Genomic DNA, 144,179 nt, shown 5'->3' with positions numbered 1-144,179 from the left:
GGCCTTCTCTCCAGGCTGGCTCAGGAGAGATGTCACCTGCCATAGCTGGTCATGGGCTCTGCTAGTGGCTCGGCTCCCTGGAAGGATGTCTGGATCCTTTATGATTTTCAGAACATAAAATTCTATTCAATGATGAAAAAAGAACGCTTAACTGTAGCTGTTGTGACTGGGAGTAGCAAGAGATGAAATCCTACTTCTTTCATCCCAGAAAACAGAGCACAAAGATCGGGTCGAGCCACTAGGGATGATAAAAAGAAGTTGAAGTCACATCTTCATTCATTCGTCAGATGATTCCACTGTGTGTTCAAATTCTCTATTCTGTCCTGAGCACATGGCAGCCCCAATGCTGGTAGAGCCTCACTCCGCTCAACTGTTGGTGTTTTATAGGACAGGGATCTGTAAAAGCTACATAGAGGTTGAGTAGAATCTAGACGTCACTGCTGTAGATTTTTAAGAATCAAATCTGTGTACTTTTTCAGTTGTCTTAACAAACACCTCTTATCCTATTCACTTAAGGATTCAATATAAATGCCTTCATTAGTCAAGTTCTGGACTGAAATCTTTGCTTCTTCCAGTACTTTTTTAATGGATAGGTCTCTGATTGATCCAAATGTAGCTTCCATTGCTGGACAAAGATCTACCACTGTTGTAGCAGATGCCTGGATGGCATTGGTTATAACCCAAGTGTTTCAACAGTAGACTTACAAGAGAGAGAATGGCAATAGTCTTCTGTGAATTTAGTAGCAAAAGTAATCCACCAGCTTCACTACTTAGATCCATCACATCTTGGTAGATACTTTCCAAAGCCAGTAATAACAGCTGGAGTAATTTTAAGACAACAGCCAATGATTGCTCATGAGAAAGCCAGCGGGTTTGGACTAATTTGAACTTCAGTCCCAGTGTATCTTCTATATTTTCTAAGATATTCAGTCTTTTTTCACTCTTGCTGAAAAAGAACATAATGAAGACATTAAATTTATAGCTTTTTTAAATGTCTTTTGAAGAGTCTGCAGCTCATACTAGTGCTAGTTGGAGTAGATGGCCCATGCAGTGTGTATTAGAAGAGATTAGGGTTACACTTTTCTCTGAGCAAAGCTTGTACTCCACTATGTCTTCCAGAAAAGTTTGCAGCTCCATCAAATGCACAAGCAGCCATCTGTCTGAGGTCCAATTGACAAGCATTTAACTCTTTTAAGATGTGGGTTCTCAGAGATGCAGCCGATGTGTCTTCTATAACTTGAACATCTAGAAATGCATCTACTGGCCTACCACCGACATCAGGATAAGACTTTGCTTACAAATCATCATTTGAAATTATTAGATTGGCCAACATCACCGAAATGAATGCTCTGACACTGTCATAAAAACAACAGCTGTATAAGGAAGCTAGTCTATGTTCATACTTTTCAAACCTATTATACTTTTTCAGATACACTTATTTTATCATACTCTGTATATGCTTTTAAAGTGTGTATTAATGTTGTTTCAATTTCAATTCAAACGTCCAAACAATCACTACATTGGCAATACTGCATGTAACTAGTTCCCAAAACTGGGGGAGGGGGACGGTGTAGGAGAAATTCGGGGCGGTATACACCCCCTATGGGGTGTGTGTGTAGGGAAATCCCTGCCCCTCTGTGCCAGAATGAGGCCACCTTGCCTCATTACATCGATCCATCCCTTCTTCCATTCCTTGTAGGCTTTCTGCTTCCTTTTAATAACCAGCTTGAGATGCTTGATCATCTAGCCTGGTCTGCAACCCTTCCCTATGAATTTATTCTCCTTGCTGGGATGCAGGCTTCAGCTAGCTTCTGCAACTTTGATTTCAAATAATTCCAAGCCTCCTCCATGTTCAGATCCTTGAGTTCTTCAGTCCAATCCACTTCACTAATTAATTCCTTGATTTTTTTAAAGTTTGCACCTTTGAAATCAAGAACCCTAGTGGCAAACCTATTATTGGTTTTTCCTGCGTTTAGTTTAAACTGAATTAGCTCATGATCACTCGAACCAAGGCTGTCCTCTACCACCAGTTCTTCTGTGAGGGCCTCAGTACACAACAATACCAAATCTAAAATGGCCTCACCTCTTGTTGATTCGGTGACTATTTGGTGAAGAAATCTGCCAGCCATCACATCTAGGAAAATCTGGATCCTTCCATTGTTAGTAGCACTTGTCCTCCAATCTATAGCTGGGAAATTGAAGTCTCCCATAATCACACAAATTCCCAGTAGTATTATTTAATTAAAGACATTAAAGAGGTCTCTATCCATACTCAGATTGGATCCTGCCAGCACTGTTTCAGTGCAGCCTCTGGTGGCTTTCTTCCCCAAGTGATTTTGACCCAAATGGATTCTGTTTTATTCATTCCATAATGTCTCATTTCTTTGCACTCTGCCGCATCATTAATATTCAGTGCTGCTCCGCCACCTTTACCTGTAGTTCTGTCTTTCCTGAACAGCACGTACCCTTCAATCCCTGCACACCAGTTGTGACGACAGTTCCACCATGTTTCTGTTATCCCTAAAATATCTGGTTTCACTTCCTGCACCAGGAATTCTAGCTCCCCCATGTTGTTACCCGGGCTCCTTGTATTGGTGTTCAGATTTCTTCGTTGTTTCTGCTCGGCTTTGCCCAGACTCCTCCCCAGTTAGGTCCAGTCATTCTACTGCCAGTATCACCCACCAGACTGTTAGTGTCACTGGTATCAGCGCTACCTTTCCGCTTGTCCATTCTCCTACCCTCCGCTGGTCCTTTCTCCATTGCTGTGCCCTCTCTTACTTGATTTGCCTCCGGCTCTCTATTAGAATCAGGCATGGAGATTACATGAGCATCTCCCAGCCATCTCCCCCAAGTTCCTAGTTTAAAGCTCTTTTAATCAGTTGTGCCAACCTCCCAGAAGTCGATTTCCCTCCCTACTCAGGTGGAGTCCATCCCAAGAGAACAGTTCTCTGTCTGTGAATGCCTCCCAGTGGTCCAACATCCCAAAGTTCTCCTGTTCATCATTGTCTCGCCTTCATTATCCTCCTCCAGGGACAGGTAGAATTCCACTGACGATCACCTGAGCCTCCATTTCTTTAAGCATCTTCCCCAGCCTGGTACAGTCTCCCTTGATGTGTTCCAGTGAGAATCTAGCAGTATCATTTGTTTCCACGTGAAGGACAATCAGTGGATTCTTTCCTTCCCCGTTAGGATCCTCTTCAGCCTCAGGTCCACATCCCATATCTTAGCTCCTGTCAGACAGGACACCCTTCTGTTCTCCAGATCAGGCCCGTCTGTTTTTCTTAGTATGGAGTTCTCAGTCACATAGGCCTGCCTATTCTTGGTGTTGGTGCAATTCTCCAGCCTTTCTCCTCCTGTTCTCTCTGGTAGGGTCTGATCTGCAAAAGGCCACATATCTGCTGCTGCCATTGGAGTCAGAGAAGCTCAGCACATCAGCCCTGGTGATCCCCTGTTCTGGGGTGCGTGGGTAGAAATATGGGCTGTCTCTCAAGTTAGGCACCCAAAAATCAGTGGCCACTTTTGGAAATTTGGGTCATAACTGTCTTGTGCCTCAGTTTTCCCATCTGTGAATAAGGAATAATTATCCTGTTTCTCCCTTTCTAACACACTCCGAGATCTAGGGATAAAAAAAACACTTCAGAAATGCTACATTTTGTTGTAAGCTACTCTTCAGAGCAGAGCTTCCCAAACCTTTGCCTAGGGCTGATCTCCTGTCCATGGAGAGATTCTTCCCTGGACCCACCTTCCCCATCAATTCCTGATTCCATGACATCCTGGGGTTACCACAGTGGCTGCTGGCATGGTAAAGTGATGCTAGTATTTTCTGCTTCTTTGCATGTGATTGGGCAGCTGGATACAAGCAGGCACCAGCCCCATGTGATCAGCCAGCTCTCCATGGACCCCACCTCTGCAGACCCCTACTGTGATCCAGGCTCCGCAGACTGGAAACCACGCCTATAGAGGAAACACTTTGCCATGGCTGAAATGCAGCCACCTTGGGGGGCGAGATGCAGCACCCATTTAACGGCTCACAGCAACACTGCACAAGAGTTCAGGGCAGCAAGTGAAGAAGAAGTCGTCATGCTGACCCTTCAGGGGGCATGTAGGGATGCGGAATGGATGTGCTAGAGTTGAAATTTCGCTTTGAGTACCCAGGGTAACCCCTCTACTCATCTGTAAAGCACTGTGGACTCTTTATCCAGCACAAGTGAGCAGGGCTTCTGTTTCACATCTCATTCAAAGACAGCATGATAGAATCATAGAATCATAGAATAGGGTTGGAAGGGACCCCAGAAGGTCATCTAGTCCAACCCCCTGCTCAAAGCAGGACCAAGTCCCAGTTAAATCATCCCAGCCAGGGCTTTGTCAAGCCTGACCTTAAAAACCTCTAAGGAAGGAGATTCTACCACCTCCCTAGGTAACGCATTCCAGTGTTTCACCACCCTCTTAGTGAAAAAGTTTTTCCTAATATCCAATCTAAACCTCCCCCATTGCAACTTGAGACCATTACTCCTCGTTCTGTCATCTGCTACCATTGAGAACAGTCTAGAGCCATCCTCTTTGAAACCCCCTTTCAGGTAGTTGAAAGCAGCTATCAAATCCCCCCTCATTCTTCTTCTGCAGACTAAACAATCCCAGCTCCCTCAGCCTCTCCTCATAAGTCATGTGCTCTAGACCCCTAATCATTTTTGTTGCCCTTCGCTGTACTCTTTCCAATTTATCCACATCCTTCCTGTAGTGTGGGGCCCAAAACTGGACACAGTACTCCAGATGAGGCCTCACCAGTGTCGAATAGAGGGGAACGATCACGTCCCTCGATCTGCTCGCTATGCCCTACTTATACCCCAAAATGCCATTGGCCTTCTTGGCAACAAGGGCACACTGCTGACTCATATCCAGCTTCTCGTCCACTGTCACCCCTAGGTCCTTTTCCGCAGAACTGCTGCCGAGCCATTCGGTCCCTAGTCTGTAGCGGTGCATTGGATTCTTCCATCCTAAGTGCAGGACCCTGCATTTATCCTTATTGAACCTCATTAGATTTCTTTTGGCCCAATCCTCCAATTTGTCTAGGTCCTTCTGTATCCTATCCCTCCCCTCCAGCGTATCTACCACTCCTCCCAGTTTAGTATCATCCGCAAATTTGCTGAGAGTGCAATCCACACCATCCTCCAGATCATTTATGAAGATATTGAACAAAACGGGCCCCAGGACCGACCCCTGGGGCCCTCCACTTGACACCGGCTGCCAACTAGATATGGAGCCATTGATCACTACCCGTTGAGCCCGACAATCTAGCCAGCTTTCTACCCACCTTATAGTGCATTCATCCAGCCCATACTTCCTTAACTTGCTGACAAGAATGCTGTGGGAGACCGTGTCAAAAGCTTTGCTAAAGTCAAGAAACAATACATCCACTGCTTTCCCTTCATCCACAGAACCAGTAATCTCATCATAAAAGGCGATTAGATTAGTCAGGCATGACCTTCCCTTGGTGAATGATGCCGGGGTGTTGACTCAGAAGGGAGAATGCCCGCTACTGGATCTCTGGCACCTTGATCACATATTCCTCAAAGCCACAGCTCTGCTGATTTCCAGGATCCTCACCTCTTGTAAGGCACTGAGGAGTGGGAACTGTCTCTATCTGCCCCAAATCCCCTCTTGGTGTTCCCCAGCTGCCAGTACCTTGCTGAGAGCCTGCTCCCCCTTTCCCATAGGCAGGGCTTGATTTGTCATGGAAGAGGTGCTGGGGGCCAACCAATTTTATTTAATTTCATAACTGATGTGTGTTGACCTGAATTGTATGGCTTAGTTGTTATGGCTCGCCACTGTTCGCATCCAGCCAGAAGATTTATAGGTTTTGTCCAATGCCAACTACAGGGTCCAAGAACTCAGAGAGTTCTATATCAGGAGAGGACTCTCGGGGTGCTTGGCAAAAACGCTTACATTGAGGACAATACCAAATTGATAAAAGCTCTATTGAGATTAACAAAATAATAAATTCTATTATGACTGCAAAACAGTAAAGGAATTCCTGGTGGTAACATTCCTATTATAAGTACCTTCACCTAACATACTCACACCTTTCCTTGAGGACCTGGTAATAGGAGGTGAAGGACCAGCCTTACTCCTGGCGAGCCCGATAACACGATGGGGCTGGCTTCCCCAGTAGTTCGGAATGCTGAGTAGTTTAACTATACTGCACAAGCTGATCTGATACCGTGATGGAAGATAGAATAGATAGTCTATAGAATATAGGGGAACAAAGGAAAGAAAAAGCTCCCTAAGATATCCTTACATGGTATTTTATAGGATCCTGACACTATGTAATTCAGGCCCAACCTACTATACCCAAATCTTATTTCCGTATCCTAAGGTTAGTGAATTATGACACTTACTGTCTACATATTAAGGATTGTCTCACTCCAAAAACTGCCAACCTAGGCTCTCTTGGCGACTTTCAGGTTTGTGGTGTACCTTGCAGTTACCAACCGGTTGCAGATGTCGGATGAACCTATTCAATGTTGTGTGCAGTTCCCCAAAGTTCAGGGACCATTTTTATCTGTGTCAAAGGTTGCCAGATTTTATGCTGACTTACTCTTAACTGATCATACTTTTAGCTATTTAGCTGATCTTACTGGATACAGGCTGGGAGCTTCTTACATTTCAACAAAATTTATTCTATGTATAATTATTAGGAAACACATATTGTATGCCTCAACACATCCTAATTTCACATTTATTTTACTAATAAAATATAAGAATCATATATGAGATGGATTAATTCAGAAAGAGAAACATATTATTTGATACAGCTGGCTGGATTAGTAGGATATAATAGCTAGCAAAGTAATCCTATGGGCTACATGTGGCAAATCCAGAGGTGCCAGGGCTATGAACTGCCAGGCCCAGAGGTGCCAGGGCTCAGCCCTGGCAAGTCCTAGCACAAATTAAGCACTGCCTGTAGGTTTGGAGCTGAAGAGTTACCCTGCGATCCCAAGAGGAGACAAATGGGCCCAAGAAGGGGGCAGAGGCTCGGAAGCAGGACGGTGGGCAAAGCAGTGATGTGGGGGGCAGGGCTGTGCATTGCCAGGCCAGAGATTCCCACCTCCCACCCCAAGTGGTGGTGCCTTTGTTGGACAGGTCCTTATTGGCTTTGGAAAGGGCCACACTAGATGAGGCACAAGGACCACCGTGCTCCTTCTGACCAGAGACGGGCCAAATCCCCAGCCAGAGCTGGGGGTTGAATCCCCTTCCATTTGGCCTTATTCCTAAGTGGAGTGCACCAGTTAGCTTAACGAGGACTGAACTGGGTTACATGGCTTCCTTTTCCTCCTGGATTAGCCAGTCCCAGCCCATGGCGGGCAGCTCTCTGGCCGCAGAAAGGGCACTGTTTGGTTTCTGTCAGCGATCCACAGCCAATTCGCTCGGTTTACCAGCAAAAGGACGGGCAGGAGATGGAGACACCGCAGCCCCTGCTGAGGATCTGGCTAAGAGTCAAGCTGGGTTTTTTCTTTTCAGGCCTCACCCCAGTCAGAGAGATTTTTCAGGTCCAGTGCTGCCCTGGGGAGCCATTGGTTTCCACGATACCCGGGCAATCCCCTTGGTTTCAATCACTCCCGTGTAACTGAGGGTACCATCTGGCTCCATGTTTGCAGTTCGGCTAGGGAATCTGTTGCTGATGCCCGGGCCAGAGTGAAATCCGGCTTGCTCTCCCCGAGCTGTGCAGGACCAGCAGTCCTAGATGGCAGCGAGCTCTTGTTTTGATCCGTAGAGTCAGCTGATTTGACCCGGAGATGGACACAGGCCAAGGGGGCAGAGCTGCATGGTCACAGCAGAGCAGACTCCAACCTACACACATCTGAACCCATACATTGATGGGGCTGAAAAATCCAGCTCCCAGCTTGAAAAGCATGTTGGCTTTGTGAAGGGGAAGGGGATCAGCCGGGGACCATGAGCATAGCACCGGACGGCACCTCCTAGGTCATCAAACCCAGTCCCCTGCTATTGCAGGCACAGAATGCTGTTGATAAATGCATCAGGCGCCCTCTTCGGTTGTTGGCCCGTCAACATCTCTTTCGAGGAGGCCAACAGCCGCTCTTCCCTGGACCTGATCAGCTAGAAAGCGAAATGTTGGTTTCACGCCTGGAAGGGCAGCTCTGAGCCGGGGCACGGGGAAGCAGCAGAGTCTGAAAGCTGCCTGTCTAACCTCCGCAGGGTCACCGGGGTGCAATGGTCTGCCTCTGACCACATCAGGGTACAGCGCCCTTGTCTGTCATGCGGATCGGTTTAGACCCTACAAATGAAGCAGGGTCAGGTTGGATTAGTGTGTGGATAAGAGACTGCTCCGGGTAATGCAGCAGACTGCTGCAGGGACTGAGCCATGAACCAGTCTGGGTCAGCAATGAACTCAAACGCTAGGATGGTGCTCGTGAGCGATGCCCAGAAGGCAACTAAAACCAAAGTCCTGACTCCGCCTGATCCGCTGAAAGATCTCCTGAGGAGGGGTGTTAACTCTGGTGTCCTGGCCAGAGTCACATTTGGGTAATAATACTGCCTATCTACAATTCCCTTCACATTGTCCACTGGAGAGAGAATCGTTCTACATGCTGCTCTACACTGCTGTGTTCCACCCCAGAGGTGGCTGCATGTGCAACTGTTTGTCTGTAAATGGGCATTGTATGAATGGCAGTTTTGTCATTGCTACCCACAAGGGGGGAGGCGGGGTACAGAATCTGGTGTTTCCATGATCATTTGCGTGCTGGATCTTTTCCTGAGCTTGCAACTCTGCACAGGCTCACCCCAAGACACTGGGCGTGAATTGAAAGTTGATAGTTGTGCTGGGTGATGAGGAACCAGAGAGACACGAAGCCAGCATTTTCTGATTCTTGTCTGAAGCAGCAAAACAAGTAGTAAAGTAATGATCCAGGACTTTAGTCAGGGTTGGAAGGCTCAGAATATCACCTCCATATTTTGGTCTGTTTGCAAAGTCTGTGCAATTTCTTTGATTCCCATTCCTTTAATGCATCAATGCTTATTTCTTAAAAAAGAAAAGAAAAGAAAGCAAACTAACAGAACTCATGTGCATGCAAGCCAGAGTTCACAGGAAGCCCTACAATAACAAACCAGCGTATGTAGTCCCCCCCAACTGAGCAACCCTACAATAACAAACCAATGTACGCAGCCCACCTTAATTGAACAACCCTATAATAACAAATTGGAGAATTCGGCCCACTCTAAATAAGCAAACCTATAACAAATCCATGCATTTAGACCTTCTTAACTGAACAACCCTATAATAATAATCCCCTGCATGCAGGTTGTCCCAGCTGAGCAACCCTACAATAACAAATGAACGTACGCAACCCACTGCAAGTGAACAACCTTATAATCACTTAACCAGTGTGCTTAGCCCAGTGCTCCTGAGCAATCCTACAATAACAAACCAGCGCACACAACATATGTTTTGTGTGGCCTGGCCCAGTTTGTCCTAATTGCTAATCATTGCCCGAGGGTGGCTGAGGGCGAGGGCAGCACATGGGCGGATGTAGGTACCTTGAAGGAATTAGCCGTGAAGCCCACTAGATTTGCGGTTGGATTTGATGAAGCATGTGCTGTTATTCCGGTGGATCTCAGGGGGTGAAATTCACCCCAGGCACTAATTAAGCCGCACTGCCAGCCCTCTGCATGGGGGTTACTTGCACCCGGAGTTTTATAGTGCCAGTTCCTAGCGATCTTTTCGCCATACAGAAACTGGTCTCAGATTCCAGCTGTTACTTGGAGATGTTACACAGCTGCCTTAGCAATAACAGGGCCCTGTCCAGTCCAGGCTCCTCCCCATGTATGCAGTGTGTGGGTCAAACCAGACATTTATCTCCCCAGACAAGCCAGAATCCTCATCTGACAAATGGACTCAAATCCATCCTGTCACCCTGCCCGAGAGGGGAAATGCGGCAGGAGATCAAGGGAGGTTTTTCCGCAGATGTCAAAACTGGCTCGATTCCGGTTGCTTAAAATCGTCTGATTATTCTCCAGAGACAGCTGTAAACTTGCAAAGCTTTCCTGCAAGTCCCTATGATGCTGGGCAGTCCCTGGGGACCTCCCACTTCAGTGTGTTCTTGCAATTCCTACGGGGCCCTTGTACGGAGCTTTCCTTTGCTCCCAAGGGTCCTTCACAGCAGAACATCCCACCAGTTCCCAGTGGTTCCTTCTATGGGGAGTAATGCCCCAGGCCCCCTCAATTCACAGCCTACCTGTTGGGCCAGGGGTCCCTTATGTGGCACATTCCCTGACACATACTGGCCTTCATCTTTTGCAGTTTCCAGTGGCTCATCCAGAGGCAGAACATTCCTACAGTGTCCTTCGGAGCAAAAGATCCATACAAGTCCCAGTGGTCATGTTATAGGTACCTCAGGGCTGAGCAATCCCAGAGACTCTACACGGCACCTGTATTTCCCCCTCATGATCTGCCCAGGATCCCTAAACCCCAGGCTCCTCTGCCACCACCTCTGTTGGTTAGAGACTCACCTCTCTCTCCCTCCTCACTGGGGCTTTCCCAGGCTTCCCACTTCCTGGCCGACACTGTGATATCCTCAGCAAGCCAGACTGCCTAAACAGGCCAGCGTCCGTGCTTTGCTCTCTCTCCAAAGGCTGTGAATAGCTGTACTTGCCAGCAGTTGTCAGTTGCCAGCCCTTTCTAAGCAAGCTCATTTATTCTTAAGGTGAAAGCATGAAAGAGAAAACATCTTAAAAACAATAAAAGAACTGACACTGCCTGCTAACAGGCTTACCAGAGAGCACCCCAGCTCCAACAAGGGCTCTAGGAGGAGTTGGTCCTTCCAATCCCACCAAGGGGCTTTTCCTGTCATTGCAAGCCCAAAAAAACCTTAGCTCAGGGCTCCCTTGAATAGCTCAGTGTTTCCTTTACACAGCCTGGGCTTTTGATCTTCAGATTCCAGGAACAGGTAATCAGCAGACTGTGGTGCCCCCCTCAGGACATAGCTTCAAAAGGTTGGGGTTTCGAATCACTGGGGGTGGGAGTGGGATTTGCATTCACCTCCCACTAGATGTTTCCCAAGAAATCCACTTCACACACATTATCCCATAAGACCATTCTTGTCCACCACATTGGTCAATACAGTCCTTTCACCATCCAGGCCCACCATCATACATGAATACAGTGGACTCCGGCCACACTTAGACATAATTTGATACGGTTGTTTCAAGGATATTGAAAGAAATTGCCCTGTCCATCGCAAGGTCCCTCCATTTTCACAGCTGTCTCCGAAATAGGACATTCCCACAGAGCCCCTCCAAGCAGGACAACCCTGCAGGTCTCCAGGAGGGAGGTTCTGAGAGCAAGGACTCTGGGAGGTGACCACAAAAGCACCAGGGTTTGACTTTCTCCTCACATGCCTCAGGATTAACTCCACTGAAATTAGAATGGTTCCATTGGACAGAGGATGGGCTTGATTTTATGGGACTGAAGGGGGACTGGGGAAAGCTGGTGGCAATTCCCAGCTCTGCTACACACTTCTTGTGTGGCCTTAGGCAAGCTATTTAATCATCCTGGGTCCCATAGTCCCCATCTGTGTGTCACGGAGTTTAAGAAGGAACCATCAGGACATCTCATCTGACCTCCTGTAGATCACAGGCCACCAACACCACCCAACACCCGCACAGGGAACCCAACAACCAAAATTAGACCAACGTATTACACTGAAATGGGGCTGATAATACCTCCCTACCACAAAGGGGTGTTTTGTGAGGAGCTAATAGCGATCAGAGCCACATAAGAACCTTGGTTGGTAGATAACATTGATATGAGATCAGAATAAGGGCTAGGGTCTAGTGTATTGGTCAGTTGCACTCTGGGAATAAAGACACTACTTCATGAACTCCTTTCCTAGTGGGGTGTTATCTGAGACAGTGTGGTCCACAGGTTAGGAGCCCTGGGGTTTATTTCAAGATCTGTCATTAACATGCTGTGCTACCTTGCACAATTCACTTCCTCTCCCTGTACCTCAGTTTCCCCATCTGTGAAATGGGGATAATAGCATTGACTGATGTGTGCTCATTGAGATTAGCATTTTGACCCAGCCCATCTCTGCAGTGTGAGTCCAGCTCAGTTGGAGAAAAAAGTGGTTTGCAGACTTTGGTTTGAATTTGTAAACGAGTTTGCTTTGCCTGTGTCCCTGCCCCCTTTGTGTTCATTCCCCATAAACTTTCTGCTCAGTGAGTTTGCTGTCAGGAGAGACAGGGAAAATGGTGGGTTTTGAATGAAGAGTGGGGAGTATTCATGGGAAGTGAAATTCAAATTCACCTTTGTACTGGGGACATGGATTGTGAGAGGTATATGTATCTGCCCAGTTGGTATTATTATAATGTTGTCTTTTCACCTAGGAGCCCCAGTCATGGAGCCGGGCACATTGTTCTAGGTGCTGTACAAATTCAGAACAAAACACAGTCCCTGCTCAAAGTGTTAATAGTCTGAGTTAGGAGGTATACAGACCCTGAACTGGGCCTGAAGGGGTTAAAGGGCAATACTGGGCTCAGGTAGCCCATCCCTCTGGTCCTAATGAGGCATGCTCCAGCTGGAGGAGTACGTTAAGGGAGCTTAGAAGCCCAGGTAAAGGTGCTGGACAGGCTGCAAGAGAGAGGACTCCTTTGGAAAGCCAGACAGATGGTTGAGCTTGAAGAGGGGAAACAGAGTGGTGAGGCCCACAGGCTGAGCCTTCTCAACCAGCACCTGCTCTGAGAACCAGCAGGTCCTGCAGCGCCCTGCTCCTTAGTTTTAAACCAAAAAAAAGAAAAGAAAGAAAAGAAAAAAGAAAAAGAAAAGAACAGAACAGAACAATTGGCTGTTTAGACTTTATCTGAAGGATCACATAAGTAAGAAGTAGGCCCAGGGTAGCAGACTTAGACTCTCTGCAGGAAGTAGGGTGACTGGATAGTAAGTGTGAAAAATTGGAACGGGGCTGGGGGGTAATAGGTGCTTATATAAGAAAAAGCCCCAATATCGGGACTATCCCTATAAAAATTGTGATATCTGGTCACCCTAGCAGGAAGGACTCTACCAGTGGGACCTGGTGAAGAGGGAGGGTCCGAGTCCCTCTACCACACTCTACCCAAGGGCAAAGGTCCATTGGGGCCAAAATACTTCCATCCAGGGGCAGGAACCAGGCACCTCTACTTCCCCTGACAGAAAGGCAAGGGGCTGGAGGACAGATGCCTAATTGCTAAGCCACCTGGCCTTCCAAGCGCCCTCTCACATACCCCTCTCTCTGTCACCTCCACAGAGGATGCAAGTCAGCTACAGGACCTGGCTAGGAGGTTTTGTCTTTTAGCTCAACCTAGAAAGGCTCACGCTCTTAACCGCGAGATGGTCATGGGTTCGATCACCAAACCTTGACCTGGCCCAAGAATCTCTTAATGCCAATGGCCAGGGGGTTACAGGAATAGCCTGATTCTGGTATGTACATTCTAGTTCACAAAGAATGTCATATGGGGGCTCAAATGAGAGGTGGTGGCTCACTGGTCCTTCATGTTATGTATATATATATATGGAAATATGTTTTAAAACTCTATCAAGGTATTAGTCACCAGCAAAGATGAAGAACAAGTTTTCTGTCAGACAGGAGGTAAGAAATGTGTATCTCTGTCAGGATGTAATGAAGGCAGCGTAAGCTAACACAAAGGATGCCCATTTTACATACAAGTCAAATGTTAATGAAGAGATGTGACGTCAACAGGAAAGCAGCACATAGGGAAAAACAAGCCACAGGTAGTTATCTAGCTTGTGAGCAAAGACAACCTAATTGAGGAGGCAAAGAAGACCCCCCCCTTCATCCTGCACCTAGGGAAGAAAACAGAGTTTGTTCACTAGGTAATCCTTTGTTTCCAGTATCCTCACTCACTATCTCCTGAATCTCTAGTCTTTGGTATAAATGTCACTATCAATATACCTCAGTGCTATGGTGTTTAGCAAAGTGCTGGTCCTGACCTGACTCTTACAAGCTGACGTGTCCTGTTCTTTTGGGAAAAGCAGACCTGGTAGTTTTGTGAGTAGCCAATGTCAGCGGCTGGATATCGAACACTTCAAAGGTACTTGGGCTGGGGTGCACCTACTGTTAACGTGCAAGGCAGAGTACGGACTGGCAGAGCCCAGAGGAGAGTGCTTGGGTGGCTGACAGGCTGGGGGTGTTAGGAAGCTGACAGCTAGCTAAACCCAAAGCAGATTCTCTCCTGGGGGAGGCCAGGAGTAACAAGGTGAGGCCGGGGGTAACATGGTCTGGAGTACCCTGAGAACCATTACCTGGAACCATACTTTGCTTATCCAATCAGCTGAACAGAAAAAAAAAATGTGACTTCTTTGCCCAATGAATGTCTCGCTGAACTATCTGCCGCCTCCTTCCTCCTTTTTGTTGCTCTTCTCCGATTTCCCTCCCGCGGGCGTTTCTGCCCCTAACACACAGGTACGACTGCAGAGCTGGTTTCACTGGAGCCTTCAGCAGATCCATAGATGTTAAGGCCAGAAGGGACGGTCATGCCCACCCGTCTGAGCAGGGCCGTAGTGGTAAACAAAGAAGAGGGCAAACTAACCTTTAGGCAGTGGCACGATAGGCATGAAAGTTGTGCAGTGATGCCTTTATGCTGAATTGGGTTTAGGCTAGGATGACCTCAGGGCAAAAAACAGACGTGCCATTAAAATATATTTCTGGCTGAGTGTGTAACCAGCCAGTATGTAAAATGCACGTCAGTTATGGGGTTTGTGCAGCTCGGATTTGCTTGTCACAGCAGAGTGGAATGAGGTAAATGCTTTATTCCATGACGGAGAGGTGGGTAAAGTGCCATATTCCCCAAATGAGTAAACTATTTACCTGTTGTAGCAAAGCGAAGACTCACTGGCATGGCATCTCTGCTGGTCGTCTGGGAATTAGCTCTTTCCAGCATATGGAGTGCCCTCTGCAGGCTGGTGTCTCGCCTGCCTCTGGCCCCATGTCCCGCCCGGACTCCAAGTGCCCTTTACCTCGGGTTCTGCCCCAGCAGTACTCCCCATGCTCTGGGTATGCCCTCTGAACTCACCTTGCCTCAGTGGCTACTGCCAGTCCTCATCTAGCCCCCGCTCATTGGGGCAGACTGCACTTGGTAATGGCCACCCATCACCAGCAAGGGGGTAGGACCTGCTGCCTTTGCCTATCACCGGGCTTGCCCCTCTGCAGCCCCAGGACCTCTGTAGGCCTTCACCAAGGCCTGGCAGCCTGGGGGTTTACAGGCTAGAGCTCCCCAGCTCCTCTTGTCCTAATCCCCAGCATTACTCCAGTTTCAGGTACCGTTTATTCCCCAGCAGCTAGGCCCTCCAGGGCTCACAGCCCTTTGTATAGGGCCAGCTGTGGCCTGATTGGGGCAATGGCTCCAGCTGTAGCCGCTGCCCACAGTCAGCATAGCTTTTCCTAGCTGCAGCCCTCTCAGGGCTGCTTTTATCCCCATTCTGCAGGAGTGGGCAGCCACCCCACTACACCTGTGTTTACCCTCCACTGATCTCCAGCTGACCTCAGGCCAGGAGATGTCACCCTGTGATTCCTCCATCAAACCCAGATTTGTGCTTGCCCTAGAGCAGGTGGATTAGAAAGACAGCACCCAGTCTTGATTAAAAGGACTCCAAGGATGGAAAATCTATCCTGTCCCTAAGTAAATTGTGCCAATGATTAATTACCCTTGGGGTTAAAAAAAACCCATGCCTGGCTTCTAGGCGGAATGTGTCTAGCTTCAGCCTTCCGCCACTGGACTGCGTTAGAGAGACTATCATGTCCCTGCTCTATGTAGCCCAAACGCACTGGACCCAATTCATCTCCATTGACTTCAATGGATGAGTCAGGACTATTCTGCTTTTCTTATTAGCTGCCGTGTCACATTGCAAGCTGGCTTCTCACCTGCTGACTGCTCCCACCCTCAGGTTTCTATATCTGGGAAAGCTAAGCTTACCTTGTCTACTCTGTTTGTGCAAATGCATTCAGTCCCCAGGCCGATCTGCCTGGCAGAGGATCACTTCTGTTTTAAACGGTGCCATACGGCACGCAGATCCCGCGTCTGATGCCTGAGCCTGACTTACTCCTAGGACAATGACATAGATGCTTTCTGGGATGGGTGACAATGGGGATGGAGGCAGGCTGCTGTTTCCTGAGCACAATTAGTAATTAGACCACATCACCGTGACATCTCTGTAGCTGATGCTTCTGGCATGATGCATCACAGGTTGGCTGCATGCAGAGAGCTTTGCAAACAGCTCTTGGGGCTCTTCAAAAGGAAGGTGGGAGATCTGTGGTTTGGAAATGGGGATTGGGAGGCTGCTACTTCAGACGCTAACATCTAGATCACTTGCACTGGCACAAACTGTTAAGCTGCAGTCTCTGAAGCCTTCATCCGGAAGAGAAAATCAGGCAGGCAAAATTATGGCCTTTGTGGTTAAGACGCAGGAAATGGTGTCAGGAAATGGGGTTTTGTTTCCCATCTCTGGCGCTGATATCCTGTCTGACTTTGGGGAAATCACTTAACCTCTTGCTTGCTCATCTATAAACTGATGCTAATGATCCTTACTGCATAGGTTCATTGCCACAAGCTAATTTCATTGGCCTTGTAAAGTGCTTTGAGACCCTGGGATGGAAGGTGCTACAGATGTGCAAGGGATATGTAATGAACTGGTATGTGTATGTGCGGGGAGGGAGGGGGGAGACCTTGAAGGCTAGGACATATAACAGGATTTAAAGAGAACTAGATAAATTCATGGAGGCTAAGTCCATTAATGGCTATAGCCAGGATGGGTAAGGAATGGTGTCCCTCGTCCTCTGTTTGTCAGAGGGTGGAGATGGATGGCAGGAGAGAGATCACTGATCATTACCTGTTAGGTTTACTCCCTCTGGGGCATCTGGCATGGCCACTGTGGCAGACAGGATACTGGGCTGGATGGACCTTTGGTCTGACCCAGTATGGCCGTTCTTATGTTCTTATGTACCACTGCCCTCTAGTGGTTGGAATCAGAACCTCCATACTGTGTGTCATAAGTCCTATATTGCTAACAAGTACAAGACATACAGAGTTTACAATCTAAAGGGAAGATGACCTGAATTAGGGCCATAAACAGACTGAAGGAAGAGAGACAGGGAGATGGGAACAGATCATGTCATTCCTCAGCTCTGAGAGTAGGTTCTCATTTTAAGAACTGTGTTGCTTTTATTATGGAGACATGGTACCATTCTCGAGAGATGAATCTGAAGCTGCGGAAAGCTGAATTTTCCACCCTCTCTAAATTCTGCTCCCAAAGTCTGATCATCCTATAAAGTGAGAGGTCAGGTCAGGGTCCAGGGTAGACATTATTAGGAACATTTAAATTCATTTGGCCTCTGGATTTCTATGGTACAGGGCACCCTAAATAATCAGCCATTTTTAAAGTTGCAAAAATCCCATGCTTGTTTGTGCACCAATAGGTGAAAACATACTGAAAGCACCAGCAGCGATCTAGACAGTATGTGTGTGTGTGTGACCTAGACTTTGTGTGTGTGTGTGAAAGAGAGAGAGAGAGAGAGAGAGAGAGAAGGGCGTGGACAAGGGCTGATCACGAGTGTGAAGAAATTGGTGCTCTGAAAGGAATTTCTGTTCTACAGATGCTGTGGAGTGCCCACTGGAGCAGTGCTTTGAGACATGTCACAATATATAAGCAGCCGTGTTGAGAGCAGCAAAGCAAAGGCTCCATGAAAGATTAATGTTTGCAGGCATGAGAGACTGTGGCATCCAAAACACACAGGCCTCACAGCACCCTCTCTTTATTAGCTAAGCCTTATGGACACATCCTGTTAAAAACAAACTTGATCAATTACCCTCCTGCGATGGCTTCTCTGCAGCCATGTGGAAGGATTTAGAGTCAATAACTCTCTTAATTAAAATTATTTGAGTATTTTAATTATCTTCCTTACCAAATATGAACCTACAAGACAGCCTAGGAAACAAGATCAGAATATGTCTATCTGTACCTCCAGTATGTTTCTTAAAGGGACAATGCCACAATCAAGCAAATTTTCGACAGTTTAATGAAAGAGACACTGTTTTTTGGCAGGGTTGTGTGTTGGCCCTTTAAGGGGCCAACACACAACAGCTTGTTACAGCTTCTTCCTTAGCCCAGCTAGTAGTGGTCTGTTGTGTCATGGCGAAGTTTCCAAGTTCAAATCTTGTTGCTGAGGTAGTTGCAATTGGACCTTGTTTTACACAACTCAGGATCAGTACAAACATTGGGCATGTTTAGTTTAAAAACAAAAAAACACCTGAGGGACCTGATAACAGTCTCCAAATGTGTCAGGGGCTGTTATAAAGAGAATGGGGATCAGTTGTTCTCCATGTCCACTGAAGGTAGGAGGAGAAGTAAAGGGCTTACTCTGCAGCAAGGGAGAGTTAGATTAGATATTAGGAAAAGCTGTTAACTTTGAGGGGAGTTCAGCTCTGGAATAGGCTTCGATGGGAGATTGTGGGAATCCCCCTCACTGGAGCTTTTCAAGAGCAGGTTGGACAAACACACTTGTCAGGGATGGTCTAGGTTTACTCGGCCCTCTCAGTGCAGAGGTCAGACTACATGATCTCTTAAGGTACCCTCCAGCCATACGTTTCTATGATTCCATGATTTACAGGGGTATTAAAAACTCCCCCAACAAAAGTAGGTCTTAAGAAATCAGAATTTCTACCACAGTGTAACAATGCAATGAGAAGCTGAAAATGAACTGACCAGAGAGAGCTGAGTTTTCATCAAATCATCTTTTTCAACAAAAAAGTGGCTTTTCAACAAAAATGTTTTGGTCAAAAATTTTCAATTAAAAGCCTTTTTTTTAAAACCCAAACCCTAAAATATTTACTGGAAATTGCTTTGAAAAACCAGAATGTGTGATTTTCACTTTTGTTTTTTTCATTTAAAAAAACCTGTCCCCCCCCCGCCCCGGAAAATTAAAAAACCAAGCAAATATGGCCCTCACCTCCCCCAAGACTCCCACAAACCTTATTTGGCGTTTTTGAGCAGCTCCACTAAAACTGAAAGGGGGAAGTGACCCAGTCTAGTTCCACTGCCTAAGCCCATGCCCAAAGGCAGAAACTGCAGACTGCCCGGGCGCTGCACAAACGGAGAGATAGTGGGAGATGGTCTCTACCTGTAAAGCTCACAATCGAGAGATATAAACTTAGGTGGGTCTCTCCTTTTCAGACAGGGACGCAATGAAGTGAGTGGCTTGAAGGGCAGACAAGGAGCCTATGGCTAAATCAGGAACTGAAAAACAGATCTTCTGTATCCCTGTTCAGTGCAGTAGTCACTAGACAACTGTTTCTCTCTCAATGGAGGGCCAGTGCTTAGATTCCCAGTGGCAAATATTTGGGAAATCCCATAGATAGACTAGATTAGCGATACAGGGTATGTCTACATTGCATTGTAGGACCCAGGCTTATAGACTTGAATGGGCTCGTGGGCTTGCACTTGATTGTCCACACTGCATTGTAAGCCTGGGTTTACAATTTGCTGGACGCGGGGCCTCACAGCTTTGCTAACATGTCCGTACAGCACTACCCTTCTGACTCAGGTCTGTGGCTTGAGCTGCGTCCACACTGCAAAACGCCACGGCACACTTCTGGCTCACAACAGGACTTGGGCTGGGTCGTAGTGCTTGCTGACCTGAGTCAGGCAGATTTGTGTGGGGACGGTGGGGTGTGTTGGGCTCAGAAACCTGAGTGCTGAGCCCAGGTTACAATGCAGTAGACAGAACCCACACTGCAGGTGACCACATCCCTCACCCCCTCCCTTGCTTCTGTGAGTCTCTGGTTAGCAATTCACCATGAGATTCGTTGCCAGCACAGGTTTCTCAGGAGCATTTTCTTTTCCACCGCGAGCTGGTGACGACCACCAGACAATTACCCTAGCACGAGAGGGGGATGACAAGAATTCTCCTTTCTTATTTTCCTGGGATCCTTTGCATCTTATTCCCAAATTAAGCCAGTGGCATAAATAACCACTAATTCTCCTACAAGGCTGCTAATGCGCTGCAGGAAGGCTGCTGTGCTCCCTAATCACAGGGAAGAATTTTAAATAGTTACAGTGGATTGTAAATATTTGTACAGTGATATACAAGGAAATGGGAGCGCTCACGGGGTGAAATTCATCCCTGTCCAGGGGACTGAATGTGATGAATAGGCAGCATTGAAGTCCCACTTCGGCCCACAGGGCTAAAATAGGACTTAGTGGATGCCTAGATCTTGTGCCAGATTTCCTGCTGTGATCAGAAGCCAATGCTCTTGCTCCGGAAAACAGGAGTGGGTTGGTGGGAATCCTCACCCTTGGCTCCCCATGAGTTGCATGGAAGAGCTCGGCGCCGGAGGCCTGGTCTACCTTCAAAAGCTACGTCACTCAGGGATATAAAACTCTACCTCCCTGAGCAGCGTAGCTAAGCCAACCTAGCCTCCCGTGTAGACAGGGCTAGGTTGACGGAAGAATTCTTCCATCGACCTAGCTACCACGTCTTGGGGAGGTGGATTGCCTACAGGAGAACCCCTCCTGTTGGCATAGGGTAGTGTCTACCCTGAAGGCGCTACAGCTGCAGCGCTACGGCTGTAGCTTTCCAAGTGCAGAGAGGCCCTGAGAAAGGGCTTCACAAGAAGCCAGCAAGGAGTTGCCTAAGCTAGCTGGTAGGAAATGCGCAGGAGAGGGGCGAGACCTGTGTTCACCACAACAGTGTCTTAGGGTAGTCTGCACTACAGTTAAACCCTGGTGACTGGCCTGTGTCAACTGACTTGGGCTAGGGGGCTGTTTAATTGTAGATGTTCGGACTCGGGCTGGAGCCTGCGCTCTGGGACCCTCCCCCCTACAGCCCAGGCCCCAGCCTAAGCCCAAACACCTCCATCACAAACAGCCCCACAGCCTGAGCGTCACACGTCTGAGTCAGTTGACCTGGGCCAGCCATGGACGTTTAATTGTGTAAGCAGAGTCAGGACGAGCTCTACCCTGACATATGGTGGCGAGTCATGGTGGGTTGTGGAAAAGAACTTCAGGGGCTGATCTCATTTGCATAGGCACCCCCACCCTGCCTAGATGGTCACTTTGGCTGCTGTAGGAGCCCCAGTTTCTCTGTTATTGGGGCAGGGATAAACTGTTATTATCCTGATTATGTGAATCAAGGACAGTGAACTATACTTGGCCTTTTGTTATGATGGAGGGACTCACCATCAACTAAGCAGCACTCGCTAGGCAAAGGTCATGGGTTCCATTCCCAGTGAATGGAGTGAGGCTGGATATGGATACTTGGTGGCATAGGATCCCTTGTGAGGCCTTACATGCTAATTGCATTTCCTCCTCTCTCCGCTGTGGAATATCAGAGATAACTTTGATTCCATTAGGAGTCTAGTTATGGGCTGCTGAGCCGAATTCACTTTCGGCTAATGGTGCACCAGGCCTGAGGCTCTGTCAAACGACAAAAGAAGCTATATGGCAGAGCAGTTTGCAGGACGGTGAGCAGAGCAGCTGGTGGAGCGGAGCAGTTTGTGGGGGCGGCTGGCAAAGCCTTGCAGTTGGCAGGACAGCGAGCAGAGTAGAGTGGCTGGTGGAGCAGAGCAGTTTGTCGGTTGCCTGGAGCAGCTCATGGGGGCAGCTGGCAGAACGGAGCCCCATGGAGAGGTGGGGCAATCAGCTTTGGACCACGTAAGGTGCCCCTTAACCCCTCCCCCCATCTCCATCCAGGTTGGGAGGTAAAACTCTGCAGATAAACTTTCGAACTCTGGGGCTGCCCTGACCAGGGGCAGAGACTTTTGGGGTCGTTGGACTTTGGGTGATTTTGGGTTGCTGGACTCTAGAACCAAGGGAAACGACATGCCCCAATTTGCTTGGGGTGGTTTTTGCTCATGGGTTGTGTTATGAATCCTGTTGGTGGTATTTCCCCAACATAATGCCATATTGTTTCTCTCTGTTATTAAAAGGCTTTCTGCTACACTCAGACTATGTGCTTGCGAGAGGTGAAGTATTGCCTCTTGGAGGTGCCCAGCGGGGAAGGTATATATTTGTCCCAGGTCACTGGGTGGGGGCTCGAGCCGGTTTTGCATTGTGTTATTGGAATGGAACCCCTAGATACTGAACCCGGCCCTTGTTGCTGCCAACTCTGATGAGCAGAAGGGTTACAATTGCAATGTAGACATACCCTTAGAGTCTTGTAAGCTCCTGGACAGGAAAGCAGAGCAGGAGGTTACTGGGTGCTGTTAAACTCCTGCTGTACTTGATCTCTGTGGCTGCATTTCAGCAGCGAGTGATATGGTCCCTGTATTGAGTTTCTAAAGTGATCTAGGATGGAAAGGTGCTGAAGAGACAGAAGAGAGGCACTGGTAACACTGCCTGCAGTGACTCAAAAGCATGGGTGCCTATCTCAGGTCAGACAGGTAGGAACCAGGGGATAAACCCCACATTGGCTGTGAGTTCTATACTTAGATCTCACCAACCAGTAGTCAAGTGTAAAGTCCCCAGGCACCATAACAGCCCTCACATGGAGTCACAGACAGTCCCCTTGGGTACACCGACCTGTCTCACCACCCAGATGAGCCTGCCTTTGTAATAGATGGTCCCTTATACCAAGAATCACAGCTATATTCAGGTTTCAGAGTAGCAGCCGTGTTAGTCTGTATCCGCAAAAAAAAAGGAGTACTTGTGGCACCTTAGAGACTAACAAATAGTGAGCTGTAGCTCACGAAAGCTTATGCTCAAATAAATTTGTTAGTCTCTAAGGTGCCACAAGTACTCCTTTTCTTTTAGCTATATTCAGGTTACTCCCAGTCTCAAAGGACCAGTCACTTATCCCAGGTCAATTGTACCTTAGATCTTACACCAAAGACAAGGCTTGTAGCCAATCCCATAATAAACTATGTACAGATTTATTAAGTATGTAAAGGAAACAGGAGAGTTATTGACAAGGTTAAAGCAGGCAAACATAGATACACAAATGAGTTATGATCTTAAGTTTCAAAGGTAAAAGAAGCTTCTATAATAAGCAAGTTCTATATGTCCTTTAGGGCTAACCCAGGCTAAGCTTCTGGGATCTCTTATTTATACCTAGAAAGTTTGCCCCATAGAGTCCAAGCAGCAGCAAGCTCAGCAATTCCTTCTTCTTAGGGGTTTTATTCTCTTCTGGCTGATAGGAGCAGTCCCCTGCGTGACTTATCATCATGGGAGGAGGCAGAATAACAACAAAAAAGTTGGTTGTCCTCTTGTTGATGGTATGTAGAGAAATTCCAGTTGCAATGTCCCACAATAGTTCCTCTGGTATCAACGGACCTTTCCTTTTGGGAAGGGCGTAACACCTTCTGCTGAAGATCACCCTTCCTGCTAGTTAACATCTGTCTCCTGTCTGGGCTCACAATACAGCTGTTCAGATCTGACCTTACAAGGTGGGATGCCAGTAAGTGAGATGCAGCAACTCACCAAGTATTCAACAAAGTCTGAACAGTAAACGCCTTTTGATCACTCTGATACCCATTTCAGCAGCACTAACACACAGGGGTGAGTCTAGCTAGGTATCTGTCAGTGTCCCACGAAGACCTGGGGACCTCGGCATGAGCTGGCACCCGGCCTGCCAGCATCACAGGGGTGCTATGTCTTTGGCAGCTCAGAGGTGAACTGGGACCTTGGGATCCAATGTTCTGTTGCTTTGGGAGCTACCGCGGTGGGCAAAAGGAAAAGCTGCTGCATTGAAGTCAATAGCTAATGTTGCCCTCGAGCGTCCCACTCTGAATGTGTTGGGGGGGGGCTCTTATGGCAGAGTGGATGGTGGGTTGCTACAATTCAGAGAGTTACAAGGGGAGCAACTGGGGAGAAAAATCCTTTGCCTGCATATACCTTTCAGGGAGCATCTGATACCCGAGCCTGGTCGTGCCTGAATCCTGTATGCACTGGGGATGGAGTGGCTCATGAGAAAAGCAGCTCTCATGGTAAGCCAGGGCAGATTTCTTCCTTTCAGGGCTTAATGTTATTAGATTAGAGGGCGTCTCAGGGCTGCTATCGACTTGGTATGAACTGAGCACGTATTATCCACGTAAAAAGAAAAGCGGTTGAGAAACTGGCAGAAAAGGGCAATTATTTGAAAGATTATTGCCAGATGTGTTGGTGCGTGGATCAGCAGGCTCTGAAATCTGGCCTAGGCAAGGAGCCAGTGGACAAGCGCCATGGACTGGGAACCCACCATGTCTCACCAGTTAAACAGGATGGGGTTTGGTCAGTATTGCAGTGGGAGCCTCCCAGGATGCTGTGGGAAGTGCGGCTGCTGCTCAATCAATAGGGCACATGACCAAGAGGGTGCTGTGCTGGGCCTGTGGGAGGTGCTGGCGTTTGGATGAGACGTAAAACTGAGCTCCTGACCACACCCGGTCATTACAGAGCTTGTGCTGTTTGCTCTCCAAGAAGAGGTGCTAGCCTCCAGGTGTTGGCCAAATCCCATCGCAGGCAATTCCCTTCCTTTCCTTTCCTTCCCCTCCCCTCCTTTGGAATACAGAGATTAAAATCACCCCCACTTCCGGGATGTGTTTGATTTCTTGCCCCAGTGTGTTTCCCTCTCCACGCCGGAAACAGGGTGGCACCTCCATATGTTCCCAATTGGCAGCTGGGTGCCTGCTAAGCAGGGATTGGGTACTGAAGCAAAAATATCCTAATATCTTCTCATGTTACTTAATGTTGGAAAATGAAGTCCGGTGAGTGGGCTCAAAAAACCAGCAACTGGGCCTATTAGGACATGGAACAAGGAGCTTCCTTCTCCCCGCGAGGACCTGCTGAGGGCCTGTGCACAATCTTCTCGGAAAGATCAGTCTGCTCAGCCACAGAAGAGGTACAGCATGGGCAGGGGCACATGTTCTCACCCCCTGAACAGGCCCTGGGGTCCCCCTGACCTTCCCAAAAGGTTCTTGGAAGCTGAGGTTATTTGTGGGTCTGTCTGGTGGAAGGCTCAGGCCCCAAATGACCCATGAGAGTTGGGGGCCTAGGACCATTGGGTGGAACATTGGGGCTCTGACGGTATCGTGGCAATTGGGGGGTGGCTGAGGGGCTGTGAGTGGAAAGTTGGGGCTCTGACGCTATCGTGGCAGTTGGGGGGTGGCTGAGGGGCTGTGAGTTGAAAGTTGGGGCTCTGACGCTATCGTGGCAGTTGGGGGGTGGCTGAGGGGCTGTGAATGGAAAGTTGGGGCCTCTGACAGTATCGTGGCAGTTGGGGGGTATCTGAGGGGCTGAGTGGAAAGTTGGGGCACTGACAGTATCGTGGCAGTTGCGGGGTGGCTGAGGGGCTGTCAGTGGAAAGTTGGGGCTCTGAAGGTCTCGTGGCAGTTGGGGGGTGGCTGAGGGGCTGTGAGTGGAAAGTTGGGTGCAATATGCAAGGTGCAATGCTAGTGTCCCTGGACCTTCCAGTGACTGAGCTCCAGCTCAGATCCTGTCATCCCCAAATCTAGCAGAGAAAGCTGAAGATGGGCTGGAGCCCACCAAAGAGGCGGCGGATCAACGAAGCTCAGGGCAGTGGCAGGCATCACTGAGGCAGGGAGAGCCTCTCTTGATGACATGGTTGGCAAAATGGGTCCAAGTGCCTTTTGGGGAGGAGCGGGAATACCTGGGGACTGGCTGTCCTACAGCACTGCATGTGCTCCTCCACCAGGGGCCACTTCTGCGGAGGGTAAGGGGGACTCTTTGACAAGCCACCAGGTGGGGAATCCCTGCTCCCACCCCTCGCAAAACATTTCCTCTTCTGGGCCATGCGGGGTCCCCGTCAGCTGAGTCAACTTAGAGGGGAAAGGAGGTGTCCCATTGCAGAGCAAGGGTCTAAGAACTTCCTACCCACCTTCTTCCTGCGGCCACCCTCCTAACGCAGCTGAGCTGCCCGTTTGTCATCCCACCCTCCATGTCTGATCAATCCAAACAAACTGATGCAGTAAATCAATAACTTCCACAGATCCTTTGATACAAAGCTTTCCACTCACAGTTCCTCAGCCACCCCCCAAACTGCCAGGGAACCTTCAGAGCCCCAACTTTCCACTGACAGCCCCTCTTCACCATGGGGAGTATAGTACTGCTCCACTTCACAGCAGAGTTATCAGGATAAACACAATAAGACTGTGAGGTGCTCAGAAACTAGGGTACTAGGTGCTGTGTAGCTACTGAAGATAGCTACTAATAGCTAGGGTGTGCTATTAACACGAATAAGAGCCAGTCCAGATTGTCTTATTGTTCTGTGTTTGTACAGCACCTGACACAGTGGAGTCCTGGTTCATGACTGCAAGGCACTATGGTAAGACAAATAGAAGAAGAAGAAAAAAAGTGCTGTCACAAACAAAGCAGAGGCAGGGAGGAAAGATGAGATCAAATTTATCTGGCAATTCTGGTATGTCTCATCAGATCATAAGTGCTGACATACTCCACTGATGGACCGCAGCAGAAGACGTTAGCTAGCTAGATCTCAGCTCCTCAGAGGGATGTGATCAGAGTGAGGCCTGGATGATGTGGCCTACTGTGCCCCTGCCATCACGTGTCCCCTTGTGTGGCAGTGTTACTGTGGTGGCAGGCTCCGACGGCAATAACTCTGAAGGCTTCTGCATTCACAAGTGGCCCAGGACTTTCTGAGAAGATCCAGGGGCTGATCAAACGAGGCAGAAGTCCTGGAAAAACACAAGGCTGCAGCTTTTTCCATGGGAAATGTCAGGAGGCAGGAGAACAGGCTCTTCGAATTAAGAAACCTTCACATTTCAGAGATGCAAAAATAAATACAAGTGCAAAGAAATGGCAGATGCCTGACCCCACTGGCAGACAGATGGTTTAGAATTAGATCCCTGGTCTCCGAGATCTAGGTTCCCAGGCCCCCACACTCCTTGCTTGCTTCGTTCCCATACCCTTAGTCCCCTCTGCTCCCATCCCCTTTGTTCTCCATCTCTTCTAGGGTTCTTTCTCTGCTCCCAGACTTCTCTCTAACTACTGAGGGGCCCCTTGCTCTGCTGGTTCCCCCTCCGCTATGGACTCGCAGCTTGCGGAGTGATACCACAGTTTCTCTATCCAGCTGCTCCTAGTCCTCTCCCTGAATTCCCATCTCTCCTGGCCCTTGTTCCTGCTCCCATGCAGTGTGTGCAGCCCAGTCCTTGCAGGCAGCTCTGCAACAACAAGCCAGCGAAGGAAACAATTTCAGGAAGAAAAGGAGTAATTGTGGCACCTTAGAGACTAACAAATTTATTTGGGCATAAGCTTTCGTGAGCGACAGCTCACTTCATCGGATGCAGTGATGATTCACCGATGAAGTGAGCTGTAGCTCACGAAAGCTTATGCTCAAATAAATTTGTTAGTCTCTAAGGTGCCACAAGTACTCCTTTTCTTTTTGCGAATACAGACTAACACGGCTGCTACTCTGAAATAAATTTCAGGAAGGAAACAACTAATTAAAAATCCGGGTGCAGTACTGCAGAAGGTATTGGAAGGGGAGTTCAGGTAAGGGACCAGGCCAGCATCTTGCAGCTTGGTTGCCTGTAGCAGAAAGTTCTCATAGACTTATCTGCCGACTGTGAAGATAAAATTCGGCTCCAGTTGATCCTGAGAAGCAGCGTAGTCCAGTAGGCAGGGCATGGGCCTCAGGACTCCTGGTTTCTAGTCCCATGTCTGCCGGTGACATAGGGCAAGTCCTTCCCCTCTCTTCCTTGTCTATTTAGCTCTTTGGTAAGGGCTATCTCTTGTTATGGACATTTACAGGACCTCGCACAGGGGTGGGCCAAACTCCAGCCTGGGGGCTGCATCCAGCCCTCCAGACATTTTAATCTGGCCCTCAAGCTCCTGGCAGGGAGCAGGGTCTGGGGCTTGCCCTTCTCCGGTGCTCCAGCCAGGGAGTGGGGTTGGGGGCTTGCCCCGCTCCATGTAGCTCCCGGAAGCAGTGGCATGTCCTGCCTTCGGCTCCTACACATAGGGGCAGCCAGGGGCTCCACATGCTGCCCCCGCCCCAACGCTGGCCCCCAAAGCGCATATTGGCTGGGAACTGAGGCCAATGGGAGCTGCAGGGGCAGCGCCTGCAGACAGGGCAGAGTGCAGAACCACCTGACTGTGCCTCCACATAGGATCTGGAGGATGGACATGCCGCTGCTTCTGGGAGCTGCTTGAGGTAAGCACCACCTGGAGCCTGCACCCCTCCTGCACTCCAACTCCCTGCCCAAGCCCTGATCCCCCTCCTGCTCTCCAAACCCCTCTGTCCCAGTGCGGCACAACCTCCTGCACCCCCAACCCCTCATCCCCAGGCCCACCCCAGATCCCACACCCCCAGCTGGAGCCCTCTCCTCTCCTCCCCCCTCCCCGCACTCCAAACCCCTGCCCCTACCTGGAGCCCCCTCCCACACAGTAAACTCCTCATTTCCGGCTCCACCCCTGAGACCGCACCCCCAGCCAGAGCCCTCCCCACCCTGTGAGCATTCATGGTCCGCCATACAATTTCCATACCCAGATGTGGCCCTTGGCCCAAAAGGTTTGCACCTAGCACAATGAGGCTGTGATCTCAATTAGGGCTGCAACAGTAGTGCAAAGACTCATAAGTAATCTGAATATAATCCAGATTGTCCCTCAAGAAGAAAAAGGCGGAGGCAACGCTGAGCTTTGAATCAGACTTTATTTCTCTCTATAATGAAAAAAAAATGCTTTGGCATGAGAAACAGATAACCTTTGTCTGATGGTGTTTAACTCTCTCCATGTCTAAAGATGAGAAAGATGCTAAGAGAAAACGTCCCAGAGTCATCAAAACCCTGTTCCAAATTCCCCCCAAATGCTCCTTTACGATTGATATTTATATATTTATAGAGATATGATGAATATATCTTCATCTATAATAAATATCTTCTCATATCTAACAGTATGTACATGTCATCAAGTATTAGAAACATGTTTTTCATTCATTAAAAGGTGAGACATGGGTTTGGCTCATGCTTTGAAAATGCTGCTCTGGGAACAGTTGTGTTACATTGTTTGTCACTGCTAACCCAGCTACATCAAGTTATAAAATCACCATTGTGGGGAATCCGCTGCTTAGTGCATGTTACCGTGTCCCCCCCTGGAGGTGCCACAGTTATAAGAGCCTGCTATGGACTCGCAGCTAGTGGAGGGGCGCCTTTGCTCAAGGAGACAGAGCGCTGTGCTTTGGGTGCAGAAGGGCCCGAATATGATCTCCACTCATGGCTTTGGGTCCGTGGAGGGATGGAACTCGGGCGTCTACCGATTGGGAAGAAGGGGTCAGGGAAGGTGAGAGAGACGAGAGATTTTGCTTTGCTTGCAAAACACTTGGCATGAAAATGAAACCAGATGGCTCTCTACGTGCACCCACGTAGAACGCCCAAATGCTCTGCAGCTGCCTTGCAGTGCGCTGGGGGTTGGAGCCCTGGGCACAAACTACTTCTGCCTTGTCTCATTGCCCATGGAGCTTCTTATCCGGGCAGAGCCTGGGCTCCCCCAGTGACAGCTTTTCAGTTGGTTTGGTGAAAACCAGTCTAGATTTCTTTTCTTTTTTGTTGTTATTAAAAAGTTGTGTCCAAAAATGTTTCCCTTCCCCCCTCATAATTTGAGCTTTGTGTGTGCTCTCCCTGTCTGTGGTGTGTGTGTGGGTGGTGTGTGTGTGTGTGTGTGTGTGTGTAGAGCAGTAGCTTCCATTTTTTTAGGCAAAAAAACTTCCCCCAGGAAGCCAAGTGCAACTGATCTCCCTCCCCCTCCTTTACCTTTTCCATAAATATGCACCTTTACCGATGAGGGTTTCCACCTCTGCCCGCTGTCCCCCCTCCAACCGCACCTTTATAGTCAGTGTTTATGCAGTACATCAGCCTGTTGACTGCATCTTGCTTTTAAGGGCAAGCGGCATACCAGATTACAGTGACACAAGATAAGTTCATGGAGGATCAGTGCATCAATGGCTACAGCTAATATTGTCTATACTATTATCTATAAGAAAATCTATAGCTAAGATTGTCAGGACATGACCCTATGCTCTGGGTTTCCCTAAACCTCTGACTGCCAGAACCTGGGAATGGATGACAGGGGATGGATCACTTGATAAATTGCCCTGTTTTGTTCACTTCCTCTGGAGCAGTTGGCACCAGCCACTGTCGGAAGACAGGATACTGGGCTAGATGGTCTGACCCAGCCTGGCCTTTCTTATGACATTGCCAATCTGTGATAAATGCCCAGACCAAGCTGAGCATAGAAAGGCAGGTGACAAATGCCTTAGAAGCATTTGAACCTAAAATTGCTAGATGATCTCTAAAAGTGGCAAAGAGTCCTGTGGCATCTTACAGACTAACAGACGTATTGTAGCAGGAGCTCTCATGGGTGAATACCCACTTCGTCGGATAACTGTAGTGGAAATTTCCAGAGGCAGGGATAAATATGCAGGCAAGAATCAGGCTTGGGATAACGAGGTTAGTTCAAAGAAAAGAAGTACTTGTGACACCTTAGCGACTAACAAATTTATTTGAGCATAAGCTTTCGTGAGCTACAGCTCACTTCATCGGATGCATTCCTTTAAATCTGCTATTGTGTGTCCAGAGAGGTTGAAGTGTTCTCCTACAGGTTTTTGTATATTGCCATTCCTAATATCTGCTTTGTGTCCATTTATCCCTACGTAAAAGGATAAATGGACCCAAATCAGATATTAGGAATGGCAATATACAAAAACTTGTAGGAGAACACTTCAACCTCACTGGACACACAATAGCAGATGTAAAGGTAGCCATCCTGCAGCAAAAAATCTTCAGGACCAGACTTCAAAGAGAAACTGCTGAGCTTCAGTTCATTTGCAAATTTGACCCCATCAGCTCAGGATTAAACAAAGACTGTGACTGGCTCGCCAACTACACAAACAGTTTCTCCTCCCTTGTGTTCACACCTCCACTGCTAGAAGAGGGCCTCAACCTCCCTGATTGAACTAACCTCGTTATCCCAAGCCTGATTCTTGCCTGCATATTTATCCCTGCCTCTGGAAATTTCCACTACAGTCATCTGACGAAGTGGGTATCACCCAGGAAAGCTCATGCTCCAATACGTCTGTTAGTCTATAAGGTGCCACAGGACTCTTTGCCGCTTTTACAGATCCAGACTAACACGGCTACCCCTCTGATAGATGATCTCTGTTTACCCTAGGGCCAGCCCATACATTCATACCTACAAGCTGACCTTATCTGCATTTGTTGGGAGCTGCCATGCCCTGGGGTCCGAGCCCTGGGTAGCACAGTTGCAGTGTAGACCCAAAGGGGGTTAGCCTGGAGCCAGGGCTCAAGTATGGGCTTACATTGCAGTATAGACATACCCCGAAAGGCCACCCCATTGCTAATAAGTTGGACCAAAACCTGGGATCCTAATAGCCCTGAGATCTGGGTCTGAACTTTGTGCTTGAACTCTAAGTTTAGAATGGGATGAACCAACCCCTCAGGTCTAAATCCACCCTCAACTCTGCGCACTTCTGGTCCAGCTGTGGACTTGGTATCTCCCCCTGCCTTTTCTCTGCAGCAGGATGCATGGATAATGCATTGGCACAGGGAACATGAAACAGAAGCCTGTTTTCTTTCAGGATTGTTTCCCTCTCCTTATGGATTGTTATTGCAGGGTTGCTCCTGAGCACTGGGCCCTACACACTTGTTTAGACTGGAGTTGCACAGGAGTGCTGGGCTGTGCACACCTGTTTGCTAATGTAGGTTGCTAGGACTTGACTGCTTGTTGTCAATTTTAGTTTAGCAAGTGCACAGAAGCGTGGCTTGCTAGCTCTTTAATGCACGTTCTGGACAGAGAAGTCTCTGTGATGCAGCAGTGCATTTGGGCAGCGCCCGGCAGAGAACTGAGACAGATTTCTCTTTGCCTTTCTCCCCTTGATTATGACTTGGGGAATTGGTTTTGTTTTTGGCCTTCTGTGCTGCTGTACATGGGACAAACAGACAAACCCAGAGATGAAATCTCAGTGGAAGCATCTGTGTCGAAGAAGAAGATATGAATACTGGCCCAATGTGGGGTGAAATGCTGGCATCATTGAAATCAATGGCAAAAAGCCTACTGATGTCAGGGAGGGCCACGATTTCACCCTGGAACTTTTGGGGACATATTATTTGGCTGCGTTTGAAATGAATCTCGTGGGCTATCTCTCTCCCCTAACTCGGGCAGGGGCGGGAGGGGGGATCGTTTGTATTGTGCAACCTTATTATTTTTTATTGAGGAAAATAAAGTTTCTCATTTGTGTGACATATCAAAAATGGCCTGTCTGGAGCCAAGGCTTTCTCCTCATTTGATGCGTCTATTTCACAGTTTTCATTCGGGAAAAGCTGAGCAACGGAACTGGAAGAAGGAATTCCCTGGATCTGGCAAAAGGAGCCATGGGACCTGCATGTTCTCAGCACCCTGGAGGCTGCAGTCACACCTGCCCAACAGCTGGCTTGGCACAAAGGGGCTGGAGGCCAGGGGCGAACTGCCTCCCAGGGAATTCCCCCATGCAGTGGTCTCCACGTGCCCAATGCAGAGCCGGTTCCACCATCTCTACACCACCTCCATGGGAGCCCCAGGATAGGAGCATGTCAGGGGTGGGGAGCAGACAAATGCAAGTGGAGGTTTGGCCTGGGGATTCTTATGTCGTGGGTATTTTGTGACCGATAGGAGCCACTGAGGGAGGGGCACAGGGTAGCACACTTTCAGGGCTGTCCCAGCTTGCACTGGGGGCCACGACTGCCCCAGGACTGGGAGAGCCTGAGCCACCTTCCCTCCGTCCCTGAGCCAGCCTCAGATGACACAGAGATGTTAATGGGTGCTCTGTGTGCCGAGGGCCCATGATGGGTGCTGAGCCACGGTCAGGCAGGGAACCAGCTGTTCAGACCTGCTGGGATATGTTTCCACATTGTTACTTGACCTCCCCTGCAGCCTTGGGCAAGTCACATAACCTCGCTCTGCCCCCTCGCGTTTCCCTTGGGTCGAACGGGGCAAATGACCCGTCCCCACCCCGGAGTGGGGCTGGCAGGCTCAGCCCATTAACATCTGTGAAGCTCTTTGAGATCCTCAGCGGGAAGAAACATGCAAAGAGAGAAACAAATCAGGGGAAGGGGGAAAGGCAGGTCAAATTTGGGGCCCAGCCGTCTTTACTGCTGCCTCATTAAGTCCTCGGCTCACTGGGAGGGGAAAGGTGTCACCGCAGCCCCCCCCTGGCTTTGAGATGTGCAGGAGGGTGGTAAATCCTGGGTGAGGCTGCGGGCTGCTCCTGGCATCCCCACAGCTTCCTGTCCCGCCAGGGGCCTTTGATCCCATGCCAGACTCTGTCCCTGGGAACGACTGAACATTATGATTCTCTCCCCTGCCTGCACTGAGCTCTCTCCAGCCCAGCAGCGGCTACACCTGAGGCTAAGATCTCCCCTGGGTTATGCTGACGATGGGATCGAGATCAGAGTGCCGAAAGGAGAGGCAAGGGCCGGCGAACCTGCCAAAGGGGAGGGCAGGCAGCTTATCCCCAAAGCCAGGGTGTCTTTCATTAACCCCTTAGCCACAGCAGACGGGCAGTAACCAAAGCAGTCCTCCCTCTCCACCCCGCCCATCGCCCTCCTTGGCACTTGGAGGGAGCCTTCCACCTGTTGGGGGGGATCAGATCTTGGGGTCGTGTTTGGGATGGTTCCCACCTCACCTGCCCTGTGCTACATTTGTCCATTGTGGTCCTCCCTACCCAGAACGTCTCGCATTGCCACTGACGGACGGAGCAACAGGGACAAAAGCTGAGCAGGAGATTGGCAACTGAACTGAAGAAATGATCTAGGTTCAGAATTTATGATCGACTTTTCTTCTTGTGAGAGGGAAAGAAAGGCACCCCATGCCATAGGGCGCCCCGAGTTAGCAGAGCCCTGCCTGTCCCTGCCTCACTCCAGCAGCAGCTGCTTCCCCACACCAGTTGCATAGCGAGAGGCGATGTACCGAAAAAGGCACTGGGGAGGTACTCCCTGGATGGGAGGAGAAAAGGGGAAGTGGCCACCCTCTGTGGGATGGTTGTGCAATACAGTAGCCTCATCCACTCAAGTCCCAACTCTTCCCTGCCAGCCACAAAGTAGCAGCAGATCTTACCTGCAGATCCCTTGCTCAGAGTTTGTATGAAAGTGCAGTTGTGGTCATGAAAAGGAGCATAGCTATGTAAAAACAACCCCTTTTTACCCATCAGATTTGCTCCACCGGAGTCCTATCTGCGGTAGATGGCGGCAAATATATGTTTTATTCCCATGAGCCCAGCAGAGCTAATACAGCTATCGAGGAGGGGGGTTGGAAACTTGGCCATAACACCCACTCCCATTTCATTATTGCTTACCACGGAAGAGACCTAGACACTATCAGCGACGGAGCAGCCACACCCTTCTTCAGAACACAACAGGGTTATATTAAATAATAAACAGGAAGGGTCAGTCGCTTTTATTTCCCAGGCTTGTCTTGCACTGTCTAGGGGGGGTCGCTACGCTTTCCTGACATGGATGGATACACTGGTTTGGTTTAGGGGGTGCTGGCCCAAATGCAAGAGGAGGTGCCTATCTCCTCATCTTCAAGGATTGTTGTAGCTTTCAACCACCTCTCAGCTGCGATATATACAAAGCCACAAACCTGCAGTTTGGTGAATAAGAAACAGTTAAAAAAGGACCCCTCCTGGCCCAGATCTGATTGCCATCCCAGTCTTGCCTGAATCAGAGAACCAGCTACGTGACACCCAGCTTGTTTTCTCAGACACGGTGGCAGGATCATGTGCACAGGAATATAAATAGCTTCTGCCTAAGACCCTCTTAGCCTGATTTGCTCGGTGATGCAGCCACGACTTTTACCAGGATGCTTTGTTGCCTGGAATCCCCCCCCCCTTTTTTTTCTGAACCGATGCTAGCAAATGATGTCGAGGGGACAGGAACTAATGTTGGAGGAGGAATGAGCAGACGGGCCGTGGCTATTAATGCTCTTAGATCCGAAAGTCAGAGGTGGGAACCATCAAGAAGTGGGAGTAACTTGATGTAACTTACCCGCGGATAGGGTGGAAAGGGTGTCAGCAAGGGTGGCACCATTCTAGTCAGAGACATAGAATTGACTAAGTCTCCCCCTATGGTGTGAAAGTTATGACCCACTCTGCCTTATCAATGTGTCAATGATACCAGTGTTTATATCACCTCTGGCTTTGATCCCCCAGTAGAAAACATACAATCCTTTCCAGATGGCCTAAGAGCAGAGACTCGTCCCTGGTGCAGACTGATGGTGCCAGACTTCCCCGCAAGTCGCATGGGATTTGAGACCAGCCCATGGGATTACCGAAGGATTATGTTGGGCGTCATGTCATAACGCCATTGATGTCACGTCATGTAACAACAATGCCGCCAGCGCCGAGGCCATGGCGTGATGTTAAGAGGCAGACATGATTGCGTGGCCACTTCATGAGCCGGTATGCGGCAGATGCTGGGAAACTGGCAGTGCATCTTTTAGAGAAACACAGCAAAGATCCTGGGGAGGAGGAGATAGAAACAGGAAGAAAGCCCCTGTCCAAGACCCCTACTTGCTTCTTTGGCTGGGAATATTTTGTGTGTGTGCAACTGACCGACCTGCATGAAAGGTACAAAGTTGGGAGTGTGCACAAACACACATACACGTCTACTTTCTCTTAACCTCCATTGCAGCTGCAAAGCTACCCCCAAAGTGTATGACATACCGGCATGCCTGGCTCACCGGGACAGCGTGGGGTGAAATTAGAAATGCAGCGGGGTGCATAGCCCAGGTATTTATCTAGGGCAGGGTGTGGGCAGGGAGATGTGCTAAGAGGACACTAGGTCCACCTGTCAGTTCAGAGAGGTATAAATAAAGAGATGCAAACATAGACGGGATCTGTCTGTACCAGAGCCGTTCCGATGCACACCCCTCCGTCGCCTGTTTCAAAAGCTATCCGTGTATTCGCTTCAAGTTTCACATTTCATGGAGTTGTTGCAAAATGATGCAAAAGAGTTTCTCAATGAAAGGAGCATTAGAGACAGCTTACCAGCTTCCACATGTGTATACATCTGTATCTATACGTCCATATGCTCACACACAGATACACTCGTCTGCACACACATTTGTGCAGCCAACGTACTCCCCGTCTCTCGGGCTGTCCCTTTTGGAATCGGTCTGTTGAATCTGAATAAAATCTGAAGGCTTTCCTTCACCTGGTTTTGCTGGTCTCCATAAGTTTCCTCTCTATATTAAAAACGAAGAGTCCTCAGTGTTGTGTGTGCATGGTGGGGGTGGGGGGGAGTTACACAGAGCTGCGGCGCTTCATGAGTCCCTGCAAGGCCGAGAGGCTGTGGAGTCCCGTGGAGACAGAGCTGATGGCCGAGCGCTGGGCATTGCAGAAGCATCTGTTGGAGGGGGTGTCGGGGTAGCGGCTAGGCGAGGAGTGGCTCTGCTCCACGCACGTGTCCGAGGTGGACAGGTCCCTGGGGATGATCATAGGGATGGAGTACTGCAGCTTCTCCTGGCTCTTGTACCACAGACACGAGCACATGGACTGGAAGTGGAGCACCTCCGCGTAGACGTTGCGGAATCCGCCCCCGCCCCCTCCCCCGCCGCCCCCTCCCACCGCCGTGGTGGACGAGGTGGTGTCCGTGGTGTGCACGCTGCTGGCCTGCCCGTTGTGCGTGAGCAGTGCTCGGTGCTCGGCATCCCGCTTCTCGTCCTCGGCATTCATGGTCATGAAGCGCAGCACCACCAGATTGAGGAAGGCCCCGATGACGGTCAGCCCCGTCAGGATGTAGACGAAGCTGAAGGCCACATACTGGGGTTTGGTCTGCAGCGCCTCATCCTTCTGGAGTGCCACGTAGTCCCCGAAGCCGATGGTGGTGAGGGTGATGAAACAATAGTAGTAGGCGTGGAAGAAGCTCCAGTGCTCGTAGTAGGAAAATGCCGCGGCCCCAATGCACAGGGTGCTGATGCAGGAGAAGAACCCAATGGTGACCATGTTGGCCATGGACACCTCCGTCCGTCTCATGCCAAGGCACTTCTTGATGCGGTGCAGAAGGTATTTGACGAAGGTGTTGATCCTCTCACCCAAGCTCTGGAACATGACGAGTGTGAGTGGGATCCCCAGCAGGGCGTAGAACATGCAGAAGACTTTCCCACCATCTGTGCTTGGGGCCGCATGGCCGTACCCTATGGACCATAAATACAAAGCACATTGCCTGGTTAGTACACTCCAAACCTTACTCTCTTCCCATCTTGCCCTTCTTTAGCTATTGTTTAGGGGTACCCAGATTGGCCATACCAATGGGTACCCCATGGAACAAACTACTAATGGAAGTGGTGGATTCTCCATATTTTGTTGGCATCATGGCTGCCTTTCTGGAAGATGCTGTAAGTCAAACACAAGTTACTGGGCTCAATGAAGACATAAGTGGGTTAAATTCTCTGGTCTTGATATACAGCTCAGGCTAGAGGATCTAACGGTCTCTTCTGGTCTTAAACTCTGTGACTCTATGAATCCTTTCTGCAGGATATTACTATTATTTATCTTTATTATGGTAACTCCTAGAGACCTCAACCAAGATCAGGACCCCATTGTGCTGGGCACTGCACAGATATAAAGAAAGAGGCAGTCCCTGTCCCAGAGAGATTACAGTCTACATAGACAAGACAAAGGTGGGAGAAAAGACAAATGCACAGTGCCTAAGACATCTGCTGCTGCAGTACTTGCAGCTTCTTCAAGGGATGATTAGAAATTGCTTGTCGGCTGAGTCCAACAGCAATAAAAACCTGCAGCTGATCAGCTTTATCTTCATCCTGCAGTTACAAGGAATAATTACAGATGGTTTTACAGACTAAGAGGATAGCATGACCTCAACAAACAAACAAACAAAAAAGGAAAAGAAAAGGCAAAGAAAAAGAAAGAACATATAAAGCCCCTGGCATGATCAAAAAGCCAGCAGAGGATCAGAAGACCTGGGCTCCAAGAGATTCACGGGACTCTAGGGATTGTACTGCTGCCTCTGGCTTGGAGGAAAAGGTTTGCTAGTAATCAGTTGCCCTGATCCGAGAGATGGGCCAGGACCAAACCCTCAAAGCTCACCATCCCCTACCTTTGTTTGAATACTAGGTTGCCTTAGAACATAGCCTTGAGGAATCACGTTAACTAACTTTAGACACAACAAATCTTGCATCTCGGCAGGGGGTTAGACTAGATGGCCCTTGTGGTCCCTTCTAGCCCTATGGTTCTATGATTCTAACCTGGGGTGAAGCGCTGGCCCGGTTGAAGTCAAAGGCAGAACTCCCACTGACTTCAGTAGGGCCAGGATTTCACCCACACGACTGGCATTCAGTGTGGATGGGTGCCGGGGCATTTAACATCATGTCAGTGGGTGGTGGTCAGGTTAACTCTATGGCTTTACCCATGAACAGCTGACACAGTGTTAAACATCACGGTGCCTGTCTACACTGACAACAAAGTCATGTTTAACCTCTTAGGTAACGTGACTTTTGAAGGTCATGGCCTCATTATCTAGTGAAGACAAGCAGGAGATTGGATCCAAATTTGGGACTGAACTTGACATTTCATCCCTTATCTAATGCTGAACCGAACCCCTGGATCTAAACATCCCTCAAAATTCTGGAGAAGGGCCCATCCAGATGACTGGGGATGGATCACTCACTAATTACCCTGTTCTGTTCATTCCCCCTGTAGCACCTGGCATTGGCCACTTTCAGAAGACAGGATACTGGGCTAGAGGGGCCATAGGTCCGCCCCAATATGGCCGTTCTAATGTACTTCTTGTCCTACCTTCAGAGGACATGTCGAACAATTGATCACCATCCTCTCTAAAACAGCCCAGAACAGATGTGAAGACTGTTATCAGGTCCCCCCTCAATCCTCTTTTCACAAGACTAACCAGGTCCAGTGTTTTTAACCTTTCCTCATAGGTCAGGTTTGCTAAACGTTGGATCAGTTTTGTGCTCTCCTCTGGAATCTCTCCAATTTGCCCACATCTTTTCTAAAGTGTGGCACCCAGAACTGGACACAGTGCTTCAGCTGAGGCCTCCCCAGTGCTGAGTAGGGCAGGATACTTACCACCCTTGTCTAACATACGACACTCCTATTAATACATCCAAGATGGAGCCTTTTTCACACCTGCATCACATGGTTGGCACATGTTCAGTTTATGATCCACTGTCACCCCCAGATTCTTACAATGCACATAAGTTATGGCAGAACAAAGCCAAGAACTGAGCGGGCCATTGAGTTGCCTGTTTCTGAGGAGATGGGAGGAGGGCTAGTGAAGGAGGTGGAGTTTGAAGGCAAGTGCAAAGGGAAAAGGTAGACTTCCCCCAAGCCTGAGCAAAGGCGTGAAAGTGTGTGTGAGAGGAAGGGATGGAGAGGTGCAGACCGAGCAAGGGCAGGAGCGGGAGGAAATGAGATGGGTGATGTAGAGCGGGGGTTGGGGTGGGGTGATGGTCTTCCAGGTGAGGCTGAAGAGCTGGAGATGAAGAGAGTCCAGGGTTGTAGCAGTGGTGAGAAAGGCACCAACAGGGTGGGTGGCCAGGCAGGAAAGCCAGAGAGAAAGTTAAACTGATGAAGGCAAAGAGACAACCAATGGTCCCTTCTGATGATCACAATGGTCCCCTCTGACCTTAAAGCCTATGAGTCCTTGAATTTAGCCAAGGGGTAAGACAAGGGTGGGGAAAAACTCCATCAGCCCAGCATGTTCTCTCTCCATCTCCCCTTCTCCTGCCTGCATCCTGGCTCCCTTGAAATGCCCATCAATTCCTCTGAGGGTGAGCTCTCTAGAGCAGGGATGGGCATCTTTGTTACTTGCCCACCCAGCCTCCAACGCATGGGAGCTCTGCCCTGGGCTGGGGTTCCTAGGCACTGCCTCAGTGAGAATGCGGCACAGTCGGGGGCACCCGTGCAGTGCCCCCGGGGATATAATGTTCACGCAAAGCCCCTGAATCCGTCCAGATTTCAATTAATCTGTTTTCTCCACGGTACAAACCATGTGCCAAATTCTGGTAAAAGGCCTAATTCCTTATGTCTGCCACCTGATTATCTATATCCAGTGGAGCCTGCGGGCTCGGCAGAGCCTTTGTGAGAAATGCGCTTGACTCAGAGAGTCAGCAGAGATCAAAGACACCTGGTAACAGCCTGTTCCTTCCTGACTGAGTATCCTGGCCATTGGTCTCTGCAGAAGCCCATGAGAGTAGGAGGGTAGGGATAGGGTCCTCTTCCCCCCGTTTATAATACTCCCAAACAGCCTGGACACCATGCACACAGAGAGGGAGCTACAATTTAACAGGGGGTTTCCTGCGCACATATACCTTGACGGCCTTTCAGCTTTCTCATTACGTCAGAGCTAGCAAGGGCAGGTTGGAGGGGGCGACTTAGGAGTCTGAGCTGCAGGTTTGAACTCTTGGAGCCACAAGGTGGCTTGCCCCATGGGCTGCACAGCCTGGGGCTAGGCCAACCTGAGCCCGCCACCCTGAGGGGAATCAGGAACTTGGCCATTAAGAGAAGCAGGTGGCTGCATTAACGAGGGAGAGCCAGGCTAAGCGGTGATAAAGCCCAGGAGGGAAGCTCTTATCCAGGCAGAAGCTCAGCACAAGAATGAGAGCTGGGGGGGACTCCAAGCGAGCAAGGACAAGGTCTCCAGGCACAGAGCCCTGGGAGAGACCCTGACCAAGAAAGGAGGAAAAGGAAGAGGAAGCTGAGAGTCTCGGTAGAAAGGGACCTGGGCGAACAGCAGACAGCTGGAGGAATCATAGAATCAAAGAAGATCACGGTTGGAAGGGACCCCAGGAGGTCATCTAGTCCCACCCCCTGCTCAAAGCAGGATCAACCCCAACGAAATCATCCCAGCCAGGGCTTTGACAAGCCGGGCCTTAAAAACCTCTAAGGATGGAGATTCCACCACCTCCCTAGGTAACCCATTCCAGTGCTTCACCACCCTGCTAGTGAACTAGTGTTTCCTAATATCCAACCTAAACCTCCCCCACTGCAACTAGAGACCATTACTCCTCGTTCTGTCATCTGCCACCACTGAGAACAGCCGAGCTCCATCCTCTCTGGAACCCCCCTTCAGGAAGTTGAAGGCTGCTATCAAATCCCCCCCCCCCATTCTTCTCTTCTGCAGATGAAATAAGCCCAGTTCCCTCAGTCTCTGCTCGTAAGTCATGTGTCCCAATCCCCTAATCATTGCCCTGTGCTGGACTCTCTCCAATTTGTCCACATCCTTTCTGTGTGTGGGGGGGGCCCAAAAATGGACGCAATACTCCAGAAGTGGCCTCACCAGTGCCGTATAGAGGGGAATAATCACTTCTCTCGATCTGCTGGCAATGCTCCTACTAATACAGCCCAATATGCCATTGGCCTTCTTGGCAACAAGGGCACACAGCTGACTCATACCCAGCTTCTCGTCCACTGTAATCCCCAGGTCCTTTTCTGCAGAACTGTCACTTAGGCCAGTCGGGTCCCCAGCCTGTAGCGGTGCATGGGATTCTTCCGACCTAAGTGCAGGACTCTGCACTTGTCCTTGTTGAACCTCATCAGATTTATTTTGGCCCCATCCTCCAATTTGTCTCAGTCACTCTGGACCCTATCCCTACCCTCCAGCATATCTACCTCTCCCCCCAGCTTAGTGTCATCCACAAAGGATGGAGGAGTGGAGTTAGCTGTTCAGTATAGGGACCTAGAGTAGAGGGTGAGCCTGAAGTGGTGGACGTGAGATGGTGACCCGACCAGGGGAGGCTGAGTCACCAGAAGTCACAGCCCCATCCACGGGCGGCCCTACGGAAAGGACAGAGCTGCCATGCCATGCCTGGCCACGAGGGGGTGGCTAGCGGTGAGTGGATTCGTTTACAGTGAGCTGGGGGCTGTCTCCCACCCCAGAGTTGGCTGCATTTCCATGGTGCTGTGCGTATGTAGCTCCTGAGTGGTGCTGAGATGGAAGGTTCTACGGGGCGAATTATCGGCGGTGCTGAGCTCCCAAACTCCCATTGAAACTGACTCCAAGTGGTTTGAAAATCAGGCCCTAGGTGCCTTTAAAGTGTCATTAACAGAACAGCCCAACGGTGGTGGGTTATGGTTCACCTGCCTCAGGGCATAAGATCACAACCAGTTCGGATCAGGAAAAACTTCTCCCGCATCTGACAGGGCTGCCCTCATTACTGGTATTTCCCACGCAGCCCTGTCACTACCAAAGACCAAATACCAGACTAGATGGGACCATGATCGGATCTGGTGTGACAGCTCAGGTGGGCCAATCATCTGCTCCGGTATGCCAGAAGACTGGACGGGCTGGGCCAATGATCTGAGGCAGCGTGGCAGGGGGTGGGATACCAGATAATCTGATCTGGTTTGTCTGGTCTGAGGCCTGGAATCTCAGCTGACATCTCCGGGGTGTCACCCCCGTGGCTTCAACAGAGCTATGCAGAGATCCGCCAGCGGAGGATCCAGCTCTTGGTGCCTAAATGACCCTTGCAGCGAGACCCTGATTTCTCTCTTCAAAACATTGTATTTATTTATTGCAAAGTTCCAGAAACTGCAGATGGAGCTTTGCTAACCAGATCAAAAGGCTGTTCCCTTTCGCTTACATAAATACCTCTGTGCGGAAACCTTTCGTAACGCCCACCAGCAATGCCTCGCCTCGAATCCCAACGGCTACCCCTATGGCAGCAGCCCAGGAGGGGAAGGGAGGGACTCATTTTCCCTTCTCCCCCAGAGGTGGAAGCACACCAAACTCATGACGGGCAGTGATGTGTCAGGGCACTAATCCTGTCCATCTGGCTAGGTCCTGCGGTGGTGGGAATAACGACTCACCACGTACGGGGAGGGAATTGTGTATCCATTACAGCACATCTAGGCCGGGGCTAAAATAATCCTCTCCTGCTTCTGCAGCTCCTGGGCTCTGATCCTACTGTCATTGAAATCAGCAGGAGATTTGTCATGGCTGGGCTCTCAGTCGCTCTCGGGACCTGATCTAGAGAGGTGCTGAGCACCCACAGGTCCTGTTGACCTGAATGAGGTGTTTGGGCAGCTCAACTTGGCTCTGGATCAGGACTATAAATGATCAGGGATGGTGGGGGGCAGCCGCCTCTCCGGTTCTGTGCAATGACTGAAAAGCTCTATCTTTGCAAAATGCAGCGTCCGGCGATGTATTTCCCCCCTGATCTGGGCAGACAGGGATGTGGGTGTGTGGAACCAAAGCAAGGATTTGCTTGTAGCTGGGCTTGATTTTATACCCCAAGCTCCGGCGTTTGGGTGGGAGGTTCTAGACTTGGGCCCAGCTCTAGCGTGATGGGCGAACGTTGCTTGCGAGGGCAAACGAATGGAAAAGCTGCTTCTCCTGAGCTTTGTGAACCTTCAAGATTTCTGCCTGAAACCCCTTCATGCCAGGGCTTTAGGACAACCACGGCAGCAGTGTGGAACCCAAGCCAACCTCAGAGTGGTTGGCCCTCAAGTGAAATCGTCAGCCTGGCATCTGGCTTCTGCCCCAGCCCTGCATGGCTCCCCACACAGTTTCCCTAGAGCCAAAAGGAGCTAGAAAGTTTCAAGGTCTGCTCTAAATCCAGATCCCACCATTGTCTATTGGGTCCTAGATTCTTAGGCAGGGAAGGACCAGCCGCTCATCCAGTATGATCACCTGCATAGTACAGGCCATTAAATTTCACCAAATTTCATGCCTGCGTTGAGCCCACAGATTGCGCTTGGCTAAAGAGTCTTCCAGAAAAGACCGGGCGGCACGTGAACCCCTCCTTTGGGGACACCTGCCCCTTCTCCCCCGTGGCCCTGCCCATACCCTGCCCCTTCTGCCTCCCCTCGCCCGCTGGAGCACTGAGCTGTCTCGCCCCCTCCCGTGGCCAGAGGAGCCCTGGCTGAACTGCCCCGAGACCTGCCCTCTTGCCCCAGCTGCCCCAAGCTCCAGGCTGCGGGCACAAGCTCAGCCTCTGCCGGCTTCGGGGGAGTGAGGGCGGGGCCTCGGGGTGGCACGTGGGCGGGGCCACGGCCTGGGTTAGGGGAGGCTTAGCCTCCCCTGGTCTACTGTATCCGCCACCCTTGCAGAAAGGTATCCCATCTGGATCTGCAGACGTCAAGAGATGAGAATCCACCACTTCCCTTGGTACCTTGTTCCCATGGCTAATCGCCGGCACTGGGAACAATTCGTGGCTTCTTTCTGATTCAAATATCTTGCTTTAATGTCCAGCTTTAATGTCCTTTGTTCTGCCTGTCTCCACTAGGCTAAAGAGACTTTTTATAACCAGCAGTTTCTTCCCATGCAGGCCCTTCTACGCTGATCAAGACACCACTCAATCGCCTTTGATTGAATCCTGTTCCTTGCACCTCTTGGCGGAGTGTGAGGGCCACCTTGGATGCATCCAGCCAGAGGGTGGGTGGCCACAACCCTGCCCCATCCTTCTACAGGAAGGTGGCAGGAGCCTTGTATGCGGGTGGGGAACAGATGTTGCACCTGCCGTCCTCAGCACTCTGTGGGCAGACTCGTTGGCCCGCTGCAGCTGGGGGGGGGGCCCTCCTCACTGCATGCCCCCATCTTGTGGCTGTGGCTTCTAAGGCCACCCAGGTGGCCTGAGTAAGACACAAGGACGCCCCCCATCCCTAGAAATCTCAGCTCTCCGCCACGTGGCCCAGCGTGCTCTGGGAGAGCTCTGCAAGCGGTCCCTCCGGCACCACTTTCAGGAGGTCTGATTCAGCTCAGGATCCCCACGGTGCAGCCCGAGGGTCCCCAAAAGACATCTGTGGCTTAGGGAGATGCTGCAAAGGCAGCTGCTGGGAAGCACACAGCACTCCCCCTCTCTCCAGCTGCGATGCCCTGATGCATCACCCTGCGAGCTGAGGTGGGGAAGCTGTGGGGAGGGAGGGGAGGCGAATGCCAGTGCTTGCCTCCCCCTCCCACAGGCAGCTTGTCCTCACGAGTCCCCAGTCTGCAGGGAGCTCTGTCAGTTTGCTTCACTGCAGAGACTGCAACACGTAAGTCACTGACAGAGACCAGCCAAGCTTTGCATGTCGGCCAGTCGGGTCTCTGCAGCCTCCCACACCTGCCTGGCACCCAGCTCCGCGATGGTCGTGGCCCGCTTTGCAAGGGGGAATCTCCTGCACCCCACAGGGGCAGGCAGCTGCGGAAAATGCAGCCCGGTTGCCTGCCCTCAGCCCAGCCCGACCCTGCAGGTGAAGATGCTGCACAGAATTGGTTGGGGGAGGAGGATTTTCCCTGAGAGTCTTTTTGCTTTTGTCCAAATTTGGGCCAAAGCCCCCCGACTTGACAATTCTTGAGCTTGGCTTTTCGACACGACTGCACAATTATTCAAGGAAAACATTTGGGGTTTTATTGGCCAAAATGGCCACTCTGTCAAAAAGCACTGGTCCCTCAGCAAACCCTGTCCGTGGGGAATTTCCCAGTCGGCTCTAGTCTCAGCCCAGTTAGGATCAAAGTTTCCCGGGTTTTCTTCCAATCCCTTCACTAACTTCCCCACAAGGGATCTGAGTCGCTTGACACGTCACCCACGGGATCTTTGCCCAAGGTTGGCCGCTCCTTGGGGGCCGACCAAGCGAAGCGGCGGGCACATGCCGTGGCAGCGAGGCAGGGCCCAGGATACGGGGACAAAACAGTATCTTAAATCAAACTTAGGCCTCAGGACTGCAGTAGGAGGCCAAATAAATTCTTCAGGGCCCTGCAGATGTTGACAGCACTTCCAACCCCATCCCGCCCACGGTTTCCCATGAGCATAACGCTGGTAACCTGCCATCTATACAACAGCATCGGAGTTCACACAGCCATCAACACCCATTCAACAGACCCCCCAGTTGTTAGGGGAACACCTCAGTGACATTTAACATAAGAATTGCCATACTGGGTCAGTCCAAAGGTCCATCTAGCCCAGTATCCTGTCTTCCGACAGTGGCCAATGCCAAGTGCCCCAGAGGAAATGACCAGAACAGGGAATCATCAAGTGATCCATCCCCTGTCATCCATTCCCAGCTTCTGGCAAACAGAGGCTAGGGACACCATCCCTGCCCATCCTGACTAATAGCCATTGATGGACCTATCCTCCATGAACTTATCTAGTTCTTTTTTGAACCCTGTTATAGTCTTGGTCTTCACAACATCCGCAGGCAAGAAGTTCCACAGGTTGACTATGCATTGTGTGAAAAACTGTGCGTTGTGTGAAAAAAAGCCCTGAGAAAATTGAACGGCAAGGATCCCAGCTGGGATACGACCCAACTGCCCCCACCACCAAACCTCCAACAAACCATTGCTACAGCAGGTGGCAATCACAGCCTCGCTTCTTTCCTAACTTCCCCAGCAAACTCAGCTACACGAGTGGTCCCTTATGGGTCCATCAAGGTTTATTCTTCACTTCTTAGTGGCCTGAAATAAAACAGCCTGGAGCATATCCACAAAGCTAATTTCTCCAGCCCTGGGTACCTTTTCCTGGCACCGCTTGTCGCCCTGTCCCCTCCTCTTCTCTTTGTAGTTCTGCACCCACCTGTTGAGTTGTGTCTCGAGGGAGACTGGAAGCTCTCAGAGAGGGAGGGCTGCCTTGTATGCCTATATCTGCAGGCCAGCAGGGACCAGTACGCCCATCTAGTCTGACCTGCAGAATGAGCTGCCTGCATCTGGCCCAGGAGTTCTGGCTGTGCCAGAGTGTAGCTTTTAGAAAGAGCCCCCCCCCCAGTCTTGATTTATAGACTTCAAGTCCTGCACCCTTCCAAAAAAATGTCCACCGTGGGGAGGGGGATGATTTGGAGAGTGAGCCTGGCCCATGCTCATTTTCCAGGGATGGCTCCTGTCCTCCAGGGCTGGGCCTGGCTCCCCGCTCCGGGGGCTGTGCTCTGGCGCATGGGGTCTCAGCACGGCTCACTCCAATCTGGCCTGGCGATCCCCGTCATGACAGATGGGCAGCTGGGCCAAACCTGAGTGGTGCTGTGACCAAGTCACAATGCCACTTGGAAAAGGGGGGCCAGGGTCAAACTGCCCCTTTTGCCCCCAACCCCCGTCCCTCCCGGGGTGGCCCTGAAGATGATTCGATTGAGGTGTCTGTGCAGCACCCAGCACAATGGGGCCTGATCCAGACTTCTGGGTGCTAGCATCCTACAAACGGGGCCTGGTTCGTTGAAGCTGATGCAAAGACTCCCAAGGACTCCAGTGCCACTGAATTGGCCGTTCTATACCCCGAGCGCCAGGGAAGCACTGCTCTGTGGCTTGGTTTGCCTCTCTCTCTAATGGGATAAACCAGCATCCTAGCTCTGGGCACCCACTAACCAGGGGAAAATTCAGAGCCAGTGGGTGGATCTCTAAGGACATTTGCAGGCCTTGCTTCCCTTTCCCATTGGTATTTCAGCCCAGGACCACAAGTGTCCAACAGATGCTGCTTCTATAACATTTTGCATGATAGGACTCCCGCCACCATGAGCCATTCCTCACTTGTGCACTGCCAGGGATGTGCCCGGGTTTCTCTTTGTGATTCCAGAGATGGCAGGAAGCCACCAAAGGTGGTCTGAGCAGGACTGGACATGGTTGCAGCATCAGATGAAGTAGAGATGTTTGCTGGCATGCACTGGCTGGTGCGCTGGGTGGAGAGGAGGGAGCTAAGGGTAGGTCAGGCTGGAAAGGAAGAAGTGGCCGGAGCTGAGGCACAAGGTGGTCAAGGCCTAGAGGAGGCACCGGAGAGCGAGGGGCTGGGTTTAGTGACCAAATCTGTGGGGAGGCGAGAGGATTTGAAGGGGAGGAGGCTGGAGCTGTGGACAGAGAAATGCGAGGGATAGGAGGCTTTTGGGAGGAGGAATTCAGTCTTTGTCCTGTTGAGTTGGAGGGACACTCAAGAGGAAAAACAAGCCTGTCTCCTGTGACGAGGAAGGATGGTCTCAGAGCTAAGACATTGCACTCACAAAAGCTGGGCCCATTTCCCTGCTCAGCTATTAGCTCCCCATGGGACGCTGGGCAGGTCACGTGGGGCCTATGCTGGAAGTGTACTTCCTGCACTGGCACTCCTCGAGCTAGCATGCTAAAACCAAACGTGGAGCCATGGTGGTGCGAGTGGCTGGGGCGACTCACCACCCGAGTGTGCACCTGGCACTTCCGATTGGTCCAGAGCACTCGGGGTGGCTAGCCACTTGGGGCTGCTAGCTAGTTTTAGCACATTAGCTTGATCAGAACTAGCGTGGGGATATCTCCTCAAGTTTGAACTTACCCCTCTGCCTCAAAGAGGTGATGCATCGCTGCCTTCCATCCAGCTGACCTGGGTTTGATTTCTAGCTTACACAAAAGCTGGCTTTGGGGGAGGATCTAAGGGTGTGATTTTTGCTTTGGGTGTGGGGGGTTCTGGGTTCAAATCCTAAACCTGCCTTGTCTTTTTCAAGAAGGATGTTGACAGATTGCAGAGGATCCAGAGAAGAACTGTGAGAACGATTAAAGGATTAGAAAACCTGCCATATAGTGATAGACTCAAGGAGCTTGAGCTATTTAGCTTAACAAAGGGAAGTTTAAGGGGTGACTTGATCAGTCTCTAAGTACCTATGTGGGCAACAAATATTTGATAATCGGCTCTTCAATCTAGCACAGGTCTAACACGATCCAATAAGTTGCAACTAGACAAATTCAGACTGGAAATAAGGGATAGGTTTGTAACAGGGAGGGTAATTAATCATTGGAACAATTTATCATAGGGTTAGCAGGGACCGTGAGTCTAACCCCTGCCAAGACGCAGGATTTGTTGTGTCTAAACCATCCAAGGCAGATGCTCTCCAGCCTCCTTTTGAAAACCTCCAGTGAAGGAGCTTCCACAGCCTCCCCAGGCGTCTGCTCCATGTCCTGCTGTTCTTACAAGGAAGTTTTTCTTGAGATTTAATTTAAATCTGCTCTGCTGGAGTTTGAACCCACTCCATCTCGCCCTGCCCTCTGTGGCAAGAGAGAACAGCTTTTCTCCATCTTTTTTATGGCAGCTTTCCAGGTATCTGAAGACTGCTATCATGTCCCTCCTTAATCTCCTCTTTCCCAAACTACACATACCTAGTTCCTTCAGCCTTTGCTTGTATGGCTTTCATTCCAACCCTCTGATCATCTTTGTCGCTCGCCTCTGGAGCCTTTCCAGTTTCTCTACATCCTTTCTCAACATTGGTGACCAAAACTGGACACACTACTCCAAGTGAGGCCTAACCAGTACCGAGCAGAGAGGTGCTATCACTGCCCGTGAATTGCATCACTGGCTACCTTTAATTCAAGATCAGCTCTTTTTCTAAAAGATCTGCTCTAGAATGATTGTGGGGCAGGTCTCTGGGCTGTGCTATACAGGTCAGACTAGATGATCACAGTGGCTCCTTCTGGCCTTGGACTCTATGTACATGTACCCTTAATGTCTCTGTGCCTAAACTGTAAAACGGGATCATTAGATTGTAAATTCTTTGGGGCAGGGACTATCACCTATTTTATGTATGGACAGCACCTAGCATCAATGGGACTGTGATCTCCATTGGGCCCTCTAGGAGCTACAAGGAAAAATATATAATACACTGTGCAACTAACAGGTAGTATTGTCCAGTGGCTAAGACACCAGATTTGCTTCCCTGCAACCTGGGTTCTATTCCCACCTCGGCTACTAACCAGCAATCTGACTTCAGGCCAGCCCCAATCCCCAGCCTGCCCAATGTTGAATTCATCTTTCTTCTCCAACCCTCTGACACCTCGGCCAGTTCTCCCGCTGCCTGGCCGGGGGAACCTTCCCTCCCCAAAGCGCTTGGAGCTGTGCAGGACTCTGGCAATTCCTGTGTGAGCTGTTAGTGGAGAATGCAGTCTGGCGCGCTTCCTGCCACGTTATTTATAGTGCTGAGTTGCTCAATTGTTAAATACCTCAACAAATATGTTGGAATCAAAGATGAAGTCACGTTCACCTACGTGTGAAAACCATTTCAACATGACATCATTATTTGCAAACAAGGGCCCTGTCATAATTTAGCAATCTCTCTTTTTTAAACTGCAATCTGCACAGGTAACTCCTCCACCACAGTCTGTCCGGCTTCCATGTTCCCTAACCCATTGATTCATCTTATTTAACCCTGAAAGAGCTGAACTCTCTCGCTCTCTCGGGCATTATAAAAGAAATGGTAGGAAACCTAAGATAACCCCGGCTGTCCACTTTTGACAATACTCTGCACCTCTTGCAGGTCTTTGAAAAGGTTAAAGAGTCAGACCCAAACAAGCTGAAAACCCCATTTTGCATATGGGGAAACCGAGGCAGGGAGTGATTAAGGCACCTTAATCACCTAAGGCGCCTGAAATCAGTGGGAGTTAGCCACCTAAATATCATGATGACTCTGGGCATAAGTGACTTGTCTAAGGTTGTACAGAGCATTGGTGGCAGGGCCAGGAATAGGACCCACAGGTCTCTTGCTTTAGCCATAAAACCAACCTTCCCTTGAGACACTCAGCAAAGGGGCCAGCACTGCATGGATTGCCACCTTCAGTAAGAATTGTGGGGTACAGGACACCTGAAGTTCTCTAACTTATCAAGGTCACAAGTAGATTCCTCAAGTCCAAGGCCAGAAGGGACCAGTAGATCTGGTCTGACCTCCTGTATAACACAATCCATGACTGCCTGTTGTACACCCTTTTGCTCCACTGGATTCAATCGGGTGGCAGCCCCATGCAAACCCAGCAGCTGTTACTGCCCTGGGCACTGTTTGGTGGTGTGTGTGTGTGTGTGTTGCAGGGGGGGAGGGGGCTCTGTCCATTTCCTAATTGGCTGGTGCCCACGTCACCTAACCCCTGGTGACCCGCAAACCAGGACCAGCACTAACGGGCCGGCCTCAGTAGACAGGCCCAGGGTGGGATGGTCCCTGGAGACCAATCTTGCCCCGGAGGCGGTGCCTGCCAGGCAGGGTTGAGAGATGGGACAAAGTCACAAAAAGCCACCTGCCAATGAGAGCCCTGAGGCTGTGGAATAGTCTTCTCAACTGGGGAAATGCAGGGATGTGTCTACCCAGACTGCCCAGAGCCCGGGAGAAGAGGGACCCATGCTGCACTAGCCCTGGGGAGCTGGTATAGATGGGAGCTGACCTGTCCCGTCTCCAGATGCTAGGAGGTGAGCCCTACTCTGCTGGGCCTTTGTGCTGAAGGCCAGGGGTGGAAGGAGACGCAGGGTGGGGAAGGGGCAGGAGGTGCCAGCTTGCTTTAGGGGTACACCCCTCCCAACCATGCCGGCCCCCAAGCAGAAATCCAAGGGTGCTGTTCTCCCATCCGCCCCATCCGGGGGGCTGCACTCCAGGGCCGCCCAGAGGATTCAGGGGACCTGGGGTCTTTGGCGGCGGGGGTTCTTCCGCTCTGGGTCTTTGGGGCACTTTGCTGAAGACATAGAGTGTAAGGACCCTCTGCCGCCGAATTGCTACCAAAAACTCTCGTGGGGGCCCCTGTGGGGCCCGGGGCCTGGGGCAAATTGCCCCACGTGCTCCCCCCCCCCCCAGGTGGCCCTGCTGCATTCCCAGGAACAGCTCAGCCCCCGCCTGGTCCTCTGCCTTGGGGTCACTTTCTCTCCTCCCTTAATCCCTCTCGCTCTAATGAGATGAGAGACGGGTTGCCAGGTGAGACCTGCTTGGCACTGAGCCCGCAGGCAGGCTGGGGGGATTGCTGTGCTGGTGGCTGTGGGGGTGGGAGGAGCCATTTTGGGGGAGAAAGAGAGGGCATAGCCCCCCCAGGGTCCCATCCAGTCTGTGCCGGAGGGGAACAGATTGTTCCCCAGGCAGCACTGAATTTCCAGCCCTCCTGCTGGGAGTCTAAGGGGGGCCTGGCAAGTCCTGTGCCATGGGAATGCCCCCCTTAGGCAAGGAGGTGGCCTAGTGCCATGGACCTAGGGGTACCACCTCCCCTCGGCCACTCCAATCATCTCCACTTGCCCAGGGCAAGTTTTCTGGCTTGTGCCTGCCCCAGTCTCGGGCCCCAGTGCTTGCTGTGCCTGCCCCATTCACCCCGTCACTCTGGCTGTTGTTCTGCCAGCCCTGTCCCTGCCCTCCCGGCTCACGGCCCTGCGAATGCCACTGAGAACCATGCAGCCTTTGAAAACACCCTGGCGAGAGTCCTCCGGCAGCTGCTCCCTGCCCCTAATCCCTGGCTACGAACCATCCGGCCATCGAGGCAGTGTCACAGACCCCAGCACCCGGGGGTGGCCGAGCTCCCGACCCCAGGGAGAGGCAGGCGACTGAGGCAGGCCACGAGGGGCTTCCTGCTCCTCTTTCTGCAGTGGTCACTGCCCGACCCTTGCATGGGGCTCCCACAAACACATCCCCTGCTTGGCTGGCTGTATCCGCCCAGGGGCCACTCGAGGGGGGGAGCTTCTTGCTGCCCCAGCCCTTCCCACCCCCTAAGACCCAACCCCTTGGGTTGAATGAGGTGCACTAGAGTCTTTACCGAGTGCCAGGAATTGACTCTGACTTGGGATCAGATCCTCCTCCCCAGTGGCTCTGTGAGAAGCTTGCATGGGGGACCAGCCTGGAGGAGGTCCCATTTCCCATCTGGCCAGTCTATCGTAGGTACTTGGATGGCCTCCTTTGCCACAGTATCGAACACCTCCCAATCTGCAGTGTGTTTATCCTCCGAGCAGCCCTGTGGGGCAGGGCAGGGTGATTAGTTCCCTTGTACAGATGGGAAACTGAGGCACAGAGAGGCCAAGTGACTTGCCCAGGGTCACCCGGAATGTCTGTTGCAGAGCAGCAAATTGAACCCAATCTCTCAAGTCCTAGGGTAGCATCCTAACCCATAGGCTTTCCTTCCTCAATGGAAGCACCCGGGGGACAATGCTCGTTTCTCTGCTTTGAATAATCCTTGCTCTGTAAATCCAGCAGCCTCAACGGACGCGTCTACACTGCATTGTAAATGTGGGTCTGCGGGAGCCAGTCCAAGTCCATGTTTGAGTGTCCACACTGCATTGTAAATCTGGGTTTACAATTGCTGGCCCCGGGTCTTATAGCCATGCTCATGCATCCACATTGCACTGTGTAGACCTTCTGACTTAGTCTGCGGCTTGAGCTGTGTCCACACTTCAAACTGACAGGCTTTGGACCTGAGTCACAGCGGGACGTAGGCTCCGACCCACCTCCCTACAAGGGTCTTCAGACCTGGGTCCTGAGCACTTGCTGACCCCAGTCAGAGCAATGTGTGTGTTGACATAAAGAGGGCTGGGGGTCAAAGCTGAGCCAGAGCGCGGGGTTAGCATGCAGTCTAGACATATCCAATGTGGCCGAGATTTAGGTGGTCTCAGAATTAGGGTAAAATAAGAACGGTCCTAGAACGTCACTCAGAAATCTTGAAATCTTGTTGAAATCTTCCAGATTCCCATTCCTCCAGCTTTGCCAGGCCACCCGGGGCCCTCCTGAGATTTCCTGATGGGAGAGGAGGCCATTTTGGCAGTTCAGGAGTTTCGAGCACTTCTCTGAACTCAGCCTCAGGCTCGAGCTTTGGAAGATCTCTCTGGCTCGGAGTAAAACACAATCCCTGAAACCTAGCTCTTAAGGAATGCTTCTCATCAGTAGACTTCAAAGTGCTTTACAAAAGAGTTTGGGATCATTATCCCCACTTTACAGTGGGAGGAAACTGAGGCACAGAGCAATGAGGTGACTTGCCAAGGTCACCCACTAGGCCAGAGCTGGAAATAGAGCCCAGATCTGCCAAATGGCTGTCTGGTGCTCTAACCACTAATCCACACTGCTATCCACATAAGCTGATCCAAAGCCCTGAGGCACTAGAGGAGGGTCGTGCGAGCCTCCTGTTACTAGGGCCCCAAGGAGACAAATCTCAACTTCCAGTTTAAATTAAGTCTTCAGACTTTTTCTTGGCAAAGGTAGCCCTGAATCTATGAACAGATGCCACCCCTGAATCTCTAACCCAGCTGCAGCCAGCCCTGTGCAAAGGAACCTGGGCATTGCCAGAGGCATCAGACCAGGGCATCATCCACTCCCTGTCCTGGCTCTGCTGAGGACACTGGAAGTGCCCCGTCCCATCACTTGGAGGTAGGCCCCTGGCCTGAGAGGCCCCTCCCTCCTGAATTTTGATCCTTGCTCACGCCATCCTGGGTATTCTCACAGTGCCAATGAACACCTGATCCTCTCCTGAGTCCAGGCCCAGTTCAGTGCCTTGCCCACCAAGCCTGCCTTCTGCCCATCCAGCCTGATCTGAAGCCAGCGGAAAGCCCTGGAGGCACCAAAAATCACTAATCGCGTCTGCAAGTCTGAGCCAAAGTACTGTGGATCCGGCTCGTTAGTATTCATGGGCATTTGTCTCGCTAGGGCTGTAGGTTTGCAAGTGTCAAGGCCGGAGCTGGGGAAGGACAGACACTGTCTGGGAGAAAGGAAGGGTCATTACTCCCCTTTTACAGATGGGGAAACTGAGGTACAGAGACTCAACGGTAGTTGGGGGCCTCACTTACATTGAACTCAATGGGAGTTAGGAGGCTAAGTACCTTTGAGGAGCTGTGATCTAAGTCACAGGCTTGTTACATGGGGCAAAGCCAACTCCAGAGTCCTCGCCTGGTGGCTTAATGCTAACCCCATGCAGGGAGGCCAGAGAGGATCTGGCTCCAGCAATCAGGCCAGAAGCCGGCGGCTTAGAGTTTGCACAGATTTCTCTGGGTCCCTCACAGCTGGGCGGAGAGAGGGAACCAGGCCCCTGGATCTGAAGTATTCTGTAGCCACTCTGGCCACTCGCCTCCTGGTCTCACCCTGCCTGCTCTCCTCAGTACCTTGACAGCAAAAATGCGTCAGGAATGAGACGCGGCTGTTATTGGAGCGCACCGAGCCCCCAGCTGGGACCACGATGGGGCCTTTAATCTGCAGCCAAGGGCCTGCTTTCCTTCCCGAATTCTTAAGCCTCTTAAGACTCGGCTCATGCACCCGGGCGCCGTAGCATCGTAAATCCTGAGCCAGAGGCCAACAGGGAAGCTTGGAAGAAGGAGCAGCTCCCCGCTCCCTCAAGCAAGTTATTTCTTATAGACAAGGAGTCTCAATTAATCCCCTCCCCCCAGCCAACTCCCGCCCCCGATGCCCCCATGCCCGTCTTATTTATGGGAAAGAGGCACGTGGGGAGCAGGAAACTACTACTGCTGAGTTCAGCCGGGCTTGTTAAAGGGCCAGTACCGCTCTGTGCTGGCGCCAGAACTAGAGCCAGCCCGACTTGCTGCTCCTTCCATCTGCAGGTCCTAGGTGCATGGAAAAGTCCTGCTAGGGCATCAGTCTGACAGTCAGCCAATGCTGGGTTGTTGCCTGCAGTCTGCTCTCCCCCAGGACCATCTATTGGGGCGTCTCCCATTTCCTTTAGGGACCTCTTCTGCCACCTAAGAGGACTCTACAGATAGGACACCTGGGGAGTAAGGAACACTATCCCCACTGGGCAGGTGGGTAAACTGAAGCACAGAGCAGTTAAGGCCAAAAAGTGTCTTGAAAGAAAAGCAATGAAACCCTTTTGGAAAATTAACTCCTGGAACAGATTCCCGTGGCACGGACCCGATTCGCGGTCATTTGGAGGATTTAAATCACGGTAAGACAGCTCTTTAGTAAAGAGATACTCTAGCTCAACTGGCCGTGCTGCACTGGGTGCAGGAATCACTTGGGTGAAGTCCCTGCCCTGTGCTCTAAGGGAGATCAGACTGGCTGGGCATAGCGCTCCCTCTGGGGCTTAACACCAAGGAATGTATTTAGTCACCTACATAAGATTCTTCAAGCACCTAAATACTAAATTTAGGCACCTCAGTTTGAAACACTTGGACTGAAGGGCTCGGCCAAGCTCACACATCAAGTCGCTGCCATATGTAAGAACACACAGAACCCAGGAGTCCGGGACTTTGTCGCTTGCTCTGTTCCTCCGAGATATACTAAGCACGTGATGTAAAGTGGGGTTCTTTGTTCGAGAACAGATAGGTTCGGCTAGTACGGACCACGCTATACCAATGCCTGGCTGTGATAAGAACTGAACTGGCTTAGGTTTCCCCAGAGTGCTGTTCACTCCTGCTAAACTCCGTCCCGCAATACCCTGCGATTCTACAACTCAGCAGCTGGCACAAGCCGATAGAAAACTTATCAAAACCAAGTTCCATTCGTTCTGTGTCTTAGTGCAAGCTCAAGAGGGACCTGCCCAGACCAGTCCCTGGAATGCTCGTACCCCAAACAAGGCACAGAACACAAGTTCAGGAACTGGGATGTACTGATGGGTCGGATGTGAATGATGTGCAAAGAGTTTTGTAGCTTGTGAAATCATCCTATAACTCCTCCTAGCTTACGTGTGATGCTGGGAGTACACCTGCAGTGTATGCTGCACCTAACAACGCTGCGTGGGCCTGCTTCCTGCAGACGGTATCGTACAGAACCGGTTTTCTGTATCATGGTGTTATTGGCTATTTGGTCTCTTGAGCATATGTCATAATGAACCAAAGAGTGGTCAAACAACTGACTGTACAATGCACCAGCAGCATTGACGTTATCTAATAGATGGCCTGGAGAGATGGGGTCGGGATGGAACGCCAGGCTAAAGCCAGCAGGCTACGTGCAGAGGTACCAGACTGGACTGACTCCCTGTTACTGGGAGAATGATCAGTGTAACAGTGTACTGCTCGGTGGCCCATTGCGCATCCCCAAGGCACAGTCTGCCGGCCTGGCCCCAGCTGGCCAGGAGAATGTCATGGCTACACTGTCCTCTCCTATGCATGGAGCTCCTCTGGGCAGTGAGACGGGAGCTGACAGCTTTCCTTAATGCCAAGCCAGATCCAGCGCTGCTGTGGGAACAGCGGAGCAGCTACCAGCTGCTGTGATTGCATGAGCAGAGCATTGGTGGGGCAGGTCAGCTCCTGGAGGGGAAAATTCAGGGGCCTGCAGGAAGAGGCAGTTCCCCCAAGTCGGTCCCTAGCCCGGTGCCACCTTTCTATTGGATCCTGCCCGCTTGTGCATCGCCTGGCACTTTTTGCAGAATAGAGGGCTTCAGTATGGGTCAGGTTCCAGCTACGTTCTATCTTTGGACCCTCGTGCCATGTTAATCAGCTTGAGAGAACCACGGGGTTGGTCTGTGTCGGTGCTACAAGAGACTGTTGCTAGCGCCAAGGGCAGGCCTGGCGTGACGTCCGGTGTCATCTCAGAATAGAAGTCCTGGGGGAGTTAGTGGGCCTGGCACAGTGCGACTGCGTCCAAGGCCCAGAGGTTATTATGGGCTGGAGGAGGGGGGAGAGCTGGCCGCTCTCAAAAGGTCGACATGGCTTTGAGGATGTGACGGAGAGGCTGGCCGCATCCCGCGGGGCCCCTCCATGCTTCTGGGAAGTTACTGGGAATGTGACAAAGCCACCTCCCCTGCCAAACCAAACAGACGGCTTTGCTTCATCTGCGGCCTGGTAAAATAAAAGACGCATGCTTTATAGCTGAATCCCCTGATAGATTCACAGCTCCCCGGGCCGGACCACATTCCTCAGGTCAGACTCTTTGGCCTGCGTTTTCCCTTGTTTTCTCCAGTTCTTGTGTGCAGAGCCTGGAACGCGCCCGCTGCCCAGAGACCCCAACCCCCATGCATTTCTCCACGCTCTGCCTACTTCGCCCGGTTACACGTCAGCCATGCTGAGCTAACTTCCCAGCATGCCCTGTGTTACCCCTGGCCTGTTCTCTAGGTCAGTGCTACTCAAAGTGCTGGTCAATGGACCAGTGCCGGCCCGCGAGCCATCAGCTGCCGGTTTGCACGCACATTAGAAAAAAAAAATGCCGGTCCCCCACATCAGATAGCTTGAGAAGCACTGCGTCTAGCTGCTGTTCTCAGCCCTATGCTCCGTCATCCTTCCTCTCCATCTCCCTCCCTGGGCGCCTGCTGCTCCGGGAGTGGCATGAAGGCCAGAGGTCCCCCGGGCTCACAAGTGGGGCCAGCTTTGCAGGGCAGCTCAGCACACTGGATGCACGCTGGGGGAGCAGGTCCTTTGAAAACCTGCTGGAGCGATCTTTGGCAAACCAAGCTCCAGATGCGGAGCCTGCAAATAGCAGGCCCTGAAACCTGGCCCTCAATGCTCAGTCTCAACTTCCGGCACCACTAGGACCCAGAGTGTAGAAATTTGTGTCTGCTGCTGGTGCATCTGTATTGTCTCTGCTCGAGATGCACAGAGAGGGTGGAGAGCTGTGCTGGAGGGAGGAGGGCACAAGAGACAGAACAGGCAGGCAGGAGAAAAGGGGAGAGGGAATCACAGAAAGCAGCAGGAGCTGCAGGGAGAGAGAGGAGGAGAAGCCCCCTCTAGCACCCGCAGGAGCCTGGACTGTTAACACCAACTTCTCAGGGAGCTTCCTGTGTCCTGCTGCTTCCCTGAACCCACTTGAGGAGAACAGGCCATCCGCTGAAGTAGTAGGAGCCAGTTAGGCCCTTAAGACGCTGATATCTTCCCTCGCTCAGGCCCTGCTACCAGCCTGCCTATTTGTCCCCTTCAATTGAGTGTTGAGAGCCACTCTAGCTGGCACAGAACAGCAGTCAGGAGTGAAAGAAGAAAACGCCCCTCTGGGGCAGCATTCAGAAAAAGCAAGGAAGCAAAGGAAGCTTTTCTATCTAAGCAGGAAGGCGCTCTCCTGAGACACATAGACACCAATGTTCACAGTGAGCCTTCAAAGGGGCATGGGGGTGTCATTTGAGCTCCCTGCCTCAGGTGCCAAAATGTTGTGGGCTGGCCCTGGATGGAGAAGACGACTCTCAGTGGCAGTGGGTCAGTTGGGGGGTGGGTTGGGTGCTCCAGCGGCGTTAGAGGCCATGCCCAGGCTGAGACCAGGCTGTCTCTCTCCCAGAAGCCGCAGGGGCAGGGTGAGTAGAAATCCCTGCGCTCCAGCCGGAATCCTACCACGGCACATTTCGCGAGAGGAGGCCGATGCGAGATGCTGATTCGGGCGAGTGACAGTCCGTGCAGTGAGCTCGGCAGCCAGCGGGGAATTAGGAGCCGGTTTAGCCTTGTAGCCAAAAGGCTTCATATCCTTTGGCGGTGGCATTATGTCCCAGTGACCTTCGGCCTGAAATTGACAGAGCTGCAGCGCTAACGGGTGCTAATCCAACCCGCATCAGCAGCATGGGCAGGGGCGTCCTTCTTCCAAGGGCAGCTGCTGCTGGATCTGGGGACGCTGCAGCATGGCACCCCTGCCACCAAAGATGGACCCCAACGTTCCAGGGCTGATCCATCTCAGCCCCACTCTCACACAGGCTGCACCTTTCAGCATGGCAGGCCTCTTCGTGAAACGTGACATGCACGGCACACAACAAGCCCGCAGCACTAAGAGGGAGTGCCAGATCCGGGGAGGAGCGACTTCAGGGAGTGGGATGAGACATTGGGAATGAGGAGCTAAGGGAAAGCAGAGAAACACGGCCCCTGCAAGGAAGTCAGTCACTGCCTACCCTTCCTGTCTGCATTGTTTCCCTCCCCTTTTGTCTGTCTGTCTTCTCTGTTTAGATTATGAGCTCATTGAGCCAGGGGCTGTCTCTCCCCACATCTATGAACAGTACCTCGTGCAAGGGGGTCCTGACCTCCATGGGGGTCTCTATCCAGGTAGCCGTGGGAGCTGTACCTGGGACAAAGCCCAGTGCGGTGAGCACTGTCCTAAGGGCCGCTGCAGGAATTCTCGCTCTGAATAGGAGTTGCGGGGGCATTGGTTCCTTTTGGCAAGCTGGTGCACTGCATGCTCGGCTCTGCAGTGTCTGCAGGCACCTATGTGAAGGTGAGACCAGCTGTGTGGGCTGTATCTGGCCCGCAGGATGCATTTTGACCCTCCCAGCGGCTATTTCAGTGAGCTGCCCATTTAGCGGCATTGATTTTCAGTGCAAAAATTAAAACCAACCAACCAGCCCAGCAGAATCATTAATGTCTCGTGCCAGCCAGCAAAGTAGAATTAAATGCCGCTCTGGGTTATAAATTCTGCCTCCGCTAAATAATACATAACCAGATTCTGTTCAGTTGTATCTTTAACACATGGTACGTTTCCTCGGCTGACTATTAATAGCATATGGGCTATTTTTTCCCCTCTAAATTGTCAGGTTTTGGTGTCACTTGACACTAAATAGAGAGGAAAAACAGCTCGTCAGAATGAGTGATACTAAAAACGAATGGCTGGGGGTTGGGGAGTCTTTTGAGAAAGGGCAGCGTGACCCAAGTCAAACTCTGCTCTGCTTTAGTAAAGAAAATAACAGCAACCCTAGGAATTGTCAGCCCAGGGGCCATCTAGCCAAGCCCCCTGCCTCTGATGGCTGCTGCAGAGGAAAGCGAAAGAAACCCTGCAGTGACGGCATAGCCTGCACCAAGGGAACCTTTCCTTCGAACCCCTACCAGGAAGAGGTTGGTCAATACCCTGGAGTGGCAGCAAAATGGTCCAGTGGCTACAGCACTCACCTTGGACTCAGGAGATGTAGGCTCAATTTCCTGCTCTGCTACAGATGTTCTCCGTGACCTTGGGCAAGTTATTTAGACTTGATGTGCTTCAGTTCCCCATCTATCCCACAGGGTCTCACAAGCTACTTCAGTGCTGGGGGCCAGATAAAGACCATAGCTAAAAGCATGCAGGTCTATTCCTCTAACAGAACTCTGGATGTTCTCTCTATCAATGTCCTGTCCTTTTTAGAATCCTGCTAAGGTCTTAGTGCCAACGCTCTCTTGTGGTAATGAGTTCCACAGGTTCCTTCTGCACTGAGTAAAAAGCGTTTCCTTTTACCACTTGCAGTGTTCCATTGGTCAGCCCCTGGCTTTGTGATGATGAGAGTGCAAACAGGAGCAGCCCCGGGGCCTTCTCTCCACTGTTCATCGTTGTGTGTCACATCCCTTGTTATTCGCCTTTTCTCTGAACCGAACCGGCCTGGGCTTTTCAGTCTCTCCATGGGACGGATGGCGCTTCAGGTCTTGACTCCATCTCGTTGCCCATCTCTAAACCACGCCTATTGCTGCAATCTCCTGTTTGAAGCAAGGTGAGCAAGCAGAACGAACACAGTAGCCAGGTGAGCCTTTTGGTCCAGTCACTCTGCTGTCCCATCTCACCCCTTATGCTATCACCATCTGGGGCCAACTCAGCTCCAACATTCTAGTGCACTGGGCTAACGAAGTCCCCTGGTGCTGGCCCAGCGAGGCACCCTGAGGGGAGGCAAGGACGGCCTCCGGATCTGCAGCAAGCTGTGAAGCACAGGCCTGTTGCAGCTGGGCCCCGGCAAAAACCCAAAGGCAAAAATAACCCCAAGCCTTGCAGAGTAACCTTGAGATTCCTTCTGTGCCAGCACATTTGCCATGCTGAGCTTGGCATTTCTGAGCGCTGCTGATGGACAGTACGGCCGAGCGCCTCCCACCCTCAAAGACTACGCACCTGCGGGACAGCCCTGTATGCAGAGGGACCCAGCAGCCACTGCTGTGGTCAGGGTGCTGGGACACACGCAGCATCCAGCACGGGAGGCCATTGCTAGGGTCGCTTTAATCACAGCTCTGAGCAGCTGGCCAGGGACGTGGCATGTGAGGAAGGGAGGGAGGAGAATCATTTATCTCACATTAAAAATGCCAATTAGCTAATTTAATCACCTGCATCCACCTATCTCTAAAGCCAACCCTAGCCAGCAACAAGCTGTCTGCCACTTCCAACTCTGCTCTCACTAGACCTAGCCCAGGCTTGGAAGGGGAAATGAATGACTCAGGAGTGGAAGCAGGCTCTGGGGTGAGGCTGGGAGGCGAAGTCTGTCTGGGGTGAGGATCTAAGATGGGGGGAAAGGAGGGATTGGGGGAGCTATGTTAGCGATGCTGAGCCCCATGTAGCCAGCTGGCTCCCTGCAGAGCCCCGATTAGATACTCGGAGGGCTAAGCTCTGAACGTCACACAGCACACGTCTTTGGAACGAACTCATGAGGAACCAGCCCGGCTCCTGCCAGCGTTCTGTCTCCTTCATACAAACAACATCCTTTACGAGACTGAATGCAATGAAAGGCGTGGCAGGACCCGAGATGAAAGGGAGATGCTCCCTCTGAACTGAGATGCAGATGTTTATCTGCGGAAACTAAGATCGAACTCTGATTTATCTGCCCTCTGGAGAGAAGGCGCGCGGTCAAGGGAGTTTGTCTCCTCTGCAGCCTATGTGCCAGGGAGGGCTCGAAGTGGAGGGGACACAGGGGCTGGTTGCCCACTGTGATGCACTGTACATCATGGCTGCTGGGCTGGTGACGGAGAGTCCATCCTGGAGGGCTGCGTTCCGCCCTCAGCTCCGCCACCGACTCCCTGGGTGGCCTTGGGCCAATCCCTTCTCCAAACACAGGCGACTGAAGTGCGTCTTGGGGCAGCAGCATTTGTACAGTGCCCGGCGCAACGACAGCCCAATCTTGGCGGAGGCTGCTGCGATAGACCTAATACTAGATAGCTAATCACTGCCACATGGCCAGTGACTCAGGTGCTCTTTGAAGCTGGCTGTGCTGGGCCTTGGGGTGGAGAGGAAATGGGGCCCAGAGAGGCCCGTCCGATGGCCCAGCTCCAGCCCAGGTCAGCAGCGCCCAGATCGCTTTTGTTTGGTGGCCTGGGTGAAAGGAGCTGGGGGGGGTCTCAGCCCAGTTCCCAGTGGGACAAGGGTGCACCTCATCAGATTGAGTCCCCCTCGGCTGTCATGAGCCCCCTCTTGTGGGCAGCCTCAGCAGAGAGGCCAAAGACTGGCAGAGCTCCCCTCCCCCCAGGGTAAAGACTCACACCCTGCTGCTCTGGGCACAGGGGCATTCAGCCCCCAGCACTACAATACTGGCTCCTAGCAGATAGTTCGGTCCCATGGCTCCCCTCTAGCACTAACACCTTCGTCCCATCTGGCTCTTTCTCTCTATAAACCTCCCCGCCGCCTGGGTGAAAATCGTCCCCTCCCTGGACTCAGCCCCATGGCGGGCAGGAGCACACAGGCCTGAAGCCATAATGTTCTTCTGTTCTTATCATAGAATCGTAGAAGATTAGGGTTGGAAGAGACCTCAGGAGGTCACCTAGTCCAACCCACTGCTCAAAGCAGGATCAACCTCAACTAAGCCAGGGCTTTGACAAGCCGGGCCTTAAAAACCTCTAAGGATGGAGATTCCACCCCCTCCCTAGGGAACCCATTCAGGTGCTTCACCACCTGTCTAGTGAAATAGTGTTTCCTAATATCCAACCTAGACCTCCCCCACTGCAACTTGAGACCATTGCTTCTTCTTCTGTCATCTGCCACCACTGAGAACAGCTGAGCTCCATCCTCTTTGGAACCCCCTTCAGGTAGTTGAAGGCTGCTATCAAATCCCCCCTCACTCTTCTCTTCTGCAGATGAAATAAGCCCAGTTTCTTCAGCCTCTCCTCGTAAATCATGTGCCCCAATCCCCTAATCATTTTCATTGCCCTCCACTGGACTCTCTCCAATTTGTCCACATCCTTTCTGGGGGGCAAAACTGGACGCGATACTCCAGAAGTGGCCTCACCAGTGCCCAATAGAGGGGAATAATCACTTCCCTCAATCTGCTGGTAACCCTTCTACTAATACAGCCCAATATGCCATTGGCCTTCTTGGCATCAACGGCACACTGTTCCAGTTTCTTGTCCACTGTAACCCCCAGGTCCTTTTCTGCAGAACTGCTGCTTAGCCAGTCGGTTCACAGCCTGTAGTGGTGCATGGGATTCTTCCTTCCTAAGTGCAGGACTCTGCACTTGTCCTTGTTGAACCTCATCAGATTTCTTTTGGCCCAATTCTCCAATTTGTCTAGGTCACTCTGGATCCTATCCCTACCCTCCAGTGCATCTACTTCTCCCCCCAGCTTAGTGTCATCCGCCAACTTGCCGAGGGTGCATTTCATCCAGATCATTAATGAAGATGTTGAACAAAACTGGCCCCACGACTGACCCCTGGGGCACTCCGCTTGATACCGGCTGCCAACTAGATATCAAGCCGTTGATCACTACCCATTGATCCCAATGATCTAGCCAGCTTTCTATCCACCTTATAGTCCATTCATCCAATCCATACTTCTTTAACTTGCTGGCAAGAATACTGTGGGACACAGTTTCAAAAGCTTTACTAAAGTCAAGATATATCATGTCCACCACTTTCCCCATATCCACAGAGCCAGTTATCTCATCCTAGAAGGCAATCAGGTTGGTCAGGCATGACTTGCCCTTGGTGAATCCATGTTGACTGTTCCTGATCACCTTCCTCTCCGCCAAGTGCTTTAAAATGGATTCCTTGAGGACCTGCTCCATGATTTTTCCAGGGACTGAGGCGAGGCTGATCAGTCTGTAGTTCCCTGGATTCTCCTTTTTCCCTTTTTTAAAGATGGGCACTATATTTGCCTTTTTCCAATTGTCCGAGACCTCCCCTGATCGCCACGCGTTTTCAGAGATAATGGCCAATGGCTCTGCAATCACATCAGTCAGCTCCTTCAGCACTCTCGGATGGATTAGATATGGACCCATGGATTTGTCCAGCTTTTCTAAATAGTCCTGAACCTGTTCTTTCACAACTGCAGGCTGCTCACCTCCTCCCCATACTGTGTTGCCCAGGGCAGCAGTCTGGGAGCTGACCTTGTCTGTGAAGACCGAGGCAAAAAAAGCATTGAGTACTTCAGCTTTTTCCACATCATCTGTCACTAGGTTGCATCCCCCATTCAGTAAGGGTCCCACACTTTCCCTGACCTTCTTGTTGTTGCTAACGTACCTGTAGAAACCCTTCATGTTACCCTTCACATCCCTTGCTAGCTGTAACTCCAGTTGTGCTTTGGCCTGACACCCCTGCATGCTCGAGCAATATATTTATACTCCTCCCGAGTCATCTGTCCAAGTTTCCACTTCTTGTAAGCTTCCTTTCTGTGTTTAAGCTCACTGAAGATTTATCTGTTAAGCCAAGCTGGTCGCCTGCCATATTTGCTATTCTTTCTGCACATCGGGATGGCTTGTTCCTCCACCCTCAATAAGGCTTTTTTTAAATACAGCCAGCTCTCCTGGACTCCTTTCCCCCATCATATTAGCCTCCCAGGGAATCCTGTCCTTCAGTTCCCTGAGGGAGTCAAAGTCTCCCTCAAAGCTTTTCTGAAGTCCAGGGTCCGTATTCTGCTGCTCTCCTTTCTTCCTTTTGTCAGGATCCTGAACTCGACCATCTCATGGTCACTGCTGCCCAGGTTGCCACCCACTTCTACTTCCCCTACCAATTCTTCCCTGTTTGTAAGCAGCAGGTGAAGAGAAGCATGGCCCCTAGTTGGTTCCTCCAGCACTTGTACCAGGAAGTTGTCCCCAACACTCTCCAAAACCTTCCTGGATTGTCTGTGCACTGCTGTATTGCTCTCCCAGCAGATGTCAGGGAGATTGAAGTCCCCCATTAGAACCAGGGCCTGTGATCTGGAAACTTCTGTTAGTTGTCCTAAGAAAGCCTCGTCTACCTCATCCCCCTGGTCCAGTGGTCTATAGCGGACGCCCACCACGACATCACCCTTGTTGCTCTCGCCTCTAAACATAACCTAAAGACTCTCAACAGGCTTTTCTCCAGTTTCATACTGGAGCTCTGAGCAGTCATACTGTTGTCTTACATACAGTGCAACACCCCCACCTTTCCTCCCCCACCTGTCCTTCCTGAACAGTTTATACCCATCCATGACAGTGCTCCAGTCATGTGAGTTACCCCACCAAGTCTGTGTTATTTCAATCACATCATAATTCCTTGACTGTGCCAGGACTTCCAATTCTTCCTGCTTGTTTCCCAGGCTTCTTGCGTTCATGTACAGGCACCTAAGATAACTAGCCGATTGCCATACTTTCTCAGTATGAATCAGGAGGCCTATCTTGTTGCACCCTCCTCCTTGTGTTTCCTCCCAGTATCCCACTTCCCCCTTTACCTCTGGGCTTAGGTCACCATCCCCCGGCGAACCTAGTTTAAAGCCCTCCTCACTAGGTTAGCAAGCCTGTCTGTGAAGATACTATTCCCTCTCTTTGTTAGGTGGATCCCATCTCTAATTGGAAGGATTTGGGGGTGCTCCAGGCTCTCCTTCACACAGGCCCACGCCGTGGCCAGCAGCTGATCTCAGCGCGTGCCTGAGGGCTGCGTTCATAATGCACGGGGGGTGGCTTGGGAGGCAGAGACATTCCCAGATAGCCCCTGGAGAGCCACCCAGCAGCAGCCCACCCTTCCCCGTTCTGCCCTCTGCACCCGCTTCCCAGGACCCCGGGAGCTGCCCCACTCGCAATGCACGGAGCTGGGTATAGCAACGACGACGAGCTGACATTTGGACAAGGTTTCCTGCCCCAGGGGGTTCCACAGACTGGCCACACAAAAGGCAGCCACCTCTGGGGTGGAACACGATGGCAACCTAGCACAACGGGGTAGGACAGGAAGGACAGGAGCCATTGTCAGGCAGGAGGTAATTCTCCTTGTAGGAATTTGCCTGAGACACTGGGGTCTAACACGTTGACTCTCAGGAGAGGGTCACGAATGCTCAGGGCCTCATTTTTCCAGCTCGTGGGACAGATTCCACGCCGCAGAACAGTGCCCCCTAGGGGGCGTCAGGCTCAGAGGGGAGAGCACCCCCTACAGCGTGACCCATCGGCAGAACAGCACCCCTTAGCGTGGTGCCGGGGCACCCGAATCCACACTGACTCCCCTGGAAGAGCACATGCTATCGAGTCTCCCACCGTACACCCTGAAACACCGGGCCCATTTGTGCCGCATTAGGGGCAGCGCTGACTGTGAGGGGAGACTGCCAGTGCTTCATTTGTGCCACAGCTTGCCAGGGCTGAGCCCTGGCACCTCTGGGCCCAGCAGTTCAGAGCCCCGGCACCTCTGGGCCCCGCAGTTCAGAGCCCCGGGCACCTCTGGGCCTGGCAGTTCAGAGCCCCGGACACCTCTGGGCCCGGCAGTTCAGAGCCCCGGACACCTCTGGGCCCGGCAGTTCAGAGCCCCGGGCGCCTTTGGGCTTGCCACGTCAGTTATGAATGTAAAAAAATAATGGCACCCCTTTCATTATAAATTAAGCCCTGGAGAGTACCCCCTGTAGATCCTCCCCACTCACTGCAACACCCTGCGTTTCTCCTCGCCAAACACTGCTGGGCCTGACCACGCTTAGCTTAGATCTGCCCAGATCCCAGCCCCCAGAAATGAGGAAGCCCTAAAATCCCGCCTGTCCTACACAAAAGGAGACTCTTTAGATACAGGAACTCAGTGTTATTCAATGGCCTTCGGACGGGACGATGGGAACACAGGCTTGGACTAGCACTTTCCATTTCAATTGCTTGGAACGCCCCTGATGGCCAGGGTCCAGCACCATCTGCTTTCCACGTAGCCAGGGGTCTGGTAAGCAAGAGCCAGACCAGGCAGGGAGCTGCGTGGATAGCCCGGGGCGGGAGTCTGGCTCGGATCTGCAGACAGCAAGCCAGGCAGCTTGGGAGGTGCGCGGGCAGAGCCTTGTGTCACGTGTGGGTCGGTGGATCGGTTCCCCGGGCCCAGCCTCACCCTCGGCACCAGGCTCGTGCATGTCCACAGAGACGCTCCTTCCCACCCTCCTCCTCCTTCTCCTCGTGTCCTCCCGCCTGCCCTCTTCCTCCAGGGTCCGTCCTGCAGCCCCGCGCCCGCTGTCAGCTCGGATCCGTCGTCTGCTAGGGAGATGGAACCCTCCACGAGCTGGGGGCCAGCCAAGCAAACACGGGAGCGGCCAGTGTCATGGAAAATCTCAGCAGTAGCCAAGGGGAGTGTTTGTGCCAATAGAAACTGGCAATTTTTTGCTTTGTGTTGGAGCAGGGCCAGGCCCGTCCTGTGTGGGTCTTGTTCCAAGCCCTTCTCCCCAGCTCCAGGCAAACATTTCTTAAACCACACCCCCACCCCGCTCGCCGGGTGCCTCTCCCTCTTGTTAATGCAACGGGGTCACTGCGACCACGGCTCTCCCCCGAGCCAGCTTGCTCTGCGCAGCCACCAGGAGTCAGGGGCTGGGAAGGCGACCTTGGGCAGGGCAAGGATGGGGACTTCAGCCCCAAAGGGGAGCCAGGTTGAGAGTGCCATGGGGGCTCTGGGTTACTAACGGGCTCGGCGGGAGACCGCGGGAATGGGCACATTGGAAACGCACCCAACGAAATGAGAAAAGGGCAGCGAGTCAGCGGCCTCGAACCCTCACATCCAGCTGCCTGTCTCCCAGGCCCGTGGTGGCTTTTACTCCTCTCCCCCCGGCAGCCTCCCAAGAGGCTCTGCCATTCTTCCCTCTTTCCCAGTTGCTCAGATTCCCCCCCCTTCCGGGTTAGAACATCTGTCCACAGAGTTCAAGGCCAGAAGATGCTGTGAGACCCCCCAAGCCTGACCTCCTGGCTAGCACGGGCAATTGCCCCCTATGAAGCCCAAAGACACCAGTGAGACCAAAGCACGTCCGTGCTCAGGGGATTCAGGGCCACAGGCAGAGAACGGGGTGCCCAAGCTGGCCCTGCTGCCCGAGGCCAACCAACACTGGGCCATGGTATTACAGCCCCCCAGAGTCTCGACCGTGACATGCCCCGGGGGGAGAAGAGGAGGGTGCAGCAGTGCCCGAGGCCTTGCGATAGCAGGGAAATGACGTGAGATCCACCCAGCTGATCGCAGCCAGCAACCCGCACTTCATGCTGCAGAGGAAGCTGAAAACATCCCAAGGTCACCTCCCATCTGAGCTGGGGGAAAATTCCTTCCTGACTCCACGTACAGGGATCAGCTAGACCCTGAGCCTGTGAGCAAGAACCAGCCAGCCGGGCACCTGAGCGACAACCCTGGCCCACCCCGGCCAATGTCCCATCTCCAGCCAGGGACATCCCTGATGCTTCAGAAGGAGAAAAACAAACACACACAATGCTTGGGGGAGCGGGGCGGAGAATCCTTCCTGACCCCTGCCAGTAATTAGCTGAAACCCTGAGGCATGAGATTCAGAGAGGCGCTGAGACTCAGGACTTCATCCCCACGGGAGATGCCGGGACTTGGGGCTTCAGCCCCAGCACTTGCTATGAGACTTCAGTCCCGAGTCCCAGCACATGTCACAGGGCTGAAGCTCAGAGCCCCAGTGCCCCATTCCCTCCCTGCAGGGCTAAAACCTCAAGTCCCTTCCTCCTCTCCCCCATGGGGCTAAAGCCCTAAGCCCCCTTCCCCTTCTCCCCGACAGGGCTAAAGCCCCAAGCCCCCTTCCCCTTCTCCCCGACAGGGCTAAAGCCCCAAGCCCCCTTCCCCCCAACCTGCGGGGCTAAAGCGCTAAGCCCCTCTCCCCTCCCGCTGGCTAAAGCCCCAAGCCCCCTTACTCCCCAACCATGGGGCTAAAGCCCCAAGTTCCCCCTCCAGAACTAAAGCCCAGAGCACTGAATTGGGTGGGGGGGGGACCTCCAGGAAATAATCTTTAAGAATTGAAGCCCTGAAGGGATCCTGGAGGCTGTTGAGCCCTCCCGCCCCCCCACATGCGTCCAGGTTTCCACGTATGTGCATTTGCACAGGTGCGGGTGCCCACATTTGGGTGCTCAGCCGTTTGGCTGAACCTGCCACCAGCTCTCCCACTCCAGGTGACAGGGACGGCGGGTTACATAATAGAAACCGTGACAATCCGCCCCCGCCTCCCCGGGAGGATTTTGATGGGATTGGGTGACCTCCCGCGCAGCTCAGCTAAGCCACGGCCAGAGATAATGACTGACCCAGCGGCTGAGGACAGCTCTGGCCTGCGGTTGCTGGCCGAAAGAGCTCCTGGCCAGCAGCCAACGTCATGGCCCAGCCAAAGGGGCCAGAGCTGGAGGCCCCGTAAAGCTAGGGGGTGCTCACGCAGGGGAGACAGAGCTAGAGGGTGCCAGGGACCCATAAAGGAGCGAAGCCGGGAGAGTGCTTGGGTGGAAGACCACCAATGACACCCCCGGGTGCTGCAGGAAGTGGGTGAACACTCTCCCTTTGCCCGGCCAGCGGGGGTGCTCTGCTGCTGGGGGTGGCCACCGTTTGATGGATAGAACCTGCTGTCCCTACTGCAGCCCCGCCCCCAGTTTAAAGACATCCCCAGCTAAGGCTGAACCCCCCCCCCATTCCCAAAACAGGCCCCCCTCACTCCAGGCCCCTGACCCTGGGGCCAGACCTGTCTCCCTGCCCCTGGCCCAATAATGCCACAAGACACCCCCCCAACCCCGAATTCCAGGAATTTTGTGGGTAGCGTGTCCCCAGAAACCCCATTATTAATGCCCCGAGCTGCCTCTCCTGCTCTCTGCATCGCCTCTGAGTTGCTCCCCCACACCCCAGTCCTCCTTGCATCATCTCCAGTGTGCCCCTTGGTTATCTACCCCTTCAAACTCCCAGGGTGCCCCCCCCGTTTGGGTGGGCGCCTGGCGACATCTCCTTGTGGGATGATCAGGGAAGCAGAGTTTGGCTGAACAACTAAACTCACGGTAAAGAGGGTCCCTACAAGCCCCTCTGCCTGACAGGGGGCCAGGCAGTGTCTCCGGTCCTGACCCTGGAGAAGAGCTCCGGGGATGGGAAAAATCCAGGCGACCCCCAAGGGACTGAAAGCAGCTTTGCAAGGCAGGGGGCAGTGAGTGCCTCATCAGCCAACAGTACATCACACAGCCCCTCTCATCCCGAGAGGGGAGCAGCAAACCACGCCCGGTGCAAACTCACCCCTCACTGACATGCAGCCACCTCTGAGCTGCAACGAGGCAGCTGTTTACCCGCACACGCAACAGTTTAGGACGGAGAGCAGAAGAGCCTACCCCGCTGAAACAGGGATGGCGTTGGACCGGGAGCCCCCCAGTGCTTTTGTGACAGTGGCCTGGGTCACCTGACCTGCAACATCCCCAATCAAAACACTCTGGGCCACGAGCTGGGTGGCACTACCCAGTGTGTGTCATGCCCCTGGTCTGGCACAGAAAGACCAGGCCTTTAGCCCAAGTGCTTCATGCTCTGAGCTCTGGGAGTCCCAGGTTTGGTCGCTGGCAGCTGCTTTCCCCCTAGCCCAGAGGGGAGTGAAGAACCGGGGCCCAACATGCTGCTGTCTCACACAAGCGCCTGGAGGAAACCGCCATTCATCATAGACCTCCTGCTGCTTATTTACACAATTAGCAATTATCTGCTAATTAACCAGGCTTTGCCAGCCTGCCAGGGGAGCGCTGAGGAAGGCGTGGAAGGGCATGGTTAGTTCCCCGTGTCTTGCCACTGGGCCAGGGCAGAAGAGTGTGTCTGAGGTCTGGGAGCCAGGCGTTTCCTTTTAAATCCCCGGGCCAGGCTAGTTCAGAGGTGGCGACACAGACTGGCTCTGCGGCCCGGTTCCAGGAGGGCTGAAAGGCAGCTGGTGTCACACTCAGGGGGCTGGGACATCATGCCGAGGACAGGGGCACTTTTCTCTAACAGCGTCACCTGGGGTTCTACAGCCCCTGGGACGGGGAAGCCAAGGATCCTTCTCCTCCAGCGATGCTTGTCCATCTGGATCAGCCCAGCCTGCCTCCCGTCAACAGTGAGAGTGCCCTTTCCAGCCAGACATGACCCCCCTTTTACAGATGGGGAAACTGAGGCACAGAGCGGGGACCTGACTTGAGAAAGAAGCTCAGTGATTAACCTACAGAGAGAACCCAGGTCTCCTTCTGTCTCCCTCCCAGAATACTGGGCTGCCTCCTATCTCTTCCAGTATCCAGCAGCATCTGCTGCAAGGGACGGTCACCCTACTTCTCAGAGACACGCCCCCACCCCAGAGATGGGCTCTCTGCATCTTGGAATCTGGATTCAGATGATCCAAATAGGTGGCCCAAAGGGCTGGAGTAAAACAAAAGGGATCCTAGCCCCATGCCTTGGGTGCCAGCTCCTGGAGCAAGATAAGGTCAGAATCTTAACTCCCTTTTAAAAAGATTCGGTTTCCAGCCTTCATGGATGCAAAGAAAAGCTTGGAAACTTCACAAGGGTAACCAATGTCTGCCTGAGTCAGCAGAGAGCCTGAAACAAGAGTTCTGAGACGTGTGAGTGGCCCCATTTGTAGTGATCCTGAAACTTGCCACCATCCCAAAAAGGGGCGAGGCATAGCATGGGGATGAGAGTTGTGCCGAGGGCCCCAAATTGCCCTATTTCAGCCCTGGAGGCATGGCACTCTCCTTCCCAGAGTGTGGCCTGTTCTGGCTACGCTACCAGCAATCCAAACTCCTGCCCAAGACACAAGAGCTCCTAACCCTCCTCAGCCCCACAAATTACCTTCTGCTGTCTGATCGTCTCCTGTTTCTGATCTACTGAGTCAGGGACGTGGACAAAGCTGTGTGGCCTGAGCAGGGCTTGTAGGTGCTCTTTCTTATGCTGCATTCACCCCTGGGCACTCAGCTTTCTGCCCAACCCCAGGCAGAGCTGCACTGGGCACCCTGCAGGCCAGGAGTCAGGGCTGTGCCTTGTGACCAAGTCACGAACACCTCGCCCCCAGGCAGCTGCTCCTCCTGTCTCCTCCTGCTCTCGTCTTCACGCCTCCTTCCATGCTCCCTCCCCATGGCCACTGGGAGACCTGCGCCCCCCGCCCTGCTCCCCCTGCATATCCCACCCTGAAATACGGGGTTGATAGGCTGGGTCAATTCTCTAGCCTACCCAGGGCTGTACCCATTCCCTAAGGAGTATGGGTAGGTAGGCAGACAGACACACAGACATAGACAGATAGAGAAAGGGAGCAGGGGAGGGGGGTATGGGGCTAGATAGAGGGGATGTATGGAGATAGATAGACACACAGACAGACAGATAGATTAGATTAAATAATTACTTCAAAAACAAGAAATCATCATATGCTCCCACCCATTGTAAGAAAAAAAGAATCAGGAAACCAACCTAGAGATAGGGTGACCAGATGTCTCAATATTATCGGTATCATCCCGATATTAGGGACTTTGTTTTATATGCGCTACTATTTCCCCCCCGCCCCTCCCCCACACCCCCCAAAAAAGAGTCCTGATTTTTCACACTTGCTGTCTGTCACCCTACCTGGAAATGATGCAAGAAACCCAAAACAAGGATCAAAAATCCTGATGACACCCATCCAACACAAAGACAAAAAGTGGAACCAGCTATAACAACGCCACAGAGCACCCCACCTGGAGAAACCAGGGCACCCAGACCCATCACATGGACACTACACAACCCCCTCCCCAACTTCATCAACCTGTCAAGAGTACCCCTCACTGGACTGAATTATCTGTCCTCTCCAAGGGATGGAGCTTCTGCCCCACCACAGAACCCGATACCGTGCTAACAGGTGGAGAATTAGAATAATTCTTTTGCTGACTCTTTCTCAAAAAATTCGTTCACAACAAAGATGACACCACCCACAACCACCCCATCCCCACCAAGTCATAAGAAAAGAGAACCATCTGACTGGACACTCCATAGCAGCCGGAACCACCCACCTGACCGTTACATGGATTGCTTCAGGAAAAAAATTGTCTCAGAAATCCTTCACAAATGTCACATCCATTCAATCTTTCCACCAGCGAGAGGGCAACCATACAGTTCCTGAAATCCAACCCCCACAGAGTGATCAAAGCAGCAGACAAAAGGAGAACCATCGTAGCCCTCAACTGTAGTGACTATGTTAATGAGGCCAACTGACAACTCTCCGACAACACCTATTCTACAGAACGCAAAGAAGACCCTGTGCCACAATCCACATAGGAATTTAAGGATCGCACCAAAAAACTCCACAAGAAACTCTACATCCTCATCCCCCACAAACCCACCCCAGGGACCTTCTACATGCTCCCAAGAGACACAAGCCAGGGAACCCAGGCAGATCCATCCTATCTGGCTATAGCACTCTGACTGAAGGAATATCAGGACTCATAGAAACCATCCTCAAATCACTCACCACACAAAGGGTCAGTTTCCTCCAGGACACAACCGACTTCTTCCAGAAACTCTAAAACATTAACAACCTCCCTCAGAACAACATCCTCACTGCCATGGATATCACCTCCCCTATACACCAACATCCCTCACCATGACGACATCGCTGCCTGCCTCCAATATCTTCTAGTTGGGAGAAGAGAGACTGAGCCGGGGACATGATAACAGCTTTCAAGTACATAAAACATTGTTACAAAAATTATTCTTTTTAACCTCTGAGGATGGGGCAAGAAGCAATGGGCCTAAATTGCAGCAAGGGAGGTTTAGATTGGACATTAGGAAAAACTTCCTAACTGGCCGGGTGGTTAAGATATGGAATAAATTGCCTAGGGAGGTGGTGGAATCTCCATCATTGGAGGTTTTAAGAACAGGTCAGACAAACACCTGTCGGGGATGGTCTAGTTATTACATAGTTCTGCCTTGAGTGCAGGGGACTGGACTAGATGACCTCTTGAGGTCCCTTCCAGTCTTACCCTTCTATGATTCCATGGTAAGATAATGGACAACACTCGGAAATCCACCTCAAATACCTCGCCAGACTCATCCATTCCATCCTCACCCACAACAACTTTATATTTAACAACAAGCAGTTTGTCCAAATCATGGGACCAGGCATGGGTATTACAATGGCTCCCCAATATACCAACCTCTTCATGGGCTACCTTGAGGAAGAATTTCTGGACAAATGCGCCACAAAACCAATGATACACCTGAGATATATCAATGGTATTTTCATCCTCTGGACAGACGTGCTAAACTCCCTTGTAGATTTCCACCACAACTTCAACAACCACCACCCATCCATCGAACACTCTCTGGAACACCCACACACCAGCATCAACTTCCTGGACCCCACAATCAGCTTCAGCAATAGAATGCAACTATATACAAGAAGCCCATGGATCACCACACCTACCTTCATAGATCCAGTCACCACCCCAAACACACCAAGAAATCTGTTATCTACAACCAGGGACGCAGATACCACAGAATATGATCCGAGGAGCAAATCAGGGAAATGCACTTTAACTCACTTAAAACCGTCTTCACCAACCTAGGTCACTCCACCAGAGAAGTAGATCACATCAGGGAGCCTAAGAGAACCTGCTTCAACACACTAAAAAAAATCCCAGCAACCACACAACCCTTGCTCATACCTACCACCTGACAGTGGAGCCCATATGGGGAGTCAGCAAACAATTACAACCCATAGTTGATAGGGAACACATCTTGAAAGAAATCTTTCCTGAACCCCCTCTTCTGGCCTTCAGACAACCCCCAAACCTCACCAAGCTCATTGTCCAAAGCAAACTTCTCATAGTCCAGGACACACCAACTCAAAGCAGCACCAGACCCTGGCAGAACAGATGCCAACCTGCAGACATATCTCCACTGCTACAATGATCAACACCCCACCCCAAAACACACACCTTTCAAGATCCAGGGGTCCTACATATGCCTATCCCAACATGTGGGGTACCTCCCCCAGTCCATCAAATGCCCCAACAACGTGTGTGAAACCTGACAATCACTATACCCTTGAATAAAGAAAAGGAGTACTTGTGGCACCTTAGAGACTAACAAATTTATTAGAGCATAAGCTTTCGTGAGCTACAGCTCACTTCATCGGATGCATTTGGTGGAAAAAACAGAGGAGAGATTTATATACACACACACAGAGAACATGAAACAATGGGTTTATCATACACACTGTAAGGAGAGTGATCACTTAAGATAAGCCATCACCCACAGCAGGGGGGGGAAAGGAGGAAAACCTTCCATGGTGACAAGCAGGTAGGCTAATTCCAGCAGTTAACAAGAATATCAGAGGAACAGTGGGGGGTGGGGTGGGGGGGAGAAATACCATGGGGAAATAGTTTTACTTTGTGTAATGACTCATCCATTCCCAGTCTCTATTCAAGCCTAAGTTAATTGTATCCAGTTTGCAAATTAATTCCAATTCAGCAGTCTCTCGTTGGAGTCTGTTTTTGAAGCTTTTTTGTTGAAGTATAGCCACTCTTAGGTCTGTGATCGAGTGACCAGAGAGATTGAAGTGTTCTCCAACTGGTTTTTGAATGTTATAATTCTTGACGTCTGATTTGTGTCCATTCATTCTTTTACGTAGAGACTGTCCAGTTTGGCCAATGTACATGGCAGAGGGGCATTGCTGGCACATGATGGCATATATCACATTGGTAGATGCGCAGGTGAACGAGCCTCTGATAGTGTGGCTGATGTGATTAGGCCCTATGATGGTATCCCCTGAATAGATATGTGGACAGAGTTGGCAACGGGCTTTGTTGCAAGGATAGGTTCCTGGGTTAGTGGTTCTGTTGTGTGGTGTGTGGTTGCTGGTGAGTATTTGCTTCAGATTGGGGGGCTGTCTGTAAGCAAGGACTGGTCTATCTCCCAAGATCTGAGAGAGCGATGGCTCGTCCTTCAGGATAGGTTGTAGATCCTTGATGATGCATTGGAGAGGTTTTAGTTGGGGGCTGAAGGTGATGGCTAGTGGCGTTCTGTTGTTTTCTTCGTTGGGCCTGTCCTGTAGTAGGTGACTTCTGGGTACTCTTCTGGCTCTGTCAATCTGTCAATCTATCTCGGGGCCTCTCCTTTTGCCCCTCCACCCCCACGAACATGATACAGTTCTGTGGTGACCTAGAATCCTATTTTCGACGTCTCAGACTCAAGGAATATTTCCAACACACCTCTGACCAACATATTAACCCACAGAGACCTTCCTGCCAACACTACAAAAAGAAGGATTCTGGGTGGACTCCTCCTGAAGGTCGAAACAGCAGCCTGGATTTCTACATAGACTGCTTCCGCCGACGTGCACGAGCTGAAATTGTGGAAAAGCAGCATCGCTTACCCCATAACCTCAGCCATGCAGAACACAGTGCCATCCACAGCCTCAGAAACAACTCTGACATCATAATCAAAAAGGCTGACAAAGGAGGTGCTGTCGTCATCATGAATAGGTCGGAGTATGAACAAGAGGCTACTAGGCAGCTCTCCAACACCACTTTCTACAAGCCATTACCCTCTGATCCCACTGAGAGTTACCAAAAGAAACTACAGCATTTGCTCAAGAAACTCCCTGAAAAAGCACAAGAACAAATCCGCACAGACACACCCCTGGAGCCCCGACCTGGGGTATTCTATCTGCTACCCAAGATCCATAAACCTGGAAATCCTGGACGCCCCATCATCTCAGGCATTGGCACCCTGACAGCAGGATTGTCTGGCTATGTAGACTCCCTCCTCAGGCCCTTCGTTACCAGCACTCCCAGCTATCTTCGAGACACCACCGATTTCCTGAGGAAACTACAGTCCATTGGTGATCTTCCTAAAAACACCATCCTAGCCACTATGGATGTAGAAGCCTCTACACCAACATTCCACACAAAGATGGACTACAAGCCGTCAGGAACAGTATCCCCGATGCTGTCACGGCTAACCTGGTGACAGAACTTTGTGACTTTGTCCTGACCCATAACTATTTCACATTTGGTGACAATGTATACCTTCAAATCAGCGGCACTGCGATGGGTACCCGCATGGCCCCACAGTATGCCAACATTTTTATGGCTGACTTAGAACAACGCTTCCTCAGCTCTCGTCCCCTAATGCCCCTACTCTACTTGCGCTACATTGATGACATCTTCATCATCTGGACCCATGGAAAAGAAGCTCTTGAGGAATTCCACCATGATTTCAACAATTTCCATCCCACCATCAACCTCAGCCTGGACCAGTCCACACAAGAGATCCACTTCCTGGACACTACGGTGCTAATAAGCGATGGTCACATAAACACCACCCTATATCAGAAACCTACTGACCGCTATTCCTACCTACATGCCTCTAGCTTTCATCCAGATCATACCACTCGATCCATTGTCTACAGCCAAGCGCTACGATATAACCGCATTTGCTCCAACCCCTCAGACAGAGACAAACACCTACAAGATCTCTATCATGCATTCCTACAACTACAATACCCACCTGCTGAAGTGAAGAAACAGATTGACAGAGCCAGAAGAGTACCCAGAAGTCACCTACTACAGGACAGGCCCAACAAAGAAAACAACAGAACGCCACTAGCCATCACCTTCAGCCCCCAACTAAAACCTCTCCAACGCATCATCAAGGATCTACAACCTATCCTGAAGGACGAGCCATCGCTCTCTCAGATCTTGGGAGATAGACCAGTCCTTGCTTACAGACAGCCCCCCAATCTGAAGCAAATACTCACCAGCAACCACACACCACACAACAGAACCACTAACCCAGGAACCTATCCTTGCAACAAAGCCCGTTGCCAACTCTGTCCACATATCTATTCAGGGGATACCATCATAGGGCCTAATCCCATCAGCCACACTATCAGAGGCTCGTTCACCTGCGCATCTACCAATGTGATATATGCCATCATGTGCCAGCAATGCCCCTCTGCCATGTACATTGGCCAAACTGGACAGTCTCTACGTAAAAGAATGAATGGACACAAATCAGACGTCAAGAATTATAACATTCAAAAACCAGTTGGAGAACACTTCAATCTCTCTGGTCACTCGATCACAGACCTAAGAGTGGCTATACTTCAACAAAAAAGCTTCAAAAACAGACTCCAACGAGAGACTGCTGAATTGGAATTAATTTGCAAACTGGATACAATTAACTTAGGCTTGAATAGAGACTGGGAATGGATGAGTCATTACACAAAGTAAAACTATTTCCCCATGGTATTTCTCCCCCCCACCCCACCCCCCACTGTTCCTCTGATATTCTTGTTAACTGCTGGAATTAACCTACCTGCTTGTCACCATGGAAGGTTTTCCTCCTTTCCCCCCCCTGCTGTGGGTGATGGCTTATCTTAAGTGATCACTCTCCTTACAGTGTGTATGATAAACCCATTGTTTCATGTTCTCTGTGTGTGTGTATATAAATCTCTCCTCTGTTTTTTCCACCAAATGCATCCGATGAAGTGAGCTGTAGCTCACGAAAGCTTATGCTCTAATAAATTTGTTAGTCTCTAAGGTGCCACAAGTACTCCTTTTCTTTTTGCGAATACAGACTAACACGGCTGCTACTCTGAAACCTATACCCTTGAATGAACTCACATAGAAAAATGATAAAAGACAAAAACACCCTGTCACCTGTGGATAAACACGTTCCACAGAGGGATCACTCCACGCCTGATATCTCAGTCCTCGGCCTTAAAGGAAACCTGCATATCACCAGAGACAAGCCTGGGAGCTTAAATTCCTAACGCTGCCTGACACCAAAATCGTGGACTCAGTAGTGACACTGGTTTTCTGTCTCATTACAAGGATCTGTAGCCCACTAGCTCTCCTTTGTCCTATGGCTGCAGAGGTGTTAACTGCCCACTTCATTTTAAGTGGTCCAACACCTGTTAACCCTTAACAATCTGTCCCACCTTGTGTTTAGCTGTGACACTCTGGTTACCTTTTCCAAATCTGAAGAAGAGCTTTGAGTCTCAAAAGCTTGTACCTTCCACCAGCAGAAGCTGGTCCAATAAAAGATATTACCTCATCCACCTTGTCTCTTAGATAGATAGATAAGATTTTCTCTCATCCCTGAGAGACAGATAAAGAAAGAAGAAGACAGAGAGAAAGAAGAAAGAAAAAATAGATGGATGAATGAGAGAGAGAGAGAGAAAGAAAAAGAGAAGGAGATGGGTGGATGAATGAGAGAAACAGAAAGAGCAAAAGAAAGAAGCTTGATTAGTTGTCTCTTGGTGGCGCTCTCCAACCGGCAGCACCAGCAGTCCCACACTGTCATCTCTCAGCAAATAAATCACGGGATGACAAACACATTTGTCCTCTGACAACCAGTGCCTGGATCCTAACAGTTCATCAGCCACGGGGCTGCGTGGGGGTGGTCTGACTGGCCCCTCGCCCACAACCCCACGCTGGGTAGTAGCCCCCGGCCCTTGCAGAATGACTCCGCTACTTCACAGATCTGAAATATCTCTTGACGATCTGCTCTGCCTATGTCTATATGGTTCCAGCTGGAGCATGGGGGCTGCGGGCCAGATTCTGATGTCAGTCCCCCTTCGGTTTACACTGACCTAGCAGAACACAGAGCCTGCCATGCTGTCTAGGGCTGAGAAGGTTGGGAGTTTGCTCCCCGATCTGTCATGCCTGCGTGACTCCTATTGACAGTAACTGAGGTCCAGATAGGGTGACCAGATAGAAAGTATGAAAACTCAGGACAGGGGGTGGGAGGTAATAGGTGCCTATATAAGAAAAATCTCGGAATATCAGAATTTTCCCTATAAAATTGGGACATCTGGTCACCTTAGGTCCGGAAAGCCCTTTGTAAATGCCAAAGCGGCTTGGGTCTCAAAGCAGAGCCAGTAAATCAGTGCGGGCTTTAAAAACTAGACTGTGAAGCCAGGCAGAGCCTGACTGTCCCACTGAAATCAATTGGCTTCCTCTCCCGGGTCAAGGCTCCTTGCAGAAGCCAAGGCAGACAGAATCAGGGCCTAACTGCAAACTAAACAATGGAGCACTCAGGATGTACCCCAGAGTAACAGGCCATGCCCTGAGCACGACCTGATTCTAATAATAAAGGCTGAGACTCACCACAGCTGGTTTAGCAGAGTGACAAGGCCAGAGGTCAAATCTGAGACCATCTTTCAAAGGACCTTCATGAACGTAGCCCCCACCTAGTCAAGGAGGATATTATGCCCAGTTCTTTGGGGTAACACAATCCAATGGAGGATATGTTGAATGGGAGAGCTGACTGCAAATGGACCTGTGGAACTCATTGCCACAAGATACCATGGAGGCCTGGTGCTTAGCAGGAGATAAAGGATTGGACATTACATGGCTAATGAGAACAATCACAGATCCATTAGATAGAAAATACACAGGAAGGGTTATAAATCCTCCTGTGTCAGGGCACAACCAACCTCTAAAAAAGGGGAGTGGGGCAGAGGGGGTCAGGAAGAAATTTCTCTCTAGCCAGACTATTCCAGACTTGCCTGAGGCAGGGTTTTTTGTATCTTCCTCTGAAGCTGGCCACTGTCAGAGACAGGATACCGGGCTAGATGGGCCCCATGTGTGATGCCCCATAGCAATTCCTACGTCTCTCTTTCACCTCTGTTATCTTTTTGGTTGCAAATGACCCAGCTGCTAGCACCTATATATTTAGGGTGAGTTCACTTCTGATTTCTCTAGGACCAGTGGCAACACTCCGAATGAAATGTTTTCCCAAGATTTGGTCAAAATCTAAACTTTCCCCAGGACGAGTGACACAAAGCATTCCCATTTCAGGTTGACATGAATTTCTGCATCTGCCTTAGTCAGGGCTGGACATCCCAGAGCAGGGAGAAACCACGGTGCCTCATGGGAGATATAGTCTGGCCAGGGAGCTGAGCCCCTAGAAGAGAATGGGGGCATGAGGAACCCAGAAATACAATTCCCACCAGGTACCACGGTGTCTCAGTGGGATGCAGAGATCCACGTCAAAGTGAAACGATCACAATTTTTCAGATTCCACAAGAAGTTTCAAGATTTCAGGTCAAAATATGGGAAACTCCCGCAGGACAGAAATCCCATTTTTCGATTGTTCCCCCAGCGCCAGTCTGCAGGAATGGAAGGTGCTCGCCTATCAACTGTCATCTCAGGGTTCTGGGGAGTCTCAGAAGCCCCGAGAAGAACCTCCAGATGGCTGGAGAGCTTTAATTGACGGCGGATTCAGGCGAAGGAGAGGGATGTTATGTAACAGCACAGGTTGGGTCTCTGATCAGCCTTCTCTGCTCTGTGCTCCTCTCCCTGCCCCCACTATGTTCCCAGCCCTTCTCACCCCACACTCCCCTGGAGCTGGGCGGCTGTTTACATTCCCGGAGCGCGGAATGACACATTTATTGTCTGCTCTTTGCAGCTCTCTCTCCTGCTCTGAAGCCAGGCTGGAGTGGCAATAAAGACACAGTGTTTAGCACCTGCCCTTTACAAGCCCATTACAGACTTCCACATGTTACCAGCCAGTGATGGAGAACTGGGCGTTTCAGGAGAGAACATCCGTGCCGGGGAGCATATGGCCCCGCTGGTACAATGACACAGACTCTATCAGCAGGCTGGTTATTTCATTGACTTTCCAGGCAGGCAGCATAGTCTAGAGCCAAGGACACTCACCCGGGACTCAGGACACCTGAGTTCTATTCCTGGCTCTGCTGTATGACCTTAGTGAAGTCATCTCTTTGCTCTGTGACTCTGTTTCCCCTTCCGCACTGTATCTATCTTGTCTAGTTACACTGTAAGTTTTCTGGGCAGGGCTGGCTGGATGCATTCGTACAGCAGCCAGCACACTTGTCTTGGTAGGGCATAGAGATGGGAGAATTTTTTCAGCTTGAAACTTTTTTTTTTGGCAAAAAAACCTGCAGATTCAGTGAGGCGGAAACATTTTGGAGATGGGTGTTCATTTCACCAAACTGTTAGTGTAAAACACCACACAGCCCCGGATTCCAAAAAAAGTCAAAACGTTCTGATTTTTTGGTGCAGAACAACTTTCCATTTCAGTTTGATCACTCAAAATGCTCAAAACCCAAAGGAAATGTTTCAGTTTGGGCCAAGGAAAACGTTTCATCCAACCCAAAACATTTTTATTTTTGTTTTACTTTTCAATTCACGGAAAATTTGGGAACATTTTGGTTTTGGTTCAACCTGAAATGATTCCCCTTCCCCCTCCTCAAGTTTTTGGCGTTGCCAGCAAATGGAACAATCCGTTATGCACGCAGCTTTGGTTGGGAGTTCTGGGTGCACTGCAACTCAAATAATAACTGAACACAGGACAATCACCCTTCCAGTTCCAGAAAAACCCCGTGGTCCATCTCGTCTCAAAGCTTATCCCCAAGAGTCGCCCATGTCAGCTGCATCAGAGGGAAGTGTGACACCCCCACCATGCAGCACCAAGAAAATCAATTTTCTTCCTGACCCCAGCTAGTGACCTGTTTGTGCCCTGAAGAATAAGGATTTCCAGCCTTTGCAGTTTGATCCTCTGGAGAGTCTGCTCTCATTCAGCCAACTGACCCAACCCTTTAAGAAAATATTGCTAAGTTGTACCATGTGGCAATGAGTTCCACAGGTTAACATACTACATGACTCTCATTTATCTATTTCTGAATTGGTTACCTTTGAATTTCCTGTTTGTGTCCCAGGAGCACAACCCTGCCACAGCCCTCAGATTAAGAACTTCAAACATCCCCTATCATATATTATCCTTAGGGTTTAAGGCCAAAGAGAAGGACCTTTACAGTCATCTAATTTGACCTCTAGCATAACACTGGGCATGAGATTTCATTTATTCCTATATCTATCCCAAGAACAGCTGGCTGAACTAGCGGGCACCTTTTAGAAAGACAGCCAGTCTTGATTTAAAGGATTCATGCTGAGCTGTGCCAACGGTTAATTACCCTGATAAAAAATGGCACCTTATTTCCAGGCTGAAATTGTCGCTTTTCATTTTCCAGCCATTGGCTCTTGCTCTGCCTTTGTCTGCTAGACTGAAGAGCCCTCTCCGCCACATGGGTACTTATAAACCCAGACCAAATTGTCCCCCAGCCTCCAGACTGAGCTCTGTAACTTGCTCACTGCACAATACCTGTAGGTCAACCAGGTCTAAATGATCACTCCTGTTACAGAAGGGAAGAGCAAATGACAGTGCACAGCATTTCCAATTGTTTTACACCCCTCATTAATTAATTTATTCCCCAAGAGCCGGGTAAGTGACTCTCGCCAACCTGTTAAAGTGACTGCTGCTAAATAAACGGAGAATATTTTCTGGGACTTATAGACGGTGCTTATCATGATCCCCAAATCAGAGGACCAGTCTCCACTAAGCACAATAGTGCTGTTCTAGCTGCTCCATTGTTTCCAGTGCGGACAAGCCTTAGGCACAGAGAAAGGAAATGACCTGCCTCAGGTCCCACAGCAAGTCGGTGGCAAAGCCAGGGAGTGAATGCTGGTGTTCCATCTCCCAGGACTATGATCAGCAGCCCTGCTCACACCTCTCCCTTGGTCGTTCTCTTTTAGGAAGTCTGTGGACAGGGACGCAGGAGAATTGGGAATCAATTCTTGGCTGTGACATTGGCCAGGGACACAGGGAAGAGATTTCCAAAGGGGGTCACTCCCATGGGTGCCTTTGTGAATCTGCCCTTTCCAAAAAAATAAAAAATAGGAAAAAAAAATCTCACTTTGCCTCAGTTTCCCCATTGGCGAAATGGGAACAATAACCCTTTCTTTCTCCCACCCTGGGCTTGTGCTATCTATGTAGATGCTAAGTTCTCAAAGGCAGGGACTGTCTCTTAGGATTTGCCTTCTGGACAGTACCTAGCACAGGGTCGGCAACATTTCAGAAGTGGTGTGCCAAGACTTCATTTATTCACTGTAATTTAAGGTTTTGCGTGCCAGTAATACATTTTAATGTTTTTAGAAGGTCTCGCTCTATAAGACTATATTATATAACTAAACTATTGTCGTATGTAAAGTAAATAAGGTTTTTAAAAATGTTTAAGAAGCTTCATTTAAAATTAAATTAAAATGTAGATCTTATCCTTGCCTTTGCTTTTCCTTGCTGAGTTTACCAATGTCCCCAGGGAGGCAGCAGGCTGAGCAGGGCCAGCAGCTGGGACCCCAGGCCGGCAGCAGAGTGCCACTGAAAATCAGCTCACGTGGTGCCTTTGGCACGGGTGCCATGGGTTGCTGACCCCGACCTACCACAAACACACTCTGATCTCAGTTGTAACGAATACTTTGGAGGCAATTGTGTCTTTGTCGATCATTATTGTTGTGCTTTGGTATCACTGGATCAGGCCTCTGTCGCGCTAGGTGCTGTACAAACACAGCACAAAAAGACACCCAAGAGCTGAGAACTGAAGAATAAGACAAGAGATGACAGATAGTGACAGACAGATGGGCGAGTACAAGGAAACAATATTGGTCAGCATGATGGGCCGTGTTCTTCTTTTTCTCCTTCACAACAGACTCCTCCCCTCTCCCCCCCCTCCAAATTTTATTCAAACCCAGGAAACCAAGTGAACGCTCTCATCTACCGTTTGTGACATTAAACTCCCCATTAGGCATGCAGGGATTTATTCAAGGAGCCAGCGCCTGCTGTAAATCCAGCGAGCTGCCGTCACTTCAGCATGAAAGCCTCTTGATAAATAGTTAATCGGCCGCATAAATCAGGGCGCGGGGAGCGATCGCCACGTCGGAATGTGCCGTATGTTTGCACTGCCAGCCCCGGCCGCCGGAGCCCTCTGAATCTGTAGTGACTCTTGCTTTTTCAATTTGACATCAGCAAATAAATCACCCCCCCCCCTTGGTGTTTCTGTTCCCTGGACATGTGCTGTTTATGCGTCGCACTTAGTCAGCCTTTTCCTGGTGCGTTTAAAGCGGCAGAGGCCTGGAAAGCCAAGGCGGGGGCAGGCTGGAGTCTCTGTGGTTATTAATGGGTGTTATCTCTTTGGGATACAGAGGAGGAGAAGTTTTATAGACTGGGCAGGACAAGCCCAGAACGCTGACAGGTTTCAAAGCAAATTCAAGAGGCTTTTGTTTCGGGAAGGGTTTCCCTGCAAAGTGGATCCCAGCCTGGGGGGCGCAGCCAGGGCTGTATCACGAGGGGAGGTTTGGAGCTAGAGGAGGCACTGAGATGTGGCGAAGATGCTCCAGAGAAAGGGACCGATGTGATAGTCTAATCTAATCTCCTGCATAACCCAGGGCCGCAGCATCAATGTAAAGTGAAGAGCCCAGGGCCTCTCAGACCCAGACCCCCTGACGGAGCCGCTAACGAGGTGCACGCCAGGCACCGAGAGAGAGCAAAGGAGTGGAGTAGCCTTGGGTGAGCTGCATGACCCATCACGGTCCAACAACACATCTTTTCCCTGGACGTCGCCACCAGGGACCGTGCCAAACCCTTCGAACCCCCAACACATCTGCTGTGGGGTGGGTGTGGCTCACCAGCCGGATGGGGCTCTGACTGTGGGGGGCATAATGTTCAGGGGACCCCGGGAGCAGAAGTGACAAGAAGCCTCCATCGAGCTCCTGGAGTGATGCAACCTGCAGGAGGAGGATTGGAGAAGCAAGAAAGCATGTATGAGGCTGCTATGAGGCTACTGGGGGCGTCTGCCTATTTCTGTAAGGGACGCGGACACCGTGGTGAGGAGAATGGGATAAAGGCCCACACAGAGGAGAGAGGCTGGAGAGGGCGAGAGACCAGCAAAGGGTTAGAGAGATTAGACGGAGAGGGAGTTTAGAGGCAGAAACTAGAGAGATCAGAGACCAGGGAGATGGGCCCGAGGTGGAGTAAAAATACAGAATAGAGAGGGATTTGATAGAAGGAGAGAGGCAGGCTCCCCGATATTGCAGGGTGGAGGATCACAGAAGCACTGGGAGACTCAGACAGGTACCTGGAGGGATTACGTACACACAGAGATCTAGACCCCCAGAGAGAGCCGGACAAGCGCACACACACTGTGCTCCTGATCTTTCTCCTGTATAGCCACACTCTTTCCATTATTCATGAGCTGCCCCAATGCCCCCCTCCCGCCCCCTGGAGCAAAGCTGGGGAGAGGAGAATTCAGCTGCTGGGTGCCCAGACTTTGCAACAGAAAGGGCTGCATTGGCAGCTCGCTGCCAGCCCAAAGGATAAGTTTGATCCGCGTTAGCATGGGTCGCAGAACCCCACACCAAAGCATGCCCAGCTGCCGCGCTTGAGCGCACTTCTGCCTCCCTGGCTAGAGGCTTGGTGCTGCAGTAAAAGCCTGCAGCTGCTCAGCTTTGCCTTCACCCTGAAGGAGGTTTTTTGGAGGCTGCCTTTGCTCCTTGGGACCGCCGTTAGCCCTTCCCTCCTCCTTTTCTCCAGTGAGATCTACAAGCCATCTGCTCGGAAAGATACAGCGGAAGCATGGCTTAGTGGTTAGAGGTCACAAGACCTCCCAGCTCTGACACTGACCTGGTGGATGACCTTGGGCAAGTCACTTTGTGTTCTCCAGGCCTCAGTTTCCCCATCTGTAGCCTGACCCTCTCAGGAAGTTTATGAGGCTTGGATGTTTCTAAACTGCTTTGGGATTCTTGGGCTGAAGATACTGCATTGGTGCAGAGGACAGTCACTGTCTGTCAGTCTGGAGGAAGGCAGGAGCAGGGCTGGGGCAGGGTAGTGAGCAGGGCTGGAGAAAGGCAGGAGAAGGGTAGGGAGCAGGGAGGGGCGCAGGGCTGGAGGAAAGCGGGAGCAGGGTAGGGAGCAGGGCTGGAGAAAGACAGGAGCAGGGCAGGGAGCAGGGCTAGAGAAAGACAAGAGCAGGGTGAGGAGCACAACTGGGGCAGGGTGGGGAGCAGGGCTGGAGGAAGGCGGGAGCAGGGCTGGAGCAGGGGGGGAGCAGGGTGGGGAGCAGGGCTGGGGCAAGGCGGGAGCAGGGCTGGAGCAGGGGGGGAGCAGGGTGGGGAGCAGGGCTGGGGCAGGGTGGGGAGCAGGGCTGGAGGAAGGGTGGGGAGCAGGGTAGGGAGCAGGGCTGGAGGAAGGTGGGAGCAGGGCTGGAGCAGGGGGGGAGCAGGGCTGGGGGAAGGCAGGAGCAGGGCTGGGGGAAGGCAGGAGCAGGGTAGGGAGCAGGGTGGGGAGCAGGGTGGGGAGCAGGGCTGGAGGAAGGTGGGAGCAGGGTGGGGAGCAGGGCTGGAGGAAGGCGGGAGCAGGGGGGGAGCAGGGTGGGGAGCAGGGCTGGAGAAAGGCAGGAGCAGGGCTGGGGCAGGGTGGGGAGCAGGGCTGGAGGAAGGGTGGGGAGCAGGGTAGGGAGCAGGGCTGGAGGAAGGCGGGAGCAGGGCTGGAGGAAGGGTGGGGAGCAGGGTAGGGAGCAGGGCTGGAGGAAGGCGGGAGCAGGGCTGGAGCAGGGGGGGAGCAGGGGGGGAGGAAGGCGGGAGCAGGGCCGGGGCAGGGTGGGGAGCAGGGCTGGGGGAAGGCAGGAGCAGGGTAGGGAGCAGGGTGGGGAGCAGGGTGGGGAGCAGGGCTGGAGGAAGGTGGGAGCAGGACTGGAGCAGGGTGGGGAGCAGGGTGGGGAGCAGGGCTGGAGGAAGGCGGGAGCAGGGGGGGGAGCAGGGGGGGGAGCAGGGCTGGAGGAAGGCGGGAGCAGGGGGGGAGCAGGGTGAGGAGCAGGGCTGGAGGAAGGCGGGAGCAGGGCTGGAGGAAGGGTGGGGAGCAGGGTAGGGAGCAGGGCTGGAGGAAGGCGGGAGCAGGGAGGGAGCAGGGTGAGGAGCAGGGCTGGAGGAAGGCGGGAGCAGGGCTGGAGCAGGGGGGGAGCAGGGTGGGGAGCAGGGCTGGAGGAAGGCGGGAGCAGGGGGGGAGCAGGGTGAGGAGCAGGGCTGGAGGAAGGCGGGAGCAGGGCTGGGGCAGGGTGGGGAGCAGGGCTGGAGCAGGGTGGGGAGCAGGGTGGGGAGCAGGGCTGGAGGAAGGCGGGAGCAGGGGGGGAGCAGGGTGGGGAGCAGGGCTGGAGCAGGGGGGGAGCAGGATGGGGTGCAGGGCTGGAGGAAGGCGGGAGCAGGGGGGGAGCAGGGTGGGGAGCAGGGCTGGAGGAAGGCGGGAGCAGGGCTGGGGCAGGGTGGGGAGCAGGGTGGGGAGCAGGGCTGGAGGAAGGCGGGAGCAGGGCTGGAGCAGGGGGGGAGCAGGGTGGGGAGCAGGGCTGGAGGAAGGCGGGAGCAGGGCTGGGGCAGGGTGGGGAGCAGGGCTGGAGGAAGGGTGGGGAGCAGGGTAGGGAGCAGGGCTGGAGGAAGGCGGGAGCAGGGCTGGAGGAAGGGTGGGGAGCAGGGTAGGGAGCAGGGCTGGAGGAAGGCGGGAGCAGGGCTGGAGGAAGGGTGGGGAGCAGGGTGGGGAGCAGGGCTGGAGGAAGGTGGGAGCAGGGCTGGGGCAGGGTGGGGAGCAGGGCTGGAGGAAGGGTGGGGAGCAGGGTAGGGAGCAGGGCTGGAGGAAGGCGGGAGCAGGGCTGGAGGAAGGGTGGGGAGCAGGGTGGGGAGCAGGGCTGGAGGAAGGTGGGAGCAGGGCTGGGGCAGGGTGGGGAGCAGGGTGGGGAGCAGGGTGGGGAGCAGGGCTGGAGGAAGGCGGGAGCAGGGCTGGAGGAAGGGTGGGGAGCAGGGTGGGGAGCAGGGCTGGAGGAAGGTGGGAGCAGGGCTGGGGCAGGGTGGGAGCAGGGGGGAGGAAGGCGGGAGCAGGGCCGGGGCAGGGTGGGGAGCAGGGCTGGGGGAAGGCAGGAGCAGGGTAGGGAGCAGGGTGGGGAGCAGGGCTGGAGGAAGGTATGAGCAGGGCAGACCCGGGAGCGAGCCCAGCTGCGGACGTGAACAGTGAGCAGGCAGTTGGGCTCCCGCTCCAGCTGGCTGATCCCGCCTGGTCAGGCGGAGTGGTCCCTCGGGCGGCCCTGCTGTGCTCCTAGGCTGCCCAGAGACTGGCCAGGCGCAGCGGGAAGTCCTCACTCCTGACACCTCCCCTCTGGAGAGAGAGGGTCTCTGCATCCAGCCAAAGGGCCTTTGTCCCTGTCTGTTCCCAGGCTCCAGCCCCTAGCACAGGGGTCCAGACCAATTTGGTCGGCTCCACAGGTGGTCGAGCCAGACTCCTCAGGCCAAGACTATAACAGGGTTCAAAAAAGAACTAGGTAAGTTCATGGAGGATAGGTCCATCAATGGCTATTAGCCAGGCTGGGCAGGGATGGTATCCCTAGCCTCTGTTTGCCAGAAGCTGGGAATGGGCGACAGGGGATGGATACTTGATAATTTCCCTGTTCATTCCTTCTGGGGCACCTGGCATTGGCCACTGTGGGAAGACAGGATACTGGGCTGGATGGACCCAGTGTGGCCGTTCTTATGTTCAGTATTCAGGTTACTCCCAGTCCCAAAGGACCAGTCACTTACACCAGGTCAAATGCACCTTAGACCTCACACCAAAGACCACGCTTGTGGCAAACCCTTTAATAAACTAAGTAAAGGTTTCTTCACTGAGGCAAGAAGAAAGAGAGTTCTTCCCAAGGTTAAAGCAGGTAAACAGAGACACGCCAGGGAGTGACAGTCTTAGGTTCCGAATGGGACTAGGAAGTGCAAACTTTCCATGTGCTCTAGAGCGAACCTGCACCTTAGCTTATGCTTAGAAATATTGCCCTCTCCAGAGCCAAGTAGCACAAGGACCCAGTTCTTTCAGGTCACATATTTTTATTCCCTTCTCCCACAGTTCAAACTTATGGGTCAAGCATCTGCGCCTGTCTCCTCTCCATGGTTGGGTTTCGGGGGTGGGTGTCAATTAACAAAGTTTTTCTTCTTTCATGTTTCCCCAATGGCTCATCTGGTTTCACTGGCCCTTCTTGGGGCAGGCCAAGCACTGTACATTAATTACTGCTTCTTTCCGTTTTGGTGAGCTACACAATTACAGAGGTTTCCAATCCAAACACTCAATATGACTTTATACCACAGGCTACCAATGTTATAAGTGTGAGATCAATACATGCAGCACCATACAAGCGTTTCAGCAAGTCTAAGCACTCAACTTATTCTGATCAACTTAACAGCTGTTTTAACAACGCTAACACACAAGCGAGCCAGACTGGTTTCCAACTATGCATTTGTCAGAGTTCAGTGAAGCCTAGAGGCCATGGCATGAGCGGGCATCTGGTCTGCCAGAATCATAGATGGAGCTCAGAGAAGAGCCATGAAATGATTAAAGGATTAGAAAACATGTATTACAGCGATAGACACCAGGAGCTTAATCCTTTTAATTTAACAAAGGGAAGGTGAAACGGCAGATGAAATTCAATGTTGACAAATGCAAAGTGATGCACATTGGAAAACATAATCTAACTATACATACCAAATGATGGGGGCTAAATTAGCTGTTCCCACTCAAGAAAGAGATCTTGTGGATAGTTCTTTGAACACATCCACTCAAGGTGCAGTCGCACTTGAAAAACCTAAAAGAATATTAGGGGCCATTAGGAAAGTGATAGATAATAGGTCAGTGCCTCTATTGAAATCCACGGGACACCCACCCTTGAGTACTGCATGCAGATCTGGTCGCCCCATCTCAAAAAAGATATATTGGAATTGGCAAAGGTACAGAAAAGGGCAACACAAATGATGAGGGATCTGGAACAGCTTCCATATGAGGAGAGATTAAAAAGATGGGGACTGTTTAGCTTGGAAAAGAGACAACAAGGGGGGGATATGACAAAGGTCCATAAAATCATGACTGGTGTGGAGAAAAATAAATACGGAAATGTTATTTAGTCCTTCTCATAACACAAGAACTAGGGCTCACCCAATGATATTAACAGGCAGCAGGTTTCAAACAAGCATAAGGAAGTATTTTTTCACACAACGCACAGTCAACCTGTGGAACTCCTTGCCAGGGGATGTTGTGAAAGCAAAAAGTATAACTGGATTCAAAAAAGAATGAGGTAAATTCCTGGAGGATAGATTATGGCCCCGTTGCTTAGTGCAGGGGACAGCTCGCTGTAATCCTGTCGGTTTTTTACCATTAGTAATTCCTCCCTACTGGCTGGGGTCAGGGAGGCCCTGTTCACAGATCCACACCCTTGGCCAAATAAAAGCTGCCCGAATCATGCCCCAGAAACTTTCTGGGTCTCCTTTGCCCTGCAGAGACTGCTGTTGGTAGAGGTGGCGAAAGCGTTGCAGGCCCTCCCACCCCCCAGACATGCAGCTTCACTAACTTTGGAGAAATGACAAGGGAGACTGGTGTGCCCAGGGTAGCCTTCACACGCCTTTCTCCAGAGTAATGGTCTCTGATGCAGCCAGTCTCTCCATCACTGTCTATTTATGATTTGGTGGCAGGCCGGACAGGCTGGATTACATCAGTAGCTGGGTGGAGCTTGTACAATACCTTGCACAGCAGGGACTTGAGCTCAGTGGGGGCCTCTCAGTGCTGATAGACACAGTCCCTGTCCCAAAGAGTTTAGACAAAACCGGGAGGGGAAACAGCCACACAGCATTGACTTGCCCAAAGTCACCCACCAGGTTAGTGGCCGATCCAGGAATAGACACCAGCTCTCCTGAGTCTCATGCCAGTGCTCTATTCACTAGGCCACGCTGCCTCTCATTAACTGGTGGAATTCCTATTTCAGCTTCCAGTGGGGCCTCATGTTTCCCACTTCCCATTTCCAGACTGTGATCTGCAATGCGGAGCTAACGGAGGGCCTGGCCCATGTTTTGCACATCCCACTGCAGGAGACCAGGGACACAGGACTCTCTCGCCAGCTGGGTTTCGCAACTTTCGTTTTGATTTCGCCAAACCAGTCCAACTCTGGTGACCCAACCTGTAAAATTTGGCAGGGCTGCACAAACAGGATCCTCGTTTCTAGTGAAACCTTCGCAACAAAACACCAGCGCCCGAAAGGTCCTTTTAACGCAGGCCGGGTTTGGCAGGTTGCAGCAAAAACTGAACACCCAGCAAAACTGTTCACCCAGGAAATGCTCCGGAACCAACGAGTGGAACATTTGGGGTGTGGGGAAGTTCCTGTTCACATCCTTGTCACCAAGGGGGCTGTGATCTAGACCAGGCTAGCGGGGCGAGCCGTCTGTCTGAGGTGTGGTCTAAACTTGACGCAGCTATGACACTCCGGGGTGTGAAAAAGACCCAGCACTGTCTATAGTGGGGCTCACGGCATCTCTCGGGTGTGAATTATTCACACGGAGTCTCTAGCAGAGCAGGGACCTGACTACAGGCTTGTGAAGCCTTTAACCATTGGACTGTCTTTCCTCTCCATCAGCCTCTTTCATAGTCTCTCTGGATTTCATCATCCGTCTGGCATTTTCCTTCGTCCTCCTCCCCAGCTTCCTCTCTTTCCCTTCATGTCGCTCCCTCTCCCCTTTTCTGTTTTCAGTCCCCATTCCCTCTCCCCCAACACATGCACCCCAGGGTTGCGTTCACACTGGCCGTATGGGGGTGGGGCTGCTTTGGAGCACGGATCCGGGGCCCAGCCTGGTGTAGGGAGCGCGGCCAGAGCCAGGATTTCTCCTTCGCCTCCTTGAGGCAAAAATGACTTTCCCGGCCTGCAGGCTGTCAACAGCCAGGATCACTGCACGAGGGGGTGCGGGAGGGGGGAAGGAGAGTGCTGGCTTCACGCCAAGGGCAGATCTGAAACCCGTCCCCTCCCGGTTCAAAGGGGTTGCGAGCCCTGCAGCTGGGAGCTAAGCCCCGAAAAAAGCAAAGTTTTGTCAAGGTGAACTCCCTGCTCCCAATCTGACATTTCGGGGGTTTGAAATCCAGGCCTGCACCTCTGCGCCCATCTCCTCTATATCCCTGCCCGCTCCCTCTGCAGCCTCCACTGGTACCCGCTCCCCTGAAGTCCCGTCTCCAGGGGCCTGTAACACAACCCCAGCCAGGCCAGTTTCTCCCCGGCTTGGGTGTGGATCAGGGCCAAGCTGCACTCGGAGTGTTTCCCAGAGCCCAGCTTTGGCCGAGGGACCGATCAGCACTGGAAAGGCTGACAGAAGAGGCTTGTGATGGGATATCGCAGGGATGACACTCCTCCCCCGGCAGCTTTCCTAGGCCATCCTCAGATTTGTGGGCCACCTTTCTACTGCCCTGGGGAGCCCCCCACTCTTCACGCCTCACGCCAAGGGCTTGACGTGAGCTGGAGAAAAAAAAGCCTCAAGAGCCCTGAGAGAAATCATAGAATCATAGAATATCAGGGTTGGAAGGGACCCCAGAAGGTCATCTAGTCCAACCCCCTGCTCAAAGCAGGACCAAGTCCCAGTTAAATCATCCTAGCCAGGGCTTTGTCAAGCCTGACCTTAAAAACCTCTAAGGAAGGAGATTCTACCACCTCCCTAGGTAACGCATTCCAGTGTTTCACCACCCTCTTAGTGAAAAAGTTTTTCCTAATATCCAATCTAAACCTCCCCCATTGCAACTTGAGACCATTACTCCTCGTTCTGTCATCTGCTACCATTGAGAACAGTCTAGAGCCATCCTCTTTGAAACCCCCTTTCAGGTAGTTGAAAGCAGCTATCAAATCCCCCCTCATTCTTCTCTTCTGCAGACTAAACAATCCCAGCTCCCTCAGCCTCTCCTCATAAGTCATGTGCTCTAGACCCCTAATCATTTTTGTTGCCCTTCGCTGTACTCTTTCCAATTTATCCACATCCTTCTTGTAGTGTGGGGCCCAAAACTGGACACAGTACTCCAGATGAGGCCTCACCAGTGTCGAATAGAGGGGAACGATCACGTCCCTCGATCTGCTCGTTATGCCCCTACTTATACATCCCAAAATGCCATTGGCCTTCTTGGCAACAAGGGCACACTGCTGACTCATATCCAGCTTCTCGTCCACTGTCACCCCTAGGTCCTTTTCCGCAGAACTGCTGCCGAGCCATTCGGTCCCTAGTCTGTAGCGGTGCATTGGATTCTTCCATCCTAAGTGCAGGACCCTGCACTTATCCTTATTGAACCTCATTAGATTTCTTTTGGCCCAATCCTCCAATTTGTCTAGGTCCTTCTGTATCCTATCCCTCCCCTCCAGCGTATCTACCACTCCTCCCAGTTTAGTATCATCCGCAAATTTGCTGAGAGTGCAATCCACACCATCCTCCAGATCATTTATGAAGATATTGAACAATATTGATATTGAAATCATCCCAAGCCTGGACAGAGGGGGAGTGAGAGACCCGATCCCTGCGATTCCAGCCCTGGTTCCAGCTGATGGCCCTGCTGACGGTGCATCAGCTGCACCCCGAGGAGGAAAGCTCCTTACAGGGCACAGGCCAGGTAATGTGCCCCGGGGGGATGAAACGTGAGGGGGACCTGCCACACCGCCAGCCCTGGGGAGGGAGGGTAGGAGTCTTCCCCTCACCAGAGGCTGCTGCTAGGCACCTGGAATGGCGCTGGGCAAGGCCAGGTGCTGTACTCGTCAGGAGATGCTGCCACAATGGAGGGAGATCAGCACTTGGGGCTGGGGGGATTAAGAGCTCAAACTGTCTGGCATGGCTAAGGGGGGCGGGACAGCTGTCTGCAGCAGGTGGTAGAGGCAGTGAGGGAGCATCTGTGTGCGTTCTGGCATGTGTGTGCAAGGTCCAGTCTGCATCCGTGTGCGTTCCGGCATGTGCGTGCATGGCCCAGGCTGCATCCGTGTGCATGTGCACAGAGCTGCAGGCAGAGAGCTAGCCAGCGGGGCATTGCACTGCTTGGGATCCTATGGTGGCCGAAAGAGCTTTTGTTTAATACACAACTTAGCAGCACCGAGCCGGGAGCCTGTCCTGGCGGATAGTGGGCTGGGCTGGGCCACAGGAGCACTGAGCGCTAGTCCCTGCCCTGTCACAGACTCACAGCGTAACCACAGGGAAAAACACTTAGCTCTCGGTGCCTCAGACCCCCCTCTGTAACATGGGCATAATGGGGCTTCCTTGGTCTCTTTAGCTTGCAGGGACAGTGCATCTACAGGGCACCTAGGGCAACGGGGCCCTGATCTCCGCGGAGGCCACTAGGCATTGCTGTGTAAATAATAACGTTGTACATTTTGTGATGAAGTGGGTTTGTTCTTAATGTTTCCTCTGAATACTGTAGGGGTGCCTCAATTTCCCCTATGCATTTCTTAAGTCTCTAGGTGGTGGGATAAGGGAGTTTAATGGTTGCAGAGCAAAGGGCCAGTGTACCTAAATGGCTGACACTCTGTCTTCTGGCAATTGATGCCCCCCCATAGCTAAAGGGGTTGGAGAACAGATGAATCAGGTGACCCCCTGGCCCAGAAAAGGGACAAAGCCCAGAGGAGGAGGGGCTGGAGAGTGAGTCAGTTTGGAGCTGGCTGGGGAAATGGAGGGAGGGCCAGATGGACCTCTGGCCTCCTTGCCCCCCCAAGATGGACCTGACTGAGGGATCCTGTTCTCTGTACCTACAAGCTCTGGTTTAGACCGTGTTCCTGTCATCTAATAAAGCTTCTGTTTTACTGGCTGGCTGAGAGTCACGTCTGCCTGCGGAGTTGGGGGCAGGACCCTCTGGCTTCCCCAGGACCCCGTCTGGCCGGACTCGCTTTGGGAAGCGCAGGGGGGGGGGGGCAGAGGATGCTGAATGCTCCGAGGTCAGACCCAGGAAGGTGGAAGCGGGGTGAGCTGTGTGCCCTGGGGATAGTCTGCTCACAGAATCCTCCCCCAGAGTCCTGACTGGCTTCGTAGGGAGCAGTTTCAGAGCATCGCCCGGGGACGCCGTGACACATTTCCATCGCGCAGGAGCCTGAAGTACACAGGGAAACCTATGGGTCACCTCACCTGCCTCTGAAATGCAGCCACCTCTGGGGTGAGCATGGCAGCTTCTTAACAGAGCACAGCAATGGCCCCCCGATAGTTCTGGAAGTGAAGGACCCTCTGGCAAGGGGAACTGTAGGGAGGCACAAGGCAATTTACCACCAGTCAGATGTGACCCAGGAGGCCAGGCTGAACCCTCTTCATGCAAAAGGATTTCAGTGACGCCAGGAAATCAGACTTCTGGTCTCACAGCTGAGTGGAAAACAGCTCCTCCGACATTGGTTGAGGCCTGACTTCCCAAGGAGAGGACAACCTAGGGAGTCATTTCGACCACTTCCTGAAGCAACAGGCCCCCCCCCTTGAGGTCTCCTATCCAAGGGCTGACCCAAAGCAGCCCCTGTTTAGCTATAACAGGCTCAGAGGGCTGCTCCGACACCTAACTGCCCAGGATGCTGTAAAGGCCACATGTCTGTTTGAGGCCTTGGCCGCAGAATTAGGCTTTTATTTCACAAATATAAAGGCTGTTTTCAGCCCCTGAGGATGGGAAGACTCTCCAAAAAGCCACGCACCATATGTAAATTGCTGAGTCTGCAGCCAGACTAGAACAGTCGCTCGGAAAGGTATGAAGTGCCCTGTTCATCTCAGGAGGGTGTTTACTCTGAAACCTAATGGTGTCCTGTTAAATGGCACCAGTGTTCACTCTTTCACTGCTGAACATTTTAGCAGAAGGAGCCAGCCTCTACTTTTATCCCACCATCTGAGGCTGCTTGGCCCCATTGCCCCTTACCAAAGCTACCAGAATGCACCGGCTTGCTCCCCTAGTAGCTGCTACAATGCAGCTCTGTGCTGTCGATACAAAAGTCAGGGGCAGATGAAAAATGCAGGAGCAGGGGTAAAATAAATGAAATTGAAGGGTAAAATGAATTGCGCAAGGGGAGCTGTGCCTAGTGTATTATTCATTTTCATATTTAACTTAATAAAAATCCCTCCAGCTTTTCCAACTACCTGAGTCTGTCCCAGAATTCTTGCTCTGCTGCACTGGGGAGTAGCTGGAGTTAGGATCCGTTTGCCACAGGGCACATGGGTATGGACGAAAGGGGATGGGTGCAGGACATGTGCACCCCAGGTATATATGGGGGGTGCGTGCACAGCAGGGTGAATGTGTGTGCACATACGTGGGATGTATGAATGTCTCTCTGTGTGTGTGTGTGTGTGTGTGTGTGTGCGCGCGCGCGCGCAGCTGGCAGAAGACAGATCCGAACGGCACTGGTTCTACCATTGCTGTCTCTTGAGGCGGGGTACAAACTGCCTCCCTTACAGACCCTCCCCGCTGTGAAGAGGAAGTCCCCTATTTATGCCGGGGGCTTGATTTCAAAGGTCCTGACGATCCCTGCTCAGGGAGCTCTCAAAGCGGGGCAGGTACCAGCTGGGAAGTACGGCTCCAGGTTTAGAACCTGCACTGAGGTTGGGGGATTGTTACCCAAGCTGGGCCAGGGGCCGGTTCAGCCCCTTCTCTCCCGCCGCAAGGCAAGGCCGTTCCTGCCCAGCCTGGTGGAGACAAGCCAAATCCATAACAGCCGCCTTTCCATTGTGGCAAATTGCCAGCACTACTTTGATGGGTCTCGTGCTTTCTCTTCTTGGGGGGGGGGGGGGGTCAGGGCACCGTTTCTTGCCCCTGAACTGGGGTATTAACTACCCCACTAGTGTCCTAGAGGAGGGGAGTGGAGAGGGAGGGACCCGGGCCCACCCTCTACTCCAGGTCCCAGCCCAGGGGCTAGGGATAGTGGTAAACCACTTGAACTAGCGGTTCCTTCCCCTGAGCTACTTCCCTCTCCTGCCCTTCAGCTTGTGGGGCTTCCTGCCCTCCCTCTGCACAAGCCAGGTGTCCCTTTACCTAGTGTCTTGGTCTTCTTAGCCCACCGCAGCACTTCTCCAAACTCTCCTCTGCTTCTCTCCAAACTGCTCTCTGCTCCAACACCAATCCACTCTGCTTCAACTCCTTCCCTTGTCTGATTGAAGCAGGGGGTTTTATCAGGTGACTGGCTTCAGGTGCTCTAATTGGCTTCAGGTGCTTTAATTAATCTATAGCAAACTTTCTTCCCTCTACAGGGAATAAGGCTCCCCTTCTAACACTCTCCTACTGCCTTCTGGACATGCTGTATCACATATTCCCCCCCCCCCCCACTCCATGCTCAACACCATGGGGTTGGGCTACTTGGGACAAGAGGCAGTGCTGTCATGATAGGCCATCAGTGTTGCCATGTTGGCTTCCGGCCCTATGACGTACCCGGAAATGGAAGGGCTGCAGGGATAGGAACCACCTAGTCACACTTGCGTTCTTCTCCTTGTTTCGGTGCATCCACTGGAGCGGGGCGTGGTCTGTCACGAGGGTAAACCGCCACCCCAGTAGGTAGTAGCGGAGAGTCTCCATAGCCCATTTTACCGCCAGACATTCCTTTTCAACGACGGCGTACTTTTGTTCCCTGGGGAGGAGTTTCTGGCTGAGGTACAAGATCAGGTGTTCCTCCTCCCCTATTATCTGCGAAAGGACGGCTCCTAGCCCTACCTCTGAGGCATCCATTTATAGGATGAATTCCTTCTCAAAGTCTGGGGCTATGAGTACTGGATGGCAGCAAAGGGCTGTCCTTAAATCTGCAAATGCTCCTTCTGTCGCATCAGTCCACTTTACTATCTCAGGGCCTCGAGCCTTTATCAAATCCATCAATGGCCCTGCTCTTGTGGCGAAATGAGGGATGAATCTCCGATACTATCCTGAGAAATGCTCTGACCTGCTTTTTGTGGACTGGTCGAGGCCAACCTTGGATTGCCTCCACTTGGTTCCATTGGGGTTTCACCAAACCTCTCCCTATTACATATCTGAGGTATCTGGCCTCAGCTAGTTCTATCACGCATTTGAAAGAGTTGGCAGTGAGGCCGGCCTTCCGCAGGGCGTCTAGCGCCGCTTCTACTTTTCCAAGGTGCATTTCCCAGTCAGGGCTATGGATGACTATGTCGTCTAGATAGGCAGTGGCATACCTGGCATGGGTTCGCAGCAATTTGTCCATAAAAGTCGTTGGAATGTTGCAAGGGCCCCATGGAGTCCGAAAGGGAGGACAGTGCATTAGAACAGGCCATAGGGTGTAGAGAAGGCAGTCTTCTCTTTGGCAAATTCCCCTGGCCAAGAATGCCAATATCCTTTGGTCAGGTCTAGAATGGTTAGGTATCAGGCCTTGCCTAACTGATCAACTAGCTCATCAATGCGTGGTATTGGATAGGCATCAACGTGGGATACTTCATTCAACTTCTGGAAGTCGTTGCAAAACTTCAGGGAGCCGTCAAGCTTGGGGACTAGGATGATAGGGCTGGACCACTGTCTGTGGGATTCTTCACTAACCCTGAGTTCCAGCATCTTCTTCACTTCTGTCCTAATTTCTTCCCTTTTAGCTTCCGGTATTCAGTATGGTCTTATCGTCACCCTTACTCCGGGACTGGTGACAATATGATGTTGGACCAGTGTCGTACAGCCCGGCTGTGTACAGAACACGTCCTGGTTCCGTTGGATCATATCAATGACCTCTGTTCGTTGTTCTGGAGTTAACTCAAAAGATATTTACACCTGCCCCTGTGGGTCGTCTGTCTGGGGTGGAGCTCCCCAAATGACCAGGCACGTCTCTCAGTTACACCAGGGCTTCAGTAAGTTGATATGGTAAATTTGCTCTGGCCTTTGGCGGTCTGGTTGTCTGACCTTATAGCCCACCTCCCAAATGGCTTCCACTATCTCATATGGTCCATGCTGGCTGGCTAGGAGTTGGCTTTCTGCTGAGGGCACTAGCACCATTACCCGTTCCCCCAGCTGAAATCTCCGTACTTTCACCTGACGGTTGTAATATGTCCACTGGGCCTCCTGTGCTTTTTCCAAATGTTCTCGTACTATAGGGGTTACTCGAGTTATTCGCTCTCTCATCTGTGTCACGTGCTCAATGACATTCTTTCCTGGGTTGGGTTGTTCTTCCCAATCTTCCTTGGTAATATCTAATATTCCGTGTGGGTGGCGTCACTATAGTAGTTCAAAGGGAGAGAAACCAGCGGACCCCTGGTTGACTTCTTGTATAGCAAACATTAGATATGGTAGAAGGGTATCCCAGTCTTTTCCATCCTGTGCTACCACCTTCCGGATCATACTTTGAAGGGTACGGTTAAACCGCTTGACCAGTCCATCTGTTTGTGGATGGTAAACTGAGGTCCATATGGCCTGGATGCGGAGTAGGGTACAAAAGTCTTTCATTAATTTTGACATGAACGGGGTTCCTTGGTCTGTCAGGATCTCCTTAGGGATGCCCACTCTGGCAAAAACCTGAAGTCGTTCTTTTGCTATTGCCTTGGATGTGGGGTTTCTTAAAGGAATGGCTTCTGGATACTGCATGGCGTCGTCAAGGATGACTAGTACGTTTCGGTGACCCCGTGTCGATCTTTCCAGTGGGCCCACTAGGTCCATGGCTTTCCTCTCGAAAGGGACTTCAATAATAGGCAAAGGTACTAAAGGGGCTCGCAAGTGAGGTCGGGGGCTATGCAACTGGCATTCAGGGCAGGAGACACAATAGTGCTGGACCTCTGTACGTATTCCTGGCCAAGAAAACCTTCTTAAGACTCTATCCAGTGTCTTGTCTACTCCTAGATGTTCCCCAAATAGATGACTGTGAGCTAACTCTAGTACTGCCCTTGTGTGTTTCCATGGGACTAAGAGTTGCTCTACTTCTTCCCCTCGTATTTGCGCTATCCAGTACAACAGATGGCTTTTGAACACATAATATGGCCTTGGGTCTTTCCTTCCACGGGTATGTCATTTACTTCCACTACCTCCTCCTTCACATTTGCATATAGCAGGTCATTGGCTTGGTTCTGCCCGAAATTCTCATGTGCAGTACCAATCTGACCTAATTCCAGGGGGCCTGTTTCTACTCCGCCCCCTGGGTTGTCCCTACTTGGACTAGGAACTGCCTCTGAGTCCTCACTGGCCTGAATTATCTCCTGGCCTCCTGAGCGGGTTCGCCTACCAATAAGGGAGGTTTTCTGGTTCTCTGCTAGAATCCTGATCCCTAATCTTTTATCTACCCTCCTTTCCCGCCTAGACTTTCAGGGTTTTCCGGGAGATGAGAATAACTCTGGGGCAAATTCGGCAAACATTGGGGTGAGACTATCTGTAGGTGCTGCCGTTTCCATCTTAGTTGGTCTTGCCCCACCAACTTCCCCAAGACCAGCGTAACAGCACTCCTGGAATCTACTAATGCTGTAGTCTCAATACCATTCATTTTTACAGACCTTGTATACTCATGCGAGGTCATTGCGACCCCTACCAGGCCAATTAGGCCACATTGGGGGATCATGGGGAGCAGATTACATTGCATAGACTCTTCCCTGTTGGGGCATTGGGCTGCTATATGTCCCAATTCCCCACGCTCATAACACCGCCCCCTTATTCCAGTTGCTGCCCTCTGCCTGGGGCTATTTGGCAGGCCCCCCCAGCCCCTTTCTTCCCAAACCCCCAGGTCCCTTCTTGGCCTCAGGCCATTCCTCGGTGTCTTTCCTCCCAGTTATGGCTCTCCTGGAGTTCTCGACAGTCCGGGGCCTTGGGTTTGGGACTGGCTTCCTGGTTTGCCATGTCTCACCCCCTGGGGTCTGGAACAGTTTGCGGGCTGCCAGCTGTTTTTCCATGAGGGAGACCAACTCATCATAGGTGGAGGGGTCATTCTGGCCAACCCAAGTCCGGCGGCCTGATGGTAGCCCCCTCATATACGGGTCTAGTACCAGGAGCTCCATCATCTTCTCAGAGCTGAGGGCCTCAGGGCGCAGCCATTTCCGGGTCGGGTGGATCAGGTGGGTCAATTGCAATTGGGGTGTCTTGTCCTCTGTATACTGCCATTTATGGAACCTATGGGCTTGCAACGCCGGCATTACTCCAGATCTGGCCAGGATCTCTGCCTTCAGCTGGGGGTAATCCTCCACAGTCTCTGTGGCCATATCATAGAAGACCTTCTGAACCTCCCCACACAGGAACGGGGCAAAGATACGAGACCACCGATCTTGGGGCCAGGCCCCCCGCAGGGCTGCTCTTTCAAAAAACCCAGGAGGTAGGCCTCCACATCATCCTCCCGTGTCATTTTCTGTTAGGCAGTGTGCTGGCCCGTATGGTCCGGGTCGCAGTTGCGGTTGCAGCTCCATAAGGGCCTTCATCTGGTTCACGCAGCTTCTTGCAGCCAGGGCTCGGTCCTGGTCAGCCTGACTCAGACAATTAGTCCTCCTGTCTGCATCCACGAGTTGCCTCCTGGTGGGGGGTTGCTCGGGGCCCAGGTAGCCTCCTGCTGGGCTTGGGGTGGCTCGTATTAAGAAGGCCTGGACCATGTCGTTCCATATTAGGGACGGGAGGGTTTTGGCTCACCCTGGTTGTAGGTCCCCAAGCACATAGATCCCACTGCTAAACACCACGTGTGGCAAATTGCCTGGCACGACTTGAGTGGGTCTTGCGCTTCCTCTTCGGGGGGGGGGGCGGTTCAGGGCACCATTTCTCACCCCTGAAACACCCCAATTGCCCCACTAGTATCCTAGAGGAGGGGAGTGGAGAGGGAGGGACCCGGGCCTGCCCTCTACTCCAGGTCCCAGCCCAGGGGCCCTAGGGATAGCGGTAAACCACTTGAACTAGCGATTCCTTCCCCTGGGTTACTTTCCTCTCCTGCCCTTCAGCTTGTGGGGCTTCCTGCCCTCCCTCTGCACAAACCAGGTGTCCCTTTACCTAGGGTCTTGGTCTTCTTAGCCCACCACAGCACTTCTCCAAACTCTCCTCTGCTTCTCTCCAAACTGCTCTCTGCTCCAACACCAATCCACTCTGCTTCAACTCCTTCCCTTGTCTGATTGAAGCAGGGGGGTTTTATGAGGTGACTGGCTTCAGGTGCTCTAATTGGCTTCAGGTGCTTTAATTAATCTATAGCAAACTTCTTCCCGCTACAGAGAATAAGGCTCCCTTCTAACCCTCTCCTGCTGCCCTCTGGCCATGCTCTATCACACCATGCACAGCTCGGCTGCCTTGCAGCTGATCGCTAAGACTCATTTACTGCGTGCCAGGGCATCCCGGCATGAACCCAGCCAGGAATCAGAGCAGAGACACACAGGAGATGCTAAAGGAACCTATGTGTGGCTGGGCTCTCTGGCTGGGTTGGGTTTCTCAGCCTCTCTGCTGCCTGAGTGGGACGCAGCCTTGAACATGAACCTCGGCCCAATCTGCCGGGAGCAACAGAAGAAACAGAAAGTTCTGCCGGGTCCCATCTCATCCAGCCCCTGGGGCCAGCACAGGATCGTTCCCTACACTCTGTTCTCCAGGGTTTAGACCAGGCTGCTTTGAACTGGCCCAAGCGATGTGGTTTTAGCCTGGTCCCTTGGGAGACGATTCCATGGTCTCACACTTCTCAGGTCCAGTTCATCTCCTGGCCCCCAGTTGGACCTCCGTGCCCTCCATAACTAGCAATGTTAGAGACAGTCAGGAATTCAGCCTCATGGCTCCTAGAGAGCATTGTGAGTTCCCTCCCACAGATGGGGAAACTGAGGCACGGGCACTCACCCGAGATCACACTGGCAGCACTTCTGGACATCAGGTCCTTTGTTTAAGGGTCCAAATGTGACTTTAGGGGCCTGTCTGGAGGCACCCAGGCAGGACAGCCATGCCCTGAGGTCATACAGCAAGTTAGCTGCAGACACACTGATGGGGGCTGGCTCTAGGACTTGGCCTTATCCCCTGCAACATCCTCCCTCTCGCTCTGGAACCCGGGATACTGAGAGACAGAAGAGGCTCAGGTTTGTTCCTGGGAGAGGCTGATGAAAGAAGCAGGAGCTCCTGGAGGGAGGGGGTCGGGTGTGTCTCAGGGCAGCCGTGTGGGTCTGGTGTTCTTAGACGCCTAGAGATGGAATGAAGCTATTCATAGAATCATAGAAGATTAGGGTTGGAAGAGATCTCAGGAGAGGAGCTATTGTTCATCTCCTTGCCCAAGCCCCTCACCTGGGTATCAGGCAGCACTGTTCCCTACGCTGCATTCTCCAGGGGGGTGGCCAGTCCCAAGTGATGGTATTCCCACCCTACACCTCGGTGACTCTTTCCCCATGCAACAGATCACCGGCAGAAAACACCTCCTGAGGTTCCACCTACAGTTCCCTTTGCACGTTTTTATTCCCTTACCCTTGGATGCTCCGGTGAAACGCTGGCCTCTGCTAGCTCCTCGCGTTGAAGGCTTGCCGAGTGCTTTACTGTTCAGCAATGGCCAGTGTCCCTGTGCGAGAAGTATCCAGAGAAGGGACTTGTCCAAAGCTGCATGGCAAGTCATTGGCAGACCTAGCTCCCAGTGCTTACTGCTAACACCTCCTTCCCCAGACTGCTCTAGACCCTCCCCCACCCCCTTTTTGGGCCTTTGCCCCTTCAGAACATTAAGTCACAACTCGCATTGCTTGGCACTGCTCTAATCTGTATGAAGCGTGACTAGCACCACCGTGATGGATCCCACATAAACAGTGGCAGAAACAATATTATTCCCTAGGACTTCACAGCTGCCCTTATACTGCAGCAGAGATGGAATTTAGCTCCTCCTCTTGCAAACGGCACAGGCTCCTGCCAGCTGGGTGAAAGGAGAATCCCCACCAGCTCTGCTGCTCAGTATAGTGACTATGAAACACAGCAGAGCCGTGCAGGAAACAAACACAAATAGTGCAGTGCAAATGTGTGCATGCCAACCATCATTACACTAGGCTGATAAGCCTTTGCTTGTGGTGTCATTACTTTGCCCCTTGGAGCAGAGTATGAGACTGGCGGGGGGTGGAGGGGGCAGAGCTGGGGGGCTGGTGGAAGGCCTGAGTGACAAACCTGTCAAGCCCTGAGCAAACCTGGCAAAGGGAAATTCGGCAAAGCAGAGGAGAGGGGCGTTCGGATTGTCGGCTGAGTGTGGGAGGCTCCCCTAAGCCAGCAAGTCCCTCTGGGGGGGGGCAGACGGCACTCAGAGCCGCGGGGGCTCTGGCTTTACCCAGCACTACACAGCTGGCAGGTGATTGTGTCGCCTCTGCTCCGTGACAGATGCTCTGGTTGTGAGACGGAGACCTCTCCACACCCTTCCCCCTTAACCCCGCGCTCAGGGGAAGATACTCCATACACACGCCATCCAGCGATCTCCCTGTGCTGTGTGGCCCTCACCTGAGCCCTCTCCCTTACAACTCCACAGATTGGCCACATCCTTGGAGAATACAGCATAGGGAAGGGTGCTGCCCAGATGCCCAGGGGAGGGGCATGGGCACGGAGATGAACTATAGCTGCTTTCCATCTCCAATCTCTAGGAGTCTAAGAACATCAGACCTGCCGCTCCAGAAGCTGGGCTGTGCCGTACAGACTCAGTCACTGCAGGGGGGCCGGATCTAGGCCTGAAAGGACTCACCCTAACCGGGCGCTATCCATCAGGTGCAATGGATGTCGTGCCGTGTGCTTTGCAAGCGAACCATTAATGGCGGGCCGGAACCGAAACCGAAACCTCAGCTCTGCAGCCACCAAAGCACTAGGAGCGTTGTGATCTCGCTGCAGACTTCGCAAGTCGGATCCGTGCCTAGGATAATGGGCTGGATCCCCAGCGGGTGTAAACCAGGGTAGCTCTGCTGGCTGATGGCTGAGGATCTGCCCCGAGAAGTAGAAGAGGGGGGCGTCTGACCCTGGGGGAGACACCAGGGGCCTACTGGCCTCTCCGGGCTCAGAAGCAATCAGGAAAGAGGAACATGTGGCTATTGCTGGAGATGACCCAAGGCAAGGATGTTAAGGACTGATGACGCTCGGCCAGGGAGATCCAGGCATGTGGCCTGGCTCAAATAGCAGGCCTGGAATGATAAACACTGGCGTGATGCAGAGAGGACAGCTGCTCCCAAATCCCCTTCAGCAGAGCCACAGAGGTTATTCGGCAGAGCCAGCTCACAGGGACTTGGGTTCAGCCCAGCCTGGCTCTTCCGGGCCAGATCCTCAGAAGCCAGATTTGCACCTGGGCCCTTTCGTGTGGGGCCCACATCCTCCTGGCCAGGGAATGAGGCTCCAGAATGTCTGCGGAGAACCACCCCTGGGCGGGCTCCGACCCAAACAACAGCCGATTCACAAGTCTTTGCACCTCCCCCTGGGCAACCAACGGGTCCAACTGCAAGCGCCTTGGGGCAGTGACCTGGTTGCTCTCAAACAGTGCACGGAGCCAGGGGACCCCCCTGTCTCTGACTGAGCTACGCAGGAGTAGGGGTGTGGTAGGAAAGCCACCTGATGTAGGGGAGGATGGGAGCTGGAGTGGGTTAGATGGGCTATTTTGGGGGGGGTGGCAAGAGGGAAGAGTATGGACGGGGTGGGGGCACGTCACACGAAGTGCCCAGGGGCAAAGGGATCTCCCATATGAAGGAGCCTCCGGGGGGTGGGGGGGATATTCGCTGCAGGGGCTGGGAGGGAGCCACCCACAGAAGAGGATCTCGCACCCTTTAGCAGTGGCTCCGTGGTTGTTCTGTCTGTGGCTGGATTCCCTGCTCTTCCCCCTCATCTCCCAGCTGCAGCGGCATGAGGGGCTGCCGGCCCCATGCAGCCAGAGTGAAAACAGGCTTGTCCCCCAGGAAGCCAGTTGAAGGGAGGTCGTGCCCCAGGTGCATGCCCCCAGCGGGAAACACGGGCACTCTCCTGGAGATGCACCAGCACGCCCCCTTCACGTAGGGCTGGAGGCTATGTGGTCAGTGCCTGGTTCGGACCCAGCCATGCTGTCATGCCCCAGGCACGTGCTGCTTTGCACACACTTGTCGTGCATTCGTGTCCTGGCATGTGCACCTATAAACTCACATGCATGCACACACAGGGAGATGGTGCCCTTGAGTGCCTGCAACCCCTCCGTACATGCACATGCTGATATACACATGCACCCTGCATGCATGCGCACTATGGACCGTCACGTCTCCTGGAGACGCGGGAGCTTGAGGCAGAACTTTGCAATTAGTAAAGGGGCAGCCACGCTACCTAGCAGGGCCGTTACCCATTGAGGTCTGCCCCATAGAGGTCTCAGAAAGCTCTTTCTCTTAGCCACAACTCAGATCAAACGACAAGCCAGCACAAAACACAGAGAGTTAATTCCTTTGCTCAAAACGAGCCCCATGGCTGGAAGAGGCAGCCCGGGCCCCTTGCAAGCAGTGACAAGGGCAGTAAGGAACCCACTGGCTAGGGAAGGACACAACAGATGGTGACACTGCCCTTAGTATCCACTCCCTGCTCCTGCCACAGGCTGGGAGCCACACGCCACCTGTCCCAAAGAAGAGCACACCAGCAGGGGCACCCGGCACCTGGCAGACACCCACAGGTGGCTCCCTGCCTGTGTGCATTCAGGGGAGGAGGGGACGTGGCCTCCATAGATCTATTCCAGCAGTGGGGAGGATCCCAGCTCTGAAGCATGCTAGGCCCTGTGGAGAACCAGAGCTGGGAAGTGCTGGGACATACGTCAATTCTGCCTCTGTGCAGCTGAGAAGATTGGGGAGGTGGGGGGGAGGGGGTGCACAGGAAGTTGCAGGGGGAAGATGGCAGAGGCAAGACTCCCCTTCTCTTAGGGCTGGCGCCCAGAGCTATTAGGCAGGCAAAGCCCCTCTCCACCACTGCAAGTTGCGGGGGAATAACCAGCCTGGGCTAGCCTAGATTCTATTTTAGTTTTAGGAGTGAGGGATTGCAAAGTGGTCAGCCCTCCTTCCCAAGGCTGCTCGGGGGTCCTTCTGCATCTCAGGGTGTTACCTGTCCCCACTGCTGTTGGTCTGAGCACCTTGCAGGCTTTACCATATTTATCCTGGCTGCCATCCGCATTGCACAGAAGGGGAAACTGAGGCATGGAGAGGCTAAGTGACTTGCCCAGGATCAGTCTGAGGCCGAGCTGGGAGTTGAACCCAGGTCTCCCTTTGCCCAGCCTAGCGCTCTAACCACTTGGCCAGTCTTCCTTTTCCTTGCAGGGACGCTCAGCGGCACCCACAAGTGGCTTGCCCAGCTCTGTGAACGTTCAGAAGATTGCTCTGGACTGACACCAGATTAAATGAGACCAGAATCCGGTTCAATGTTAAGTACACCTGAATGGGTAACCCAGTCCCACTCTCACCAGGTGCAAAGGCAACGAAATGCTGTCCAGGCGCACCTTGCAAATCTCTTTGCCCGTGAGCGTGCGAAGCAGAGGTGGGATACTCAATTTATGTCAGCCCCATCGCCACACTCTGCTGCCCATTCACCCCCCTCTCCCCATTCCAACTGGAAGTTTGTCCTTGCAGAGCCCAGGAAAACCCACTGCAAGCAGCTCAGAAGCGCATTTCAAACAGCCAGCCCATGAATTAAATTCCCTTCCACTGGATACACCGTGGACAAGTCTGATTTCCAGCCCAGCTGGAGCAAGGGCAGCCAGTCACACGTCCCTTAATAATGGAGCAAAGTTCAGTGTAATAAATACATTGAAAACAAACCGTTAGCTGGACAGAAAGAAGCCTGGTTATGAAATTACTTGAATAATAAGCGGCTGAAGGAAGAGATTCCCTCTTCCAAAACCTGCCAGCAAAACTCCCTATTCTATTGATTGGTTTCAGAGTAGCAGCCGTGTTAGTCTGTATTCGCAAAAAGAAAAGGAGTACTTGTGGCATCTTAGAGACTAAAATTTATTAGAGCATAAGCTTTCGTGAGCTACAGCTCACTTCAATGCATCCGATGAAGTGAGCTGTAGCTCACGAAAGCTTATGCTCTAATAAATTTGTTAGTCTCTAAGGTGCCACAAGTACTCCTTTTCTTTCTCCTTACAGTGTGTATGATAAACCCATTGTTTCATGTTCTCTGTGTGTGTATATCAATCTCCCCTCTGTATTTTCCACCAAATGCATCCGATGAAGTGAGCTGTAGCTCACGAAAGCTTATGCTCTAATAAATTTGTCAGTCTCTAAGGTGCCACAAGTCCTCCTTTTCTTTATTCTATTGATTGCCAGCTACACGGACACCATTGGTGGTGGCCAGGTTGTGATGCGGCTCATTGCTGCCAGCTCTCTTGGTGTTATCGCATCACATGCTCTTCATTGTTTTCCTTAAAGTCCCAGCTCCGGGATGCGGGAGGATGTGAAAATCTCAGCTTCCATGTGCAAGGAAGCCAGGGCTGCGGAGCAAAGCCTGAGGATCTGACTCCTGGGCTGTACCAGGCTAGAAGATCAATACGATGAACCAGTGATCTGTTATTTTTAACAAGATGATTTTTTCAAGCCGATCTCACCAGGGGTTTTTTTGGGGTGGGGGGAGAGGACGAGGGGAGGGTCTGACTCATGATTTTTGAACACCTGGGCTTGGCAATCATGCAAACGTTCCACAAGCCCCATCTGCGGAGTGAAGGTCAAGAACTGGGCCTGGCTTCATCCCTGCATCTCGGGTGACCAGATGTCCCAATTTTATAGGGACAGTCCCGATATTTGGGGCTTTTTCTTCTATAGGCTCCTATTACCGTCCCACCTCCATCCCGATTTTTCCATGCTAGCTCTCTGGTCAGCCTTCCTGCATCAGACCGGTTGTACGTTGATGTCATTCCACTGATTTCAGCACCATTGCACCGGTGTTCAGTTGCAGTGATGCAATAAGGGCTCAGGCCCTTGATTTCCATTGCTCCCGGGGCTTGTTGCCAGCAGAGAAAGTGGTGCCCAAATTCAAGGCAATTCCAGCAGACCCATGTTCTGATGCAGGACTTGGGAGAAACCAGGTTGAATCTCGGTTTTAAAATTCATCAAAGGCGGGTATGCTGCGGCTCATCCCACGAGCGACTCACCTGAGAAGCTTCACGTGACACTGATTTGGAAGCGCATCCGGTGATTGCAGGCAAAGCATCAGTTTTGCAGTGGGGAGAGGCAAAGCTGGGAGGCTATTCACTCGCAGATTGGGACTGTCCGAATAATCCCCTGGGGGTCTTATAAAACTTAGCAAAGGGCCTTGTCTTCCATTATTTTTAGCCCTTTTCCCCATTCAAAGAGCTTTCCAAGTGGAGCCCTTTGCTCTCCCTAAGCCCCACTCGCCCAGCCCCAGCCCTGCTAAGGGATGTCGATAATTCCTCTATTGTCCCTGTTTTATAGATGGGGAAACCGAGGCACAGAAATGTAGGAACAGAACCTAGAAGTACTGAATCCCTGCCCCCCGCTCTGATCACTAGGTTACATTGCCTTTAAGATCAACAACCTTCCTCTGTTTGGCTGGAAAACACCCAGCAAGTCTGTGCTGTGCATCAATCCGAATGAGGAAATCCGAGCACCTGTCACTTGAGCATGGGCATGAAGCCACCAGCTCGGATGGCTGAACTTCCAGGAGCCCGGCGGTGGGACAAGAAACAAACCCCTTGGGACAGAGCCATTGTCACGGGACCGACGCCTCCTGCTTCGAAAATAAACATTTCCGTGTTCACTGGCAGTTCAGACAGGGCTCGGAGAGGACACAAGCCGGGTAATAAGGTGGCCATTAGAAGCTATTACAGAGATCTCCAGGGCCACCAAAGAAGCAGATTCGGAAATGGTTACAGAGATAAGGGTGGCCCTGCGGGAAAGCCAGGACTTTGATCGGGGTAATTGCCAGCAGTGAGCAGAGCTGCAATGCTAATGCCAGGCGCAGGGATACCGGGAATGCCGTACATTCTGTACAGTGCACTGAAGCTTTATGGGGCTGCAATGCACCAGAGACTCAGAACCTGGCTGTGCGGACGAACCCGATGCTGTGCTAACCTTCCCTCCCTGCCCCACAACGCTGTCAGACAAATAGCTGCTAGTGCAGCGTGGCTTCACCAAGCCCCCTGACGTGCAGGGCCACAGATGCAACTGGTGCTGGGCAAAGGGCAGAGGCATATGAACAAGTGACGATACCGCAGATCCATGCTCCAAAGCCCACGGGTCGGACTCAGCGGGGGTGTCAATGCACATCAGTGCAGTACCACCTGCCTAAAACCAGCATGAGAGCAGCATCAGGCCATGTCATGTAGACAGATAAAACAGTGTGTGAAAACAATACCACCTCCAAGTGTGTGCAGGAGAGAGAGAGAGAGAGTCAGCAGAACAGCAAGTGTTTGGGAGATGGCATTTGATCACGTCAGCTCCGTTAAACTTTCTTGGATTTTACAGGCCAGATCCTCAGCTGGCCTAAATCAACATCACTGTAGGGAAGTCACTTGGGGATCTGGCCCCATACAGTTAACTTAAGCACCCCATCTGAGCAGAGTTTGGAGCAGTGGCTGGACCAGGGAAAGGACGGAGCAGCGATATTTTACCCAGCTCCAGCTGCAATCCCAGTGCAGCCAAAAGCTTCTGCTGAAAGGATAAGCAGTGAAAGGTCTTTTGCCATTCGGGCTCAGAGCTAACAGCATTTGAGATGCGTGGGACAGTTGACGTGATGGTGTTTGTGGCCAAGTTAACTTGTGGTGCAAGTCCGCTGAAGTTACACTCGGGATGGAGCTGGCAATACGCGGGCAGCCCCGGGCACCAGGCAATGCCCCAGCTCACACTGGGAAGGTGGTGCTCTCAGAAGAGATGTGCTATTGGTTTTAAATTTGGTAGTGACCGAGAGGGCCAATGGAGAATTTCTCGTGCAGGGTCTCTCACCTGCTAGGCCTATGGACTGGTCTGGGGCTTGCCAGGGACTGGCTTAGCCCCACGTCAAGTTTGAAGGCTGAGAGTGGCACCTCCCCATGGCACACAAGTGAGCAAGGAGCAGGAGAAAACAGAGCTTAAGAGCAGCGCTACCCTACAGCCTGGATCTAAACACACCCAAGGATCAGGGCACTTGCTCTGCACCCAGGCAAGCATGCACTAACCCATGGAGATGAACAGGACGGACACCGTGGTCGTTTCCTGCCTTAATGTCCCAGAGTCTGTCAACTTTCCAGCCTGGGCCTGGTGCTACCTTTTTGGGCGTAAATTGCACCATTTTCATCATTAGAGGCAAAAAGGCATCCTTTAAAAAGTGGAAGTTAAATCCTATGGAGGAAAATAGAAAGGAGCATAAATTCTGGCAAAGGAAGTGTAAAAATACAATCAGGAAGGCCAAAAAATAATTTGAAGAACAGCTAGCCAGAGACTCAAAGAGTAACAGCAAAAAAAAATTTTTTTAAGTACATCCGAAGCAGGAAGCCTGCTAAACAACCAGTGGGGCCACTGGACAGTTGAGATGCTAAAGGAGCACTCCAGGATGACAAAGCCATTGCAGAGAAACTAAATGAATTCTTTGCATCAGTCTTCATGGCTGAGGATGTGAGGGAGATTCCGCAACCTGAGCCAGTCTTTTTAGATGACAAATGTGAGGAACTGTCCCAGATTGAAGTGTCATTAGAGGAGGTTTTAGAACAAATTGATAAACTAAACAGAAATAAGTCACCAGGACCTGATAGTATTCACCCAGAGTTCTGAAGGAACTCAAATGTGAAATCACAGAACTATCATGGAGGATAGGTCCATCAATGGCTATTAGCTAGGATGGGCAGGGATGCAACCCCACACTCTGAAGTGTCCCTAGCCTTTTTGCCAGAAGCTGGGAATGGGTGACAGGGGATGGATCACTTGATGATTCCCTGTTCTGTTCATTCCCTCTGGGGCACCTGGCATTGGCCACTGTTGGAAGACAAGATACTGGGCTAGATGGGCCCTTGGTCTGACCCAGTCTGGCCGTTCTTATGTTATATTCCCTAGATTCCAAGGCCAGAAGGGACCATGGTGAGCATCTGCTCTGACCTCCCGCATGACTGAGGCCAGAGACCTTCTCTGAATTAATTCCTCTTGGAATGAGAGCCAATCTCTTAGAAAAACACCCAGCCTTGATTTTAAAATTGTCACGGGTGGAGAATCCACCGCAGCTCTTGGGGAATGGTTCCAATGGTTAGTGACTCTCTCTGTTCAAAATTTGCACTTTGTTTCCAGTCCAAACCTGTCCAGCTTCAGCTTCCAGCCCTTGGATCGTGTTAGACCTGTCTCAGCTAGATTGAAGAGCCAATGACTAAGTATTCGTGCCCCATATAGGTACTTACAGACTGGGATCAAGTCACCCCTTAGCTGTCTCTTTGTTAAACTAAATAGATCGAGCTCCTTGAGTCTGCTGCTATAAGGCAGCTTTTCTAAGACTTTAATCATTCTCGTGGCTCTTCTCTGACCCCTCTCCAACGTATCAACCTCCTTCTTGAACGGCGGCCACCAGCACTGGACACAGGATTCCAGCAGGGGTCGCACCAGTGCCACCTACAGAGGTCATAGAACCGTTATGTGGCGCGCACACACCACCAGAGCACCCCTAGTGGCAGGACGCGGCATTGAAGAGGTCCTCCTATCCCAGCGGCCCCTGTTGTCGGACGATCTAGTTTTGCAGCATTCTGCCTCTTCCCCAGCCCGGCTCTCCGGCCAGGTCACCTTTCACGCTCAGCCCCATCCCGGGTAACAAAATGTCCGACTCCACAATCTGACCAAGCATCCAAACAAACAGTCCTTTGGCCCCTCTTGGGCTTCTCTTCCGTGTGTCTTGCGGGCTCAGTTCTCAGCCCCCTTCTGGGCTACCTTTAAGGACCTCCTGGGTCCTTCAGAGAGAGCCGGTTCCCAGGCTGGTATCCTTGGACTTTCTCATGGCTTACTGCTCCCTAGGGTTCCCTGCTCTCCACCCTGTCCCTGTGGGCCTGCATAGCTCCCTTTGACTGAGCCTCCAGTCCCAGAGATTTCTTCTGGGAGGCTCTTTCCATCCTAAAATGCTTCCCCATTGCTTCCCCTCCAGGGACTCTGGCAGTTTCTCCTGGGGACCTCCCTGACTCTTCCAGACCCTCCACAGCTCTGCAGTTCCCTCTCCCTGCAGGAGCCGTCTGCTCTCCAGAGCTTCTGCCACAGCTTCCTCCTCCTAGCTGGGACCTTTCAAGCTTTGTTAGGAGGCCCAGAGGTTCTCAGGTTGAGAATCAGCTAATTATGGCACAGCCAGAGCTAGGTGAACAGAGATGGCTAGCCCAAGGCCTCAGGGTAGCCTGCCCCTTTAAGAGCCCAGTTATGATAACCTCTATACTTCTGCTCAGTAGACTTCTGTTCATCCCAGGATGGCATTAACCCCCTTTACTGCAGCGTTGCAGTGGGAGCTCATGTTCAGCTGATTATCCACCCCCAGCCCCAGATCTGTGGCACCGTCACTGCTTCCCAGCATAGTCCCCCATCCTGTGAGCACAGCTACATGCTCTGGTCTGAGATGCAGAACTCTACATTTGGCCGTATTCAAACACATGGGGTTTGCTTGCCCACAGTTTACCAGATTGCTCTGTATCAGTGACCTGTCCACTTCATTATTTACCATCCCCCCTACACTTTGGGTCATCTGCAAAGTTTATCAGTGATGATTTTCCTCCAGGTCATTAATAAAAATGTTAAATAGCGTAGAGCCAAGAACCGAGCCATGCGGGACCTCACTAGGAACACACCCATTCGACGAGGATTCCCCGTTTACAGTTACATTTTGAGACCTATCAGTTAGCCACCTTTTAATCCATTTAATATGTACTGTGTTGACTGTGTATTGTTCTAGCTTCTTCATCAAAATGCCACATGGTACCAAGTCAAATGTCTTACAGAAGTCTAAGCATATTACATCAGCGCTACTACCTCTAGCAGCCAAACCTGTCACCTCATCCAAAAAAGATACCAAGTTAGTTTGACAAGATCTATTTTCTATAAACCCAAGTTGTTTGGCATTAACTATAGTACACTATTTTAATTCTTTATTGAATCCTGTATCAGTGTTTTGCCCAGGACTGACATCAAGCTGACAAGCCTATAATTTCCTGGGTCATCCCCTATACTCTTTTAAAATATTAGCAACAATGTTAGCTTTCTTCCAGTCTTCCGAAACTTCCCCGGGTGCTCCAAGACTGATTGAAAATCAACACTAACTGCCCAGAGATCTCCAGCTCTTTTAAAACTCTCAAGCTGCTGATTAAAAAATGTCTAACTTTAGTAGCTGCATTTTCACATCTTCCTGAATTACTGTTGTAATGGAAAATATTTCATCATCATATGCTATGAATACATTGCCCTACTTTTTTCCCAAATATAGGACAGAAATATTTAGTGAACACTTCTGACTCTTCTGCATTATTATCTACAATTCTACCATTTCCTTCTAGTGATGGACTAATACCATCGTTGGGATTTCTTTTATTCCTAATATACTTAAAAAAACCTCCTTGTCGTCCTTAACTCTGGTGGCCATTCATTTTTCATTGTGTCGTTTGCTTCCCTGATTAATTTTCTGCAGTTCCTAGCTTCTAATTTGTATTCATTACTTTGATGAAGCAGGGGGCTTTCTTGTTGTTTTCAGTGGTTTGCATGCAGAGGGCGTGGGACTCAGTTTCCCTGTATGTTACTGGTTTAACGAGGTGGTAGGAGAGGGAGTTTGTTGTTACAGAGGGCCAGCGAATGGCCTGGAGAATGGATACCCCAGCGACTGGTGACTAGGAGGCCCCGCTCGGGAGTCACAGCCGGTTCTGGCCAGTGGGAGAACAATGGGCTGCGGAGAGAGGACCCCAGTGGCCTGACCAGCCAGAGGGGAAACAAAGGACAGATGAGAGGAGAGGAGACCCAGGCAGCCTGTTTACCTGGGACAGGAGACAAAGGACAGAGGCAGGACTTGGGGGACAGTGATGTCAGATACCCAGCTGGAAGGAGGGGGTTCTGGGCTGGGAGGAGAGAGCAGCCAGAGTCCACCTGGAGGCTGGGGAGACCTAGATGTACTGTGCTGAGGGATGCCAGGCTTGAGACCATGCTAGGTTTGGACGCTCAATAAGCCCTCCTGTGTTACACTGGCTGAGAGTCGCTCCGGGCTAGAGAACAGGGGGGCATTATTCCCTCTGGGTGTAGAGGCCCCAGGGGTCCAGAGTGAGTGGACTCCCTGAGGGGGCCCATGGAGAGAGACAGGCGTGCAAAGGCTGAGAGAGGTGCGGTTCCAGGAGGTGGAGGGGCCAACAGCTTAACCCCAGAGAAGGGCTGTCACACTGAAGGGGGTTCCTCCCAGGGACCGTACAGAGCCAGGAGAGAGCACGAGTCCTGTGAGTCCATGACAGTTGCTATCAGCTGTCCCACTAGTATCCCAGAGAAGGGGAGTGGAGAAGGAGGGACACTGGCCCACCCTCTACTCCAGGTCCCAGCCCAGGGGCCCTAGGGACAACAGCAAACCGCTTGAACTAGCAATTCCTTCCCCTGGGCTACTTCCCTCTCCGGCCCTTCAGCTTGTGGGGCTGCCTGCCCTCTCTCTGCTTGGGCCAGGTTTCTCCCAACCACTTGTGTCTGTGGAGTCCCTCTGCTCTGCACAAGCCGGGTTTCCCTTTACCTCGGGTCTTGGTCTTCTGGACCACCACAGCACTTCTCCAAACTCTCCTCTGCTTCTCTCCAAACTACTCTCCTTCAGACTGCTCTCTGCTCCAACACCAAACCACCCTGCTTCAACTCCTCCAACTGTCTGATTGAAGCAGGGGGGTGTTATCAAGTGACTGGCTTCAGGTGTTCTAATTAATCTATAGCAACCTCTCTTCCCTCTACAGGGAATAAGGCTCTCATCATCCTGGGGCTTACATATCTCCCCCTATCACCCTCCTGCTGCCCTCTGGCCATGCTGTATCATTCTCTCTCTCTCTATATATATAGCTGCTTTCACTTCCTCTCTAAGCCAAGATGTGTTTTTAACCCACATAGCCTTCTTTCTCAATTTTTCTGTCTCCTGGATTGGCTGTGCTAATAGCAGGATGATCAGGGACTTTAGAGTGCAGGTTGTCAGCTCAAAGTGAAAGCATTTTTTTACACTGGCTAGCCCAATCCGGGTTAACTGTGGTTCATCCCATTTATACTACCCACCTGATCCCCTCTCAACAGCACATCCTGGGGTAAGAGGAAAGGTCCTCTCATGGATCAGTAACTGGTTAAAGGACAGGAAACAAAGGGTACGAATAAATGGTCAGTTTTCACAGTGGAGTCTCCCAGGGGTCTGTACTAGGTCCAGTACTGTAAAACATATTCATAAATGATCTGGAAAAAGGGGTAAACAGGGAGGAAGCAAGGTTTGCAGATGGTAAAAATTACTTAAGATAGTTAGGTCCAAAGCAGACTGTGAAGAGTTATAAAGGGATCTCACAAAACCGGGTGACTGGGCAACAAAATGGCAAATGAAATTCAATGTTGATAAATTTCAGAGTAGCAGCCATGTTAATCTGTATTCGCAAAAAGAAAAGGAGTACTTGTGGCACCTTAGAGACTAACAAATTTATTAGAGCATAAGCTTTCGTGAGCATCCGATGAAGTGTGCTGTAGCTCACGAAAGCTTATGCTCTAATAAATTTGTTAGTCTCTAAGGTGCCACAAGTACTCCTTTTCTTAATGTTGATAAATGCAAAGGAATGAACATTGGAAAACATAATCCGAACTATATATATAAAATGATGGGGTCTAAATGAGCTGTTATCACTCAAGAAGGAGATCTAGGAGTCATTTTGGATAGTTCTTAGAAAACATCCACTCGATGTGCTGCGGCAGTCCAAAAAGCGAACTGAAAGTTGGGAATCATTAAGAAAGGGAGAGATAATAAAACAGAAAATATCATATTGCCCCTCTAGGTAAATCCATGGTACACCCACATCTTGAATACTGTGTGCACTTATTGCTGCCATGTCTCTAAAAAGAGATATTGGAATTGGAAAAGGTTCAGAAAAGGGCAACAGAAATGAGTAGGGGTCTGGAACAGCTTCCGTATGAGGAGAGATTAATAAAACTGGGACTTTTCAACTTGGAAAAGAGATGACGAAGAGGGGATATGATTGAGGTCTATAAAGTCATGAGTGCTGTGGAGAAAGTGAATAAGGAAGTGTTATTTACCCCTTCACATAACTCAAGAACCAGGGGTCACACAAGGAAATGAATAGGCAGCAGGTTTAAAACAAACAGAAGGGATTATTTCTTCACACAACGCACAGTCAGTCTGTGAAACTTGTTGCCAGGGGATGCTGTGAAAGTGTAAATGGATTCAAAAACAAACTAGATCAGTTCATGGAGGACGGGTCCATTGATGGCTATTAGCCAGGATGGGCAGGGATGCAACCTCATCCCCTTGGTGTCCCTAAACTTCTTATTGCCAGAACCTGGGAGTGGAGGACAGGGGTTGGATCACTTGATAAGGTGACAGGTTTCAGAGTAGCAGCCGTGTTAGTCTGTATTCGCAAAAAGAAAAGGAGTACTTGTGGCACCTTAGAGACTAACAAATCGGATGCATCCGATGAAGTGAGCTGTAGCTCATGAAGCTTATGCTCAAATAATTTGTTAGTCTCTAAGGTGCCACAAGTCCTCCTTTTCTTTTTTTTGATAAGGTGACCTGTTTTGTTCACTTCCTCTGAAGCACCTGGCATAGGCCACCATCGGAAGACAGGATACTGGGTTAGATGGACCATTGGTCTGACCCAGTATGGCTGTTCCTATGTTTTTATGTTCTAAGTCTTCATAACTCCTCGCGTTTAATTTAAATTTTGCCTCCCCTCCATATTCTTGAATTAAAGTCACCAGGAAAATGGCACCTCTGTAGACCAAACTGCTAAAACTCACTCAGTGAGCAATGGTTTGAAACAGTTACAAACCGTAACCCACTGAAAATACAAGTGTCCCAGCCACCTCTGTTAGCAGGAGTGGAGTATTGCACAGAGAAATACAAGCTGCAAAGCCCAAAGCGTCAACGGGATGGGGATCCTGATTCCATCATCTCAACAAAGCATTCATTGAACGAGAGCCCTCGACGTCCAACACGAGCAGCTGACCCTCGCCTGCCCCAGGAGATGCCAACTTTGTCTGTTAGATCCTGATGCACAGAAGACGGATCCTAAATTATTCCTTTACCACTGGAGTCGTCCAACCAAATGCTGACCTGGCTCAGCATGGCGTCGTTTTAAAACCAGCAGAGACATGGGGCACAAGTGCAGTAGTTTGCAATAGGTTAATTGATTCCAAGACCGGAAGGGAGCATTGTGATCATCTCGTCTCACCTGCTGTATAACACAGGCCAGAGACCTGCCCCACAGTAACTCCCAGGGAAGAGCTTTTAGAAAAACGGCCAGTCTTGAGTTCAACATTGTCAGTGACGGAGAATCCACCATGACCTTTGGGGAATTGTTCCAATGGTTAATTGCTCTCACTGTTAAAAGTGGATGCCTTATATCCTGAATATGTCTAGCTTCAGCTTCCAGCTATTGGATCCTGTTAGACCTTTTTCTGCTAGACCGAAGAGCCCATTACTAAATATTTGTTCCCCATGTAGGTACTTAAAAACTGTGATCAGGTCACCGCTTAACCTTCTCCTTGTTAAGCTAAATACAGTGAGCTCCTTGAGTCTGTCATTAGAAGGTATGTTTGCCAATCTTTTAATCATTCTTGTGGCTTTTCTATGAACTGTCTCCAATTTCTCAACATCCTTCTTGAATTGTGGGCACTGGTCCCTCTAAGCTGTGTGCGTGTGTGTGTGCACACAGATCCTAAAGTCCGTGCACATGGCGAAACACCACGTGCACAAAAATTTGCACAGAAGCACAACAATTGCACAGAAGAAATTTTTTGCATATACGGCCTGTCAAAATTTTCACAGAAGAAATTTTTGTGCACATGGCCTGTCAAAAATTGGAGGGAACATTGATTGTGGGCACCAGCACTGGACACAGGATTCCAGCAGGGGTCGCACCAATGCCAAATAGAGAGGTCAAATAACCTCTCCGCTCCTACTTGAGACTCCCCTGCTTAGGCATCCCCTGATCACATTAATATTTTTGGCCACAGCACCACACTGGGAGCCCAGGTTCACCTGATGATTCACCATGTCCCCCAAATCTTTTTCACAGTCACTGCTACTTAGCTACCTACTGCTTCATTAATTGCAACTGACTAGGAAGGCAGTATTCTTTCTGCCCCAGGATGGAATGATGGCTCTTCTGCTTGATTTTGCTAGATCTTCAGTTTTACAAAGCTACAAGGCAAAAGACAAGGCAAGGAGGGGTATTACTTCCAGAGAAAGGGTGCTGGGTAGTGGTCTCTTCAAACAGGCACCGGTTCCTTAAAGGGGCTAGACTCGTGTGGTAAGACAAATCCAGATCTCTAGGTCTGAAATGCTGCCGTGTCCCCAGTTCCTTTCATCCATTTCCAGAGGTTACAGTCAGATATCTACACTGGCAAAAACCAGAGCCAATCCTGAAGCCTAGGACACCCCATGTGGTCCACTACAAGCATCGTGCCACAGAGCCATGTTAAATCATCACAGAGTAGACATGAGCAGCATATGAGGTATTAAAAAAAAAGTGTTCTTTGAAAGCCAGATTTCTTTAATCAAGGCCAAACATTCTTTCCCTGCAGGACCAAAAGAACATGTACTAAAGAAGGTCAGAATTTGTTTTGCAATCAGCACAGCAAAAAACACGTGGGAATGAGATCCCTCAGCAACTGAAAACTCCTCATTCTGCAAAAGGACGTAACTCCAAAAGCACCAGCTGGCTTGTTCCAAACTTCATGAAAATTTTCCTCTGCAAAGGTCATCGATGACGATGATTATTCTTAAAGGTATGAGACTACAAATCCCAGTATGCCACACTTAACTCTTTGAGAACACTGTAAATGGATGGCACTGGGCTAGAATTTAGCATCTGTACAGATTTCATCCCTCGATCTCAAAGTGTTTTTCAAAGAAGGGTAAGTGTTGGAGCTGGCTGGAAATTTTCTGATTTTCCATCAGGAAATGCCATTTCATCGCAGCCAAAACTTTCCAGGGGAATGGGTCAGTTTCATTTTGAAAAAAAAAAAATTGAAACAGAATGTCTCAATGCCCTTTCAAGCTGATCAGAATGGAACATTGCACCTGGTTGTTCTTTAAAACTTGATTTGAGTTTATAAATTATAATACAGTTTTTAAATGTCATAATCAGAACAAAGCTGTTTGATTTTTACAGAACAAAATGTGTCAGTTGTCCTGACATGAATTCTTTTTCCGGAAATTCCATTTTGTGGGAAATTTTGAAATGTTTTGGTTTTCTTCCAGTATGGAAAGAAAACAAAATTCAAAATGGCAGAGCATCTGACTTCCAACCACCTCTATTCAGTGTCATTACCCCCACATTACAAGTGGGGAAACTGAGGCACAGAAAGGGGAAAGTGACTTGCTGAAGGACACACGGTGAGTCAGTAGCAGAGCCAAACAATGCTCGGTTCTCCAGACTCCCAGTCTGGTGTCAGATCCATTGGGCCACACAAACAGTTTTAAACCAACTCAACCTCAACAATAGTGCAGCTACCATAATGGTGTACCATTATTTAGAGCTTAGCCTGTATTCTGGGTGCACACAAAGCTCCAACTGGCTTCAATGGGAGCTCTTGGTGTGTAAAGAATGCTGGTCTTAGCCCTTTAAAAAACCTGCTGTGCCACACCCAGAGGTGGCTGCATTTCAGTGGTGGCAAGTGGTCTCTGTGCAGCACAGCTGGGTGACTGTTGAACAGCTGCTGTGCCCCACCCCAGAGGTGGCTGTGTTTCAGTGGTGGCAAGTGGTCTCTGTGCCGCACAGCTAGGTGACTGTTGAACAGCTGCTGTGCCCCACCCCAGAGGTGGCTGCATTTCAGTGGTTCGTGAGCATAAATCTTACCCGAGATGAACAAGAGGAGACATGATATATACCAAATAATGAACGGGACAGGAGAAGTGAATGAGTACTGCCAGTTGCCTTGGCTCATAACACAAAAACAAGGGGCTCTCAAAGTAACCAAAATATGGCACGTTCAACACAAAGCAAAGGACACACTTTTGCACAACACTGAGCTGGCCTGTGGAACCCACTGCCATAGGACAATACTATGGCCAAATGCTTAGCAGGATGTAAACAAGGGATTGGGCATTTATGTGGATACTGAGAACATCTAGAGTTAGAAGAATTCAAACACAACCAAGAATTTGGAAGGGTTAGTTATCAACCTCCCCGCTTCAGGGCATAAGCCGGGACCTCTCACTATTGTGTGGTAGGAAGAAACTTTCCCAGTGGTTACTCCCTAACAATCCATTGCAGAGATCTTTGCACCTTCCTCTGAGCCACTGAGTGCTGCACAGGGCATGGAACCGAGGGACCTGGGATCGGTTCCCATCCGATGATTCCTATCGAAGCCACACAGGTTCCTGCTGATTCTTTTAGGAAGCTTCAGAGTAGCAGCCGTGTTAGTCTGTATTCGCAAAAAGAAAAGGAGTGCTTGTGGCACCTTAGAGACTAACAAATTTATTAGAGCATAAGCTTTCGTGAGCTACAGTTCACTTCAGCTTATGCTCTAATAAATTTGTTAGTCTCTAAGGTGCCACAAATACTCCTTTTCTTTTTTCAGGAAGCTGATTTCCAAGGGACATGAAATGCTGGTCCAGAGAGAAATGTGTCAGGCAAAAGAAATCTACCACAGGAAGGAACAGATGCTGTCAGTGGAGCGTTTACAGAAAGTTTCCCTGGTAGGGAGAAACGGATTGCAAGATCAGTAATGGTAATAAACGTAAGCAATTTAAAAGGGTAATTAGAGGAGGAGGGAACGCATGTAGCGCCCAGCTGCACAGATGACTCCTGCTAACAGTCAAAGGCTGCCGGAGCATATTCCCAGCTGGCCAAGGAGGAAAGCGGAAAACCAGGCAGCTGAGACAGTGGAGGACGGTCGTGGGGGGAAGATGGGCAGATTTGTCAAACCTCTGTAGACACTGTACTGAGGATGAGGGGAGAGGATGGCAGGACACCAGATCTCCAGGATGGGCTGGAGAGGGGGAGGCCAATGGGCAGCTAAACACAGCCCCTGGGTGTTAACCACACAGATGAACAACACAGATGTGCAGCCGGTAAGGACTATGGTTCCCAGCACGCAATGCTCCACTGGGAGCCGAGACATGCCTGGCCACTTGGATCCAGGCAACACTGTGCATGCTGCAGCCTGTACCTCCATACCCAAGAGGAGGCCAGCTGCAACCTGTTCTGTTTAATGCAAATTATAGGCCCCATGCTGCAAGCTACCATCTGCTTCCTGCAAGATGCTGGGCACCCTGGCTTCTGTTGCCCTCCGGAAGGAAGGAGCCGCCCAGCCCTGTGAGGTACTGGATGGAAGTCATGGCCCTGTGGGGTCTGTGCGTCGAACTCCTTGGCTTGGGTTGCCCCAGGGTTAGATATTGTAACGATGGAAACCGCTAGGAAAAGACTGTCTAGAGTAGACATGGGACCCAACCCTGAATAGCCAGGCTTGCTACAGGAGGGATCCTGTCCCCACCCCATGGATCGGAACAGAGCCACTCTGGCACCCTAAGCCACCAGCCGCCCCATGGCTGCTGCACTTCAGCGTGGTGGGGCCAGTATATTTGCTGAGCCACAAATCAGCCAGCCTGGCTCTCCACCTGCCCCACCCCCTGCATAGCCAGGATGAAAAGACCCCCCAGAGGGCATGTGTGTTAGTGGAGAGGGGTGAATGAGGAGAAGGAAGAAGAGGGCAGGGAAGGGGCCGGCAGGGGGAAAGAGGGGAGTGGGAGAAGGAAAGAACGAAGTCAGCCAGGAGGGAGGAGCTCAGGCAGCTGCAGCGTGGAGTCCAAATGCAGGGCTGATAATTAGTGTGAGTCCATCCGTGTGTGCTCCCGCTCCAGAGGAGAACACGACACAGCTTAGCAGGATTTGGGACAACTGGCTGCCCGCTCAACAGGCTGGGGCAGGGCTAAGGGGCATCCTCAGGGTGTGTGTGTGGAGGGGTACAGGACTGGAACAGTGGGGGGCTGAGGGTCAGGACTGCAGGGCATTGGCATGGGGGGTGGCACTGGGCCAGTAGGGGGCGCTGTAGCTAAGGGTTGAGGTGCCCTGGCAGGTTGCTTTGGAGCCAGAGCAGGTGCTATTCCAGCTCCTGATTGAGGCCTGCCCCGTGTCTGACCTCACTGTCCCTGTCAGCACGATGGCTGCATGCCAGCCCACCTCCTCTAGTGTCAGCAGAGCTAGGAGCCACCAGCCACCTCCAGGGGTTTTAACACCACATCGAAGAATCCTGCTTTGAACTGGATTCCATGACAGAGGGTTAGAAATACCAGCTTCCTGTCTACACCAGGGCTCACGGGGCTGCTAACGCTGGTGGAGTTCGGCAGGGGGTAGCCAAAGGGGGGGAAGACACTCAGGCAACTTCCCTAGGGCAGACAGGGCCACTGTGTCTGCCACGAATCCCTCCTCCTGGGACCAAAGGAAGATCAAAGTCCACATCAGTGGGAGGGAAAACATCAGAAGTGGGTTGTTTTTTTATGGGGCTTGGTAGCGAAACAAGACCCTGGCACGAGTGACAGCCAAGGTGGCTTTATTCTAAGGGATGATCATCTTCGAACTCCTTGGAGCCATTTGCAGAAATAACCCTCGGTGCAACAAGGCAAATGCAGAGAATGTGAGGTCATTTTCAAATGGCGCTTAATGAGGTTCTGCAGCCAAGACAACCTGGGCAGACGAAGCGTCCTAAGCCAAAGGGATGTCCTAAATCAACCCCACAACAAGGAGATTTGCTTCAACCCAGGAAATCACAAAGAGCTGCCAATGGAGTCTTTAAAAAAGAGTGGTTTAGAGTAGAGTAGACTAGACTAGACTAGACTTGGGTTGCAGCAACATAATTTGGGAATCCAGAAGGGACTTGTTAACGGCTCTGGATCCAGTTTGCTCACTAACACCCCAGGCGCCTGGCACCTGATTCTACTCCAGTTTTTGCAGGGGTGTAAATCAGGAATGACTCGACTGGAGTCACACCGTTGTAAAAATGGGGGTCAGAAATGAATCCGGACGCTGGAATTGGCCCTTCCTCGCTGCATCAAACTGCACCAATTTGCATCTGGTTCAGAAGCGGTCTTGCACCTGATTCTGTTCTGACTGACGCTGCGGTACCTCAGGAGCAACGGCACGGGAGTCAAAAGGCGACACAGGCGCCTAAAACAGGCGTGAGATCACATTCAAACCTGTCCGGCAGCAACTGGGCCAAATCAGTGCTGAGCTGGGGGTTGGGGTTCTTGCCTGCTAACTTCCCCGGCTGAAAAGAGCCATGCCCGGGTGGGGGAGGGCGCGAGGTCTCACTCTGGGAATCGCTTCTGCTTCCACATGACACCTTTTAAAAACACCCACGAGGGAGGAATCCTCCGCCGCCCCAGCAACAACAACAAAAGCCGAGCCCAGGGAGTGGAACCCCCTCCCCCCCCGCCTTTGTTTTCATGCCTTGGTGAATTGCAAAACAAGTGGCGAATTTGCAAACAACTCCCCCCCCACCACCTTTTGGCACGCTTGCAAATTGCAAAATAAGTGCGCGCGCGCGCGCGGGTCTCTGTGTGTGTTGTCACCGTGCAGAAAAACCAGCCCCAGGGCAAAACACAGCGTGGAGTTTCCCGGGGGTCCCCGACCGCTTCTCTGGGAGGAACAGTCAGTTGCCAGCAGTTTGCAAACCCGAGTTTGCAAACCCTCCAAGTCAGGCCCAGCGGCGTGGCTCGGACGCTCCCGTCTGTGCCGGCCCCATGCCCTCAGCGCACCCCACAAGCGGCTGCCGGGCGCTTTCCAATTCTTCTCCGCTAATCATCCCCCCCCCACGCCTTCATTACCCAGATCAACCAAACCCCGCGCCGCCTCCCCTGCGATCAACTCGACTTCCCTCCAGCACGGCCCGCACTCCTGCTTTGCCGGGGGGAGACCTCCGGGAATTGGAAGTAGCCCAGGATTGGGGCTGACTCCGAAGGGGTCCAATCATAGAATCTCAGGGTGGGAAGGGACCTCAAGAGGTCATCTAGTCCCACCCCCTGCTCCAAGCGGGACCAATCCCCAGTTTTCGCCCCAGATCCCTAAAGGGCCCCCCCCTCAAGGATTGAACTCGCAACCCTGGGTTGAGCAGGCCAACGCTCAAACCACCGAGCTATCCCTCCCCGACCCCGCTGCAAAGCGAACTAACCCGGGCTTTTAAGGACGGGGATTCAAAGGGGATGGAGAGTGTGTGTGTGCGGGGGGGGCGGGTGTCACAGGGGGTCCCCCCACGCAGAAGCAGTCACAGCCTCCTTTCGCCGGCCAATAACCTCACCCCCCCCTCCATAAAAGCCGCTGGCGAGGGGGGGGACCCCGCCCGCCCGCCCGCCCGCGGCCCGGGCGCCACGGGGATGGGCGCGCCGGCCTTACCGATGGTGGTGATGACGGTGATGGCGAAGTAGAAGGAGCCGGCGAACTTCCACTGCACGCCGGCCTTGTGGGGCTTGAGCTTGAGCACCACCCACTCCAGCTCCTTGTACCCGTCGCTGCTCAGGTTGTATTTGCCCCTCAGCTCCAGCTGCTTCTCCTCCAGCCGCCGCCGCTCCGAGGTCTCCCCCTCCGACTCCAGGGCGTCGAAGACGGCGGCGCCCACCAGCAGGTAGGTGAAGGTGCAGATGATGAGGGCCAAGGTCCGCACGTTCTGCCGCTTCATGGTGCGGCCGGGGCGCGGCGGGCGGCCGGCGGGGCTGCCCGGGCGGAGGGCGAGGATCCGGCGGCGGCTGGAGCGGGGCTGGCCTGGGTCATGGCTGCGCCGAGGCACCCCGCGAGCAGCGGCGCTGGGGCCCGGGCTGCGCTCGCCGCCGACTGGCGCGGGGTGGGCGGGCGCCGCGGGGAGCTGTTCGTTCAGCACCACCCCCAGGAGAGCCCGCTTGCTCCGCGGCGGCTCCCCGGCCGGCCATATAAGGGCAGGGGCACACGCGGGGAGACACGCGGAGCGGGGAGAGACACACACACACGGGGCGGGGAGAGACACACACACACACGGGGCGGGGAGACACACGCACACACACACATACACACACGGGGCGGGGGAGACACACGCACACACACACGGGGCGGGGAGACACACACACATACACACACGGGGCGGGGAGACACACGCACACACACACGGGGCGGGGAGAGACACACACACACACGGGGCGGGGAGAGACACACACACACACGGGGCGGGGAGACACACGCACACACACACATACACACACGGGGCGGGGAGACACACGCACACACACACGGGGCGGGGAGACACACACACACACGGGGCGGGGAGACACACACACACACGGGTGGGGAGACACACGCACGCATACACACACATACACGGGGGCGGGGAGACACACACACACACGGGGCGGGGAGACACACACACACACACGGGGCGGGGAGACACACGCACACACACACATACACACACGGGGCGGGGAGACACACGCACACACCACACCATACACACACGGGTGGGGAGACACCCCGCACGCATACACACACATACACGGGGCGGGGAGACACACACACACACACGGGGCGGGGAGACACACGCACACACACATACACACACGGGGCGGGGAGAGACACACACACACACGGGGCGGGGAGACACACGCACACACACACATACACACACTGGGCGGGGAGACACACGCACACACACACGGGGCGGGGAGACACACACACACACATACACACACGGGGCGGGAGACACACGCACACCACACGGGGCGGGAGACACCACACACACACGGGGCGGGGAGACACACACACACACGGGGTGGGGAGACACACGCACGCATACACACACATACACGGGGCGGGGAGACACACACACACACGGGGCGGGGAGACACACACACACACGGGGCGGGGAGACACACGCACACACACATACACACACGGGGCGGGGAGACACACGCACACACACACATACACACACGGGGTGGGGAGAACACGCACATACACACACATACACGGGGCGGGGAGACACACACACACGGGGCGGGGGAGACACACGCACACACACATACACACACGGGGCGGGGAGAGACACACACACACACACGGGGCGGGGAAAACACACGAAAACACAACACAACACACACAGGGGGGGGGAGACACACGCACACAACACGGGGCGGGGAGACACACACACACACGGGGTGGGGAGACACACGCACACACACGGGGCGGGGAGAGACACACACACACACGGGGCGGGGAGACACGCACACACACACGGGGCGGGGAGACACACACACACACACGGGGCGGGGAGACACACGCACGCACACCTCAACACACCGGGCGGGGGAGACACACGCACACACACCGGGGCGGGGGAGACACCACACACACACGGGGCGGGGAGACACCAACACCACACGGGGTGGGGAGACACACGCACGCATACACACACACACACGGGGCGGGGAGACACACACACACACACGGGGCGGGGAGACACACGCACACACACATACACACACGGGGCGGGGAGACACACGCACACACACACACACACACACGGGGGGGGAGACACACAACACACACGGGGCGGGGAGGACACACACACACACGGGCGGGGTAGCACACACACACGGGGGGGGGAGACACACGCACGCATACACACACATACACGGGGCGGGGAGACACACACACACACGGGGCGGGGAGACACACACACACACACGGGGCGGGGAGACACACGCACACACACACATACACACACGGGGTGGGGAGACACACGCACGCATACACACACATACACGGGGCGGGGAGACACACACAAGGGGCGGGGGAGACCACACCCACACACACATACACACGGGGGCGGGAGAAGACACACACACACGGGCGGGGAGACACACGCACACACACACATACACACACGGGGGGGGAGACACACGCACACACACGGGGCGGGGAGCACCCAACCACGGGGTGGGAGACACAGCGCACACACACGGGGCGGGGAGAGACAAACACACACGGGGCGGGGAGACACACACAACACACGGGGGGGAGACCCACACACACCACGGGGCGGGGAGACAACACAACACACACATAACAACCGGGGCGGGGAGACACACACACACACGGGGCGGGGAGACACACACACACACACGGGGCGGGGAGGACACAACCAAACACGGGGTGGGGAGACACACGCACGATACACACATACAGGGGCGGGGAGACACAAACCACACGGGGCGGGAGACACACCACACACACACGGGGCGGGGAACACACGCAAAAACACATACAACACGGCGGTGGAGACCGCGCACCACACACACAACACACACGGGGGGGGAGACACACGCACACACACACGGGGCGGGGAGACACACACACACACACACATACACACACGGGGCAGGGAGACACACGCACACACACACGGGGCGGGGAGACACACACACACACGGGGTGGGGAGACACACGCACGCATACACACACATACCCGGGGCGGGGAGACACACACACACACGGGGCGGGGAGGGAGACACCACAACACCACGGGGCGGGGAGACACACGCACACACAAATACACACACGGGGCGGGGAGACACACGCACACACACACATACACACACGGGGCGGGGAGACACACGCACACACACATACACACAGGGCGGGGAGACACACGCACACACACACGGGGTGGGGAGACACACACACACGGGACGGGGGGGAGACAACATACACACGGGCCGGGGGAGGAGACACACGCACGCATACACACATACACGGGGCGGGGAGACAACACACACACGGGGCGGGGAGACACACGCACACACACCAAACACACGGCGGGGGGAACACACACACACAGGGGGGGGGGGAGACACCACACACACACACGGGGTGGGGAGACACAGCACGCATAACACACATCACGGGGCGGGGGGAGAACACACCACACGGGGGGGGAGACACACACACACACACAGGGGAGGGAGACTAACACGCACACACACTACACACACGGGGAGGGGAGAGGAGACACACGCAACACACGGGGGGGGAGAAAACACGCACACAAACACCACACACACGGGGCGGGGGAGACACACGCAAACACATAACAACACACACGAGCGGGGAGACACGCAACACACACGGGGCGGGGAGACACACGCACGCTACACACATACACGGGGCGGGGAGACACAACACACACACGGGGGGGGAGACACACACACACATGGGCGGGGGGGCGACACCAGGCCCAGATACACACACATACACGGGGCGGGGAGGACAACACACAAACGGGGGGGAGGACACAGCACACACAACCACACACGGGGGGGGAGACCCACGCACACACACACGGGGGTGGGGAGACACACGCACGCATACACACACACACACGGGGCGGGGAGACACACGCACACACACGGGGCGTGGAGACACACGCCCACACACATACACACACGGGGGGGGAGACACAGCACACACACACATACACACACGGGGCGGGGAGACACACCACACACGGGGAGGGGAGACACACACAAACACACGGGTGGGGAGACACACGCAAGCCTACACACACATACACGGGGCTGGGGGGGAGACCACCAACACGGGGCGGGGGGAGACACACACACCACGGGGCGGGGAGACACCACGCACACACAACATACACACACGGGGCGGGGGACACACGCACACACACAATACACAGGGGGGGAGACACACGCACCCCACACACACACACGGGGCGGGGAGAAGACCACGCACACACACATACACACACGGTGCAGGGAGACACACGCACACACACGGGGCGGGGAGACACACACACACACACGGGGTGGGGAGACACACGCACGCAGACACACACACACACGGGGCGGGGAGACACACACACACGGGGCGGGGAGACACACGCACACACACATACACACACGGGGGGGGGAGACACACACACACACACGGGGCGGGGAGACACACGCACGCATACACACACATACACGGGGCGGGGAGACACACACACACACGGGGCGGGGAGCACAACACACACGGGGCGGGGAGACACACGCAACACACCCACACACGGGGCGGGGAGAGGAGACACAAACACACACACGGGGTGGGGAGACACACGCACACACACACACACGGGGCAGGGAGACACACGCACACACATACACACACGGGGCGGGGAGACACGCACACACACACGGGGGGGAGACACACACACGGGGCCGGGGAGGACACAACGCACACACACACGGGGCGGGGAGACACACACACACACGGGGCGGGGAGACACACGCACACACATACACACACGGGGCGGGGGAGACACACGCACACACACACGGGGCGGGGAGACACACGCACACACACACACACACACAAGGCGGGGAGACACATGCACACACACACACGGGGCAGGGAGACACACACACAGGGCGGGGAGACACACACACACACATACACGGGGCGGGGAGACACACACACACACATACACGGGGCGGGGAGACACACGCACACACGGGGGGGGGAGACACACACACACGGGGCGGGGAGACACACGCACACACACACATACACAGGGCGGGGAGCACACGACACACAACACTACAGACACAGGGGGGGAGACACACGCACACACACGGGGAGGGGAGACACACACACACAGGGCGGGGAGACACACACACACATACACGGGGTGGGGAGACATGCACACACACACAGACAGACACAGGGCGGGGAGACACACGCACACACACGGGGCAGGGAGACACACACACACAGGGTGGGGAGACACACACACACACATACATGGGATGGGGAGACACACACACACGCACACACGGGGCGGGGAGACACACACACGGGGCGGGGAGACACGCACACACACACACACACACACGGGGCGGGGAGACACATGCACACACACACGGGGCGGGGAGACACACACACACACGGGGTGGGGAGACACACACACACATACACGGGGCGGGGAGACACACGCACACACACGGAGCGGGGAGACACACGCACACACACATACACACACAGGGCGGGGAGACACACACAGACACACACAGGGCAGGGAGACACACACACAGGGTGGGGAGACACACACACACAGGGCGGGGAGACACACACACATACACGGGGTGGGGAGACATGCACACACACACATACACGGGGCGGGGAGACACACGCACACACACACATACACACACAGGTTGGGGAGACACACGCACACACACACAGGGTGGGGAGACACACACACACGCACACACACATACACGGGGCGGGGAGACACAGGCACACACACGGAGCGGGGAGACACACGCACACACACATACACACACAGGGCGGGGAGACACATGCACACACACACACACGGGGCAGGGAGACACACACACAGGGTGGGGAGACACACACAGACAGGGCGGGGAGACACACACACACACACACACGGGGCGGGGAGACACACACACACAGGGTGGGGAGACACGCACACACACACATACACGGGGCGGGGAGACACGCACACACACATACACACACAGGGCAGGGAGACACACGCACACACACGGGGCAGGGAGACACACACACAGGGTGGGGAGACACACGCACACACACACATACATGGGGTGGGGAGACACACGCACACACACGGAGCGGGGAGACACACACACACATACACACACAGGGCGGGGAGATACACGCACACACACACACACGGGGCAGGGAGACACACACACAGGGTGGGGAGACACACACACAGGGCGGGGAGACACACACACACACATACACGGGGCGGGGAGACACACACACATGAGGCAGGGAGACACACACACAAAGGGCAGGGAGACGCACACACACACACATACACGGGGCAGGGAGACACACGCACACACACATACACGGGGCGGGGAGACACACACATGAGGGGAGACACACGCACACATACACACACAGGGGTGGGGAAGCACACGCGCACACACACATACACACACGGGGCGGGGAGACACACACCCACATAAACGGGGCAGGGAGACACACACACAGGGCGGGGAGACACACGCACACATACACACACATGGGGCGGGAAGACACGCACACCCACACACCCACGTGGTGGGGAGACACACGCACACAGAGCCGGGAGTGACACACACAGAGACACACACGGGGCAGGTAGACACACACAAACACAGAGATACACCCGGAGCTGGGAGTGACACACACACAGAGCGGGGAGACACACACACAGAGTCACACACAGGGCAGGGAGACACATACACACGGAGCTGGGAGTGACTCACACAGAGAGCGGAGAGAAACACACACACAGAGACACACACAGGGCAGGGAGACACGCACACACATAGAGTGGGGACACACACACGGAGCTGGGAGTGACACACACACAGGGGGGAGGACACACACACAGAGATACACATGGGGTGGGGAGACATACACACACACACACACAGGGCAGGGAGACACACACACACGGAGCTGGGAGTGACACACACAGATAGTGGGGAGAGACACATACACAGAGACACACAGAGCGGGGAGACACGCACACACACACACACACAGGATGGGAAGACACACACGGGGCGGGGAGACACACACACACAGAGCAGGGAGAGACACACACACAGAGACACACACAGGGCGGGGAGAGACACACACAAGGAGTGGGGAGAGATACACATGCACACACACACACAGAGTGGGGAGAGACATACACACACAGACACACACGGGGCGGGGAGACACACACACGGAGACAAGAGTGACAGACACACAAACACACACAGAGAGCGGGGAGAGATACAGACACACGGAGCGGGGAGAGATACACACACAGAGAGCGGGAGACACACTCACGCGGAGCAGGGAGAGACACACCACACACACACACAGCGGGGAGACACACACACACAGACACACATGGAGCGGGGAGACACACACACACACACACACACGGAGCCGGGAGAGACACACACACACACGGAGCAGGGAGACTCACACACACATACACACACACGGAGCTGGGAGAGACACACGAACACACATAGAGAGCAGGGAGAGACGCACACACACCAAGCAAGGAAAGAAACACAGATACACACACAGAGCGGGACGAGACACACACACACAGACACATATGGAGCTGGGAGAGACACAGAGTGGGGAGAGACACACACACGAACACACACAGAGCAGGGAGACACACACACATACACAGAATGGGGAGAGACACACACACACAGCAGGGAGAGAAAACACACACAGAGAGAAGGGAGAAAACACACACAGAGACACACACACACACACACACAGAGCAGGGAGAAAGAACAAGGAGTATTTGTGGCACCTTAGAGACTAACAAATTTATCTGAGCATAACAAATTCTAACTCGGTTACCACTCTGAAACCTGTCACAGAGCAGGGAGACACACACACACATACACACAAACACAGAGTGGGGAGAGACACAGAGCGGGGAGACACACAGAGCGGGGAGATCACACAGACACACACACACACGGAGCAGGGAGACACACACACACAGAGTGGGGAGATCACACACACAGAGCAGGGAGACACACACACACACACAGAGTGGGGAGATTATACACACACACAGAGTGGGTAGATCACACACACACACCAGGTGGTGGAGGTCACACACACAGAAGGACACACGGGGGGGGGAAATCACATAGAGAGCAGAGAGACACACACAGAGTGGGGCGATCACACACACACACAGGGAGGGGAAGCTCAGACACATGGGGGAGATCACACACACACAAGGAGGGGGAGATCACACACAAGGACACACATGGGGGGGTGGGTAGAGGGGGATGCCAAGGGAGACAGCTGAGTGTCTATAACATGCATCTAACATCCCAGCCCCTCCCTCCCACCCCCACTCCCTCTGGCCTGTGTCTGGTGTGGGGCCATGGCTGCCATTAGTCACAGAGACCCCCAGGGGAGTCTGACTCCAGTCACAGTGCAGCCACCAGGCCCACCAAACGCTTCCTTGGTGGCTGAAAGCTGGCAGTGCCGGGAGAGCCAGAGAGCTGGCCAGAGAATGGGGTGAGGGCAGCGGGAGCTGCTCTGGGGAGGGGCCTGGCACGGATCCCGGCAGGAGGATCCGGCTCTTTGTAACACTCTGGGTGCCAGGGCAGATTTGGTTTTGAAGCAGTTTGATTCCTGGGCTCTGGCCGGGAAGCTTTGGGTCAGAGTCACTAAAGCAGCAGGGGTGGGAGGAAGGCTGGGCTAGTGCACAGGGCACTGGCTTGGAGATGTGGGCTCTGTTTCTGGCTCAGCCACAGACTGACCTTTTAGGGGGGGGGGTGGTATCTGTGCCTCAGTTTCCCATCTGCAAAATGGTGATAATGCCTTGCAGGGGTATTGTCAGGATACATACATTAAAGACAGTAGGGAGCTCAGATACTACGGTAATGGGGTCAGACAAGCACCTACGTGGATAGAAAACTGGAATGCATCCGATGAAGTGAGCTGTAGCTCACGAAAGCTTATGCTCAAATAAATTTGTTAGTCTCTAAGGTGCCACAAGTCCTCCTGTTCTTTTTGGACTCATATGGTTTTCCAGCAGCTTAAGTGAGCGTAAAAGCAGGTCCCCAGTCCTCTCTCACGCTAAGCTCCCACTGACTTGAATGGGATTTTTGTAAGAGAGAGGGCTGCTGGGCTGGGCTCTTTTCACACCCCCTCCGGAGCAGATCTATCCTGTTGCACACAGTTCCTGAACTGGTGCAAATCAGTCTGGCTCTCTCTACTTTTGCAGTCAGCCTAGGTCTAGCTGACCCTCCATTCTCGGCAGTGCATCATTCTACGAGCACAGACCAGGCTACAGATTGTAATTCTTTGGGACTCTACATGTCTTTCTGATCTGTTTCATATACAGCACCAAGCACGTTGTCATTGGCAAGCAAACAACAATCATTTATGCCTGTTTAGACTGGAAATGGGCACATCTTGCAAAGTCCAGAACCAGATCAGGATCTGAAATCTCCCAGAGTGTGAAGGGCATTTATGATAGGTGGATCTGGGAGCAGTACTTGTAATTACGGTTTTCAACTCTTCCCATCTTAACACCTTGTGTTGCTTATAATTTTGCCAAACTTTTAGCTGGGCTGAAATTTGCCAGGCTGGGTGCCTGCCTTGGGCTGAATGTTTGGGAATTTTTCAGCTGAAATGGATCAGCTGTGTCTGAGAACAAGGGCAGCAACACAATATGCTAGTGTGCCATTTTAAAAAAAATGTACTAGCCACCTTTTCTTTAAAATGCTGTAGCACCCCTCTCCTTTGGAGCAGGGACTTGAAATTTGGCTGGAGGGGAGGGGGGAGGAGGGAGAAGAGGTGGCCTTTGTGTCAGGAACATGCCTTTTGCCATCCCTGTGAAAATCGACCAAAATCAGAGCAATATAAGCCTTCGAAAAATTGCAAGTTCACACATGCTCGGTGGAGACTTCTTAGAATTTCACGGCTAACATCTCCGATGAGTCTGTTTTGACTGAGCACGCTCCATCCTCCCACAGCCCTAGCGCTGAGGGCACCGTGCATGTGCCATCCTTACAGGGTGACGGAGCATGATCCAGCCCCGGAGCTCACTCTCCTGTGCTCCCAGGCCCCCACCCCGCCCCGCTCTGCTCCCTGCTGTCCCGCAGTGTGGAGGTGGAAGCCACCTGAGTTGAATACAGGCTGGGAGGGAAAGGAGTAGATGGGACAAGGGGCCTGGTGAGAGTGGAATGGGGGAAGGAAATGGTAAACTGGCCCTGTGAGCCAGGGTCTGGGGTGGAGACTGGGACTAGGGATGGAGGCTAAGACTGGAAGCTGGGGAGAAGAGGGGACTGGGAAACGGTAGTGGAGGAAACAGAGATCAGATTGGTGAGGAGAGGGGGGCGGGGGAACCTTAATTCTGGCCCTTTCCCAACTTTTGAGTGCTTGACTTTGCAACCTGAATGTTCCTTTATTGGTGGGGTTTTTGTGTGTCATTTATATATATAAATAGCCCGGTTTAAGACAGCTACGGTGTTGGTGTCTCTTCATCATAACACAGATGAGCTGATTGGTATTCTTGACATCACATGATCTGAAATGAAAACATCTTTGTTAAAACTGGAAGGAATGTTATTAGCAGCCAAACATCGGGGACAAAGAAAAGGATAAATTACAAATAGTGGGCCTATGCACATAGGTAATCAGCTGCCAACGCCAGAAATGAATTACAATTGTACAGCATGCATATATCAGTACTTTAAATACCTGAACATGTGCAACTCAGGACAGCATTATCACCCACAGAGTCCAAAGTCTGTGGCAATATTGGGAATAGAACCCAGGAGTCCTGGCTCGGAAGGTTCTGCTCCATTCATCGGGCGACTCCACACACAGACAAGCAGCTCCCTTTTAAAACCGCATTTAGACATTGCTTGAACATGGTTTGAATGCAAATAATGCCGAGTGTGAAAATTCCCCTGAACAGATGCGACCAGGGCTCATGGGGATGGAAAAGCAGGAGAATGATTTAATGCCGCAGTCGCTCTTGGACCAGAACAGGGCACCAACGGGCATGCTACATGGTCACGGTAAATTAACCGTGAGCTGTCCCTCCTTGGGGAGCTTCCCTGGCCCACAGAGGGAACAATTAGCGTTTACATCTCACTTTAAAAAAATCGATTTATTTTTCGACATGTAAAATCCACTCGTTTGACAGGCTCCAGGCACGCATGGCCAGCTTCCCAGCTGGCATAGAGCAGCGTAGCAGCAAGCGCTGCTGATTTACCCCAGCTGGGGATCTGGCACTGGAACCAAATCAGCCAGAATGGATTCCCCGCCCTGAAGCAGCCGCAGAGCTCCCCGGCAGCCAGCCACCTCGCTGCCCTTAGGGGCCAAGTCCTACGGCCAGACCCTGATCTCATGTACACTGGTGTAAACAGGCAGCAACTTCACTGACTCCCATGTGAGTGAGCTCAGAGTCTAGCTGAGGGGCCCCTGAGCCTCCTGGTACTGACGTGTGGGGGCTGTCAGCCATAGCTTCTCCTCTGAGCCTGCCTGTCTCAACAGCACACAGCTGAGCAGCCTGGCACAGAGGCATGGAGAGATGCCCAGCATGGACCAAGGCGAATGCCCTGTGGGTGGGATTTGCCCCCACTCAGTGCCAAGGGGGTGACTGGCACACAGCAAGGGCCAGCGCTGCAGAATGCCCCATAGGCAGTGTCACCCCCAGCGCTGCCTTAGGGTTACCGCATTCTGAGACAGACAGAAATCCAGGCTGGAGACTTACCAAACTCCTCCCGTGTCTGGAGGAAGCCAGATCCATCCCCAGACATCTGGAGTCCTGGACCGACACAACGCCCTGGTTTGCTTCCACGCCATCCCACTTTGATCTAGAGCATATCTTTTAGCACGTCCTCCAGCTGTGAGCTGACAGGGCCGGTGGTGGAGAACATACCCCCCCCATCACTGCCCCCACATACTGAGTTGTTCCAAAGGTTAATCACCCTCATAGTTAAACATTCACACCTTATTCCCCACCTTAATTCATCTGGCTTTGGCTGCCAGCCACTGAGAATTATCAATCACTATTGCTAGCATAGCCCGCTCTTGCTAAGGAAACGCTGAGTGAATGCATTACTGCAGTGACCCAGGAGTTCTGAGCTGTCGCCACGCTGCACACTGCAATTGCTCAGAGCTTCCCCATCGCCAGCGGGGATAGGATCCAGGTTCTCTTGCTCCAAAAGCCCACGCTGCTGCCACCCGCTTACACGATGGGAGAATCTCCCCCCAGGCTGCTGCCGGTACAGGAGCTATGACACACAGGTGAGGAATTATGGCACTTCTGCATGGCCACCAGACTCCTGACATCAAGGGATCGAGAAAACCAGCCCCCGTTAGCACTAATGAGGGCTATGCGTACTTGTGGAAGTGAGCCGCGGATGTACCTCTTACAGCCTGAGTGGCGCATTGAAACTGTGAAATTCAGCAACAATTGACTATTAATATTTAATAACTCTGAATGTAGCAGAAAGGGATTCTCTTCTCGGCCACCCCCCAGCTTCTAGCTATCACAGTGAGCTCCCTGGCCATCCAGCTACTGACTCTGGGGAGCAGAAGAAGAGGCCTGTTACAATCAGGGCTGCATTACAGGTGTCTGCCTGCGCTGTGTCTGGCTGAGTTGAAATTTGTCCCTGTAGAGAGGGTTCCTCACGAACCCTCAGACATTTTAGTATGGCTAAATGTAATGCAAATGAATATGGGTTTTAATGCAGCTAAATGTAAACGTGTACATCTGGGAACAAAGACTGCAGGCCGCACTTACAGGGTGGGGGTCTCGATCCTGGGCAGCAGGGACTCTGACAAAAATTTGCAGGTCATGGTGGATAATCAGCCAAAGATGAGCTCCCTGTGGGCTAATGCGATCCTGGGATGTATAAACAGGGGAATCTGGAGTAACAGCAGAGAGGTTATTTGGCCTCTCTATTTGGCCTTGGTGCGACCTTGCTGGAATCCTGGGTCCAGTTCTAGCTCCCACAATTGAAGAAGGATGTTGATAAATTGGAGAGGGGTCAGAGAAGAGCAATGACAATGATTAAAGGATTAGAAACCTGCCTTGTCGTGACAGAGTCAAGGAGCTTTAGCTTAACAAAGGGTACATCTACACAGCAAACAAATCCCCATGGCTGTGAGTCTCAGAGCCCGGGTCGACTGACTCAAACTTGCAAGGCTCATGTGCAGGGCTAAACTGGCAGTGTAGACATTCGGGGTCTGATACCCGCCCCCTTCGCTGGGTTTCATAGCTCATGCTCCAAGCCCAATGAACTAAGATGCTCTTTTCAGCCCCGCAGAGGGAGCCTAAGTCAGTTGACCACCCTATTTTGAGGACTCAGTCTGGGCTTGTGTGATGCACACAGAGCTCAGGTGAGCAAGGGCTGAGTTATACCGCAGGAGAACAGCCAACTTGCTGCAATAACTTGATGCTAAATGTTCCAGCCTCCAGAAGCCAGTGACGGGGGGCCCAGGTCTAACCTGATCTGCGCCAGTGCAAGATACCTGCCCCCTGCCATGGCAGCTGGGAAAGAGCCAGCTGTTTGCAAAGTGGTTACAAGCAGCGCGAGGCAGAATGGATGAAGGGCAGCTCGCAGCAAACAGCTGGCCCCTGTCTGCTCAAATGCTCCAAATGGATTTGTCAGGGCGCAGCCTGTCAGGTCCCTAGGGAGACAATGGGGCTGCACCCTTCATCTAGCCATGCAGCGAGCACCCCGATCAGCAGGATCAAAGGAACCAAGGCACTTTGCAGCAGGGGAAATGGCTGTTTGGGGGCTGCCTGCTCTCCCTAGCGGGTCCCGTGCTTTGCTCCCAGCCCTTTCAGCTGGGGGGCACCTTGTCCTGCCCTCCGCATGCCTGCTGGGACCCTCAGTATCCCTGGGCTTGCAAGTCTCAGGCAGGGCAGAAGAGAGCATTCTCCTAGGCTAGTCCTACGTGACGCCCAGGGTTGGCCTGAGGGGTATGCAGCCCTGGCCAGGGCTGGGAACCTCTGAACTAACCTGTCTGAGGCCCAGCTGCTCCCTCCCAACCAGGGCCTCTGTGCCTTTTGGGAGGTGATACCCTGCATCCACCCTGCCTCTCCCGCACTGCTTAGCAACAGCGCAGGGTGCCGGCTCCGGTCACTGCCGAGCTCCCATCAAACAGCAAAGACAGTCTCCACCTCAGACCGCTGCCCTGTGGGTCGCCAGGCCGGCCCAGTGCAGGCACCTCTGTCCATCGGAGCCTGCTGAGGACGTTTGTGGGCATAACTCACGCCCCAAGGGCAAGAGGCGGGAGTGTTAGCAGGGGCAGGCTCCCATGGGGCATGCCCAGATTTAATGCTCACCTTCTCACCCCCTCCGGTTAGGACCTTTCCTCCGCCCCCCTCCATTCAGAGCCCCTCACTGAGTGAGTCACACCAGCTCAGAGTCAGTGGGCCAAACTGGGTCGGGCCATGGAAGGGGCAGAGCTAGGCCCTGCATAAGGGGTCTGAGGCACTGTGGGGCTGGAGGCTGCTGGCTGAGGAAGCAGGTGTATGTTGCCCCCAACTTAGCCTCCCCTCTGAATCTGGTCCTTTGGCTGCAACTCTTCAAGTCCCACTGCAGCGATACAAACCCAGCTCCGGGGGCTGGGGAATGGGAACAGGGTGGACAGCCTCGGGGCTGCTCTCAGTCACTCCAGGAGCTCTGCAAGCGCGACAAGCCAAGGATCTAGTCAGTCGAGCCGATGGCTAAGTGGCTGTTGACTTGGATGGATGTGGGACTGAGCCCTGGACAAGCCCATGTAAATGTACAGCTCTGGGCACATTGCTTTTGTTATCAAGGGTGGGCCATTGAGTCAATGGGTTTGAATCCTGGCTCCAGCACTAACCTCAGGTGAGTTTCTGGGCCTCTTCTCGCCAGATGGTGAATGCGTCGGGAAAAGCACCATCTCTGCCTGTGTATCTGGGCAGTCCCTTGTGCACTGGGGCTCTGATCTCAGCTGGGCCTTTACCTCACTGTCATAACACCCATTGCAAAGCCCAAAGTCCTCACCTGTTTCCTAGTTTGCCAAAACCATCACGGCATGAATGGAAGTTTTGCCCAGGTGAGGACTGAGTGAAAGCTGTTGTATGTGGCCCCGATAACGTTCAACGACTGTTCCTTTGGCAGGAGAGGGAGAGGCGTGCCAGGCCGAGATTGAGTCCCTCTTTGGGAGAATAACCAATTGCTCCCTGGTCAGGGTGTGGGGATGATCTCGGGATGGGAGGCTGAGTCCCCAGCAAGGTGGTTAAGCCACTCATTGCTGTACACTCAGGAGCTCGTCTGAGAGCAGGTTTTGGCCCCATGCAGCTCTGTTTTTGCTTACCACAAACACCTTGCTGTTTGCCAGATGGCACCGGGCAGCATTACAGAACAGAAAGCAACACAATCTGTCACTGCCAGCTGCCACCACCCCCACCGCCACGGCTCTTGGGCTGGTTTAGGAACAAGCAGCCAGGAGCTCAAACCACAACCTGGAGTCCTCTGCTCAGCAAAACTCTCATTGAGTTCAGTGGAAATCTCTGCTAGGAAAATATGTGGGCCTGATGCTCAGTTACCCTGATCCTACGCTGGCAACAGGGGCAGGCTGGGAGGTGGCTTTAAGCCACCCGGAGGTAGTGTGGCCTAGTGGATAGTGGATTATCTACAAATCTATGGGGAAAAACCATTTCCCCCATAGATTAGTAGATAATAAAGCCAGAAGGGATGACTTTGATCATTTAGTGTGAACCAGGGCCATAGGGCTGCCCTGGAATTAATTCCAGTTTGAACCAAAGCAGATATTTTAGAAAAAAAAATCCAGTCTTTATTTAGAAAGTTTCAGGGATGGAGGATCCATCATGTCCCTTGGTAAATTACTCCAATGGTTAATTTCCCTCCCTGTTAAATATTTGCCCCTTATTTTAAGAGCAGCCATAGTGGGTCAGATCAAGGGTCCATCTAGCCCAGTATCCTGTTTTCTGATAGTGGCCAATGCCAGGTGCCCCAGAAGGAATGAACTGGGAAATTATCAAGTGATTCATCCCGTCGCTCATTCTCAGCTTCTGGCAAACAGAGGCTAGGGGCACCCTATCTCTGCCCATCCTGGCTAATTTTCAGTCTGAATTTGTCTAGCTTCAACTTCCAGCCATTTGATCTTGTTAGATCTTTGTCTGCTACATTGAATAGCCCTATATTATCTAGTGTTTGTAGGTACAGATACACTGTGATCAAGCAACCACTGAACCGTCTTCATGTAAAGCTAAAAGGATTGAGCTCCATGGGTCTGTCACTATAAGGCAGGTTTCTAATCCTTTAATCATTCTCGTAGCTCTTCTCTGACCCCGCTCCAATTTATCAACATCCTTCTTGAACGGTGGGCACTGGCACTGGACACAGGATTCCAGCAGTGGTCGCACCACTGCCAAAAACAGAGGTCAAATAACCACCCTCCTGGGATCTATTCCCACCTCTGCTGCTGGGTGACCTTCAGCAAGTCACATCCCTCCCTGTGCCTCAGTTTCCCTATTTGTAAATTGGCAGTAATGGTACCAGCCTCTCTTTGAGATCTACAGATGAAAAGTGCTATATAAAAACCAGGTAGTATTATTAGTCATCCTGGCTGTCTCTGTACTCTAGAACAATGCAAGACCCTGCACAGCCCCTGGTGTAATTTAGAGCAACCTCACAGCTGCTCTAACATACACTCTGCCTCTCACAGCCACTGGGAAGCAGAGAACAGCTGCAGTGCAGCGCATGCTGGCCATGTCCCGGATCTGCTCCCTAAATCGAGGGGCATGCATGGTAAGAGCGCTCTCTGCCATCATCTATTGGTGAACTGGAGGGAGAGACAGAAAGACTCAGACCTTGTTTGCGTGTTTCAAAGGCACCGTCCCAGTGTGGACCCTCTGGTTAGGTTTTGTGTAAGTGCTGGGGTTACTCAATGCTATTCTCCCTAGAGTGTGATAACGGGGGGCTAGAGACCTGGGGCTGCGGGCCCTTCGCCTGGCAGTCCCTGGAGCTGAAATAAGCAGTGCTGGGTTACAGAGTGGAGCCTATTGACCAGACCTGGCATCATGGTGAGGGGCAGCAGCGTGGCGAGGGACAGGTCAGAGGTGGCAGCCAGGGGCTGTTCATGGAAGCCACCCAACAGGCCCCATGAGTGCAGTGGGTGGGGTGGGGGGAGTGGGGTGTTAAAGGAATATTTGTCCATCAGACATTCACACCGGCAGCTGGGGAAACTGAGGCAAAAGGGGGGTCACTGGCGGATTTATTGGTGCTGAGTTTTCCCAAGTTAGGGCAGTGTCCCTTTCCCCCTTACTGAAGTGTCATTGTTTCCTGGCCAGACTTGGTGCTCGTGGCAGAGGGGAAGCGCTATCCCCAGGAGAGATGTCTAGGTCTTGCCCCAGTTTCTGGGCTGGGGCTTGAACCAGTGTACTTGCAGCATTCAAGGGAATCCCCTAGAGATTTGAACCCAGCCCTTGCTGCTGCCAACAACACTGGGCAGAAGGACTGCATCTAGACCTGGGGTCCACCTCCCTGCTCCCGTGGGCTAAGGCAGAGGCCCCTGGTTAGGGGCACGTGTGGGGGACACACTTCCCAGCCAACTGAGCCTGCCATGGGGAGAGGGATCAGGCCGCTCCCGTGCGATCGTCATCGGCCCTGTAACAGCAT

General features: G+C 52.3%; 1 protein-coding gene and 1 long non-coding RNA gene across 2 annotated transcripts; one reads left to right on the top strand and one right to left on the bottom strand.

Annotated features, from left to right (window-relative positions):
* Nucleotides 1–30,855: 30,855 nt before the first annotated feature.
* Nucleotides 30,856–126,889, bottom strand: KCNK3 (potassium two pore domain channel subfamily K member 3). The gene is made up of 2 exons (XM_038395046.2): nucleotides 126,325–126,889; nucleotides 30,856–37,189 (listed from the first exon to the last, which is right to left on the bottom strand). Exons 1-2 carry the CDS (start codon nucleotides 126,605–126,607, stop codon nucleotides 36,297–36,299), a joined length of 1,176 nt encoding a protein of 391 aa, XP_038250974.1. The 5' UTR covers nucleotides 126,608–126,889; the 3' UTR covers nucleotides 30,856–36,296.
* LOC122459148 lies at nucleotides 90,697–117,921 on the top strand. Its single transcript, XR_006279648.1, has 3 exons — nucleotides 90,697–90,740; nucleotides 116,060–116,061; nucleotides 117,611–117,921. It is a non-coding gene; the product is annotated as an uncharacterized LOC122459148 (long non-coding RNA).
* Nucleotides 126,890–144,179: the final 17,290 nt, after the last annotated feature.

The sequence above is a fragment of the Dermochelys coriacea genome, chromosome 3, assembly GCF_009764565.3.
Source record: "Dermochelys coriacea isolate rDerCor1 chromosome 3, rDerCor1.pri.v4, whole genome shotgun sequence".
In the NCBI taxonomy this organism is placed as follows: Eukaryota; Metazoa; Chordata; order Testudines; family Dermochelyidae; genus Dermochelys; species Dermochelys coriacea.
Note: the sequence above shows the minus strand (reverse complement) of the source record. Positions and strands in the feature narration are given on the sequence as shown.

What these genes read in the sequence shown, in the direction of transcription:
- KCNK3 (XM_038395046.2), bottom strand. Translation starts at nt 126,607, where the DNA reads ATGAAGCGGCAGAACGTGCGGACCTTGGCCCTCATCATCTGCACCTTC. An exon ending in CACCGTCATCACCACCATCG is followed by an intron (nt 37,190 to 126,324) that starts GTAAGGCCGGCG and finishes TATGGTCCATAG; the next exon opens with GGTACGGCCATGCGGCCCCA.